This window comes from Rissa tridactyla, chromosome 22 (genome assembly GCF_028500815.1).
Source record: "Rissa tridactyla isolate bRisTri1 chromosome 22, bRisTri1.patW.cur.20221130, whole genome shotgun sequence".
Lineage (NCBI taxonomy): Eukaryota > Metazoa > Chordata > Aves > Charadriiformes > Laridae > Rissa > Rissa tridactyla.
Window position 1 is genome coordinate 6,215,438 of NC_071487.1, and position 106,009 is coordinate 6,321,446.

The 106,009-nt window shown below is 55.3% G+C and overlaps 4 protein-coding genes across 12 annotated transcripts; all 4 read right to left on the reverse strand.

The window, feature by feature from the left end:
• Positions 1 to 1,319: 1,319 nt before the first annotated feature.
• On the reverse strand, positions 1,320 to 10,487 carry LOC128900818 (phospholipid-transporting ATPase IK-like). Its single transcript, XM_054182337.1, has 13 exons — positions 10,422 to 10,487; positions 9,708 to 9,799; positions 9,043 to 9,156; positions 8,398 to 8,496; positions 7,865 to 7,926; positions 7,187 to 7,259; positions 7,012 to 7,082; positions 6,393 to 6,475; positions 5,667 to 5,825; positions 5,053 to 5,141; positions 2,600 to 2,793; positions 1,684 to 1,892; positions 1,320 to 1,444 (listed from the first exon to the last, which is right to left on the reverse strand). The coding sequence occupies exons 1-13, from the start codon at positions 10,474 to 10,476 to the stop codon at positions 1,320 to 1,322; spliced, it is 1,425 nt and encodes a 474-aa protein (XP_054038312.1). The 5' UTR covers positions 10,477 to 10,487.
• A 10,182-nt stretch (positions 10,488 to 20,669) lies between these two features.
• Positions 20,670 to 64,063, reverse strand: REXO1 (RNA exonuclease 1 homolog). 5 transcript variants are annotated; one of them, XM_054181698.1, is made up of 16 exons: positions 63,733 to 64,062; positions 47,393 to 49,170; positions 43,565 to 43,666; positions 40,972 to 41,164; positions 40,140 to 40,303; positions 38,092 to 38,229; positions 36,993 to 37,116; positions 35,790 to 35,903; positions 34,473 to 34,610; positions 32,184 to 32,297; positions 31,455 to 31,528; positions 27,837 to 27,947; positions 27,347 to 27,462; positions 27,026 to 27,164; positions 24,377 to 24,497; positions 20,670 to 23,627 (listed from the first exon to the last, which is right to left on the reverse strand). In XM_054181698.1, exons 1-16 carry the CDS (start codon positions 63,896 to 63,898, stop codon positions 23,539 to 23,541), a joined length of 3,681 nt encoding a protein of 1,226 aa, XP_054037673.1. In that variant the 5' UTR covers positions 63,899 to 64,062; the 3' UTR covers positions 20,670 to 23,538. The 5 variants fall into 5 exon arrangements, 4 of the variants coding, with proteins under 4 accessions (XP_054037673.1, XP_054037675.1, XP_054037674.1 ...); XM_054181700.1 differs by lacking the exon at positions 63,733 to 64,062 and adding an exon at positions 57,078 to 57,556; XM_054181699.1 differs by lacking the exon at positions 63,733 to 64,062 and adding an exon at positions 56,904 to 57,025.
• Positions 64,064 to 71,966: 7,903 nt separating this feature from the next.
• On the reverse strand, positions 71,967 to 79,887 carry ABHD17A (abhydrolase domain containing 17A, depalmitoylase). 2 transcript variants are annotated; one of them, XM_054182240.1, is made up of 5 exons: positions 79,763 to 79,887; positions 76,727 to 77,196; positions 74,746 to 74,940; positions 73,874 to 74,053; positions 71,967 to 72,946 (listed from the first exon to the last, which is right to left on the reverse strand). In XM_054182240.1, exons 2-5 carry the CDS (start codon positions 77,038 to 77,040, stop codon positions 72,721 to 72,723), a joined length of 915 nt encoding a protein of 304 aa, XP_054038215.1. In that variant the 5' UTR covers positions 77,041 to 77,196; positions 79,763 to 79,887; the 3' UTR covers positions 71,967 to 72,720. The 2 variants fall into 2 exon arrangements, with proteins under 2 accessions (XP_054038215.1, XP_054038214.1); XM_054182239.1 differs by having other exon boundaries at positions 76,727 to 77,226; positions 79,763 to 79,882.
• Positions 79,888 to 80,416: 529 nt separating this feature from the next.
• Positions 80,417 to 91,201, reverse strand: LOC128900681 (AN1-type zinc finger protein 5-like). 4 transcript variants are annotated; one of them, XM_054182094.1, is made up of 7 exons: positions 91,074 to 91,201; positions 90,371 to 90,684; positions 89,118 to 89,291; positions 87,570 to 87,663; positions 86,720 to 86,838; positions 84,906 to 85,016; positions 80,417 to 83,050 (listed from the first exon to the last, which is right to left on the reverse strand). In XM_054182094.1, the coding sequence occupies exons 3-7, from the start codon at positions 89,266 to 89,268 to the stop codon at positions 82,902 to 82,904; spliced, it is 624 nt and encodes a 207-aa protein (XP_054038069.1). In that variant the 5' UTR covers positions 89,269 to 89,291; positions 90,371 to 90,684; positions 91,074 to 91,201; the 3' UTR covers positions 80,417 to 82,901. The 4 variants fall into 4 exon arrangements, with proteins under 4 accessions (XP_054038069.1, XP_054038070.1, XP_054038068.1 ...); XM_054182095.1 differs by lacking the exon at positions 91,074 to 91,201 and adding an exon at positions 90,797 to 90,869 and having other exon boundaries at positions 90,539 to 90,684; XM_054182093.1 differs by lacking the exon at positions 91,074 to 91,201 and adding an exon at positions 90,797 to 90,816.
• Positions 91,202 to 106,009: the final 14,808 nt, after the last annotated feature.

Consider the following 106,009-nt stretch of genomic DNA (forward strand, 5'->3'; position numbering starts at 1 on the left):
GCGTGGCCCGAGCCCCGTCAGAGTGCATGAGCCGAGCTCTGCATTGGGGGGTGAGTATAAAAAGGTTGGGAATCATAAAAAAAACCAACCAAACAAACAAAAAAAAAACTACATAAAAAAATCAGAGCTGGACGATTTTATAAACCTGGTTCCCCTGTCCTTAACTGGCAGCTGAGAACTGGCAAACTCGCCAGCCCGAGGAAGCACACGCCTCTCTCTTAGCGCACGGGAGCCTGAGCTGTGCTCCCAGACAAAGGCTGGTCCTGCTGCTGGCGGAATCAATAACTGCTACGGCTTTGGCCCTGGCGAGGAGCAGCGTCCGGCCCCACACCACACGGGGGAGGGGAGTTACGCACCGATGGCTGCTTGTTGTCACGGCCTGTGCCAGCACCTGCCAAAATAAAAATAATTCAATTAATCGAGAGCCGGCGGGGGCGGGGGGGGTGCATCGCTAGCAGGGGCTTCAAGTAGTTTCTCTAGAAGGGGCTGCTGCTTTTGCCAGCCAAAAGGCTGGCAAAAAGAGACAGGTTGCCAGTACCTGCTCGGTGTCAGCCATGAGCCAAGCTCTGTTAGGATGTCCAGGTCTGACTCATTTGGCTCTTGGACTCTTCGGACTTTCCACACGTTTTTAATGTTAAAAATCCAGGACTAGCCCTCCCCCACGTTTCCTGGGAGACTCTGCAGTTCGCCAGAGACGGGCAGGATTGCGGCGATGCTGCTCTCACAGAGGTGCCGTACGGTACCTCAGGGTTAAATTGGGTTCATTCCTGCTTAAAAACTTTGCCAGGTATTTTTTTCTCCTCTTTGCTTTTGCCACTGTCCATTTGTCCCAAGTGCCGGATACTTATCTCGGGAAGAAGGAGCTCCATGCTAAAGCTCTGGCCTGCCCCACTTGCTGAATTTCACTAATTAAGCACTGAGCTCAAAAAGCCAGCCGAGAGCTCGAGTAAATGTAGCAACAAGGAAAGGAATGGCTTGGCAATTCTCAGGTTTCTAAGGGGAAAACCAAGCAGAATCTTAAAAAAAAGAAAAAAAGCAAAGAGCAATGACATGCATTCATTGTGAAGAAACAACATCAGGGAAAGGATAATTTCTTTGCCTCCTCCATAGGTCACAAGAAAATGACACAAAACGGAAAAGCAAAACCTCCTTTTTCTCTCCAACAACTTCATAGAAAATAAAAATCCATGGGCTTTACTGGCCCATCACGCCATGGCCCCTCTGCCTGCCCTGGACACCTGGGCCAGCACCAGCTGATTACTCCAGATGGGCTCCACCTCACTCAGACCACGGGTTTGCCACGTGGCTGTGCTGAGCTCCTACCCCAGGTTCGCTTTTGTATCGGGGAAGACCGAGCTGATCTCAGCCGAGTTTGGGGCCTGACACATCTCCCGAAAGGCAGGAGCGCATTTTAGGAGGCAGAACTGTGCCCTGACTCCATGCACTGGGAGCACGAGACAAATGTGGCCGCAGGGGTGGTGGCACCTGCAGAGCACCGATAACACGGGACATGAAAACAAGCTGAATTCCTAAAGGTTCTGCCTACACACTGGACCACCGAGATCAATCCATATGCCCCAAGCTTCCTAGCAAGCCAGGAGGAGTGGAAAGAACCAAAGTGGCCTGAATTCAAGGTCTACCTCGCTCGTAAGTCTCTGCAAACTTGCATCCAACAAAAGTTACCATAGATGGTCCCATTGATGCAGCATTTCTTGAAGCTCATAACATTTTGTGTCAAGGTGCCAGTCTTGTCTGAGAAGATATATTCGATCTGGCCGAGCTGATCGTTGAGGCTGGTGCTTCTGGCTTTTGCTGGAATGTCTTTGACAGCGTAATACATTTCCAGATCCCAGTTGATAAAAAAGCTGTTCACCAGATAGATGAATTCAAACCTAGGGAGTCCGATAGAAGAAAACTCACACCGGGGAAGGAGATGGCATTGCTCACGTCCCAGGGGGTCTTGGGGATCTGACACGGGATGAAAGGGCAGAGGGGAACTCCCCACCTGGATCCTATTGCCCTGAGCTTGGGGCAACCAAGAGGCTTTTCATTGTTCATGGCCAGTTTTGCAGAAGGCTCATCATACCAGACTGAGAGCCCACTGGGTCCCAGGCAACTGGGCTCCCCTCTGGAAAGCCGGCCCTTGATGACAAAATTCATAGATCTGGAGATTCAGCGAAGGGCCGAAAAATTTGGAAACCGCCTCTTCCAGCACAAATTGTGATTATTGCCCACTCACAGCGCCTCTGCCCTTCTCTTCCCCACCCTGCTGCTGCGCAGTGGGGAGAACACCACCTTCACCAGTCTCATCCTCGGCCTGCCCACCATTTCCGACCTCAGTACGTCAATCTTTGCATCTCTTTTCTGGCTTTCCTCTGAGAAGATCTCAAAGCACATCATCAATGTCTGTAAGACATCTGCCCCATCCACCCTTACCCTCTTATGGCTAAGGGAACACACGGGAATGACTTGCTCAGGGTCACAGCTGGATCTTTTGTGCAGCCTCATTTTGTGGCCATAAACCAAGGTGACAGCTGATGGCCAAGGACAGGGGGTGGGCTACTGATCTCTGATCACTTCCAAGCTCTGTTGTTCTTACGTTATATACATGGACATGGGTATGATGATGCTCAGGAGGATCGTGAAGCCCCAGAAGTTGAAGAAGGCCTGCTGGGCAGGAGTTGTGTGCTTGTAGAGAGCAGAGAGGTAGCTGTGCTTCTCCTGGAACATCTTGGCCCAGAACCCAGAGGCAATGGCGAGGCACAGTGATGTGACCAACAGCACCAGGAAGATCTGAGATGGGAAGCCAGGATGAGAATGCGCCATCACACAGAGCCCACCAGAATCTTTTCTACGACCAACCATTGCCCCTTCCAGACTGTTTGTCTCATTTAGCTGTAAGCTTGTGGAAAAGTGTCCTTGTGCCTGAAGTTGGTTCTCAGAGCTCAACCTGGATCAAGATGAAGGATTGCAGCACGTATTTCAGCTCAACACCTCCGCAACATACACACCAAACCCCAACTTTCCCGCCCTCCTAATTGCCTCAGACACCATCTCCCTGGACAAGGGTGTCCTGCAGCCTTCCTGATGAAGTGCCGAGAAACAGAGCAATGCTGGTGGCCAGGCTGAGAGGTGATGACACTCAAACACCAGGAACAGGAGTAAGAGTCATCCAATTCCTTGTTATGCCCATGCTGTTTTTGTTCCCACAGAGGAAAAGCTCCTTGCGCCAGGGGAGGTTTAGGATGGATATTAGGAAAAATTTTTACACTGAAAGCGGTATCAAGCATTGGAAGAGGCTGACTGGAAGAAGTCGTGGAGTCACCATCCCTGGAGGTACTTAAAAGGTGGGTAGACGTGGTGCTTAGAGAATCATAGAATCTTCATGGTTGGCAAAGACCTTTGAGATCATCGAGTCCAACCATACACACACAAAAAACCCCACCAACCTACAATCTCTGCCCTTCAGAGCATGCCCTGAAGTGCCACATCTAGATGTTTCTTAAACACGTCTAGGCATGGTGACTCAACCCCCTCCCTGGGCAGGCTGTTCCAGTGCCTGACCACTCTTGCAGTAAAGTAATTCTTCCTGATATCTAATCTAAACCTCCCCTGCCGCAGCTTCAGACCATTTCCTCTGGTCCTGTCATTATTCCCCTGGGAGAAGAGCCCAACACCCACCTCTCTGCACCCTCCTTCCAGGGAGTTGTAGAGGGCAAGGAGGTCTCCCCTCAGCCTCCTCTTCTCCAAGCTAAACATGCCCAGCTCCCTCAGCCTCTCCTCACATGCCCTGGTCTCCAGACCCCTCCGCAGCCTGGCAGCTCTCCTCTGGACACGCTCCAGCACCTCAATGTCCCTCTTGTCCAGAGGGGCCCAGAACTGAACACAGCGCTTGAGGTGAGGCCTCACCAGTGCCGAGCACAGCGGCACCATCACTTCCCTGCTCCTGCTGGCCACGCTATTCCTGATACAAGCCAGGATGCTGTTGGCCTTCTTGGCCACCTGGGCACACTGCTGGCTCATGTTAAGCTGGCCATCCACCAGCACCCCCAGGTCCTGTTCTGCTGGGCAGCTTTCCGGCCACTCTGCCCCAAGCCTGTAGCGTCGCTTGGGGTTGTTGTGACCAAAAGTGCAGGACCCGGCACTTGGCCTTATTAAACCTCACACAGTTGGCCTTGGCCCATGGATCCAGCCTGTCCAGGGCCCTCTGTAGAGCCTTCCTACCCTCAAGCAGATCAGCTCTCCCACCTAGTTTGGTGTCATCTGCAAATTTACTGAGGGCGCACTCAGTCCCCTCATCCAGATCATTGACAAAGATATTAAACAAAACTGGCCCCAAAACTGAGCCCTGAGGGACACCACTGGTGACCGGCCGCCAAGAGGATTTCACTCCATTAATCACAACTCTCTGGGCATGGCCATCCAGCCAGTTTTCAACCCAACAAAGAGTACACTTGTCTCTGCCATGATTCGCCAGCTTCTCCAGGAGAATGCTGTGGGGGACGGTGTCAAAGGCCTTGCCAAAGTCCAGATGAGAGATATGGTTTAGTGATGGTTTTTGTCAGTGTTAGGTTGATGGTTGGACTTGATGATCTGAAAGGTCCTTTCCAATCCTGGAAATTCTAAAGTACTAGATGAAAAATACTCCTCCTTTGTCCTCCATCTACTCTGATGAGCCACAGCCTGCAGGTCCCTCAGCACAAAATGTCTCCTTGGACCTGCATGGTTAAGGGTTAGTAAAGCAGGCCAGGAGGGATTGGAGCTCCTGAATCCTCTAGCTCCCTGGTCCAAGGGGCTGCTGTGCAGCTGGGGACTCAGAGCTGTCAGCATCCACAACCACCATGCAGACTGCTCCAGACCCAGCAACTGCCGCTTCCTGACAACATCACTTGGTATTTGCCCATTACATGTTAAACCCAAGATAATTTTGAGTAAAATATTGCAAGCTTAAGAAAATCAGCATCACCCAAGCAAGCAGCCTCTCAGAGAAGACCTGTGAGCAACCCCAGGAGGCCTGTGGACCAGGGCAGGAGGTGTTTGCACCACACTCACTATGATCACCAGCCGGTCCATCACGCGGTCCAGCTTGGTTTTCTTCCGCTTGATCTTTCCACAGTTCCTCATAATTTTGGAATCAAATCCTGGACGAGAAACATTTTAGAAGTGAAAACGCAAGTCCACAGCACCCAGAAGGTTGACTTGCAGTTAAGTGATGCTGGCTTCCTCCGTAACAACATCTCCCCACCTCTGAAGACTTCAGAGGATTGCATCCCTTGATCAGTGGTTAATTAAGCCATGGCTGCACACAAGGAAAAGCGCTGCTTACACCAGGTCGTACCCCTCCCCTCTACCCACAGCTACTCATGGCCAAGCTCTCAGCTGCACTGAGCCACAAAGTGCAAGAGGCCACAACGAGGAGTAGGTCCAGGACGTGATGCAGGTGAAATATAACCTGGGATGAGTAGAGGTTTGGTACCACCACGTCGTCTCCCTGCCAGCGAGCCCAACACCAGCAAAGCTTAGGACAAACTTCTAGGGGCTTGGTCACAGTGGTGGGTCCTCCCGCTTTGCATCAGCTGAGAATGGGACCTGCTGATGCCAGAAGCGCTTGGGCAGCTTAAAACCCCCGGGGACCTGGGTGTTTTCTGCCCTTCCTGGGCACTCACCTGCGTAGATAACCAAGCCGTAGCAAACGTCAGTGTTGCGAAGCTTGCAGCCTCGCAGCAAGATCCTTTCACTGTCAAGCGGGTAGGTCTCGCCCCTCCACTCCAGCGTGCCGGTGAAGCTGTGCATGCGGCTGTTGGGCTCCTCGCAGGTCACTCTCCCTTCAGCAGACGGCACCATTCAGGTGATGGCTTTGGGGTAAACGAGAGGACCTTCCTCTCCCCTCACCCCCCACGTCTGCCCCCTCCAAAAAGGGGTGCTGGGGGCTTCTTGGGGAGATTCAGGTTTTGTCAGGGCATCTCCAGGTCCAGCTCAGATATGAATGGCTCAAATTAAGGCTAAGTGGAGGGCCACCCTGCAGAGCTGGGAGGGCACTCAGTCCAGGAACCGCCCTGGGCTGTAAAACTGGAGAAAGTAGAAACTCAGAGCCTCTGAGAGGGGAGTCTGCATCCTATGGAGGACCAAAGGGGAAAAAATCCAGGGTCTGAGTCAGGTTGGGGGGCCAAGCACTTGATTCCAGGACAGAGGGAAGGTGCACAACCTTGATGGACCCATCACAGAGCCGTTCTGCTGGGGAAGGGCCTCCACACAAGGTCTGTGGCTCCTTGCAGGCAGGAGCAAGTGCAACTCCTGTCGGACTGATGGCACTTGGTGCCTGAGAACTCCCAAGGTTGAACCCATCCCACCCCGGCGGGATGGCCACGTCCTTGCCTGTCTGGGAGACTCACCATCAAAGGCAGCCATGCTCTCCTCGCTCACCAGCTCCTGGTGGGTGACCAGAAGGGCTTGTCTGAACTTCAGGTTTGTTTCCCTGTGAACAAGAGCCAGGGAGGGAAAAATAAAACAACCCTGTGGGGTGACAGAGCTGTTGGACCCATGGGACAGAGACAGTCATTATTTATCAGGTGATTACGAAAGTGGTGGCAATGAAAAGCGAGACAGGGACGCCTCCTGCCACACACTGAGCACTCATGCAGGGAGAGAGCCCTGGCCCGGAGACCCTGCCATTAAATCATCCCGCAGACCGTGGCGGGAAGGACGGGCAGCTGCTGTCCTCGGAGAGGAAGAGAGATGCCCGAGGTCACCAGTTGCTCTATGGAAGCCTCAAAAGTGTTTTTGGACTCCTGTTTTCAAGATTTGGGGCTCCAATCCCATTTGTGGGGTGTCTGTAAGTTTAGCTTTCAGAGGTTCCCCCAAATCCCATGGTTTCTGCTGGACTTGCAGCCCTCCCAGTTGCCTGACCTAATGGAGGGGGGGGCCTCAAGACTTGGAGGCTCCAGCCGTTGGCTGGGATGTCTCTGCCCCTCTCCTCCCACTGCAGCAGCGCTCCCCTGCCCCTCTCCTCACCCATCGATGTCGGCAGTCTCCACGTAGCACAGGCTGCTGGGCTCCGAGCTGCACAGCAAGAGCATGTCAGCCTTGAAGAGCAAAAAATGGGGAGAGAGCCCCCGGCTGAGCCCCTCCTCGCTGAAACTGCCCCCCGCCACCCCCGGCACGCAGCCAGCTCCGGGGCACCGCTCACCGGGACAAAGCTCTCCTTACGCAGGCGGACGATGTCCCCGACGCAGATGTCGCGCCATTTCTGCCAGCGGAAGCTGCAGGAGAATTAGGGGAGAAATTTTTATCCTCACGGAACAGGGGGAATGGGGGCCGCGGCTGTTTCTGTCCTCTGGGCCAGCCTGTGTCTGTCCCAGCTTCTTGCATGGGTTCTCCAGATTGTTGGTTCCTTTGCCACCATGGCGGCCTCCCATCTGCATGACCAAAGGACAGCTGAGCACCGAGGATGGCACAAGTACCCGTTTGTCACATCCATATCCCCCGTACCTACGGGTGGCAGGGACTTGCGGCCCCCTGGACACGGGTGGGAAATGTTGGTCCTTCCCAGTGTTTAGTAGGAATACGACTCCATGGGTTAGATATGAAGACCTGAGGAAATTCTGTGGCCTGAAAACCGTCCTCCCACAGTGTATCACAGCAAATCAGGGCTTTTTTTTAGTCTGTGACCAGGGTATGATCATCCCCACAAGGGAACGGCTGGACCAGCAGGAGATTTTGGGAGGTGATGGGAGTTTGCAGAGTCAGGGACATTGCCACCAAAACCCTTCTCAGCTGCTATGCTCAAGGATGCTCAGCACTTCAGGTGATCCATCATTCCACACAGGCCTGGAAAATACGGGTACAGCTTCCCAAAGCCCCTCACCTCTTCCCAGACAGGATTTCACATGGCCTGCTGTTGATGTTTCTGTCACTTTGGTGACGGCCCTGCACAGAGGAGAGACAAAAAGAGGCCAAAAGAAAGGGATGAGACATGCCAGACTGCCTTGTCCCGTGAAAAGAACCTTCTTAATGCCACAATCTGCCTCCTCAGCCCCAGGGCAAGATCTGCTTTCCGAAGCAATTGGAAGATGTATTCTGATGAATAAAGAGGCAAAATTCCCCCAAGGTATTTCTGGGGACCAACCTGGGAATACAGCCATTGGTCAAGATATTAAAGATGACAGAGATGGGGGGGTCTAGACCCCAAGGAAAGCAAGACCCCAAGGTCACATCCTTCCCAAGGGGAGATACAAAGTGTTTTGGACATGGTAGAGTTGATGGTACCTCAGGAACGACAAATGACAGCAGCTCCCAAGATTTTGGGTTCACCCCACAGCAAAGGGGCCCTTTCTGTTGATTGTCCCACCCAGGACCTACACCCAACACTCACAGCCTTTTCCTCCAACTCGTACTCACAATGTCATCAATCAGGTCTCGTAGACCCCGGATGGTGAGAAGGCAGCTCAGAGGGAAGAGCAGAGTGAACCAGGGCAGCGTGGAGATCTCAGGGAAGGTCTGGAGAAAGAGAATTTTAGACCACGGACACAATTTTCATCCCACCTCAGGGCACTTGAGGTGATTCCTCACTTCCAGCTCCTCTCCCCAGCCAGCACGTGAGGACCTAGTTGAAGATGTCCCTGCTCACTGCAGGGAGGTTGGACTAGATGACCTTTAAAGGTCCCTTCCAACCCAACACATTCTATGATTCTATGATGGCAGGAGCCCGTCTTAAGACAAATCAAATCACCATCTCTGTCTACAGAGAACTGTTTTGTTGAATTTCCACCTCTTTTTAAAGTGGGTGTGTGAAATGCCTGTGAGTCCCTGAATTTGGAGGGTAGGAATTCTATTTTCAGGTGTGGTCTACATCCAAACCCAATCACTTTAAAGTAACCAGACTTAACATAGGATAAACCTTTCGGAGTTCACGAAAGACAATGAACACCACTGAAAAGCAGCATCCTTAACGCCACCTTAGACCAAAGTCCCCTGCTCCAAACACCAGACAACCCTCCTTTGCTAGACAGTCTCACATGCACTTGCTCTTGGTGTCCATCTCACCTGTAGGAGGATGACAAAGACGAAGTAGACGTTGGCCATTCGGTGGAACTGCTCGTAGAGGTTTAGTGGCAGAAAGGTAAAGATGTTGTACTTGGCTGTCTTAATGGCATTGCCCTGCAAGAGAAAGGCAGCGGGAGCTCAGCCACATGAAATCAAGGATGCGTTTTGAAAATATCAAAAAAATCGGGTGTTTTTATGACTTTTCATTGCGTAAGAGATGACTTTAAAAATTTACCAAAGCCATAAGAAAAAAAAAAAAGATTTATTAGAGCAAAGGGCCATATAAAATTGAAACAAAATAATTTGCTTCTGATCATCTAAAGCATATGTAACGGACCCCCTCAGCTAGATGGTCATTATTTAGCTGTAAAAAAATAATGTGTTTTTGTTCAACCAAAACGTTTTCAAAAATCTTTCTTTTGATTTGACCATCAGACTAAAAAGTATCCTTCGTACAGTTCTGCTCCTTGTCTGACAGCTTCAGAGGGCACCTGGGGCACCAGGCAGGGAGCAGCCCTTCCTCTTCCCTGAGGATTATGTATGTGACGCTCCATCCTACTGGAACGTCTCTGCAGCTTCTCTGTCATGTCGCCCCCGACCACCACCAGCTCAGGAATCAGGGGCTGGGTAAAGAAATGGCCCAGGGCTGGCCCAGGCTGACTCACCGCGTACTTCTTCTTCGTCAGACAGAAGGCAAATTTCTTCTTGAACTGCATGTGGTAGTTTCGGTTGTTGGCCCTCACCTCCCAGGTGAAAGCTGGAAAAGCAAGTGGATGTCCACCAGCTCTCGTTAGAGCCAGGCCCTGGCCACCAGCCTCTGGTCTCCAAGGACACAAGGACCAGTGATGGTGCCATTGGGCTCATGGTGACCCACTGCTGGCAAGGTGGGCTTTCCATCCTGCACCTACAGCTTGAGAGGAGCTGGAGGAACAAACTGGGACAGAGCTGGATCTTTGGGGTCAGCTGGGTCACAGAATGGACAGAGGACGCAGGAGGCCAGAAGCTTCCAGAGACTACTCCCAGAGACCGCTGCGCACACTTCCCCTCCCAGCCTCAGGCTAACCGTTTGGGCTCAGGTTTTGATTGAACAGTAAAATCAGGCCAGGTGAAGGATGACTCCTCCTTCTTTGCTATTCTGAAGGCTGGTCGTTCCTCTCCCGATTCGTTTTTTTGCTATCTCAGTGCAGATACCACCAAGCAAGGGACATCCTGGCCATGTTCCCCAACTGCTGCACCCCAGCTGACGGCCAATCCTTCCAGATCATTTCACCCCAAATCTGCTTCTTCCCCATCTCAAAACTCTGTCCCACAGTCAACTTTCTCATAAACTCTCTAAAAAAGGGGAAAAAAACCCCAAAACAGACTTATTGCTCACTGACCTGGCAGTTGCTTCTTTCCATGCAGGCAGCCCAAGGCTGGGTCTTGCGCAGCCATGCTGGCACCGCTGCCAGGATCTAGGGACAAGGACAACCAAAAGTATTTGCAACGCCGAGCAATGACAGTGTGATCCCACCGGGACGCTCCCACATCCCAAAGCTGTGCCCTCCACCTCTCCAGGGCAGGACAGCATGCAGAAGGGACACTTGTGAGCACAGCTGGGGATGAGTGTCTTCCCTGGAGCCACAAACTAACTTAGACCTTTTTAATACCCTGGAGATGTAAAAGCCCACATTGGCAGGCAGTCCTCTGTAGCCATCAGATCAGGGACGTCAGGCTGAATATTTGTCATCAGAAAATGTCTTTCTCCCTTTGGTGCCTGATGTTTTTTTCTCCACCTTTTGCAGGACCATCCACAGGTCAGATGTGAATTGAAATCCACTTCGCCCTGGCATTTTTGTCCAACAGTCACAGATTTGCCCTTTGCAGGTGCCTTACGCTACTCAAACCTTGCCCTGGGCGCTGGGGGTTGCCAGGACAGACCCCTTCTCAGTGTCCTCAGGGATGCTCAACGGCTTTGGCGTGGGTCATCTTTCAGACCCACCTTCGCCCAGTCCCAGCTGGCCATGACAACTAAAAGACATTCTTCCTCTCTGGGGAAGTTATGGGAAATCATTTGAAGTCATCAGCGAGGAACAGAAACTCTCCCCGTCCTGCCATCACACCCGAGCACCCGTCATGCCTAGAGAGCCGCCACCTTCATCAATGACAAGATTTCCCTTACGCTCAGTAGCTCAGTGACCTTCCCTGCAGGGATGTTAGGGAAGATTAATTAATGTTTGTGAAGCGCTTTGTGATCCTTACATGAAAGGAGTCAGTGAGGTATAAAGCATTAATTACCTTATTATTAAATAATCCCACACAGAAGTCTGTCCCTGCCATTATTTTTTATCTCACTCCTTTGATCACTTCTTTTTTCCCATTCTTTCACCAAAGTGTCTACTTCTCGCCTTACTGTTCCTCGTGGTACAAGGCAATTTCATACCGGTTTGCCCCGACACATGACACTGCCCCGAGATGCTCACGGATGCCACCAGCCGGGCCAGAGCTGTCACCTCCTCCCAGGTCAAAGAGACCCTTAGCCGCTGCGTCCAAGAGCTTGCCCCCCAAAAAAGCTTTGACCCACAACATCGTCCGTCTTTACCACTGAGGACTCAGCATTTGTCACTGTAGTTGGGTCCTAAGTGTCACCCATGAAGTCAGCACATTTGGGGCCCACTTGTATGTTCACAGCAGGGCTGAGAAGGAAAGAAGGGTGGCAGGGAGCTGCTGCGCGTGGTGGGACACTCGTGCTACATCCCACGGCTCCAGCTACCGTTTGTCCCACAGGTAAGAGGGAGGGGGAAGAGCAGGGGTACCCGGAAGGACGAGATTTCCTCCATCCCCAGCTGCACAGAAGCCCCTTGATGCCCAGACTGGCTGTTCCCACTTTGTTTGGGCAAAATGAGGTGGCAAAGGATTTCACACAGAGAAATGCAAATCTCCCATCTTCCTCCCTGCTGCGACCCCTCTCCTGTCCTCGGCTCAGTGAAGCCGTCACCTGGGACCAGCTTTCTCTGCAGACTGACAATTCTGGGCTGCATCTGGTTGCAGAGGGACAAGGAGGGGACACCAAACTGCCCTCCGTCTCCTGCTCCTGGCAGACACGTTTCCGAGCCCCCTCCCAACAGAGGGGTGGGCTCCCCCGGCCACACAGGGGTACCTGCTCCTCGTGGACCACAAATGGGCCAAGGGATATGGGCTAAATGGAGGTACCCGCACGGTAGGGAACATCCAACAGGAGACAAAATGAACGTCAGGGTATTCAGAATGGGGAAAACTGAGCCACCTGCTCACATCCCTCTAACCCAGCCAGTGCCCCTTGGCTAGGAGCGGTGGAGGTAACCATCCCTGCCGTGACTCCATCCCCAGCACTGGGCCAGGGCACAGCAAGGTCCTCACCAGCCCATCCATCCTGCAGTCCCCAGCCATGGGCAGGCAGGGCAGAGCCAGGGAGGGCAGCCAGGGTCAACCCCAAGTCCAGATCTCCAGTCAGGCTTGTGATGATGAGGTAGGTCGAGATTCAAGCCAAGAAGTCAACACGCAGGTCAAGATCAGGTCTGGTGACAAAGGCCAAGGTGAGACATGGTCCACTGGTTGCTGAGCAGGTCCACTGGGACAAGACAGCTCCAAGGCCAAGCCAGAAAGTCGGTCCATGGGTAGGGGGCTGGGGCCATGGCCAAGCTGGAGACAGACCCACCTACAGTAAAGCTTAGGCTAGGACTGAGCCCCAGGGCTGAGCTTAAATGGAGCCCCATGGCCATGGGAAGGTGTGGGAGAGGTCCCATATGAGGCTGCTCGGGGCTGTTAATGCCCTCAGGGCCCCGACCCGGTCCTCAAAGCACCTTTTGACCTTGCTCCTCGTTCCAGGGCATTAATATTAAAGCTGAGGCCGACAGTGATGCGTGCCAAGATGTTTGCTTGAGCTCACTGCTTCCAAACCAGCTTCAATCAAAGGGTCGAAGCCCGCCCTGCCCTGAGTCTCCTCAGGATACACTGGAAGACCTTAGAGTTCTTTGTGGTCATCCTTTCAGAAGGTCCCCCTTACGCTCAAGATCTGGCCTGAAGTTGAATATCCATCAATCCCCGCTGCGCTTGGCGTCTCTCAGCCCCATTGTACCCAGTAACGACGGCCATTACCCCCTTGGTGCCACTCATCTGCTCCAAAGCACGATGACAGGCAAAACCACAGCTCATTAAGCACCTGCAGTTGGCGGATGCAGGACCCTCCATGGAGCTGAGCCCTTGCCAGAGCCCAGGAGCAGGCGAAAAAAAAGGGGAAAAAAAGAGTGATTCAGAGCACTGGAGAAATCCTTCCAAGGAGGCATCCAAGAAACTTCAGTTCCAAGAAACTTCTCTACAAACCTCACGCGTTCGCTTTTGATAATTCACAAAAAAAAAAAATTGTACTTCGGATAGGCGGGAACAGGCTGGAGGCGGGTGCCAGGGCGCCCTGCCAGCCCCAGCTGGGGGGGTGGGGGTAGGCGGCCAAACCCCACACTTGCCCCACCCCGGGGCTTCCTGGGGCCGAGAATGGGCCAGCGATGGCCAAAGGCACGGGCCATCCTCTGACTCCGCACCACATCTTAAACCAACAGTGATTTATTAACCTACGGGATGTTCCTCCAAGTCGATGCCTGGGATGAACCGGTCGGCCCACCCGGCCCAGCAGGGAACGTCCCGTCCCACCGGTCCCCGGCTGTAGAGCAGCCGTGCGCTGCTGCCGGGTGCTAACAAGACCCAAAGCGGGGCTTTCTCACCCCAAAAATGTAGTTTTAGGCTAGCAGAGGTTTGCACGGCCGAATGCAAATAGAGCGGTTTTAAGCAGGAACTGGCACCGCGCCACGAAGGCTTTGGCTGGGGTTAGTGAAACACGCGGAGATTTATGTCGGTCGCTGATCCCACCCGCTGCCACGGGGGTTTGTTCCTGAAATCTCCGGATAAATGGTGAGTTGTTGGTCAGTACAGGAATTAATGCCTTGGGCTCCCTGGGAGCTCCCAGCAGACCCGGCGCAGCCAGAGCCGGTGGCCGGGGGTTTCTGGTCACCTTTCTGCCCCTCCTGCACACAGAAAAGGGGGGGACGGGACCAGCCTGACCCCCATGTCCCCTGCCCGGGGCTGGTGGGCGCTGCTGCAAGCGGCCCTGTGAGCGCTGCCGTTGTTTACCTGCTCGCAGCATCCCCGGGGACCGGTGCCCCGCCACCCTGGGGACCCCCCGCCACCGCCAACCCCCGGCCGCCACGGGCCCCGGCGTCGCCCCAGGCTGGGCCCGGCAGTGGCAGCCCTGGGTGACAGCGGGCGATGAGTGGGCAGCGGTTGGCGCCGGCTCATGGCTTCCTCCTGCCCTCGTCACGCCGGAAACGCCCCCGCACCCCAGCCGGGTGGGTCACGGCTCGTTCAAGCCTCTCGGGTGGGGGGGGGGTGTTTTTGGAGCCCAGCTCCAAGGACGTGCCCGGGGCCGCGAGTTTCCCTCCCCTCACCCTGTTTTTTTCCCACCCGTTTTGATGCCAGTCCGGGTGAAAAGGATTCCCCGTCCCCATCTCCAAAAAGCTTCTCCGTGCCCAGCATCCAACCGCAGCGTTGCGAGAGGTGGGGGGGGGGCTCCCCCCACCTCCCTGGGGCCCACAGGGATGCAGCCCCCGGGAGAGCCCCCAGGGACCCACCCCACTCAGGGGGGGTCGGCACCCATGGGTGCCCTGAAGGGAAGGAGAGGATGAGGATAGCAGCTCCTGCTGCCCTGAGGAGGGGGACACCATGCCACGCTCCCTGCCCCCCCCCCCCACGCCGTGTCCCCGTACCTGCACCGATCCTGCCCGCAGCCGCCGAGCTCCTGCCCGCGCCGTGGCAAGCGGGACTGCTGCCACCCGTCCTGCCCCGGGCGGGGGCCGTGGGGACGGCCCATGACACACCTCCAGCCCTGCCTGCACCCGTCCCGGCGGCCTGCTGCTCCCTGCCTGCTGCCGGGGCGCCCTCCCTGCGCCCCCCCCGGCTCCCCTCCCTGCCTGGCAGCTGGCCACGGGCTCAAAACCGGCCCTGATTTATCGTCTCGCCGCGTCTCGGCTCGAAACAACCCGGAGCTGCTGCCGCAGGAGCCGTTCCCGTGGGATCTGCTGGGGAACGGGGACACGGTGTCACTGCCGGGGCATCCCTGCCACTGTCCCGGTGGGCAGGCAGGTGGTCCCAGACTGGGACCGCAGGTGGGCATGAGCATCGCCGGGGCGGTGTTTAGGCAGAAAACAGGCAGATTTGGGCCGCACCGGCGCTGAACTGGTTTCACTGGGGAGCGCTCGGTTTCCCCTCCCCAGAGCCGCCGGGATCAGGGGCTGAGGCTGTGCCTCGGAGATGGAGGAAGGTGGGAGCAGGGGCCAGCTGAGGAAGAGGAGGCCGAAGGCGCAAAGGAACCGCGCCACCTCCAAGCACTCCTGAGGTGACAGCGGGGACTGCAAACCCAGCTGGGGACAGAGGCCACCTCGTTAGTGATGGCAGCTAACGAGACCAGAGCCAGCCTGGTGTCACCCAGCTCTCCCATCCCGCCCCGCACACCGAGAGGCCCCACTGTAGTGGTCCTGCCTCAGCCACCATTAGATTAATTGCTCGCTGCAATTAACCACAGAAACCCGGAGGCAATTAACCAAGCGCTGGCCCAACAGTCCATAAAGAATTTACTACGCAGCCATGAATAACTCATTGGAGGTCCATAAACAAGGCGGTTGCGCTGTGTCCCCACGTCCCCACGGGGCGCTGGGTGACAGCGGCCAGCACCCGACCTGCGGTGGGGGCGGATTTGGGTGCATCCCCGTCCCAGGGGCTGCTCCTGAAAAGACAGGGGAAAACCTCACGCAGGCCCTGGCCCAAGGGGCTGGTGCTGCGAGATAAAGCCAAATCAACGAGTTATGGGTAATTCTCACGCAAAGTTGGTGACCGGTGGCACGTGTTCATTATGAAATCAAAGCCGGCGGCCGCCGAGAGGGGTTCAGCTAGAGGGGAGAGCCCTGGGTGGCAGCGGGCAGGACGGGAGGTTTCGGTTTGATGCTCTGAGCAAACGCCAGTGGGGAGAGCAGGCAGACACCGGGGCTTCTCCACCCTCGACCGCGGCGGGGTCCAGCCGGCCCCGCTGGCAGCGATTTTTTGGATTTTCCCATCCCCGGATCGTAACCGTTAATGTGAACACAACCCCTCTCCCCAAACACAAGCGGGGTTTCTCCCTTCCTGCTCCCCGAGCCCATCACCTGCCTCTCACGCCTGCGCTGCCCCAGCAGCTCCTCCGCCACGGCAGCGAGCCCCGGCAGCTCCCGGCCCTGCAGCAGCAGTCGTGAAGAAACTCAGCGTTCCGGCCCTCGTCTGCCATCTTCTCCGCTCTGCCGCTCCCTCTGCCCCGCAGCACATGCAGCGCCGGAGCCTCGTGAAGACGCTCGGACGAAGGTGGCATCGTCACCGCCGGGACGGGCCAGCAGCCACCGGGGCATGGCAGGGACACAGCCCGGCCCCAAACTTCCCCGTTCCCCCTGGCTTTCGCAGCCGCTCGCTGCTTCCAACAGCAGCGGGACAGATACGGAGGAAGGAAAAGGATTTCCACATCCCGCCCCGGCGTCCCCCCGACACGGACACACGGCGGGTGGCTTTGGGCACCCAGGAACCGATAACGCTGGCCGAGACCGGCCGAGGTCACCCTGGCAACCACAGCCAGCCAAGATGACATTTTTACCAATCAATCGCCCCCTGCAATTAGCTGAACGCCCCCCCTCCCCCCAGTGCAATTAAGTGAGCACCGGGAGGCCGCGCACAGCCCCGTGCCAGGACAGAGGATGCTCCTCCGGGTGCCGCAATGACCGTCCCAGCGTGTCCCCTCTGCGGGCACAGGAGACCCCCGTGGGGTTGCCCCATGGCAGCGGCCGGGCCCTCCTGCGCTTGCAGGGAAGAGTTAAACCTCGGAGCCTGGTTTTTACCTTCGCCCGGGGACCGAGCAGCTCCAGGTGCCCCGTTCCAACCGGGCGAGCAGCTACAAAGCCCCGTTTGTTCAGAGAAAATAATAATAATAATAATTTAGAAGCCTTTCCCTGTGGGGCAGGGGTTGTTTCTCAGCCTGGGAACAGCCCCAGGTGCAGCCCCCGGCCTCGAGCCGGCACCTCCCCGGGTTCCCGTTAATGCTCCAATTTTTGGTCCTGGCTCGGCTGCCAGCAGACACGACGGTGATGGCCGTGACGGTGCGATGGACAGACAGTGCTGCCTCCGGCCAACGCTGCTGCCTCCCATGAGCCCCCGGACCAGAGCTGCGGTGCCCTTGGCACCTCCAACGCCCAAAAACTCACCCCCTCCCCCCCAAAACCAGCACAACCAGTCTGCAGCCACCCTCCTTCCTGCCCGGCACCCGCACCCTCCTCTTCCTCCTCCTCGGCTCCCGGCCACCCTGCAGCCACCCCGGGGCCAGGGGCCAGTGCTGGGGAGGAGACAGGACTGGTCACCCAGTTTCTCAGCCACCGCCAGCCCCTGCTCCCCAGTCTGGCCAGTTTCCCTCTCTCACTGGTGGCGGGAGGATCCCGGTACCCACGGTGACATCGGTGTCACCCACCTCCCCCTGCTGCAGGTTTAGGGTTGGGAACAGGGACCCCCATGTCTGGGGAGTCCCACAGCCCCCCCCTGCACTGCAGGGCACTGTGGGGGTCCGGGGCCATGAGAGGGACATGGGCATCCCCTGCTGTCACCCTGGGGGAAACTGAGGCACGGGGCAGAGCAGCTGAGGACTGACCACGGGTCCGGACAGGGAAAAGGCTGGAGCGAGGAAGAGTGTGGAGGGAGCGGATGCGTGGGGGCCACCACGAGGTCCCTGTCCCCATCAACTGTTGCAGAAAGGGCCTCACACCACTGATGTCACCAGGTAAGGGGCTCTCCTGCCCTCACGCATGAGCCACAGGACCCCTGATATGTGATGGACACTTGCCCCCCTGCCTCAGCCCTGGCCCTCACATCCCTGGGGGGGTCCGGGCAAACCATGATAAAAAGCTTTTTAAAGAGAGGATCGATGACTGCGGTCTCCTCTGAGCCGTGCCGGGTGGCTCGGTGGCAGGGGGTGACATACAGACGCCCCGTGGATGCCCCTCGTCGGGGGATGATGCTGCAGGACAAGATGGGCCACAGCACAAACCCTGGCGGCATCTGCAAACATGGGGTTCCGTGTGATGAGCTGCCCAGTCTCAGGTGCAGAAGAGGGACACGTAATGACCCCCACGTAATGGCCCGACCGGGCCCCGGGCTGCCCAAGCCCTTGCAAAGGGGCAGATTCGGGGCCGAGGCTGCGTTGCTTCAGGTTTGGGAATTCCCTCCCTGCTTGGGAAAGGGAAGCTGGAGGCAGGAGGGAGCAGCAGCCGGCGCAGCAGAGGCAGGAGCAGGGCAGGGCCCCCCCGTCCCCGCTGCCCCCGCGCGGGGCCAGAACGGGCTCCGACAGCGCCGTCAGGGATGCAGCGGGTCCCGCATCCATGACAGCTGGGAGGACGCGGCCAGCCCAGTGTCCCCGATTCACTGGTCAAGAGCTTCGACTGGGATGGAGGGGCCAGAGGCTGTTTCCACAGATCGATACGGGTACAGTGTGCGGGGATGGGAAAGGGGGGGGACAAAGTGGGGGGATTTGTGATGCACCGGCACCTCCGAACTCGCCCCTCTCCTTCTGCTGGGCTGGAAAAGGGGCCTTTTTTTTTCCCTTTTTCACCTCCCCAGACTTCAGCTCGCCCCAAAGGAGCTGCCTGCACCCGGGCAGCCTCCACGGGGGTTTCGGGAGGCGAGAGACCGGGGTTACAGGGGTCTCCCTGCTCGTTTCCTTCCCCAGATTCAGCTCCAGCATCCGAAAGCCAGGGTGGTGGCGGGGGGGTACAGGCAGCGCCAAGCCCCGGGGCTCTGCTTTGACTCAGAGGCGAAGCACCCCAACGGGGCAAACCTTTCAGAGAGCAGCAAAGCCCCTCACTGTGGTTTCTGTCGGCGATGCTCCGGCTCCGGCAGTGCCCAGTTTTCCAGGGCAAAAGGAGGGTGTCAGACCCCCAAGCCAGATATTGAACATGCACCTGCAGGACCGGTGTCCATCTGTCCATCCACGTGTCCATCCGTGCACCCGAGGCCGCGCTCACCTGCGACCAGGGCTAAAATGCTGCCGACCTCGCAGTGGTGACCTGCAGGAGGGGGACACGGCGGGACTGGAGGGACCAGCCACCCCGCAGGGGACCGATAGCACCCCGGGAGGTCACTGCCGGCGCTCAGCGCACCCAGAACCACGAAGGCTCATAAAGGTGGCTGAGAACACGGTTCAGCCGTGACTTTTATAGCATCCTAAGTAACCGCTGCCATCGCCAAGCCATCACCAGCATGTTAAATAAAACACATTGCCAGTGAGGTCATCTAATAGCCTATTATTTTTTTATTTGAACTTTTTACCTTCACCTCTTCCTCTGTGCTGAATCAGCTCCTTCGCTTGGCACTTTAATTCCTGCCCCATTTGCGAGATTGATACGGGCTCTCCCGGGGAGCCTGCTCAGGCGGCGGGAGGATGCTGAGGTGGGCGCTGGCGCTGCTGGGATCCTGCCCCAGCTCCGGGATGGAAACAAGAGGAGCCAGGACCTGCCCTGCTGCTGCCCAGAGCTCAGGGCATGCTGTGGGGGGAGAGAATCATGGAATCACAGACTGGTTTGGGTGGGAAGGGACCTTAAAGCCCACCCCGTGGCACCCCCTGCCCTGGGCAGGGACACCTCCCACCAGCCCAGGTTGCTCCAAGCCCCGGCCAACCTGGCCTTGAACCCCTCCAGGGATGGGGCAGCCACAGCTTCTCTGGGCAACCTGGGCCAGGGGCTCACCGCCTTCACAGCAAACAATTTCTGCCTCACATCTCATCTCAATCTCCCCTCTTCCAGTTTCAAACCCTTCCCCCTCATCCCATGGCTCCCCTCCCTGCTCCAGAGTCCCTCCCCAGCTTTCCTGGAGCCCCTTTAGGGACTGGAAGGGGCTGGAAGGTCTCCCCGGAGCCTTCTCTTCTCCAGGCTGAACCCCCCCAGCTCTCTCAGCCTGTCCTCCCAGCAGAGGGGCTCCAGCCTTCCCAGCATCTCCGGGGCCTCCTCTGGCCCCGCTCCAACAGCTCCGTGTCCTTCTGCTGTCAGTGCCCCAGCGCTGGAGGCAGCACTGCAGGGGGGTCTCCCCCGAGCGGAGCAGAGGGGCAGAATCCCCCCCTCGCCCCCCTGCCCACGCTGCTGGGGATGCAGCCCAGGCTGCGGGGGGTTTCTGGGCTGCCAGCGCATGGTGCTGGGGCGTGTGGAGCTTCTCCTCCCCACTGACACCCAAGAAGAAAGAGGTTTGCACTGAGCGAGGACACGGCCCACAGCACCCCAGGCACCGCAGCCGTCACCTGATCTCGCACTCCCAGGGTGTTGGGTTGGATTTTTGCAGCCACCGAGTGGCACTGGGTTTGATCCCTTTCCTCCCGCTCCTGGGCTCGCCCTGGCAGGCTGGGAAGGCCGGGCCCCACTGCAGAGCCACCCCGGGAGGACACGGAGGAAATAACAGCGTCTGCAAGTCGAGGGGATGCTCCGGGGGAGGCTGCCCAGGCCCTCCCTGCCTCCGGGATGGCTCCAGCACCCACTGTTTTCGACGCGGCCGCAGGCAGAGCAGACCCAGACTCAGGAGCATGCGTCTAGTCAACACTCTTTTATTAAAAACAATTACAAAAAAGTTACAGGTTACAATAGTTATGTACAACCCCAAAACCTCTTACCAACCACAAACCTCTGGTTTTACAGTGTTACGGGTCCCGGGGGGTGGAGGCGATTGCAGCCCGTGGGTCCGATGCTTGCTCTGACCCACACCGACAGCACGGGTGGAAGCGGTCCGTTCTCCCACCAAGACCCCACAAGACAGGCAGCCTCCCCCCAGAAAAAACCCTCATTTTAAGGGGTCCCGGCCGAACCGTAGGGAAAGGAAGGGGGAATGGCCGTGGTCCCCTGGCCTGGCAGGACTCACGCCTGGAGGAACGCACCCTGCAGCCGTGTTCTGCTGTGCCCAAGCCCAGGCGCTGGGATGAAGCCATGCAACCAGCTCCCCAAGCAGGACACAGCACTCCGGGTCCACATTAGAAATGGGACGGCTTTTCCAGGGAAGGCAGCTGCTGTGGGAGAGGGCCGGGGAGCTGGAATTGCCTGTCGAGTAACAGGGGAACCCCGGGGCAAGAGCCAGCTTTGAAATCTAACGGTAGACACGGGTGGGCTGCTCCGGGTACGCTCCGTTGCTGCAGCCAGGGGTGAAGAGAAACGGGGGGATAAACAAGGGAAAGAGGCAGAAGCAGGAACAAACCTTCCCTCCCTGGTTAGGAAGCACTGAACTCTCTCTCCGTCTCTCCCACAGCCTGGGCAGGAACAGCACCGTTCCCTGCAGGCGGCGGGAGAGGGGGACAGGACATGGTGTCCCGAGGCTGCTTCACCTGGAAGCCCCACGGCAGGGAAGGAGGCGGCTGCAGCGCTTGGCAAAGGCGGGCTGCAAGGAGAGCGGGATGCGACGTACCCCACGGAGCGCTGGGGCCGGCAGGGAGCTGCGTGGCCTAAAATCTGGGGTAACGCTGGGAGCCCGTGCCACTGCCTGCCGGAGGCAACACAGAAGGGCTCAGCTATAACAGGAGCCTTCACAGTCCCCACTTCTCCTGGTGGCTTCAGGAGAGCCTGGCAGAGGTCTGGCGCTGGAAGCCACCTCCTCGCCTCTGAGGACAGCAGTGGGACGGGGACAGCCCCCCAGGGCTTGTGCTGTACCAGCACCCTCTGGCCCAGGCAGAGGGGCCCGAGCAGGACACCCCTGCCCGTGGCACACAGCCCAGTCCCACGTTCCCCACCACCATGCTGGGCACAGAGCGGGAACAGGTCACCAGGACACGCCGGGGGCGTCCCCAGACTCTGAGCCCAGCGCTGGCGGTGGGTTACAGAGGAGCGAGCCAGACCCAGCTCCGACAGGAACCAAAACGCAGCAGCTCCCCTGCCCCACTGCCACTGGAGCAACACAACCAGCCCGTGCCGGGGATGCGGGGCTGGCACCACCAGCACCGCGGGAAGCGGTGTCCGTCCCGCCTTGGGGGGGGCGAGGCGATCGCTGCTCTAACAAGGGGGCAAAAGCTGCTGCCTGGACCTCAGCGAAGAGACCTCGTTTCTCAGGGGCTGTTTCCATCAGCTCTCTTGTTCCCCCGACAGCAAAGGAGCCTGGGCAGAGAGCGGCCACCAGAGCCACCCTGGCTGCCCGTGCTCCTGCCCCAGCCACCACCAGTGTGACAGGGACACTCCCGACATTGCTTTTGTCCAGGGCCCAGACAGACAGTAACTGGGTCTGTCAACGCGTAAACACCCAACGCATAAACTAGTTTAAAATAGTAATTTCTGCCTATTGCTTTTGCTCTTGCCTGCATCAAGTCCCTGCCGCCAGGGACAGAGCGGTGGGGAGTCCCGCAGAGTGCCAGGGGCCACCCTTAGGCGCAATCTGAGCTGCACCTGGGTCCCCCCAAAAAACCTTGATCCCTACATACGAGCTTGCTGGAGACATGCTGGAAGCTCAGGGTGAGGGGATGGACAGCTTGTCCTAACCCGCAGAGACACGATGCCTGCTCTTCCCACTGTCCTCCCCTGGAAGGCTGCAATTTGCCGCTCGGCTCTGGGAGCCCAGCTCGTCCCAGTCCCGCTGTCCCTTGCCTCACCGCAGCTCCCTGAGGTCTGGGCAAGGACTGACATCGTGGTTTCCCCCTTTTGCAGAGGCTGCAGAACCAGGATGCCGGCCCTCACTGAAGAGATCACCTGGGTCGCAGCAGGCGGTAATTCCCCAACCCCATCTCATTCCTCTCCGACCTGCTGCTCCCACTACGTGCTCTCGGGGATGGCCTCCCTCTCCCGCAGCTCTGGCTTTCCCCTCTGCAGCAGAACTGCACTAGGATCTCCTCCCTGATGGCTTCAGCCTCCACTCTGGCTTGCCATTCACACACCAGCTCCGCAATCCACTCGCTCTACAGCTTCCTGCCCAACTTTCTGCCATTTCCCCCCCCATCGCCAAACTCTGCGGGAATCTACCAGCCTTGGAGGACAGAGGCAATTTAAGTTACATTTGGGAAAAAAAAAAAAAAAAAAGAAAGAAAAAGATCTACCTTTAACTGAACCATAAAGATCCTTCTGCACGTATCCAACCTACCTCTAAAAGCTTCTCCTAGGAGCCAAGAAGTTCTCTCTGGTTGCGCTACTCAAAACCACCTTGCCGTGCCTACAAGGCAAGTGTTGTACCACAGAATATCCCTCGGGTGGAGTCAAGAGGATCTGAGAGCCACTACCTGGCCACAGGGACCTGCAAGCAGTGAGCTGGTGCCGTTCAGCTGCACCAGCAGCAGTCCTGAAGTCCCATAGATACCTGCGAGTGCCCGGGGAGCCTGGGGTAGCATGCTGCTGCGTACAGGTGGACAGTGTTACTCTGAGCATTTATTGCACTGCTTCAAAGAGGTGGAGGAGGAAGAGAAGAGAGAGAAAGCGCAAGTCATCGTTTCACTTTAGCATCTTCTTTGATCTTCCAGACCATCAGCTCCATGCAAGCTCTGGCATCCTCGCTGGAGTCATGCCCTTCCACTGGGGACAGAAAGACAAGGACGGCCGTTACCACCCGGGCCCCGGCAGCCCCTCTGCCGCAGGGCGGCTGCCCGCCCAGCACGACGCTCAGAGGAAGGCTTCCCGAGAGCAGCTCCTGCCTGACGCTGCTGGCCCCGCTGCTCACTGCCCTCTGCCACAGCAGCCACAGGTCCCTCGGTGATCACCGTGAACCACAATGATGGATTTTAAGTAGAATTTCCACCAAACACATTTTTTGCTGGACTTCAGCCTGATGCTGTTCCCTTGTTTAAATTAAGGGCTGAAGTCCTGCTAGCCTGAGGGCCTCAGGCTACGGAGCAGCTGGTTAGAGAGGCCTCCATTTCCCCAGAAGTATGTTTACACCGTACTCGAAGACGGAAAGGAACACGCCATGCTTCAAACAGGAAGGCCAATCTCAGTTTGCCAGAGAGAGAAGGGAGGGCATGGCATGGCCCTGACAGAGCTACCTCTGGCCTTCTCACACCACTTCTCTGGTCCCCACTTCGCACAGAGAGGGCAGAAGCAAGCGCTGCTGGCCCTCAGAGCAGGCCCTCAGAGCAGGGTTCAGACTGAGACTGTCTGTGGCAGAGACTTCACGTGTTGGCCCCTTCACAGCTACTGCCAGACACTGTGCAGGGAGGAAAGATGAGGAGCAAGAGGAGGGGCCTTGGGGAAAGCAGGTCCAAGGAGCCCACCTCCAGGTGGGACAGGACACCAGACCCTCACTCTCAGCTCCTCCTTGCTCTCACCGTTGTCCTGGATGATGCGCTTGAGGTAGTCTGCCATCAGCGTCCGGAGAGCCCGTTTGTAAGGCAAACCCAGCCGGTGGGGAAAGACGATCGCAGTATCCACCACTGTGCCATGGATAAGCTGGAGGAAGGGAGCCAGAAAGGAAGGTAGTTATTTTCCCTCTCCCACAGGGACGGACACTCCTTAGGATTAACCACGCTAAAGCAATCTTCCGGTCAGGCTCTGTGTAATGCTATCACCAAGCTCCAACCCAACCAGTCTTGCAAGAGGCTCTGGCTGAATTAAAGGTGACTCTCCCTTAAAGTGCGTGTGCACACTGGCTTCCCAAAGCTCTGCCAGCCAACATCCCTGCCCTCAAAGCCCCGCCTAACTGCACCTTCAAAGCAGCAGAAATTCAGGGTTAATTCGGTTTGTAAAACTCAAACTACAGGACAGGTGTTTCCTTAATCCCCTGGCCTGGAGAAGCTGGCACACCTCTGAGAGTGTCTTTCACAATGGGAAACTCAGCCGAGGAACCAGTTGACTCCACAAAGCTTCTAATAGCTTTTCAACTGCTTCTCAAGATGTGAACTCAAGCGGGAAGGATGTGCAAGTCAAAACTGTACCTAAGCCATCGTACGCCACGCTGCCTCTATGGAAAAGGCTTAACCTTCAAGGCGCAACCCACCCTGAAAACCTCCAGTCCGTCAGCAATGAGTCAACAGGAAGCTTTTAACCAGCACCGGCTTAACAGGGATGGAACGGGACAAGAAGATCTTGTGCTTCTGGGGATAAGGAACTACCCAGCGGATGGGGAGGCAGGCCCTGGCTGGTCCCATGTTCAGGTCAAAGTGCCTGGGCACACAGGAGAGGCAAGAGGCTTGCCGTCCTCCAGGTCTGAAGTGTCATCGTGCCGGAGGAACTGAAGCTGCTGATCAGGTCAACGTGCTGCCTACGCCGCACATCTGGCAGAGTCCATGAACACAGGGTAAGCTGTCTTCTTTTAAATACCCATTTTTTTTACTCTCGGGCTAAAACAAGATTAATCCTCTGTTGCGAAGAATACGTGTTCAGTGAGAGCTAAAGGAACACGGACGAAGGTTCTACAGGAGTAAAATGCAAGGTCTAAGAGATAAACCCGAATGCCTGACCAAAAGACAGCTCTGCAAGTCTTGACACAGGATGACTCAGGCAGGACCCTGATAATCCCATCTCATCTGCCTCAACTCTTCCTAGGCACCAGCTAATGTCGCGTGACAATCCGTAACGTCCTCATTAATAGTTTCATAGCCCAGCTCCGTGAATGCCTGAGAACAGCTGCAGTTTAACAGAAACAACCTGCTACGCTCTTGGGAGTATAAAACTGCCAACATTATGGATAATCCCTCGTAGGGCGCAGTCAAGTTTGGCACCCACCCAGGCACAATGATAATTACTTATGTAGATCAGGAAGACTGAGGAAACAGGATAATATAGCTTTAAATAAAAATTGAAATGCTATCACCATTTGGAGCTTGCCATGGCCATTAGCGAGATGTCGACTTTACTGCCAGAGCCTGCAGACGTTACAGCTTGACATGCCACTGCCTGTCACCCTCTGCTATATTGCTCTCGGGTTCGTTCTCTTGGCAGTGTCTGCGACACTAAGAGAAAATCATGCCTCTAAGAGGCCAACGCAGTCATCCTCTGCTGATAAAACTGTAAATAATTTTTTTATGATGATGATGAACTCCCTGAGAGGCTGGGATAAAGGGTGCCATGGAGAGGTAAAGCGCTTTGCAGGCATTAAAACCTCCTGCTTCCAAACCACCGCTGTGAGTTGGCAGACGCAGCTTCTTCATCGAAGGAGCTGCATGATAAAGAATGGCTGCAGGAAGTTCTGGGCTGTGAGCACTGACTAAAGACTGAGCTCCTGCCAGCCACACGCTTTCTTGGTGACCCTGGACAATGCCCTGGGGATCTACGTTCAGAGTGCAAGGGGAGAGGACAGCCCTCCCTCGCAGGAGAGCAGAGACGTGCAGCTCAGACTGATGAGGGCCAGGCAGGAAACAAGACAGCTGAAAGGTCAAAACAGCTTGATCAAAGTAACACCACAAATCACAGCAAACCAGGCAGAGAACCCCACTCACAGAAAACACACATCTTAACATTAGAAGAGAAAGCATGAGAATTATCTCCAGTGGCAGAGACAACCAAGAGGCTTTGCCTGTTTCTAAAATACCTACTGGGGACACCCAGAGGGCGCAGGGGACCCTGAGCCTCCCCTCTTCATGCCCTGACCCTGGCTGAGCACATCTTCAAGCCAGTCAAAGGAGGCTGACACCAAGCGAGGATTCTTGACCACATGGCAGGGATGAAAGGCCAATAATTTGAGATGTGTCCTTCCAACCAGCCCTGCTCTGTTCACCCTCCCCAGTCACCTCTAGAGATCTGTCACCCTGGGCAGCACCAGTCACTAAGAGCTGGGGTGACAGCACGAGTGACACACGCGACCCACACTCTTGCTCCTCCAACACAGTCAGTTTCTCACTGGCTCAGAGACAAGACAGATCTACTGTGTCCTCCTGCTTCTTGGAAATAAAGAGATCCTAAATTTAAAGGAGATGTGTAACACACACCAGGGTGGGAAAGAACCAGAGAGAGATGTACGTGCACGACATGCAAGTTACCTTTAGTGCAAATAAGTCACTTTCCAAGCTGTGGCCTATCAATATGGTATCTGCACTGAACATGTTCAGTAGGACAGCTTGGACATCCCGCAGGGTGATACTAGTGTTCTCCAGGTCCTCTTCTGTCACACCTGAGAATCTGCAGAGCAAGAGCAGAAAGGAAGCCTTCCTTCGCTAAAGGAACACCTCAAGACCCCAAGCGTCTCAGCCATTAGGGAGCAGTGGTCAATGCAGTTTCAACAAGTGCTCCCAGCCATTCCCCCCAAGTTCCTGATTCTGAGCACAGACTCTGACCCAGGGAAGATCCTCCTCCATCCTTACCTGGTGTTATAGTCCACCACCTTGGAGTCTGGTTTGACGAAGGTGTCGTATACCACTTTCAGGTCAGAATTGATCACCGTTACTCTTGTCAGCTCCAGTCCTTGCTTGGTGTAGCACTGCAAGCAACAGAGCAGACGTGAAGACACATGCGTGCCCACCACGGCGTGGTATCAGTGGAGCCATTCACCAGAGTGCCACAGCTCCCAAAATGCAGCACCTCTAGCGTAGCAAGGCCAGCCAGCAAACACTGCTCAATATCGGCCAGCTAGCTACAGGGTGCACGCAGTCCCCAAATGAAACAGGTGTTGCTAAAACTAATTAATAAGAGCTAATTTAAATGTATGGGACCAATATGATTTAGAGTCTGGAGCAGAAAGGAAGGAAGATGGTCGGGAAACAAAGCTTTCCTTCAGCCACTGGTATCACACCTTTGGGCTTCCCCAAAAAGCTTTATTTTGCTTCTGCGTTGCACCTATCACTAGGGACCCACCATTTCACAGTCTAACGCGTAGATTCCAGGGTAGCCATCAGTCGTAGGCAGCTTCTCAAAAGTCTTCACAAAACCATCAAGGCTCTCCTTTCGCCCATCATGGACATGTTGCTTAAAGAAAAAAAAAAAAAAAAAAAAAGAAAGAAAGAGAGGGACAACAGTTTGTTGATGGTAGGAACAAGAATCCAAAAAGTCAACTTCAACAGAACCTCCCACTTAAACAAAAAGAATTTTTTTTTTATCATTTCTGAAGTTTAATAAGGCATATGTTTTACCTACCAGTCGTTCTGGGAAGGTCACCGCAAGAGCAAACGTAGCCATGTACAACCCCAATTCCAAAGCCAGATCGGAGCTAGCGGCATCATACTGCCAGCTCCTGTTGGAGCAACACATCACACATCTGGGGACAAGTAGCTTTTAACTTTCAATTTGGAGCAGAATTACTCAGAAAGGGTCACAATGGGGTCTTATAACTCCAGCTGCTGGTTCCTGGTTTAGCTTGCGGCAGAGACATGCCCAGGTGCAGGATTCTAATCCCAGACATCCCTGTTTGCGCATTAGCACCAGGTGTGTCACAGCCAGTAGACGGCATGAGAAACCGGGGTAATGAAGTACCAGCAAATGTCAACGTGTGCATACAAATAAAAGCCACTGTGTTCCAAAACCAGAGAGTTTGCAGACAAACAGGAGCTACTGCCTACCAGCACTCGAGGCAATAAACAGAGAGTATTTCCAACTGCTCTTCATTATCCCCAGATAAAGCTCTGGGGTCAAGAAGATCCAGCAGAGAAGAGCTCCCCGAGCCAGCAGGAAAACTCAGGGAGTCATTTCGCAAGTGGCTTAAGCCAATGCGAGACTAAGCCGCCGTTGCAACAGGGACTCCCACTCTCCTCTCCTCCCCAGCCACACATCCCACCCTACCTGGGTCAGCCTGGAAGCCTTCTTTGCAGGGCGAGTTTTAAACTGGATGATCACACTGATGCGGTTACCCGCAGCGCTGCGCCAGTGGGGAGGCAGGAACACGCAATTGAGGGCAAGGCAGAGACTGGGACTGCCCTTTTGCCCACTACCGTGGTTTTAGGTCAAACTAAACTGCCGTACCACACCCAGAGGTGACACCCTCTCTCTCTTATTCCTCAGTAGGGTTTTTTGTTTTGTTTAAGTCTCATCTATCCCCTAAACCTCAATGGATTTGCGCCCAATCGCAGCCACCTGCGTACACCCTCCTTCATCGCGCTTCTCACAGATCTCACCCTGCAAGGAAGCGGACTGTACTTGTTCATCTGAGGACGGAAAGGCTGCAGAGACGAGGACCTGAGGCACTTGTAAAGCTGAAACCTGCAGGCAGAGGGATAACCAAAGCGAGGATTTGCACGTTTTCCTGCTCAGGTTATTACCGCAGGTGCAGCCAGAGTGCACAGAACTGCATCATTAGAGTCTAACGGGGCAGCTGGGCCAACACCGAGTCCAATCTCTTCCTGTACCCAGAGCCAGCACTGCTCAAAGGTGGCATGGTTTGTTGCTTCCTAGGAGCAGGAGGCCACACTTGTCCCTTCTGCATCTGACAGTTTTGCTACAGAAACGAGTACGGCAGATTACCAGGCCAACGGACAGTAAACGTTTTTCTCCCTTGCAGCTTGATCCCTTCCCTCCCTCTGGAATACAATAGAACCGGGCAGTGAAGGAAAGAAAAAAAATAAATATAAATTGGGTGTTTTTCTAGACTAGATGCTCTGCAACTGCGCAATTCTCCCTTGCTGAGAGGCGGGCAGAAAAGTTGCTTCTGTTTTTCAGACCGGCAAAAGAAGCCGACTCGGTTATCACAAAGAAGAGCAGCTCCAGCCTCCTCCGCTCCCGGGGAGCAGTGGGTACGAGCGCAGCTCCATCCTGCCATCTCCCGCCACACCGGCCAACTGCAGCGGAATCCAGACAGGCACATGTCAAACGTATTTGGAAGGAAGACACAGACATGCTTTTCCAACCAGCTACAGATCTAGTTACTCCGAACAGCTTCTTATTACAAATATTTGCTGTTTTCAGTGCCCTCCTTCAAAGCTGAAAGATACCGTGCTCCCCAGCAGCGCAAACATCCCGATATCTCACTCCTGAGCGGGCCGTGGACTCCAATCTGCCATCTACCAAAGGATGCCGTGAAACTCGCGCGTTTGTATGAGAAAACCAAGAAAGCTGTTGTAGCAGCACAACAACCAGGAGGCTGACGCAAAAGGATGCCTGAGCCCTGAAGCACTGGTGGCACGCTTCATTGGGTAAGAGGCTATTAGAGAGATTGTATGTTTCTCAAAAGGCCATGAGGGTTTATGGTCTACAACAGCCACGCAAAAACATGCAGAGAAGTCGTGTTTTTACAGCCCCATCAATTTCTCTAGACTTCCCTGCTGGATGCTTTTTTGGAACACTGATTAAAAAGAGATCCTAATTTCACACATAAAAAGAAACAGGAGAAGCGGTGCCTGCCCGATCCCCTCCGCGCTTCAGGCTGCGCAGGGCAGCTTTCAGGGTGCCCATCCAGACAATACCTCCTGTTTTGACCAGCCTTGAATTTTGCCCCAGAATTCACTTCCTAGCTCTAGCTTTTGGTCTGAACAAGAACAAGAAGGGCACCCACCTCTCCAGAACCTACAGCCAGCCTCGCTGGCCCTGTATCGCTTGAGGTCTTTCAGACAGTGGGACAAGACGCCGCCTTTTAACAGATAAGCTCTGGGAGCCCCTTCCACTGGACATGAGCCTTTTAGATCCCCTCTCTCTTGGCTCTGCATCACACTCCTCCGCCCTGCATGGCGGCCAGATATAAAAATGCCACTGAAACAAGAGACAAGGAGAATCCGCAGAGACCCAAGGGAAAGGCAAAAGACAGATTGCTCCCTTCAGTCAATGGTTTGAGGACCAGTAATGCCAGGCTGGGAAGCCAACTCTCCCGTTGGCTAAGGGGAAAAAAAAAAAAAAAAAAAAAGCACCTGTGCAAAGCTATCCCAAACAGCGTTCAGCTCTATCAAAGTGCCAAAACTCCATTCCTGAGCAGGTTTTTCATTCTGCTTTCCAGTGGTGGGATCCCTTCCCTGCCCCCTCACCCCAAGAGAAGTAATATTTATGAATTACAACAGCCTCCTTGGGTAGATTCCTCCTCTTAATACAACAAAGATCATGCAATAAACGGAAAACTAAGAAAAGATTTGGTCTACAGCAGAAAGTGACCTTAGCACAGCCGTCTGGGAAACGAAAAAATGGGAAAAAGGTTCTTACACACTGTTGCCAAGGCCCCGAGACTGCTTTTTAGAAGGAAATGCCTTATTTCTCACTTCCTCAACGTTTTCCTAAAGACGACTGCATCTGAGCTTTTGCTGGGCAGCTTAATCCATTGGCATTTGCTTAAAACAAATGAAACCACCTCACTTCAGACAGCCGAGTCTCCTCCTTCCTGCCAAACACTGCATTCTTCTACCTTTACAGAGCAAAACATATTTGAGAAGTACTTGTTTTTCCCCCTTAAGGAAAGCCACCACTCTTCTAAAGTGCTTAAGCAACGATTACACAGCCATCACCACTGCAAGCAAAGGACAAATGTCATTGAGAATAAAAAGGTGTTGCTCAATGTCTTACTTTAGCAACCTGGCAGCCTGGTGAACCCACAGCTCCTGAGCAGCAGCTGTAATGAGTTTCCCATCCACCTGGCACTGAAAGAACAAGAAAGAAGAGTCAAAGAGAAGAGTCCTGTTAACAAGAGACCTAAATTTTAGCTCTCACATGCAGAGATACCCCGGATGAGCACAGCAACAATAATGTGTCAAATAAAGGGGAAAAATAAGTACGGATTCGCACGCAGCAATCTAAAGAGTTTAAGTCTCAGCCAGACAAACTCCAGAAGCCACCTGGATGCTCTGATGGAGAACCACAGCAGAGCTCAAACTAGGTTAGTGTCTTGCTACCAATGAATTCAGCCAAGACCGGTAAACTCTCCTGGGCAGTGACAGACATCTAGTGCTCCCAAGTTAGCCTCCTAAAAAGACTGATTTCTTCAAAAGGCACAGGAAGGTTTGCTTTTTCTTTTTTTTTTTTTTTTGTAAACAAAGATGAACAACCTCTGCTCCAGCCCCAGCGTCACGTTTTCGGGGCCGTTCCACTACTCACCAGCAGCTCTTTGCAAGACTATTTCAGCAGCAGCAGCAGCAGGGCCACCCAGTGACAAAATTAGGAACTGTCACAACCTGTGAGCACGACGAGCCCCAAAAGCCACAGAATATTCCACAGCATGTCAAACCCGAGGTAAACCCTGTGTTCGGAGCTAGTGCACAGCCAGCACATGACTAAGCCCTCTTTGACGCGATATACCTCTCTGCTTGCGTAGCCTTCCCCAGTGATGGACACACTCCTCTTTGCGAATGCAGTTTCCAGAGGCCGAGACCATGTACTCCGTGCCACAGCGACAACAAATCCGGCAGGAGGCTTTAAGAAAAGAGAGAAGCCAGAGTCACGTCACTAGAAATCCTTCACCTGTTAAACTTGGCCAAAGCACAAGGAAATCAGAATCACTCAAGCCCCAAACACTGGTGAAACAACTTTTCCCGTTACAAAGGATTCCAAATGTGGTTTTAAACTCCCGTAAAGACGCAGCAACCCCTCTGAAAACACAGGCCTGTGGCATTTGCCCCCAAACACTTCTCACAGGCAAACATAAGACTCCCCAGTGTTTTTGGTGTGCAACATTGGCTCTGACACAGTTCACATCAACATTTGCCGCCCGTTTCTCCAGCCACAGCAAATTACGTTGTACTCTAACACAGTTATTTTAAGACACAGGATAAATAAGTCATTCATTGGACATCAGAGCTAATGAAGCCCCGTTTACGGGGATCTGTGCCTTGACACTTCTAAATGACGTTCCCGTTCTTCCTGGGCACAGCTTTTCTGTACGGATTCTCCAGCATCTAAAGATGGAAACGTTTACAACAGCACATCCTGGCCCACCGCGGGGGCAGTTACGGACTTCTCGCTCCTGCCACCTCCACTCGTACTGCTCACAATTCAGAGGAGAGAGATACAAAAAGCCACAATAAAGGAGTCAACTGCCATGCTTCTGATGTCCACCCAATTCCCCGTGTTCTAGTGCGAGCATTTAAGCTGCCAGCACATTCCCAGCTCTGCGTAACACCAGTCTGGACCATTTTTGTCCACTGACCACGGCTGCAGCATTGACAGACTAGCAACAGCTTTACTTAAATTAGAACAAATTCAAAGATCCTGCAACATCTGCAGGAAAATACAGAAACCGAATCAGGAACATGATCTCAGAATCGTATAAAGGTGCTGGCTGGTTCGCTGGAGAAAAGGGCTCTAACAAATACAGTACTTGACAGTGTTAATGCAAGAGAGCTTTCGTACAGGTTGCTTCAGCAACCACAGGACAAATGTAGACACAAGGTGTTAACACGGATAAGCACTTAACACACTTTAGCAAGCTCTCTCCCAAGAGATGCTCAAAGGAGCGTGGCACAGCACCTCAAAGTACACCCTAAGTATGTGTTTCACCCCTGCTGCACCACAGCCTGCTCTCACCAGCATCTGAGAAGCATAAATCCTGCTACAGGCATCCAGAAAATTCAGACAGAAGAGGACCCCACCCCGTCCTGAGGAAACCTGGGCGATCGCTCTGTACAGTTGCAAAACGGACTTTGGGGAACTGCTTGGCCCAGAGCTCTCAAGAGACCAAGCAGAAAACTGTGCAATCCAAAGCGGCAAGGCAGGACCCACTGCAAAACCAGCCTGGCCCAATGCCGGTCCGTATCCCAACCATAACACACACACACGCAAAACCAGCCTGGCCCAATGCCGGTCCGTATCCCAACCATAACACACACACACGCAAAACCAGCCTGGCCCAATGCCGGTCCATATCCCAACCATAACACACACACACACAAAACCAGCCTGGCCCAATGCCGGTCCGTATCCCAACCATAACAGCAGCTCACATGCAGGGACACACAGATGCACACAGACACACACACACACACAAAATCCTTCCCCTGGAAGAGGGGAGCGACACCAGATGCTAAACAGGAGCCTCTCTCCAACCGATTCTCTTGCAACAGCAGCAGGCAGCCTCCAGGTTACTGCAACGAAGCTGGAGTCGAAACCTGTGCCCTCACTGACAAAACACGTGCCCTCACAGGGGTGGCCGAAGGCAGCTTGTCCCAGGAGAGGCAGCCTGACCCTTCTGTGATTCTAATTCATATTCTTCGGCAGCAATTAGAAACCTCCCTCAGCCTCACAGCCCCACATGCCACCAACTATAAACCTTGTGTCAAAAATAACATTCTCCTGACACGCAGGCTGAAGAAATCCACCCCCTAGAAAGGCAGCAGACTCCTGCAGCCACGCTCCTCTCCTCCGCGACCGGCTGGCCTGCAGAGACAGAGGTCACAGCCAAGGAGACACACCGCAACAGGAGCTCCCGTTGTTGGCTCCACGCTTAAGCAGGAGCCTGTTGTTGGCTCCGTGCTGAGACCAAGAACATCTTTAGGCAAAAAGACTATTTGCAAGCAGGACAGGCGTCTCCATGTATCTAGTATCTAATGTATCTAGCAAACCTTGCAGAATGAAAGAGCCAGCAGAGCTTACAGTCAGATGTTTTCTTCTCCTCCGCAGTGAAGAGGACAGCACGACCAGGCTTCTCCGGGTGAGGCATTGGGTAACCATTTTCCTTCAGCTGCTCCTCAGTCATGAGATACTCCTTCAGTCGCCGGTACAAGGCGGCTCCTGCACACAAAGACAACGCTGAAACCAGATCACTTAAGTAGGGGCTGTTTCTCTCCCCGTTTTTTGCTTTATCGAGCCTCCTGGCAGAGACTCACACTGTTTTGAACTTGCTTCCACCGCCTTTGTTCAGGATCAGCGTGGAAATAGGTGTTGGGGCAGTATTTTTTTTAAACTCTCATCATTGGTGCATAAGCTGATTTTTAACCTCTTCGATAATCAGCATTAAGTTTGGAAAACACAACCGAAACACAATTCCTCCAAAGAGTCCATCCATCTTCAGGCCTTTCTGTTACCAATGTGAGACTTCTCCCATTTTAATGTTTTAAGTGCCTTAACCGATAATTTCTAACCCAGCCCAAAGAACACCCCTCAAAGGCCACCCACAGCTAGCTAAAAAATTCGTTATCCGGAGCTTTCTTCCTGCTGTTGATTTCAGGCTGTTCGTTTCATTTCACAGAATAATGATAACTTCTTGCACCGTGCTCAATATTTCTGCTTTCGCTGCTACGTTAAACCCTTCCAATATTGCTGTGTACCCTTTGATGTTGCTTAGCTGAGCTATACAGGCCCTTTTAAGCTTTCTCCATGTCAATTCCTTCTGCTCCGTGGCTTCCCCGTCTCTTCTCTGATCTTCTCAACAATTTGCCTACCTCTCTTGGCAACCAAAATACCCATAACCGATTTGAGCCAACACGAATAATGCTTGTGGCACAACCCTTTGCCTACGATGTGACCTTATTATGACATTCGTAAAGGTGAAAACGAACCCTGCAGAGAAGACGGAGATATTTGGAAGTTCGCCTTTTAATCTGACAGGCACATTGTCAAGTACTGCTTCAGGGCAAGAAAGTTAAAGTAAAATCCAGACAAAAATAAAAGACCAAAAGTCAGTAATACCCAAAACACAAGAGGCAGCTCCGAACGGTTACTGATGCTACATCAAAGCCACGCGGACCACATCAGAGAACTCACAGCCCAGAGCGGGGAAGCGAGGAAGGCGCTGATCATTCACCGAGCAACTCTGCCGCACTGGGCTGCAGTTGGGTAATAACTCATAACACTGGCCCGCAGATAAATCACAGCACTTCACGCATCAGCAAGATCCTGCTCTCCCCAGTCAGAGCGTTACACCTCCAGCTATAATTTACGGGTTACGGCCTTGCAGGAGCAGGGTCTTACCTGTTAAATCCTCTGCTCTCAAGCTCCCTGACCGGTTTAGAGTAAAGCTTGTCTTAGCAGCAAGCTTCCCTCCCAGAACAGCTTCATGGGACACCACTTTCTTGTTACTTGTCTCTGCAGCGAGAAGAGGGGAGAAGCAAAACAAGACAGACATAAGGGACCCAGCTGAGTAAGTGACTCCGGTCCTAGAGTTCGGGCCACTACGTATCGGCAAAAGGAGAACTGCATTTATCCTCTTGAATTCTCGCTCTGCTCCAGAATTGGCACGTGTAAGGACGCAGACTAGCATTTTCGTTTCAGCACTATGGGGATCTTTCTGTTTGCACTCTCAGCCCACACCAACTTCTTTTAAGGGCAGCAAGGACATTTTTACAGTTCCCCTGTAAATTCTGGGAGCTCTACCTGCTTCCTCTGCACAGCAAACCCTCCTCCTGACCAAAAGCAAGAAAGGACTAAGCACAGAAGCAACTTGACCCAGTCACGTGCTGCGTGGCGGGCTCACCCACCCACAGTGAGCAGCTTTGCTGTTTAGCTCCCTGCAGACCAGACTCCCACATCGAATCTTTCAGCTTCCTTCAGAAAGGAGCTTCAGAGCTCTAGAATATCCTCAGCACACCAGATAATGGCAGATAGGTGCTTTTTACTAATCATTAACTGGCAGCCCTCTCCTAAAGGCCAGCCTCCCAAGTTCAGCCGCTCCGACTAATGGCCGTGAAGGTAATGAAGACAGAGGGGAGAAAAGGGAAGAGACCAGGAAAAAAAAAATTCACAAGAACAGCACAAATTGATTGTTTAATGTACCCTCTCGAGAGCCAATAATGAAATGTCTTAACCCTCTTCGTCTCTCTCTTGAAGCTTAATGTGTGTAACAGATTTCTGCGGTGATGGACGAGTCTATCACTTTGAAGGCATCATGTGAAAGTTACTCCATTAGCGGGGCTTTTCATTTTAAAGAACTTGTGCTAAAAAAAAAAAATCCATGTGGCATTATCTCCATTTAGGTTCAGACAGCCAACAAAGCATTGCAGGACTTGCCTCTTGAAGGCCCATTAAAGCTTGCCAGACTATAAAAAGCTAACTGGAGTTGTTTGCCTTTCAGCATAATGCTTCTGAGAAATGGGTCTGGTCTTTTCAACAAGTTCCTCTCCATGGCTTCTAATCCAAGCAGGGCTCCGATTAGTAAACCACAAACGTGGTACGTACTGTTCGTACTGGACGGGGAATTGGGCACTAGGCTTCGGAGCTTCTTTAAGGTGTTCACTGCCACATTCAGGTAGATGTTGCGACTGGTGCTACGTTCATAAGCCACCTTCTCTTCTGACAGAGCCTGCAAACAAGGCAATTCATTACTACATACTCTCTTTTCCACTACTTCTTTGGGAGAAAAGAAACGTTTGGCTCTTAAAAGTACAGAATCCAAGTGTGATAGCAAAAAAAAAAAAAACCAAAAATTGCCTGTCAAGGAATCGAGTAATAAAGTGGAACATGGCACAAATATATACTGGTTCTGGGGCCTGCTCTGGAGAGCAAGAGGGGAAAAAAAAAATAATTGTATTTTAAACCAAGCGACGGAACAAGCATTATCATGTGAAACCCTCCCCAACAGATTAACAAAGCAGTCTTGGGACTGCCTGGGCACGGCTGTTTTCCTCACTTCGGTGGCAGTGCAAGATCTTAACTGGCAAGAAAAGGAAGTCTGGGAAATGGTCACTCCTTGGATGCAACAGGAACATTCCCTCTAGGGAGCCGTGAAGGTGAAATTCCACAAAAGAAATCCTCATGGCATCTGTTTTAGTTACAAACCACACCACGCAATGTCCCATATTTACCCAACTAACGTTAATGGCGCAAGTCTTACCACAAAACACGTTACTTTTTAACTCTGCCTTTGGAAATCCTACTATACTATTTCCTGCTGCTAGAAAGCTCCTTAAAAGCCCCGCAGTTTGCGAGCAGCGAGTTTTACCAGTTATATCTATCTCAAACACTTACCTCTGCTGAACACTTAAGATTCCAGGAGGTGTTTGCTGCTGTACCTGAGCAAAAGGCCCTTTTGTCCAGCTCCCCTAAGTCCCTCTTGTGGGGTTACTGAAAAGATTGTGCAAGCTTTCCGAATGCAGGGATTTGCTACTGGAAACCCCCGCTGGAATTACACCTTCCATTGTCCAGTCTGGAATTACCGAATGCCAGTCTCCTCCACAGAATTGTATGGGGATGGGAGAGTTTTCCGGGTTTGCTGTGATTTTAGGAGGTTATTGTTCGCCGCGGACTCTATTCCTAAGAAGCAAGCACCAGTACAGACCTTGTCAAATGCTTCCTGGGAGGAGGAGCAGAATTTCAGGCACTCATCAATGAAGAGGTTGAGATATCTTTGACGAATGTTTGTTGGGACTTTAGCACCAAATTCTGTGGGAATAACAGGCCTCTGTAAGCTGGCGCTCTAGAGATGAGACAGAGAGAAAGAGGCTATTCAGGTTTAAGAAGTATGCTGCTTTGAGACTCTCACAGTTCCTGCTGTTATTAATAGCGGCATGACTTCCTTTCTGAAAACCTGCCCAAAGCTAAACATAACATGCATCATTTTTGGTACTAAAAATGCCACTTGAAGTTTTTGTGCCACCTTCAGTATTTGAATTGCTTCAAAAAACCAGCCACGGTTCATTATGCAACGCACCTGGCAGCCAAGGACTCCCGGGGGCATTACTCACAACACCACAGTCACACATACAAGCATTCCAGACCACGAAAATGATGACGTTTACATTAAGGGAGCCAAGATTAGGTTGGTACCAAGCGCCACGCTTGGAATTGCGGACGTGAACACATGACACCAGTTACGTGGACACCAGACACGGTTTTCTCTTCAGCGCTCCGGGTGGGACGAGAGAACGGGTGGCCCACTCCTGCCGGGCTGGTTGCCAGCTAAATCGCCACGTTCACGGGACGGTTCCCACATTCGCTACATCGGATTCCTGTAACTTTACTGCACTGGGTTTTTTCTTCCTTTTTTAATGCCAATCATGATGCTCCTGAAAGGATTTCTCCCTTAAATTGAATTACATCTTCTTCATGCATAAAAACTGCGCATTGGACCAAGTTATGACCTACCACGGCAGTTTTCCATTTAACACCAGGTTTATCTGCCAAATCAACACAATTTGCCTCTTTTTCAGACAAGAAACTGTACGTTCACCTCTAATGCAGCCAATTGTTTTTTGTCAGTCTTTCTCCATCCCACCCAAGAAGTATCCATAAACCAAACCATCTGCTGCAATAAAAGAGCTGTAATGAAGAGAGCTCTACAGAAGATATGGGCACGTCCAGCGGGGAGCGGCCAGTCCTGTCCCACTGGGAAGAGTGCTCACTTTCCTCGTGAAACTTCCGCTTTGATGCTCTGTTCAAGGGGATTTGGTCCCTTTCATTACATATATCTATTTTCTCAACCTCCGATATGATACCCTCAAGCACCTCTGTTAACACTGGTAAATATTTTATCCTTTCAGTTGTTTCTTTTATTTTTAAACAGCTTCAAGTTATACGTTACTACGGTGGCTTTTGGGGTGGGGAAAGGATGAAAATGACTTTTTGCTCCTCCAGAGATAATCAGCGCCTGTTATGACACATCTTGACACAAGATATCATCAATAAAGACATCTTTAATCAGGTCCTGGCATCAATCACATTCCTTGCCATCCACTCCAGCAAACACCTTCTTATGCCATTCACGCGCTGCTACCCGAGGAACTCTGTTCTGAATATTCTTAGCGAGTAACACGTTCCCCAGTGCTCACGGGGAAAGGAGGGACTTCTATGCTAAGGAACTCACAGCACAAGTACCCCAAGGCTGGGCAGGTATCCCAGGAAAAAAAAATAAAATTAAAAGAAGAAGAAAAAAAATAATTTGTTTTTTCCTCAAATATTAACAGCAGCATGAAGTTTAAATGATCACATTTTAACTGTACAGGTCACTGCGGGACATTCCTCGGTATGGCCCACAAAGGCCGTTAATCCAGCCATGCCTTCTGAAAACAAGGGGCTCGGAGTCCCTGACACAAACAGCTCCACACCAAGACCAGACAGCACAACGGAAGACTCAAACTGAAGATGCGGGATCGATATTCAAAGAGATCAGAGCAGCACTTAAGTATTTCTACCTTTTTAAGCTCCTACCCCTCAAGTGTTTAATTTTTTATACAGTGCTATCGAGGAAAACCACAGGAAGAAATAAACCCATTTAATCAACCTAATCAAAACGTCGCCCTTCAGAGAGCGCTAAGTTTGGAGCAGCGTGGTTAAACAACACACCACCCGCGACGGGGAACGACCAGAGAGATTTCAAATTTCACTTACCTGTAAGGAGGGAACATGCGCTACCCTTTTCGGCACGATGGTGCTGGTGGTCTTCGAAGCCATCCCAGCTAAGGTGCAAGCCTTCAGAGACAGGGTGGGTGCTTCAGAGTCATTGGAAGGTGCGACGCTCCTGCCAGCGACCGCTGTCTTACTACTCACCAGGCCTGCAAGAAACAGAAAACACATTTAGGTAGAAATCCTACCACTGGGCTTCAAGTTGCCAGAATGAACTTTCTATAAAATGCCTGCGCTGCAAGCTGTGATTTTTTTCAAATGGAAGCCTCCAAAGGAATACAAATTGGGTAATTTTACCACCTTCCAGGCACGGATGAAGGAACCTTCTGCCAGGAAACGTACCTAATTTCTGTTTGTTTGGGGGTAACTGAGTCAGCAGAGGTTAAAGAGGTAACCCTGTCAGCAACAACGCACAAACTGCCCCTCACGTCAGCTCCGAGTTCTTCCAACTACAAAGGGATACCAATGAGCGTTAATTAGTACTTCCCTCCTGTTCGCACCACCTCTGAAGGCTTGAATGGAAGAGGGAACGAGCAACCACACTCCAAGGAAGGAAGAGAAAAAGAACGGGCTGAAGCGAGTGCGGCTGGGTGAGACAGACGGGAGAACGGGGCTGTACGTCGCTTTTCAGAACACGATGTAATTTCTCAGGGGAAAAACATTCCACTGGTCACTATCAGTAAAGATTCAAGTCATGGCCAACGCTACACATCTCCTGATAGTTTCACATTTGCTCGGGAGAAGTTCAAAGAGAAGGCAGTGTCTTCTAACAGGGGGGAGGACAGGACAGGAACCACAGATAACGCTGCTGGCTTACTTTGTTTGGCTGCTGCGGAAAGGGCTACGTTTGGCACATGAGCAATCCTCCTCTTTTCTCCTGGCAAAGAAAGAGAGGCCTTTTGAACCAGCTGTGCCGCCTGCTGCTGAGCCAGCTGGATCCTCTGGTAACAGACCTCCTGAGCGGTGGGGGGACGGTACGGCCGGATTATGGGCTTGCTCGGGACCTCCGCCTGCACAGACAAAAAGGTTTTAGAGGCAGCACACTCGCCTGCTCAGTCCCTTCCCTCTGCCTTCCATTCACCCAAGAAAGGTCTCTTTCCTCAACCCCTCTCTGTCAGCAAATACAGGTTTTTGAGAGGAGAAGATCCCAACTGTCTTCCAGAACAAAATATTTAGAGTCACCCACCAAAAAACATGGCATCAATGATTCGCCCTGCGGCAAAGGCTCCCAGCACTTTGACGTGTTCCTAAATTGGTAGGTGGCATTTGAGCTGCCTGTTTAATGGCGCGCTGTTGCCCATCACTGTGCCTAAGCCACGCCGGGACTCCGTCAGTGCTCCCAGCTCTACAGTCCTGCGCCAGAAAATGACTCTGCCCCCGTGCTGCCTACTGCGTGCTGCTTCAGTTTATATCGCAATGGAAAAGTGACCAACTGTTCTCCATTCCCCTTCGCTACACAACGCTGAGTTTTACAGCTCTCCCTCTGTCTCTCCCACGCTGGAGAACCAGTGCCAGCGTTACAGCAGCTCCCCACCTCTCACAGCCTTGTGTCAGCTCTCTAGTTCCTGTAGCTACTTAAAAGTCTCACAAATACGTAGTTATGGGATTAGAACATTACATTAACTGAGCCCTGAATTTTAAACAGGCTCTGCCCCTGCCTCCTTCCGGAGGCATTTCACTGCTTCAGCCGCTGCTAGCCCAAACAAGTTACACGGGCATTTTCTTTGATGTTCAAATTTAGGTTGCAGGGAAGGAGCCAGAAATTATGTCAGCAAAGAGAAGTTTTCTAGCAGCAGAAGCACAAGAGAAGCAGCAGCAGTGCAAACTTCTCCGCCATATTTAGCAACCTTTGAAATCTGAGAAACAGGCCTTGCCTGCCGAAATCTCTTCAGAGGAGGGTGCGCTCGCACAGCCCGGGCGTAACCTGGCGTTTCTGAGACCGCAAATTGGGGGCAAGCTGGCACCTCCTGCATTCCTGGCCTCTGATGCTGACACCAGCTTCTGGATACCAACCTGAGCGCAGTCAGCCATTAAATGATAATTACAGACTTCCGAGCAGGACAGGACACTCATTTTCCGCCTCACCTTCAATTCCTTTGGCCCACCATTTCCCCCGGCAACTAAAGTAGAACTCGGCTCCCTCCCCTTCTGCTTGCTCAGTCCCTGAGCTATAAATCACAAGCCAGGACTGAGCAAATATTCGACTTGGAGGGACACAGCAAAGCACGAGCCTCAACTCTGCATGTAAAAGCAGCAGTTCAGGTCTTACGGCCCCCCCTGCGCGGAGCTGGCAGCAGCGCCGAGCCGCGATACCCCGGGGAAGGCACGTCCCGCTGCGTGCTGAAGGCGGCTGCCACTGAACACACCGGATCAGCTCTGTTTGCCCAGGCAATGGCTGCGCCAGGGCACGCATCTTTGGAAAAGCATTTTGGGATCAGCTGTCACATTAAGAAAATGCATTTAAGGATTTGTACATGTCTAAAAGGCGCCTATTTACAATAAATATTTGAGTTAATGAATTTCCAACCCATTTGCTTCAGCCTCTTATCTCTTCACTTTGGAAGAAAGGGCCCTTATCAAAACACGCGAACTGGCTGAAGATATGTAGTTAAATAAAATGCATTGTATTGACCTCAGGGCTTCAAGTTATTAAAAGCAAAGAAACCTTTTCTAGGCAGACAGGAAAGGAAGAACAATTAATTTGGACGGTAGCTCAAATCAGCACGTAAGTCTCCACTCCCACCCCGCTGGAACATAAAACTGACTAATCTGTGCCCAGCACCTGGAGGGAAACACATTAAACCCTCAGAGAAAACATGAATTAAAATCCCAGTGAGAAAAATAAAAAAATCAGATTGTCTTCCTTGCCTTTTTTTTTTTTTTCCCCATTCTTCTCTGTATTTAAAGTGTTTTCACAACTGCAGAAGAAGAGTATCAAACAAGATACTGTTGATGTATTGGCTGATTCAGAACAGATACACGGTAATGGTTTTAAACATCTGACAAAATTCCTACAGCTTTTAGGTCCATGAGACAAAGAAAAGCACAATCAGACACAGACTGACTTCGCGTCCAGCTAATTTTCATCTAACTGATTGGATGAAGCCGTACTGTAGAAAAACGAACAGCTCGATCAATCCCAGTGAGTTACGAGGGGCAGAATCCATTTCTCTTCCACAGCTTACCCGTGGTTTTATGAAAGTTTATTGTCTGCCATTTCTAGCAGACACCTCACCACGTTTTTCAGAAATCAGAAAGGGGAGGAAACAAACCTGACAGAGGGATTCCAGCGCCAACAACTCATACGCTACTGCCTGAACCTGGGTCTGCATCATTTTCCAGTGCCGTAACAGGACAGAAAATCCTCACTGCAAAGAAACTAAACTTTTGCTTCTAAAAGCTGCACTTACATTTCCTTGTTTGACAAGATGAGAGATCCTTCTTTTCTGGCCAGGAAACAAGGTAGTTAGATTATCTTCTGTCTTTTCTTCATTTCCTTCCTCTTTGGATAGCTGGAAAACAAAAGAACAAGCTTCCAAAATTGAATAGACTTGAAGATCCCCCTCAATAAGAAGGTCTGAAAAGTCTCCTTTCGGGTTAACAGAAAGTCCTCGCAAGCGAGAAGAAGATGTGGTCAGCAGCCGAATTACTAAAACAAACCTTGTTTTGAACCCAAGAGCCGCCAACGAAGCCAAGGAACAGCAGCATTACAGTTGCGACCCAGGGAGTCGCTCCACCAGCTGTGCCCTAGGCAGCACTGGCATGAGTCAGGCCAGCCCCTGCCCACCACCAGAGACCTGAACACCCTTCTCCCGCCAGCCGCTCACACACCTCACCTTTCGTGGCATTCGGAAAATCCAGGAGGTTTGGTTTGGGGGGTTGTTTTTGGGTTGTTTGGTTTTGGTTTGTTTTTTTTTTTCCTAAGAAACTGGGAGCTGACTCATTTCTGGCCTTGTATAACGTGCTGCCAGAGCAGGTCCTGAAAACCTGCTCGATGCCAAACCACGGTGCCCCCACTCCCCGCGTTGGGACACGTTTCCCTGCCGTTTTATCCACAACCGTACCTGCAGAGAGACTGCAGTGACAGATCCCCCGGTGACACATTTGTATGGCCAGAGACCCAAGAGGAAATAGCAGCACCTCTCCAGCTGAAGCTACTTCCGAGCCAACACCTCAGACTTGCTCGCAGGGGCCGGGGGAACCACTTTAAAATCTTTGAATTTGACCCGGCTGTTCATTTACACAAAACACAAGTTTATTTTTCAAAACTCTAGCTGCTCTCTAGTCAACCTTGCTTTCAGTTTTCCAACCCAGCCCCTGGCCAAGCTCTGAGCAGAGACGAGCCTGACGGTCCCTTAGAAACCCAGCAACCGAGCTGAAGGCCGGATTTGGGGATGAGCCTCATCCCAGGCGGCGGAGGCTGAGCGTGTCCATCGCCACGAGGGCGCTCTGGGTGAGCACTTCCCACTGAATCGCTTCGCTCTCTAGGAACTCGGTAAATCTGTTACTCCAGTGACGTCCCTAATAAACTCTCACAAAGTGATCCTTCCTGGTGGAAAAGTCCCACAATGTCCACACATACCTTCCCTCTGGACTGGCACATTACTGAGACCAAACCACACGGGCTCCAGCTACAAAACTATTCTATAAACAAACAAAAAAAACTCCCAGTGACCAATCCCACCCGCCAGAAACGCGGCGGGGAAGCAGGCACCCACTTACAAACACCCAGCTCCCAACGAAGGACCCCTCTGCTGCGATGCCTGTTCTTTCCTTTCCGAAACAGGGCAGAAATTAAATTTCAGGGCAGGGAACGAAGGTAAAGCACGCGCAAAGGAAAGACATGCGTCTGTTGACAGCCGAACATCGCCACTCCGTGCCAGAATTAACTGTTTGCAGTGAATAGCAGCCCCTGGTTCAGCACTTTCTGAATTCAGCCCATTTGGAATCATCCCGTAGTTGGAAAGCTCTGAACGGATCAGTATATCAGGGGGTTGGAACTAGATGATCCGTAAGTTCCCTTCCAACCTCAACCGCTCCATGATTCTATTTCCCACTATAGGTTGTGTGCCCTTGTACTATTTTCACTTAAAGCAGGCAATTTGAAGAAACAAAGCCAAAAATAAAGTGCCGATTCCTAGCTGGGAATTATATTAAATACTGAAGAAAGAACAGCTGAGTTTTAAACAAGCAAAATCAAGTAATGCTTAACAGTTCAGAAGAAAATCATTACGCTCAATTGTTTTATATAGTTTCTTCTACCAAGGCGTTTCATGAGTCTAAAAAGGTCTTTATTTGTCCGCAACACAGACCTCTCTCCGAACAGATCGGGGACATTATTGCAACGGAGAGTTCAGCAAAAAGCTTTAATAGCCCGGCTATTCTTTCCAAAAGATGAGCTCTCCTCCCCGCGCCGCAGATCCTGCCTCACTTTGTCCTCCACATACAGATGGGTCACTGAGGGAAGAATTTTGTTGACGGCCACTTCACCCGCCCGACTAACAAAAGCCTGAAAACCAGCACCCATTTCTGATGCCGTTTTTAGAATAAAAGCCAACAAACAATCACACCGGGTGAAAAGGCCCTTCCACCACGCGGTCGTGTGGTTCCTGCTGCACTCCCCTGCCCCTCCTTCAGATCGATAATCCCAACAGGGATCTTGCTGTGTTCGAAGGAGTCTAACCTGGAACACACTGGAAGCCCTGATGGTGTCCCAGTATCTCTGTGACCTTTGGGATGCAGGATAGCTGCAGCTGATGCCACTCAGTAATTAATTCCTTGGATAGACACACTCAGCCTTCAGTACCCCCTGTCCCCCAGCACACAGAGGGCACCGGATTTTGTCACCTTGCCCCATTAAAGCCTCCCAGGTGATACAACTGACTCAGCGATCCCAATACCTCCGCACTGCGCTCAGATGTGCCAGATGGGTAACGCCAGATAAAAGTTCGGGGTGTTTTCTCAACATTGGCAAATCAGTCATTTTCCTTTTTTTAAAGCTCTTCCCAATCCAAATCCCCGAACGCCTGCTCTGTGCACAGGCAAAATCATGCCAACAGAAAACCTGGCTGTGCTGGGATGGACAGCAAGGCATTGTCAATCCTGCCCATGCAACGGCAGCCACTGCCGGGATCCAGGGTTTGCTCCCGCTGCCCAGTTAAACTCAGACGTTGGAAGACAAAGGATTTTTGTCTGCTCCTACTTCCCTGCCTCAGGGGCCGTCAGAGGATTGCTGCCAGCAGCTGCTTTCCAGCCTTTTACACTCATAGAATCACAGACTGGTTTGGGTGGGAAGGGACCTTAAAGCCCACCCAGTGGCACCCCCTGCCCTGGGCAGGGACACCTCCCACCAGCCCAGGTTGCTCCAAGCCCCGTCCAACCTGGCCTTGAACCCCTCCAGGGATGGGGCAGCCACAGCTTCTCTGGGCAACCTGGGCCAGGGGCTCACCACCCTCACAGCAAACAATTTCTGCCTCACATCTCATCTCAATCCCCCCTCTTCCAGTTCGAGCCACTCGCCCTGTTCTGTTTTAATCTTTGAAAACAAGGGCCTTGCACCCTCTGGGGACCACCTCACAGCCACTGGCACAAGCCTTTTTTTGTAAATGCTGTCTTTTTACCTCCTTATTCTGAAACCCTTTTTGCCTTTTGAAGAAATTTTACCCTCCATTTCTTATTTGGGCCACCTACAAGGTATCCAGAGATCCTCATAAAATATTTGCAGTGTGCATTTAAAATGGGAAACAGTAATCTGGGGTCTCTGAAGCGTCCAGTGCCAACTACATTGACTGACTTACGCCAACACATTGTCCTGGTTCTACCTGCCACTATGTTCCTTAAACTCTGCTGCAACAAAGCGGCATAACCCAGATTAGCAAACTTGGATTAGCTTTGAAATACCCACAACATACTCTCTCTGAAGCCTTTTCTCCAGCCATCCAGGCCACCATGGTTCTTAGGGCAGATGGAGACAGAAGTAACTGATAACCGTGAAAGATAAAGGCCTTCCAGACAAAAGGCAACTGAAACCTTACATTTCACAGCAGCTTTCAATTCAATGGGTAAACTCTTCAAACTCTTCAAAGCACTCGGTCATGACACAGATGAGAGTCTTCCAACACATGGAGTCTCCCTCCATAGCCCTCTTCAGCTACTTGGAATAAGCAACACCACTAAACTAAACCGGAATCCTCTCACATTTAGATATGCAAGAACCAACCAACCCAAACCAGCATTACCTGTTTCCCCAGCCTTCCCTTGTCTTCAGTTTTCACATCTGTAGATTCATTAAAAATCCTGAGACACTCTTCCATTGGGTCTGACTCAAAGTCCAAGTCTTTCTCAAGGATGGAATAATCAATGTCATCAGATGTTGAGGAAGACGATGACGACTTTGACAACTTAGAGCGCTTCACTTTCTTTGTCCCTTCGTTTTCACTCTCAGAGTCTGAACCACAGTCATCACCGTCTGAATTCGAGCTCACGTCAAGAAACGTGGATGCCAAAGGCCGGCTTTTGTCATCATCATCCCCACTCTCATCGCCAAACAGGTCAACGTGACTCAAACTCCGCTGCTTCCGACTCTTCTTTGGATCTCCTTTTTCTGTAGAACTGACCTTTTCTTTCTTGCGCTCCAGTGCTGGAGTCTTGGTCCCTTTCTCTTTGTTTTTACAACCAGAGCTTTCCTTACCATTTTTCAAGTCAGTTGCTTTTAGTTTGGAGTCTTTCTTGCTGCTCCCCATCTTCTCTGTACTAGAGCCTTTGATGGCATCCTCACTCTTGCTTTTCCCTGAACTACTGCTGGAGGACTTGGATTTTTCTTTTTTAAGCCCATCTACTTTTTCTGACTTTTGTTTTTCAGGTTTCTTTGAATTCCCATCAGTTTTTACTTTGACACTTTTATCTTTACAGTTTTTCTCATCATTCTTAGTTTTTAATTTTTCTTCTTTCTTGAGCCCTTTGTCTTTTTCTGTATTTTTACTTTTCTCCTTCTTGCCAACCTCACTGAGGCCAGGTGTTTTACTAACATCTGACTTCTTCCTTTTTGTTTTGTCTTTTGAGTCTTTGTTTTTATTTTCAATTTCCTGGTCATTCTTACCAGAACACAATTTTGCTGCTTTTGCATTCTTGTCTGGTAAGTTTTTGGCAAGATTTTTCTGCGAACTTGTAAGGTCCTCTGTGCCATATTGCGCTGCTGCTTCTTTGCTATCCCAGGAAGCAAAGTCATCCAGTTTGGTGCTCTGCTCTTTGTTGGATAACCTGTCACTTGATTCACTTTCAGAACCAGCTTTTGATTGTGAACTAACAGAAGTTGTCTTATAATCCGCATCGGTCTCATCTTCAGAGGACGAGAACCTGGCTTCATAGTCATCGGGTACTTCACAGAGCTTCTTTCGCGATGGAGAATAAGATTCCTCATAACTAGAGACCCTACCCCTTTTAGACCCCTTGGGCTCCTTTGTTGTGGCTTTGCTCAAAAGCCTGGCTGAGTAATTTGAAAGCGGGTCATATTCCAAGTCTGTAGAAGGCTTAGAGTCATCAATCACATATTTATTGTTAGTGACAGTGCTGCTGTATTTTTTATTCTGTACTATAGCCTTGGGGACATATTCCAGCGAGCTACCTTTACATCGGGAACTATCTAAAGTGTATTTACTTGACTGGCTAGCAGCAGCGAGAGGAGTAGGGTTGTAGTCTGAGTTATTATTAAAGTTGTAGCTACCTGGATTATATTCTAAGGAGGTCAATGAATCATTTTGTGTCCCAGCAGCTGACACGGGTGTATTTGAAATGAGCGAGGAGGCCTCTGAAGCACTGAGCTCCTTTGTCGTTTCTAGCAGCTCCTCATACTTTTTCTGCTCTCTCTCAACTTCGTTTTTGACTGCTTCAATGGCCTTGTTGACCAGTTCCAGCTCCAGAATACCGGGTGTCACATCCGTAATGTCAGCCAGAGCGCCATCCTCCGCCTCCAGCGAGGGCCTTGGAAGCTCTGGATTGTAGGGATCATAGCCCCGCTCTGTAAAAAAGGAGGAGAAAAATAATCAATTTAGGTAAATGTACCAGCAATTTAGGTAAAATTTTCTTTGGAGAAAAATTTTAAAAAGGTATTTTTACGGTCTGCTGTCTTCGAAAACCAATACTGAAAGACACTACCAAAAGTCATGCTCTCAGCACCACAGAATAGACGTCTGATACCAAAAGCCACCAGTGACATTCTCTGGTGTGTGGCTAGACTGGATTTTACAAACTACTCACAGGCCTTAAGGACTAAAGATCTATTAACAAAGGCCTTTTATTACTCATGGAAGAGCTCTATAAATTAAGTATTCTTCAGGGCACTAAAAATAATCACTGAATTAGGACCAAGAGGAACTGAGTATGCACAGCATATCTGCTTAATTCAATGAAGTGAGCAAGGGAGGAGAGAGGATTCCAGTATGAAGACTCTGGATTAGGTTCTCATTTGTCGATGCCAATGCTCAAAACCTACTGAAAGCCACCAATATTCCTCAAAGCCCGGTATTTCTCATGGCAGCTGCAGGAAAACCAGTCTTGTTTGGATGGAAAAACTGCTAATAAGAAGGTGCAAAGGCAACACAACCCAACCCGCCCAGAACAGCCACCAAGAGAGGATCACTAAACGCCCAGAACCCCAATCTGACGTTTCTCTTTTCAGCCGACTCCCTTCGGTGGCCTCTCTTACGCAGGCATTTCTAGGACGACGAGCAGAGGATATGCTTTGACCATGCTGCACGGCTCTTCCCACCACAGCTCCCCAGGACAGCTTTGGGTGAGTGACAGTCCACCCTATGGAACTGTATGGAAATGCCAAAGCAACCTCTCCATGGGAAAACTTGCAACTGGAGTCTGTTAAAGCTCGTCTTGTACCATTCATCTTGAAAAGGCCATGGGAGCAGTTATCGCAAGCATAAACGCTCTCTACTTCCTGCCACGGTATCCCAAACTCTCCCACCCACCTTTCCCAAGGCAGGGAAAAGGCCATCACTCCCGCACGTGTGCGGAATGACAGGCACCCAGCTTGCCAAAGAATAGGCAGGAAAAGAACCTCACCTCGAAAAATCAGAATAGTAATGGAGAAACCAGCGATAAAGATGCAAGCTAACAGAATTAGCAAGCTAACAGAAGTTAGGGACAAGGTAATGGCTGGTTTTTCGACTTTGAAGAGTCTTCAATCCTTGTTTTATCATAGTGTCTCTGGCTGCTGCTATTCCAGAGGAATTTTTTGTTCTTTGCTACAAGGACAGTAGTAAAACTGGCTTTCCAACATGAATATGCAGAAGAACAAAACAGTAAGCAGAGAGATAAAAGACAGGGGGGGGGGGAAAAAAAACCCAAACTCAACTCTCAGGTCTAACAGGGGTGAAAGAATTTCTTATAACAGCCAGAAATGAACTGCGTTTACAGGAGTCGTTTCCACCATTCTCACAAAATTGAGTTTTTTCTTGGGGGGTTTTGGGGGTCGTGGTGGTTTTTTTTGTTGTTTTGTTTTGTTGTTTTGTTTTGTTTTTGAGAGAGGCTCCATGAATGCACAGCGCTCTCTGGTAATCAGAAAAGAACCCATCTAGCAGTTGGCAGAACGAACCTCCGAGCAAGCAGAGTTAACAGAGACTGGGTTAAAATAAAGGCAGTGGTTTCATAAAACACTTTTTACCCCCTTGGGCTTGCGCAGTTTTTTTCCAAACCAATTAGCTCCTGATTGAGGAGGGACTCTGGGCAATCGCAGCGTGATGTCACCATCTTCCAAAGGACAGTCAGAGCTGAGCTCAGGATCAGAAATGTGGGGAAAAAAGAACACGGGGATATATTCCTATACCAAGCTCACCCTCCACCTATTGCAGTGTTTTATAACCAAGCCACAAAGAGGGTTTCCAAAACTAGTGTCTGCTCTTCCCCATCACGACACCCAGCACAGCTCACACCCTGCGGGAGAGAAGAGGCAGAAGGTGGCAAAGCAGAACATCTCAGCAGATGGTGTACACGGGACAGACCGATATCCCCAGCCCAGCTACAAAAAGAAACCACAAAGAAATGCAGGGAACAAGGGAAAAACAGGAACAAACCTGCAAGCAGCAGCAGCATCAAGGCTACTACATGTAAACAGATTAACAAAATAACGAGGTATAAATATTAGCCTAAAAACTGATAAAGAACAGAGCCCTCCATACCCACTACCTCATTTCCCACCACGACAGTGGTAGAGAAGGCCGGTGCAGTGATGTCTGGAAGGGTCAGCTATTACCCTCCAACTCAAGATGGAGACTTAAAATTTAGCCCAAGCATCGTCAGGGGGAGAGCTGACAGCCTGGTGCCTGGGCAGAGATAAGTATTAGGTGGCCTATAAACAGAGGCGAGAACACAGAGTCTGGATCTAAAGACTCGCCAAAATAATAAAAAAAAACCCAAACCAACAAACACTACCACACCAAAAAAACCCAACCCAAACTACACGAAAGACATTTTGTCCATGCAGAAAAACAAACGATTTTAAATATATCAGGATACAGGGAAAGTAGAAGACAACCTAAGCACTGACCTGGTGTCTGACTCTCTGCTGTTCATCTACAGTATAAAGCTAATTTGCACATTTTCTTTCAATGGAATGATCAGATATAAAAATACATTATGATCTCTAAGAATGCCAGGAGGCTTTGAGATATCGTCATGAAAGAGCTCTTTTGTAGGTGTGTAGAGGCCTGATGGATTACCCAAGCGACGCTGATCAAAGGCTACCTTTGCCATGAAAGACACTTGTGTAAGTGGGCTCCGCGATACTCATCAGGAGCGTCACCTTTGGCCACGATGCATTTGCCGATACTGTAGTGGAAACGCCAGCAGAAGGGGATTTTTTTTTATATATATATATGTATATATCTCTCTACACACGCACGTAGATACACACACACATTGTGTGAGCTGACGCAGGCAGGACACGGGAACAACCACAAAACCACAGATGAAATGCAAGGGGTAAATTTAATCTCGATACTTTACGAACCGGGGGATCCCCGAAGCAGCACCCAGGCAGAGGCACACAAGGGGGAACGCAGGCACCGTGGAGCAAGACAGTCCTTGCTACAGAGTTTTTCCTTGTCAGTGAGAGAGAGAGAGAGACCCAACCTGTTGTTGTCGCCAGTATTTGAGGGATTCAAGCAGGCATAGTTTTCCACCGTGCTTCGATCTCTCCAACAGCAGGGCAGGAATCTCAGGCACGTTCGATAAGGTGCCTCCAAGTCCATCACAGGCCTGCGTTATCTAAACACAGATGTTCTACTTGTCAAGCACATAAGACTAAACAACAGTTAGTGTGATATATGTGTTTTCCAACACCCCAGGTGCGAGTCACTTGAGCGTATTTACAATCCTCCTCACCAATCTTCCGCTATTTCCCCCCTGTATATATACGCACGTATATACACACAAGTTTTTAAAGTCAGAGAAATTAAATACGCTACCTGAAATCAGGCCACTTTTTCAGGTGTCTAATTGTACTCCCAGGTAGCGAGGAGAGGAAAGGGTCTGTGGGACAGCTGAGCCCCCTCCCAGGCAGGCACCCAGCTGCACCCACACCCCCCTTCTTTACAACCTGGACGCAGAATTCAAAGGAGTTGTCTTCAGCTTTTCCATTTATTCCTCTGCATTTCAAACACTAACAGGAGTATCCCTGGTGTAAAGGAAGATTACTACAAGGTGAACTACGCTGGTTTTGCTGTTCTGATATACAAGATGCCTGCGGTATTTCTGCTGCAGGAAAACGAGCGAGAAGCACCATGCAGTGAAATAACTCTTTTTGGATGGATGTAAAATTGAGAGGCTACACTGTCCTTTGGGAATCACGAGATAATGAGACTTGAGATGACAACTCCTTACAGGATTGTGAACTAAACTGCTGTCAGGACACTCTTTAAAATGCAAACTATTTTAATAAATTAATGTACCTCAGACATATGCAATAATCCTTCTGAGACACAAAAACACAGTGTAACATCAACACTATACAAAACAAGTTATTAATAATTTACGTAGGACCTCAGGGAACAATTTATTTAACCTAGAACTACTTTACAATACACCAAGATGAGCTGCACTGACATCAGCCATTTTGGCACAGAGTACGTAGAAGCGTAAAAGAAGATTCTTCCAAAAAACCCCAAGGTTGATTGGGTTTTTTCCTAGTTACAGTCATGTTGGTTCTGGGAAATGAGGCCTCAGTTCTGAGGTGGAGCTGTTTTATTACAGAGCTTCTACAAGCCCGCGACTACTTGCCGTGCACTGGTCCTTCTAGTTTGTGCGACAGGCGAAGGCAGTAAACAAAGGTTGACATTAAAGGAATAATGGGCGTACAAGGTCACCTGTTTGATGACAAAACTTATTTTACGGTGAATCATTCTGCAGAAAAAGATGTCTTTTTTCCCCCCAAGCACCCTACCAAAACACATACTTCAGATGCTTTAAATACAGAAAAGCCCGAATGTATGACGGGTACCAGTCGCTGTCAACCTGCAGGTTTTGGAAGGAGTCAAAGTCTTTCACAGGTGGGACACAGATGACAACTACCTTCCTTCCAGATGTAACACAAAGCTGCTAAGCAGCAGCAGCTGCTGCTAAGCAAGAGGGAGGCAAAAATTAGAAACTTTCAAATTGACGGTAATTAGGATCTCAGAAGGGAAGGGTTTGCTGGGCAAGCTGCAAGGGACCAGCGCAAGCCAAAAGACGGCCAACGTTTTCAAGATCTGCCACTGCTGAAGTCACCCATTTTCCTGGGTCACCTGGAGCTGTCAACAAAAGGCACATTCATCGGGAGATGGGGAAGGTGAAAGCTGCTGGGAGACCTCTTCGTAGGAAGGAAAAAAAAAAAAAGGGGGGGGGGGGGCATTTTTATTTTAACATCAGCAGAACGGCTTTGTTAGCTTAACAGCTTGCCCGTGTTTACAGTGCCAGTACTTAGTAAATGGACAACCTTTGCGATTACAGAAGAATTATCACCATTGGAAAATTATTTTAAGCTTTTCATTTAATGCTTCACAGAAGAGATGCCGGTTCTCAAGAACAAAATGTTTCCAAAAGGCTTTACCAGCAGGCTGAGTTTTGCTGCTCTGCAGAATTAAACAGCGCAAAAGAAATGGCAGTTTTTGGCGCAGACCTCATTTGCAAGTACCCAAAGCAAATTTCTAACAATTAACTTAACAATAATATCCAACCACTTGGACATAATTAACACTGAGATTTAAAATAGTACATTTCAAATAATTATCCCGAGTAAATGGGTTAGGAGGGCAGGTAAGAGGAGGTAAGAGAAATGTTTCTTCAAGTTTAACCCTAGTCCTAATGATTATTTTTGCTCTTTCTCTTTTTAAATCATAACTTTAATTATTAAAATTAAGTATTAAAGGCATAGATAAACTTGTGCTGGTCTAAGAACACCAGAGCAGCAAGGTTTGAGGTATTACAGCCAGTCTAGCCCACGCTGGCCTCTCCCAGCATACCCCGCTCCTTGCATTTATCACTGCACGAGAGGTATCTGATGCCACAACGTCAAGTACGTCATGAACCAACACGGTCATTTCTTTAGTGGAAAAAAGGAAGCAAATATGAGAAAAGAAAGTCTTATATTAGCAAGTCTGAAAAAAGTTTGAACAGTCGTCCATCACACTGCAGTATTTTTAAACCTGCTGTGACAAAGCCTGCTCAAGGTCAGGCTACGGTTTCACCAGATGTTGGCAGCCCACGTAAGCGCTCGGTGCCACCGAAGGACCATCTTGGTGGGCTTGAACTTGAACAGGGGGTTCCCCGGAGGGTGTCACAACCAGCACAGGGAGGGGTAGATCACACTGAGGGACAAAAGCGTCCAGGACATCATCCTCGTACAAGCCATAAGCCATTTTCTCAGCTCAAGCTGCCCGACACTGCTGTCATGCTGTGGCCAGAGAGGAGACACGGACCTGCCCGAGTGGGTTCAATCCTGCAAGGGAGCAGCTCCACCGTGGGCCAAGCCACCCCCCGGCAGGCAGCGACATCAGGGATTGACTCACTCAGGTAGGAAACTCCCTCTGACCAGAGGACGTTAGGGCACAACCCTCAAAGCAGCTCAGAAAGCAACGTCCAGGGAAACAGTACGCACCTTGTTTAATTCAAGAAAAAACAACTTTTTACCCCTGGCACAGCAGAAGATGCAGCTAAAAGGTTCTCAAGCCCGCTAAATACGGCAGCTACCCCCTCTTGATGGCCTCCCAGCCCGTCCTGGAGCGCAGCTGGGACCGCCACTGCTTCACACGACAACACTAGTTAAATCCGAGGATGCAAAAGCCAAAACTAGATGGTCTGGCCCATGCAAAAGCCATCATTTACATTCCTCTATTGCCACAGTGATTTACAGTCCCATCCGCGCTGGTGCGAGAACACCAGCGTCAGGCAACGAGCATCAGAGACGCATGAAGATCTGCGACTGACGTTTTCCTATAGGGAAATCGCACCATTGGCACATTTCTCCCATAACCAGGGAGGGAAGGTGAGAAAGATAACTGGTGTATTTGCCAGGAGAGGGGCAGAAAGCAAAGGCTGGCACCCCAAATGTCACAATTGCTCCCCAGGCTGCTACCCCAACCCCACAGCCTGTCATCGCGCAGGCTGGAAGGCGTCTCACCGTTTTAAAATCGATGATACATTAATCTGGGTATTCAATGTTTGGATTCTTTGGAGATCTTTCCATTCCCTCTCTCATTTTACTTTAAAGTTATTCCTCAATATACAAGAAAAGTTGAAATTCTGTTTGGGAAAAAAAAAATAATAAAAAATTAACAGACATTTGTTTTTTCTGTTTCCGAGAAAAAGACAGACCAGAAAACATTTCCACATCTCCTGTATAAGTGCTAGGTAAAACTAAGCATCTGCTCCAAAACTTCATTAGTAGAGCACATCTTCATTTCAAAAAAGCAGAAGAAAAAAAAAAAAAGAAACTATTTCAAGTATTCTAGTGTCTTCTTTTCTCTCTATTCAACTCCGCCTTGAAAACTTAGTTTGACCAGCACGGTGACAGGCAGTAACACTGCTCCTCACCCACCAGTCCCTTAATTTTCCAGCCTTTCTCCGGCTTGCTCAAGATAAGCTATCTTCTCAACACCTGTCTTATTTGTTTAACCATTTCAGGTGAAGAATTCCCATATAAGAAAAAAACCAAAAACCAACAGTACTTCAAATACAGGCAGAAACTGCAGACTTTGAAAAACAAAGTTAAAAACTAAAGAAAAGCACCTTTCAAGCTAAATTACATTTAAAAACTTCAGCTGTGGCTTATGAAGGACTGAAACCAAAACTTAAACTGGTTTTAAAACCTGTCCGGCTTTAGTTAACTCAAAAGCTGGAATTAATACTTTGCAGCTCCTTTACGACTCAGACACCTGCAGTTCCGCAGACTCTTCTAACCAGCAAACCCAACGTACTCCCCAGTTCTCAGCCCGGATCTTCTCTTTAAGAAAAAGGCTAGATCTCACAGAGAAATTAAAAATCCATGCGCAATTAAACCCTCCAAAGCAGAGCCGAGTTTTTTGCATAGTCCATATATTTCAGAGGCAGATGCAACCCTGAGGACCAAAGGCTCGCATTAAACGAACAGCTAACACGTGAAAGCCTCTCTGGAGAAGGCAATGCTCTCGCCGCTGCTTCTTCACGTACTGCAACCCACACAAAAACACAAGTTCGCTCCACAGCAAGTCAAAAACTTCAAAGAATTACCTGAGCTCCCCGCGGTTAATAAATATTGCAGATATTTGTTCATGCTGTACTTGAGGCTTTTAATATCTGCTTGGTACTGCTAAGACACTCCGGCAAAGCTTATGGCACACCACCGCTGACCATGTGCTGACACAGCACTTTCTGGGCTGCAGAGATAATTAGGGCAGGACTTACCAACCCAAAGTCCCGCCTTCACTCTCATTTACTCCCAAGTCAGACTGCGTTTTACTCGAGTGTCTGCAGGGGCTTTTTGCCTGGTTTCTTCTTTCCTAGCACTACTGCCATCACCTTGGGGGATTTTTTTGACATTGTACTTTCCCCAACTGTACACATTGCTTTTTACTTGATTTGAGCGACCAAACTGGCGAGCACAGTAGTTTCCCAAACGGTGGGTGATCCACAGGGTCACACGAAGAGGTCTCCCCGTCCCAGGAGCCCAAGGCAACTCCCCTTTCCCAGCCCCGCAGCCCACGCTCGGTGCCGGCAGGGCAGGGAGACGACCCGGCGCTGCCTGTCGCTGCCTGCCCACCGCCCAGCGCTGCCGCCTCGCCGGGATTACATGAGCTGACAACGCCATCCCGGCGCCTCTGAACCACCTTGCCCAGCCTGGGGAGAGCAGTTTGGGAATCCCAGGACTAGCGAATTGTGCTTTCCACTTCTCCAGCACTAACGCAGCACTGCGGCATTCAACTAGAGGAGAAAAAAATAAAATATCAGAGTAAGGCAAGATATTCCCCATGGGAGAGAGAAATCCTGGAAGAGCAAAGGGTTCCCGTGGTGGGTGGAGAAAAGCCCAGGGAGCTCTCAAACACTGGCACAACTCTAGTGCCTTCGACACCGAGGCAGGTCGCTGCACCTTTAGCCTTCAAAATCCTTCCGGCTCGAGAGAGATTTGCTCCCACCTCCTGATTTTCACACGTCTAACTGGAGCGAGGAAGAGCTGCCTGCAAGCCCAGGGCCGAGCCTCCCCACAGCCACACTCCTGCTTGCAGAAAGACCAAAAATCAGCAGTGCCCCGCCAGCCCACACTGAAATCCCGACACATAAAGCAGCTGCACCTGCCCACCCACAGGAAAACTGCTGTAACTGACGGTTTAGTTAAATGACACGAACTCCCTAACAGCTGGAAAGCCGTGACTTTGATTTACACGAGAAGACACATCCTGACCTTACTGTCAAGTGGGTTTTCTATTCTTCATTTCAAAACTCAGTTTAAAAAAAAAAAAAACATCCACCAGTGGCGTTTTGGTAATTACTGTCCTAAACACAAATGTGGAGAAAAAAAAAAAAAAAGTAGTTTTAGCAATGCCCCCACACACACAGTTCACGGACTAGAGCACCCAACACCAAACCACCCGATTTCTTCTCTCGGTGAAGAAATACCAAAGGCAGTTCATAAGTTTCCATTTCTGCTCAATTCAATCTCCCTGTAGCAAATACGATATTAAAAGCTCTTTCCTACAAGAAGCTGATCTTGCACAACATCAACTACAGGAAGGAAAAAACATCTGTTAAAGGCTTTTTTTCATCCTTTCTACACACGGTGTGAACTGCACTGCGATGTAAGTAGTACAAATGCAAGCCCAGGCAGGGCAGAGGCTGCTCCCACCAAACACGGAGGGGTTTGATGCGCAGCAGCACGCCGCCTGAGGAACCTCAGCGGTGGAGAACGGCCTCAAGCCGAGATCCTACGGTCACGCATGGGCTGAGGATGATTAAAGCTGGGTTTTAACATTTAAAGAGACACTTTAGGTTTTACCAAGTATCATTTTGCACAGCGTTTCATATGCAAGTCACAGCCATCCCATGTGGTCGCTTTTCAGCTGAAGACTTGGAAGAAGGGCGAGGTGAAATGCCTTCCTGCAGCAGTGACAGGATCAATAGAGTTAAAGCTGGGGAGATAATAAGCCTGAGGATTTCTCCACACCTGACCTCCGCAAACAGGAGCCAAACAGTGTTAGAGCGGCTTACTTGTGGGCTGGGTAGCATAAATCAGAGAGAGATGAAAATCCTCCATCGCTGGATGGTACCACACAAACCCATCCAAGTCACCTTTCGAAGATGCTATCTAGATCTGTCCTGGTTTGAGGTAAAACAGAACCAATTTTCTCATTTGTACTTTTAGTTTTTAGCTGGGCCTCTTCTAACTGACTGAAGTCTGAAATTAACAGCATCTTGTTCAGAAACTGTTCACTCTCAGAGGGGTAAGACCTGATCGTACCAAGGAACGGTGCGCACAGAGGCTCTTGCTTATACTTATTGCTGTACCAACCAAGGGCAGCGAACTTCGCCGTTTGCCCCGTTAGAGGGTCGGAAGCGGAGAAGCGCAGAGGGGTCCCACCTGCAGGGAGGAGCAGACGGGACAGGGGACCCCAAACCGACCATCAGGGTATTCCATCCCATCTGCACCACGCTCGGTGTAAAAGCTGAGGGATCAAAGGGGCAAGGGGGCTCTGGCTCGTTCCTTCTTCAATGGCCGACGTCTGAGGAGGACCCTGTCTGTCCGTCTGCCTTTGATCCCGATCCCAGCATTCCTGACTTTAGTTCCGGAATTCAGCTCCCATCCTTCGCTGACTCCAGTCTGGGACTTTCCCTGTGTCTGCTGGTGACGCGATCGCCATCCTGGGAGCTGGATACGGTTTTGTATATATTGTATACTTTTTTTTTCTTTAATTTTTATTATTCTATTATTATTTACTATTTTCTTATTTATTATTATTTTCATTAAAGTAGCTTAGTTCTTCTTCTAAACTCATAAATCTCCTTATCTCTTCCTCTCCTCTCTGAGGACAGGGGTGGGGGGCATCTGTCGCTCTGATTGGCCAAGCCGGCCAAAACCACGACAAGATCTAACCTGCAAAGCCTTGCCCATCCACACAGAAAATCCACACAGCAGGAAAACCGCTCCACAAGCTTTGGGCCAGACCAGAGAACTGCCGAGCAACTGTCAGCATGCACCGCTCCAGAATAAAGTATTTGAAGGCGGGGTGCTGAAAGCCTTGCTCTTCCCGTCTCACGCTAACACAAGGATCAGAGCAGACAAAGAGGAACTCAGACCTCCAGACCTGGATGCAGCTTTCTGCTCTGGGCTCAAAAAACATCCAGCTCTTAAGCATCTCCTGACAGCTACTATCAAACCCAGCAAACCAAAGAGCTGGTTTCCTTAAGACATTTATGAAGAGATGTATTACGCTTCTTTTATGTCTTTCAGCATACTAAGGACCTAGACTTTAAAGAGAGACCTATTTTTCTCCTCTACAGCTCTTGAAGAGATGCTTTTAGGACTGAAGGCAGTTCTCCCCTACTTACACAGCACGCTTTCAAAGCACTTCACACGCATTCAATAACCTTTTCATCTGAAGCAGGTGGGTTTTAGCCATTTTGTAGATGGAAAAAGCACTTCAGTCAAGTCAGGATTAGAATTTGCAATCTCCAGATTCCCAGTCCTGCACAGGCTCATGTCCCATTTCTCAGCCCACCAACAGCACCGTGAAAATCCCACATCGGTGCATGCCTCCACCCCAGCACCTTCCTCAGCTTTCAGCCAGTACTGAATTTCCACAAGCCTCCAGGTAGTCACACTCTTTTACCACGCAGACAGACACCTGCGGTAAGAGACACCGGAATCGATTTCCCCCATGAAGTATCACACATTTCAGAACCCAGATCAAACGCGCCCTATGGACCAGAGGCATCACCCCAGTTCCCTCCTCACCCCACAAGTTTCTGTTTACTGAGCTGCTGTCAGAGGGGAAGCAAAGGGAACTGCAACACGCAAATAGCGGCGGAAGGGGAAAACTCAGCCCCCCTGCTGCTGCTGACCCCCTAACAGGCATGGAGGCCTCTTCACCACTGTCTCCCAGTGGTTGGGACCATGAGAGAACTGTATGAAAAATAAGGGTCATCTACTACAAACATTTGAACGCTACACCCTCGGGAAGGCTGGGACAGTGAGGGGGGCAAAGAAAAGAGGAACAGTGCTACGTCCCACTAATTCCTCTTTTCACCTCCCCGCTGCTCCATCGGGCACATGTCCACAGCTTCCTCCCACCACGGCCTGGTAAGGCCAGCTCCTCGCCTCAGTTTTTACCTACTTTCAAGGCTACAGAAGATCTGCTAAGAGTTTTGGGGTTACTGCCAGTCCCACAGTGATACAGAAACATCAAAGTCAACATTGGCATTGAATCAATATGTTTAGCAGGCTGATTCTTTAGATGTTATCCTTTTTTCTAGGCACTATCCCAGAAAACACAGATCTTGTTGCTCTTAGTGTAGGTACCCAACTGCTTTGGCAAAAAAATATTATGCTTTTAAAGCTTATTTATTGAGAAACATGATTAAATAGATCAAATATGCCCCAGCGCACTGTTAGAAGGCTACTTAAGAACAAGACAGGCAGTTTCACTGACAGGGAGCAACTCATGTTGGACCTGTTTTCAAGATGGTTGCCTGGTCGCTTGCTAAACTACTACACCCTCTAGCGTAAACCTTAAATACATCCTTCCAGGCTAGGCAAGCTTCAGACAGACAGAGGAAAAGACAGGAGCACTTCAACCTGAACCCTTCGGATGAAGCTAAGCCATAGATAGCACTGCTTAAAAAATAACTGCAAAAGCATCTTCCGCTCCTATAGCGATCAGGCACCTCACGCAACCCCGCTGAAGTCCCTTCCAAAAGGCAGCGTTTTACAGCAGGCTCATCATTCATTTTCCATTCCTGAAACGAAATCAATGTAGAAAAAATGGCTGAAGTCCAACACTAAGCTGAGGCAGAATTTACAGATCCTTGGTTATGACAGCCGTGCCACGCATGAGATGCCAAAGGTTTGGGAAAGAGGGCAGGAGCAGGCGCTGAGCCGGCTGGCGGGAGTGGGAGGCAGCGGGCTGGAAGTTAAGCCTCGGGATCCTGCTTCTTTTGCAAGCGGCAGACACTTCACACCAAGGAAAACTACACATGTGCTTACACCTTTTGTTTTACAAAAGACAGAGCTTCTCTAAGAGCCATAATACAGTAAGCAAACCGCTCTCACTCCCCAAAACACTAGTTTTTTCTCCTGGGTCACTAACACAACCAAACCAGGCCTAACAAGATTAGTACTGGAATAATTTCTTTTTTGTCATTCACACCCAGCTCTTACATTAACGCTTTTCAGCCAGTATTAGAAGCTGCACAGACTTTCCAGGTGCACCAGTAAAACCAGGAGGTTTTACTAAAGACCAACGTTCACTTCCCCATTTCGAAAATCGAAACCAGCACCAGCATTTATTTAGTACAGCCACAGCTGTTTCAGGTGGCCGATCAAAATGAGGAAATCTAGTTCCAAAACTGACACTCTACAGATATTTAAAGACAAACAGGAATTGTAGACTGAAAGATAACTATAATATCAAGCATCTAGCGGACCATCCTAAAGGGTTCTAGGGAGCTTTTCAAATTCAATCCAACACGGAAAGAGGCAAAGCTTTTGTCTTTCTAATATGGGATCTCTCCGCCCATGCCAGCCCTGAGTAACATTCCTTTACTTTAAACTAAACCACAGTTGGGCTAAGTTGACTTGCTAACCAGGAGACATGAAAAATTAATCATCTTCCAAACTTGTGAATAACCCATGGTTAAGCAAGCACAGAAAAAACACAACAAGTTGTGCTTTATTTTGACAACTTTTGCTTCAGGTTGTTAGAGACCATACACACTAGCAAGTGTACCTAACTGAAATAAAGCTTTAACGACAAGAAAACAAGCAGCATTCTACTAGGGAGAAGAATGAAGGTTTTTCTCTCAAAATAAAATAAGCAGATCAGCAAATAATGTAAGCATTACAACAGGTTCATCGCGTTTACGTAAGTAAAATGACAAGAGTTGCTGGAAGAACAGTGAACAATAGCTCAACATCTTTTTTTATAGCCAAGCTTCATTTGAGAAACCTGGCAGCACTCCATGCCTTGACAAATTCCTCACTGGGAGGGGGCTCGGCTTATCTCAACCCCCCTGGCGACACCCCAAGCAGCAGGACCTGCCCCCAGGACTGGACTAGGGAACACATCACCTCCAGCTCCCCAAACCCAAGCACTTCCTGAAGGGTTGTGACAGCACAGCAACTCCTCGCACAGGTCTGAAAGGCTGCCCTGACACCTCACCGCCAGTGAGCCAGGGTGCCTGGAGGGACAAAGGAAGGGATCAGAACAGAGCGGCCCTTCTGCAGGCTTGATCCCGGTGACGAGAGACAGGCTGTCTTCAGGAGATCAGACATGTTGGAAAGCTGCTCCCCACCACCCCTGTGTCAGATGGCAACTGTGGGATCCGACAGACGACGATGAGGAGGAGACACCCATCTCTCAGCCGGTGGGGCACAAACGGCCCTTCAGACCCTTCTTCGGAGGCAACAGAGGTGACAACCAAGGGCCCAGAGCTTGTGCAGGGCTGAGCACAAGCAGACGCGACAGCTCAGAGGCAAGGGGGACCAACCTGCTTGGCCTGGATGATGCTGACAGACCCCCGTGGGGACATCCCACTGGAGAAGGGCTGGAGCGGGAGGGGCAATACCGGAGGGGGAACAATGGCGGGGGATGAGGGGCAGTACCTGAGCCCTGGGAGCAGGTGGGATTTACAGGAGTCGGAGGCAGACTCAGGCCCTGAAGGGTGGGCAGGCGTGAGAGGAGGAAGGACACAGGCCTGTCCTTGCCAGGGGGAGGACACGGGGCGTCTGGGGGCGGCAGAGCTGGGGCGGGGGGCGGCAGGGCCGGGAACAGCCACAGCCCGGGGAGGGAGAGAGACGGGGGAAGGAGGTACCGCGACCCGCCGGGCCGGGCCGGGCCGACCGGGGCCGTACCTGCGCCGTGGCCGCCGGAGACTCCGCACCGCGCCGCCGCCGCCGCCGCCACCGGGGGGTGCCGGAAGTGGCAGTAGGGCCGGCGGCAGGGCGGGCCCCCGCCCGGCCCCCCGGCGTTGAGGAAGGGGCAGTCGATGCCGCGGAAGTAGCCGGTGGATCTCAGCATCCCGCCGGCTGCGGGGCGGGGAGCGGGGCCGGGGCGCGGAGGGAGACGGCGGGAGGGAGAAGAGGAGGCGCGGGCGGGCAGCCGGCGACACACTCCCACCTCACACCGCCGGCCCCGCCGCCATCTTGGAACCGCCAGGCCCGGCGGCGAGGCCCCCGCGAGGCCGCTGCCCGCACAGGGCTGCCCGCGGCGCGCCTGAGCCGAGCGCGGGGCGGGGCCGGGGGCGGGGCCAAGGGAGAGGGTGGGAGCGCGAGGAAAATGGCGGCCGCCCTGAGGCGGGTCTGAGCCGCTGCTGCGCTCCTCACGGGGTGCCGGGATCCGCCTGGCTTCTGCCCGGCGGCTGCAGGGACGAGGGCAGCGGTGTGCCCGCGGGAGGAGCCCGGCAAGGGCCTCTCCCTCAGGAAGGGAGCTGGGGTGGTCCTGGGGCTGGAGGTCAGTTGCCTGTCGCCCTCCCGGCGCCACTACTGGCATATGACGGGTTTGTAGGAGGTGCCGTCGAGAATATCTCGCACGTTCAGGTGGACCCGCTCCTCCCCAAAGTGGCTGCAGAGCGAGAGGAAGGAGCGTGCAGACCCTGACTCTCGGGGACCCCAAAATCCAGCACCCAACCCCTGGAGACCCTCTTGTCCAGCTCCCCGAGGCTGAGGGAGCTGGGGCTGTTCAGCCTGGAGAAAAGGAGGCCGAGGGGAGGCCTCGCTCTCTGGTTTTTGGTCTCTTCTCCCAGGGAACAGGCAATAGGACAAGAGGAAACGGCCTCAAGTTGCCCCAGGGGAGGTTTAGGATGGATATGAGGAAAAATATCTTCCCCCAAAAGGGTTGTCAAGCATTGGACCAGGCTGCCCAGGGCAGTGGTGGAGTCGCCATCCCTGGAGGGATTGAAAAGCTGGGCGGACGTGGTGCTGAGGGACACGAGTCAGTGGTGGGTTTGGCAGAGTTAGATTTACAGTTGGACTTGGTGATCCTGAGGGTCTTTTCCAACGTAAATGATTCCATCATTCCTTGTGCTGTGGCCCGCCGTCCCCAGCGCAGCCTCAGCTTTCTGGAAAGCAGCAGACGCCAGCCAGGCTGTGGTGGAGGGACCCGAGGCAGAAATAGCTCACCTGAGGCCACACAGAGGAGGGAACTTGCTGTGTGCTGCTCCCCGCCATGAAGCCCTCCCTTCTTTGCCCAGGCAATTGTCACACCCGCATTTACCAGTGGGGAAACTGAGCCACATGGTAAGAGCCATTTGTCTGTGACTGGAAGCCGGCCCTGCTGGGCTCGAGCAGGCAAGGGGTGTTCGCAGTGCCTGGGACGCTTCCCCTACCATGAGTTGGTAGAGGAGGGAGTCTCCTTCAGTAAATGAGGCTGTTTGGGGATGACAGTGAGCGATCAAGCCCTTTGAGGGCAAATCCCATTAAATGGGGCCAGAAGTCCCAGCCCAGAGAGGAGGGATGGTCCGGGAAAGCCTCATCACTGGTGAAAGGGAGATGGGAGAGAGGGTGGGAAGCGCTGGGGCAGTGAAGGGAGCCAGCTGGATGGTGGTGCGTGAGGAGTCGTCGTCCTTGGCCCCAAGGAAGGACAAAGGAGGGATCACAGAAGTCATGTTTCATAGTACTGTTTTTAAAAAAAAACAGCAACCAACCACTTTATTTTCAAATATGGCACTGCAGCAAGGCGAAGATTTTGCCTCCTCCCCACCCATCGCTCCCCCACGGTGTCCCAGTAGAGCGAGTCCAGGAGCTGAAGATGTCAGGAGAGGAACCCACCACCGTGCCTGGCCAGTGCCCAGAGGAGCGAGCAGGAGACCGATGCCCCAGCACTGCTGAGGTTTGGGGGCAGCAGCTGCCAGCTGGGAAACCTGAATAATCCATAAAAAGCTTTTAAAAAGCAGGAAACACCAGGAGATCAACAGCCTTCCCTGTGGCAGAACCATGCCACCGACACGAGGTGCTTTACAAGGTACCCGGGGAGGGCTCACGCCAAGCGTCCCCACACACACTCCTGCCAGCCACCTCCCTGCCTCCCACCGGTGCTAGCAAAGCAAGTTATTCTTTCCCAGAAAAAAAAAAGGCATTTTTATGTGATAGATAAATCTATTTTATATATCTTCAGCAGTAATAGAGAGGACTCTGTAGAAAGACACATGCTGAATAACGTTATTTCCCTTCCTTGTAATTCTCACCCCATGCTTACTCAACTCACAGGCTGGCAAAATGAAGTAAAATAATATACAATAAACCATGTGGAGGACCCTACGAGGAAAAACTGCCTGAAATTGATTCAGGCCAATCCTGGCTACGCTTCCGCTTCCCCCTGACATGGGAAGGGGCAGCCCAGTAAACTGGGATGCCCACTCGGCTCCCAGTTAGCAGCACTGGAAAAGGTCCTGAGGGTCGCTGCGCACACTGAGGCAGCCCCACTGAGAACAGGGACCCCCAAATTCACCCATCCTGGTGGGTCTGACCCTGCCAAGGACCTGAACCCCCCACCGAAGCGTCCCAGATTGACTAATGGATCCCCAAGACTGACCTTAATCTCCCCCAAAAAAGCTCCTGACCCCTCTGCAGGGAAATGAGGGGATTTCCCTGATTGTCCTCGGGACACCGGGCTGATGCTCACTCTGCCTCCCGGCACAGTGGCGAAATGTCCAATTTAAGTTAAGGATGGGAACAACTTCAGGACAGGTTTTGGGTCCGTGGCAGGGTTGTCACAGCACCTTGGGTCCCCGTGTGGGCACGTCCCTCCGCTCCCCAGTTTGCTTCGCGGGGCAGGAGGTCCTGGGGTGGCTGGGGCTCAGAGGTGTCCCCAAAACATCACCCCCACCCACCAGCCCGGGCCCAGCCACAGGTGAAGCAGCTCCTGTGGGCAGTGGGTTCCTGCCGATCCCCACCCTGTGATAAACATGTGGCTGGGTGAATTGGAATTGGTTTTGTTGGGGAAAAGAGCCAAAAAAAAAAGCGTCAGGGCAACCCGTAGCACAAACCCGGGCTGGGCAGAGAATGGCTGGAGAGCAGCCCCGAGGAGAAGGACTTGGGGGTGTCGGTGGGTGAGAAGCTCCACACGCCCCGGCACCGTGCGCTGGCAGCCCAGAAACCCCCCGCAGCCTGGGCTGCATCCCCAGCAGTGTGGGCAGCAGGGCGAGGGGGGGATTCTGCCCCTCTGCTCCGCTCGGGGGAGACCCCCCTGCAGTGCTGCCTCCAGCGCTGGGGCACCGACAGCAGAAGGACACGGAGCTGTTGGAGCGGGGCCAGAGGAGGCCCCGGAGATGCTGGGAGGGCTGGAGCCCCTCTGCTGGGAGGACAGGCTGAGAGAGCTGGGGGGGTTCAGCCTGGAGAAGAGAAGGCTCCGCGGAGACCTTCCAGCCCCTGCCAGTCCCTAAAGGGGCTCCAGGAAAGCTGGGGAGGGACTCTGGAGCAGGGAGGGGAGCCACGGGACGAGGGGGAAGGGTTTGAAACGGGAAGAGGGGGGATTGAGATGAGATGTGAGGCAGAAATTGTTTGGTGTGAGGGGGGTGAGCCCCTGGCCCAGGTTGCCCAGAGAAGCTGTGGCTGCCCCATCCCTGGAGGGGTTCAAGGCCAGGTTGGCCGGGGCTTGGAGCAACCTGGGCTGGTGGGAGGTGTCCCTGCCCAGGGCAGGGGGTGGCACTGGGTGGGCTTTAAGGTCCCTTACAACTCTAACTATTCCATGATTCTCTGATTCTATGAATAAGCCAGAGATGTGAGGTGGGAGCCTCCCACCTTGCCAACCTTCGCTCTGTGCATCTTATTTTGCATCACCATAAAAAAGCACCCCCCTGGGCAAGTTTTTGCTCCCCACAGTGGGGGGGTTACAGCTTTTCTCTGCACCCACTTTCCCCTTTTCCCGGCACGTCCCTGGCACGAGGTGCCAGCCAGGAGTTTGGAAAGCTGGAGAAAGTCCCGGGGTGGTAGGAGAACGGGGGCTCCCCCTGAGCTGCTGAAACATCCGCACACAGGGTCGTCTCTTCGCAGGGTGCAGGGGGTGATACCCGTCCCGGGACTCCTGATTCCCTGTCCTGGTACCGCCCCACGTGTGTCCTGCCATGGTCCCCGTCCCTGTGGGAGACCCCTCCTGCCCCTGCCCCACCATGGCCAGGGGTGCTCTGTGACCCCCTGTCACCCCATTCCCATCCGGGGGCAACGGCCCAGCTGCTGCATCCCACGCTGCCCAGCACCAACCCTCTGGGTATCGCCCAGCCTGGGGAGGCTGCTCTGGACCCCCAAGGATGCTTCTGACCCCCCAGAGTGTTGCTCCAGCCCCACAGGAGTCCTCCCAGCCCCCCAGCGTCCTCTTGGCCCCCAAAGGGGAGACTCCAGCCCCACGAGAGTGCTTCCTTCCCCAGGGGGATGCTCCAGCTCCCCAGGGTGTGGCTCCAGCCGCCCAGAGGTGCTCTCAGCCCCCCAAGGATGCTCCTTGGCCCCCCAAGGGGAGGTTCTGCCCCCCCAGGGGGACGCTCCAGCCCCCCAAGAGTGCTCCCAGCCCCCTCAGGACTCAGGCCCCAGGTGCGTGGTCCCATGTGTGCTCTCCAGGCGTCGTCACCGCAGGGCTGTGGCAGCCCGTGGGCCTCCCTTCACCGTCCCAGCCTCCAGGCATCGCTCAGGCATAGGATGACAAAGGGAAGCTCACAGGGGGCAGGGGGCCAGGGCCCCGCAATCCTCCCGCCGAGCGCTCCTGCAGACAGGGGAGAGACGGCAGCCAGGAGGGGAGGGAAGGGGGCAGGAGCCCAGGGGACCCCCAGCCCGCGCCCCACCTGCAGCGGGTGAAACCCAGCCCGGGGACGCGCCCGGCGCTGCTTCTGCCGCCTGGGGACAGGCTGGGACGTGGCGGGTGTGCAGGGTGCGAGTGGGGCTTTTTGGGGGGGTGCAGGTGGATGTGTGGGTTCACATGTGCAAACATGAGGGGGTGCACATGTACACGCGTGTGGGGGTGTGCACATGGATGTGCGCAGCACAGGGCTGCCCAGGCCCATCCCGCGGTTGCCCACCCGCAGAGCCCAGGCCCAGGCGCCCTTCCTGGGACCCGACCCGGCACAGGGGGACCCCGGGGACCGCTGGGCACCCACCACCCTGGGTGTCTCCCTGCACCGTGCGCTCCCTGCTCCCCGTGCCGCGGTGCCACACTCGCCACCTCTCACCAGGGAAGTGCCGGCTGGTGTCAGAGCACGCTGGGATGCTGACAGCATCTGTGCTGCTCGAGGGGCAGACGGGCTCTGCGCCCCCAGACCTGCCGGCGTCCCTGTCCCCAGCTGTCCCCCGCCGGCCCCAGGTCACTGCCTCACTCACCTGGCAGGGCAGAGCCAGGGGCTGCTGCCAGCGCGTCCTCTCCTCATCCTCTCCTGTCCCCTTCCCTCCATCTTAGCCAGCGCCGTGCGGAGCCCCTCACCCTGGCATCCCTCCTCCGGTGCCCTCCCCTCTCCTCAGCCTGACCATGGATGGGATCCTTCCCCTCTGCCCTTTTATACCATCTTTGTTCATATGACAAGCACGTGAAAAACCAGAGCAGAGCTTGGAAAAAAGCCCCTTAAGACGCTTTAATTCAGTTTCCTGGATCCCATGACTGAGCTTGGCCTGTGAACGGGGTCTCATGACTGTGGCACGCAGGCCCTGGCCATCAAAAGCCTCATTTATGCCCCAAAAGAGACGTAAACCCCTCTTGGCCAGTCACCTGGTGAGCCCGACGTCCCTCTTGCCCGGCCTTGGCCACAGCCCTGTCCGCACTGGCATCGCGCCTCTGCCGAGGGCTTGTCGCAGTGGGTATCCCGTCCTTTCTCCTGCAGGATGCCTGGGTGGCCGGTTGTCCCTTTCACCGCCATTACACGCAGACACAGGCATGTACACACACGTACACACACGTACACCCCCACACAGACACCCCGCAGCCCAGCCGTGTGCCTGTGACTCCACAGCAACGGGAGCCGGAGCCGCCTGTGCCCCGGCTCGTCTGTCTGAGGACTTCAAAATGACCAGGGGGACGCCTGCGCTGTGCCCCCTCTGCTGTGGCTGCGGGAGGGACTCTGGGGACACTGTGAGGCTTGACTCTGCCTTTCCCCTCCTCCCCGCCCTGCTGAGACTGCGGTTTCGGCAGAGTCCCCCCTCCAGGCGCCAAACCCCGTCCAGGTGCAGCCCCAACCCATCCCCTCCTGGTGCTCCCAAACCGTGGCACCGGCAGTGGGGCCACAAAGTGCCATCCCGGTGGCTCGTGGCCCAGTTTGGTCCCACTGGTGGGGGACGCTGCGCCCAGGACCGCTGGGGCAGGCCTGGCTCATGCCTTTTGAGGATCCTGCAGCTGGCGTATGGCTTGAAGCTGCTCCATCTCTCCCTCCTCGCTCCGGCTGCTCCTGCCCGGGTGAGGACACAGCCTGAGCCCTCTTGGGCCAGGAGCAGTGAAGGATCCAGACCCAAAAAGCCCCAACCCCTGATGGTGACAGATCACAGCCCTTCCCGGGTCACAGCTTCCCGTCACGGTGGCAGCAGCGGAGATGCCCGTCTCATCGGGATCCCACATACCCCAGCTGGGTCTAAATTTTGGGAAGCCGGCTGAACTTTCCTGACCTTTCACCTTCTTTTTTTTTTAAATCAAGACACAGTAACGACAAACTCAAGCCGCCCCGACATCCCCCTGAACCCAACCGCCATCCCTGAGACATCCCGCCGGCCACGCAGCTCGAAAGCATCCGCAGCTCAACAGGAAACAGGCAGCAGTAAGAGGATAAAAATACCCTTGGCGCAAACAAAACGTCTCTGTGTCGGGATTAGGGGCTGCTCCAGCCCCATTAATCGGGGCCGGGAGCGGAGGGGAGCCGGGCTGGGTGACGGCGGGGGCTTTGGCTTCCAGCACACGTGTGAGATAAAGACTCTAAACCCGGCCGGCAGCTGCCTGCGGGGAGCTGGGGAAGGGAGGGGAGGGCTGGGGGGATGCTCGGGGAGAAGCCAGACATCCCGACCCCCAACCCCTGGAAAAGGGGCGAGACCACCCAGAGCCCCGACACCCAAATCCTCTTCCATCTCCTGCAGAGCCCCAGCCCCAAGGAAGCGTCCCCCCATCGCCGCGGAGGATCCTGCCCTGGTCCTGTGGGGATGCAAGGGATGTGTGGGGAGCAGGGGGTCCCATACCCTCCACCTCCCCCCCCCACCAGCTCCCAGCCCCAAACAATAGATGCATTTGAGTGCTCCGAGCGTGGGGCTGTGGCAAGGCCCCACCACGAGGCCCCTAAGCCCCCCCGAGAGCTGCGTAAGGAGATTATCGCTCCTCACATGAGCGCGCCAGGGCCCTGCACTGGGGAGGAGGGGACACGAGGGTGACGGGGACACTGAGGGGGGAACCAGTGCCTGGGAACCCCATGGGGGTCCCTGTGGGCACGGGAAGGGGCAGAGTGGTGCTTTGCTGTTCGGGTTGGGGCGAGGGGTGCCCCGGGGGCAGGAAAACCCACAGGGGCTTTGAACAGCTCTTCCCAGGGCCATTTCAGAGCAGGCGCTGACCCGAAAAGCACAAACCCCAGCGCTCAGTGGGGTGCCCCCCGCGCCTGCCGCCCCGGCCAGCACACCCCAGGCACCGCAGCGGTGCCCCTGCAGACAGGGACAGGCCTGGGGGGCAGAGCGGGTCAAAATAAGATTTGGTCCCCCCCGGGGCGACCCTGCCTGCTTGGGACCATGCTGCAGGCCATGGGGACGTCCCCGGTCCCCCGCAGCACACCTAAGCCCCCCATGCCACCGCTCGAGGGAGGCTGAGGCCATCCTCCACCTCTGGCCCCGTGATCCCATGGGATCCTCAGTCAAATGGGACAGGGGTTGGTGGGGCAATGGGCTCCCGATGTCCCCCACGGCCCGATTTGAAGAGACAGACCTTTGCAGCCATCCTGGGGGGACAATGGCTCCTTCCCCATCTGCTGGCACCTCAAGTCTACCCAGTCCCCGGCGGAGGGTGACAAGTGTTGGGGATCCGGCCAGGTACAATTCAGCCAAGGCATCGGCCAGCCGGGAAAGCTGAGGGGCTGAAACCCCCAGGGGCTGGGGCTGGTCCCCCCGGCAGGGTGACAGGGAGGCAGCCCCAGGGAAAGGGCGCACACGGCTAAAACGTTAAACCTCTGCTCTTTATTCAGTGCCTGGTTTCCTCGTCCCGTTTCCCGAGCGCACCGCAAGCAAGCGGTACGGAGGAGGTTTTCCAGGGGTGACCTGAACACGGGGAGCGCTCTGAGAAGGCAGAGCGGGGCCACACCAGGAGGGGTGTGGGGCAGGGGGACACCTCCTCCACCCATCCCCAAACTCCCCCTGGGGACACAGCTCTGCCCCAGCCACGGGGCGAACACCAGGCACCCCGATGCCACCAGCGCCGACCCCGGGAAAGCTCCACTGAGGGCAGGAACTGCCGCCTCCTCTCCTGCCCCACAGCGACGCCGGGGAGGGGTCCGGGCCCCCAGCCCCTCTCCAACTTGCCTTATTGCTATAGTCAGAGCAGCAGAGAGGCCAGGAGGAATTCAGGGATGCGCTGTTTTAGGAGAGGGGACGAGGACATGCCCAAAGCCGAGGATTTGCCATCAAGAGGGTGGGCTCTCGTCTTTCTGGGGAAGAGGAGGGAGGGAGCTGCCATCTCTTGCCAGCCCGGCTGGTGGTGCCAGCAGCGCCAGGGCTGCCACCGGGAGGGAGAAGAGTTGTGCTCGTGTCCAAGAGGAAACGCACCGTCCGTTCCGGGGCTTCCTGCCCTCTCCCCCTCTGGAGCTGAGGCTGTACGAACTCATTGCACCTCCAGCAGCAGGGACTGGGGAAGGACACTGGGAAAACTGGAGACACAGGCAGAAACTCCCTGCCTGTCCCCCGACCCTGCAGCTAGTTGCGTTGGCTGGCCAGCTCCTGGGAGATGAATTTCCGAAGGCGCTCGAGGTACTGGCTGTAGAGTTCAATGTCATTGTGCCCAGCCCCGTCCACCCACAGCGGCTCCACAGCCTTGGGGCAGCGTTCAAAGAGCGCCAGGCCATGGGAGAAATCGATGACTTCGTCCTCCGTGCCGTGGATGATGAGGACGGGAGAGGTGATTTTGGAGATCTTCTCAATGCTGCCAAGAAGGTGGGTGGGGAAGAGGCAAGAAAGGGGGGGTAAGTACAAGGATCAAGGCACCCCCATTTCTCCTGCCCCCCAAAACACATCCCCTTCTGAAGAGGGACGAGGAAATGCTCTTTGAGCACAGTGGAGCATGGGGCTCCTGCCAAGCTTCTGCCAAGGATGAGTTGCAGGACGCGATCACCCCTGGGCGTGACAGACAAGGACCAGACAGCGGTGACAACAGCCCCATGGGACCTAGGCAGGGCTGACGGAAACCGCTGCAGGACAGCGTGAGCCCAGGCCCTCCCCCCATCGGGATGAGCCGTGCCAGGCTTTGAGGAGTGGAAGCACAGCCATTCTCAGCCCGGTCCCAAAGGCCACACGAGGCCATCGAGATGCAGAGCGTGGGCTGGTGGCTCCCGGTCACAGCTTCCGGCTTGGGGACGGTCCCTTGGGCCCCGCTGGCCTGGCTGCGAGGGAGAGGCGAAGCAAGAGCTTGTCCCACCTCAGGCATGAGGCTCCACGACTGCCTTTCTGTCCCACTGCCCCTGCCCTCTGCAGAGGGGAAGAAAAGCCCAAGAGATTACCCTTGGGGAACAGAGGGGTCCTGGGGACCTCCAGGGTTTGTGATACCTGACAAGGGGACAGTGGCACAGCCCCAAAGCTAATGGCCAAGATGCTGGGATAGAATGGCCAGGAGGTGATGCCACCAGGGGACGTGGGGTGGACACATGGCATGGCCCTCAAGAGGGGGCACAGGCAGGGTTACGATCCCCCGGGGGGGACCGAATGCGAGGCAAGAGGATGCCGATGGGCACGTTTCAGCCCATCACGGGAAAGAGGTCCACAGTTTTCACCACAACCCCTCTTCGTGGCCAGGGCTGGTCTGGGTGCTGCCCCTCCAGAGCTGACCCCTGTCCCTCCTCCCCAGGCCACTCACTTGGGGAAGGCATCGAACCAGTAGGTCTTCTTGGTCTCGGGGAAGGCAACTCTCATGCCAGAGGTGAGTGGGGAGTGGAGCACGATGGCAGCGCACTCGTAGCGGGAGGCCAGATCAACCGTAGGCACCGTGCCGATGCTTTGTCCATATAAAATAATGTTCTCCGGGCTGATTCCATACCTGGGAGAGGAGAGAGAACGTCAGCGCCCGAGCACCAGAGTCATATCACCAGGAGATACAGCCCAGGGTGTCACCCTGCTCTGGCCACAGCACCCGGTAAGGTTTCTCAGGGTGGGGTGGGGGGGAATGGGGCTCTGTACCCCCTGCTTTCCCCCAGCTCCTCACGGCTGGGCCCAAAGCAGCTGCCCTGCACCCCCGGCAGGACCTGGCAGCAGCCAGGGCTGAGCTGCCAGATGAGCTGGGGGGGTGTCAAGGCCCACCCTTGCCAGGAGCAGGGCTACAGAGGGGTTTGTGGACCCCGGATCGCAGCCACATGGGGCAGCCCCCAGATCCTTGGGGCACGCTGCGAGCTGGGCCTGGCTGCAGGCAGGGCAGAGGAGGCAGAGCCCATCATGGAGCTGCACCCTGAGCCCAGCCGGGGAAGCGGGGCTGAGCACAGCCAGGGGAGAGCCTGGGAACAGCAACATGGGGCATGCAGCTTGTGCCAGCACCCCCAGGCAAGGTCATACCCCTGGCAGCATCCCTGCCCTCCAGGTCCCCCAGCCCGCTCCCCCTGCAGCTGTTTTCCGGCCACCCCTTCCCATTAGGAACAGCCCGGGTTCCCTCTCCGGGAGATTTCCTGTTTTCCAGACTGCCGGACCGCAGGGTTTTCCTGGACGTCCTCCCTTCCCCCTGCCCGGCGCCCCACTCACCGTGTCCGCAGCGCCTGCCATGCAGCGTCGATGTCGGAGTAGAGGTTCCTCTCCGAGGGCTTGCCCGTGCTCACGCCGTAGCCCGAGTAGTCGTAGGAGAAGATGTTGCAGTTGATGCGGGTGCCCAGCCCAACGTAGAAGCTGCTCATCTGCCCCAGGTCCACGGCGTTGCCGTGCGAGAAAAGCACCGTGTACCTGCAGCGCCGGGGAGAGATGGGCACAGTGGGTTAACGGGGGACTCTGCCACGGTGCCACCGCGCTGCCCGGCCCCGCCAGCGGCTCAGGGACAGATGTGCCTGGGCAACGCCAGCCAGGACGGCCATTTCGGAGGCCAAAAGCCAGGACGCGAAGGGCCAACACCCCTCTGGCCACCAAGGAAGGTCCTCGTGACACCCCCGGTCCAACCCCAGAGGTACGCAGACCCTCGTCACCGCCCGGGGCTGGGGGCTCGCTCCCAGCAGAAACAGGCAGCCCAAAGGCAGGATGATTCTGTTCAAGCTTTTGAGTCTATTTTTGGTAAAAGCTCAGGATTTGGGGCCGTTTGCCCAATGGGGATTTCAAGTAAGAATTCTGACAGCGGATTTTTCTCTCCCCTGAGTCTGGCAAGACACCAGACACTGGGAAGAGAAATGAATTGTGGGAGTGACAAGGCACAAGAAATTTCCACCATAAGGGGAAAAACAATGTTAATCATAAAAATTAACACTAATAGCGCATTGATGGAAGCTTGGCTCTCTTCTGCCAGAGGGAAGGAGCAGGACCCGCTCCCTGCTGAGCCCCACAGTTGGTGCGAGAGCTCTGTGGCCAGGTCGAGCCTCCCCGTCCCAGCCTGGATGGTCCAAAAAGGCCCAGCAGGAAGGTGGTGGCACGACGAGCTGCGGGGAGGACAGATGGCAAGCAAGATGTCCTGGGGGATTTGGGAGGGCTGACACATGCAGGGATAGAGCGGACATCCCCACCGGTCCTCCTGTAACGCAGCTCTGCGACCCCTGCGAGAGCCATCTGCCCTCACCCCAAGCCCACCTGCTGGCTTCGAAGCCCTTGGCAAGCCGAGGGCAGATCGGGGCTGCGTTCCCCTGCACAGAGGTCTCTGCGGACACCGTTCCTCGGAGGGCACGTTCTCCGGGTGCATGGGGCCAGCCGGGGTGCTGACGGCTGTGGGAGCTGGCCTCCCGCTGCACCCCAACCCCTGCGCCGTGCCACCGGCTCAGGGAGCAGCTGCTGAGCCCCCTCCCGTCCCCGTGCCATCCCCTGATGCCAGCCACCAGTAGCCAGGAGGGGGTCTCCGTCCCGCACCCCGGGCTGTCCCTCTCCAGCTTCCCAGTTTGTGGACCCATGGGGGTGACCAGTAGCGGGTTGTGCCTCAACCCCTCCTGGCTTTTGCTCCCGTCGCTCTTCTTGAGGGATCAAACACACCTGTGAATTAGACTAAATGTGCACACCCAGTTCACCGCAGGCATCTCCTGGTTGGCCCAGGCTCTTGCCCATCCCCGTGGTCGCCACGGGGCTGGGGACAGAGGGTGAGCCGCTGGCACAGACCCCCCCCCGACGCTCACCAAGAGCCTCGCACAGATGCTCCCTTCACAACTGGAGCTTTATGTCACCGGGACATCAGGTGACTGGTGTCATCAGGAGAGATATGGGTGACTGGTGACATCAGGGGAAATCTGCGGGACAGCCTAGGGAATCCCTACATCCCTGTAGCCTCCGGCTTTGCCTCCGCTCCCTGTTTAACCCCATTCCCAGCTGCAGCCACAAGCCAGACCGGTCCCGGGAGCCGAGCTCGCCCGCCCCACAGGATGCCTCCAACCCCTGTGGCGGCTCCTTCAGCAAGGCTGGGGCAAGGAGGTGGCACTGGGCTGAAGGAGAGGAGGGACAGGACGGCACTGTGCCCGCCAGCACTGCGCCAGCCCGACATCAGGCAGGCCAGGGTCAAACCACCAGCAGCGGCACCGGGCCGGCACGTCCACGGGCGACTCACCTGGCGCCTGGCACGCAGCGGACGTACATGCAGCCAACGCGGTTCCCTCGGCTGCTTTTGGTGACAAAGACCTCAATGTTGTCCAGCTCCCGCTGGGAGTACTGGAAATCTGCCCGGTCCTTCAAGTGCAGCTTCCATCGCCCCGCGGCACCGCCACGCAGGGAGCCGGTGCTGGTGCTGCCAACGGGCTCCGGCTCCGGGACCACGGCGTAGGTGGGCTCCGGGGGCAGGAAGGCCAGTTTGGCAGCGATGCGGCTGGGGCAGGGAGGGCAGCAGAAGAGGCAGCAGAGTTGGCTGATGGACAGCCCGTTCATGACGGCGGCGAGGGGGATCCAAATTGGGGAGAGGCCAGGAACAACGACGGCCCGGAGAGGCCCGGTCCTCAGCTGGCCATCAGCACGGTGGCCACCGGCAGTCCACCGCGGGCCGAGGTGGCCGCCATCCGTCCGTCTGTAGGCAGCAGTGGTGGCCTGCGGGCAGGTCAGGCAGCAGTGAGGGCCCTGCAACGGGCACCCCCCGGTCACACATGACCCATGGCTGGGGACACACATGCACCTCCCCGACACACTGAGGGGACACCGTGTGTCCCCCCCCAACACACAGCCACCGCTCCCAGCCCCCACGTTCGCATGGAACCCATGCACTCCCCCGAAAACCAAACCTCCCTCCACACTTCCCAGCGCCCCCCCCCACCCCCCACACACCACAGCCCCACGCCGGGGAGGCGAGGGCGGCAGGCGCACAATCGCACACATACACACACTCCACAACAGCCACACGCTCGGCGGTACAAAGGACACAGCCCCTCCAGGACCCCCCTAGACGCCGGCACAGGTGTGCAGCCGGGAGTGCTGAGCTCCCAAAAAAAAAAAAAGGGGGGAGTGGGGAGAAAAGGGGGGGGGGGGGGGGGGGAAAACACAACTATTTTCTGCAAGTTTGGGCACAGGCTTGCGCTGAGGAATGTCAAACCAGCCCACACCCCGAGGAATTCGCTCCATCTGCTTCCGAAGGGCTGGGAAAGGGGAGGAAAGGGTGGAGGGGGGAGGCCTCCCGCCTGGCTGGGAGGGGAAGGCCGTGGCACCGGAATATGCCAAAATATTCAGAGTGAAGGGATGCCCCGTGCCCTGGCCCTGCCTCAGGCCCTGCGCTTCGGGGGCCGGGGCTGAATCCGGGTCCCCCTCTGGCTGGTGACCGTCCACAGCGGTGGCGGGGCTGGCGTGGCACCCAGCAGCCCCGTCCCTCCCGGGTTTGGCACCCGCGTGCCGGCGGGACCGTGGGCAGCTGCGGCGGCCGAGGGTGTCCGGTGGCCGCAGACCTGCACAGGCACGTCGGGGCGTGGGTCCGCGCGGGCAGGGCTGTGGCCGCCGGCGGCGCAGGCGGCGGGTGTCACACTCACGCCATGTGTCACACTCACACCGGGTGTCACGCTTGCACCGGGCCGAACCCTGGCACTGGCCCGGGACACGGGCCCTGCCTGCCCTCGCCCCGCGGCCAGCACGGGGGCCGGATCCCCACATCCACCCTGACCCCCCCCAACACACCCCAGGGCCAGAGTGGGGGGATCCACACTGCACCCACTCACTGACCCGAGTAGGACCCCCCCCACACACACACTGGCCCCTGTGGGACCCCCCCACTGACCAGTGGGATTCCACACACACACTGACCAGTGTGGGCCCCCCCACTGACAGGCATGGGACCCCCCACTCCCCCCACACTGACCAGCGTGGGCCTCTCACCCCCCACAGGATGGTGTGGGGGGGTCCCCCAGGCACTTTGACCTGTGTGGGTCCTCCCCGACACTGACTGCTGTGGGGCTCCCCACCCCCACACACACACTGACCCATGTGAGACCCCCCCACACACACTGACCCATGTGAGACCCCCCCACACACACTGACCAGTGGGCCTCCCCCTCCCACTGACAGGCATGGGTCCCCCTCGACTGCTGTGGGCCCCCCCCCCCCCAGACACACATTGACACACGTGGGACCCCCACTGACTGGTGTGAGCCTTTCATTTGCCACTGACGGGTGTGGGGGGGTCCCCCACACACCCCAACCCATCTGGGACACTCTCCCACTGACCAGCGTGGCCCTCTCCGCCCCCGCCCACCCCAACAGGCATGGGACCCCCCCACACCCTACACACACTGGCCAGTGTGGCCCCCCCCACTGACTGCTGTGGGCCTCGCTCCTCCCACTGACTGGTGCAGAACTGTGGGTTCCCCCCCCCCCCCCCGCAACCACACACTGACCACTGGGACCCCCTCCATGATCACTGTGGGCCCCCACTCCCCCACTGACCGGTGTGGGCCTCCCCACATGCTGACGATTGCGGGACCCCCCCCCCCCCCCGGCCACTGTGGGCCTCCCACGCACACAGACGGTTATGGGACCGCCCCCCACTGACCAGTCTGCCCCCACCCCCACCCCCCACTGCGGGCCTCCCCACACACTGACCAGTATGGGACCCCTCCCAACCGACCCGCATGCCCCCACAGACACTGACCCGTGTGGGCCCCCTCCCCCACACAAAGCGCTGTAGAACCCCCCAGTTCACCCGTTTGGGCCCCCCCCCCCGCCCCCGCCCCCACACCGACCTGTGGGGTCCCCTACTGCCTGCTGCTGGCCTCCCCACACACTGACCGGTGTGGGACACCCCTCCCCCCGCGACTCACCCGCGTGTCCCCACACACACACAGACCCGTGAAGGCCTCCCCCCACGACCGTTGTGAGCGCCCCCCCCGCCACCGACCCGGTTGGGCCCCCCCGCTGCCTGCTGCGGGCCTCCCCACACACTGACCCTTGTGGGGCCCTCCCGCAACTGCCCCGTGTGTCCCCACACACTGACCCGTGTGCCCCCCACACACACACTAACCAGTGTGGGTCCCCCCCCACGACCGCTCTGCCCCCCTCCCACCAACGGCTGTGGGCCCCCCCCACTGATCTGTGCATGGTTCCCCCCCCCAGCACCCACTCGTGCCTCCCCCCCACTCTCACGCCGAGGTGACACCCCCCCCCCGGCCCCCAGTACCTGGACATGCTCCGGTCCGGCCCCCACCGCGCCCCCCCCGCGCCCGGGGCTGCCGAAGGGACGGGCGGCCGGTGGGGTCCTCCGAGGCGGGGGCTGCGCTGCGCTGCTTGGCCCCGCCCCTTCGCCTCCCGGAAGTGGCGCCAACGCCCCGCCCCCACGTTGCCAAGGGAACGGCGCGGCCTTCACCGGGGGCCGCCTCATCCCCCCCCCCCAGCCTCAGGGCTGCCGGCGCCGAGGGACGGAGAGCGGGAACGAACTCCCGCACGGAGCTCACGCGTGGCCACGACCGCCCCCCCTTCATCCAGATGCCAAACCCTTAAAATGGACCCCGGGGTGTGGGGGGGGGGGTTGAGCCCGGGCCTAGGCCCCGGGTGGGACCATAGGCCCGGGCGCAACCCTGCCACCCATCCCGGCTTCACAAGCACCGTGGGGTCCCACTCCCGCCCTGAAAACGCGGGTGGAGATGGCAGCTCCCCCACCAAGAAGGAATTCTGGTCCCTCAGGAGTGCTGGATACGGCCCCAGGATGCCAGGTGCCAGCACCGGGCACCATTAGTTACCTAGCTGTGGGGAAACCGAGGCACAGAGCCCCACAGGAGCCCAGTGCTGAGACGCCGCGTGACACATGCGTGCCCGTAATGAACCATCCACAGCAGCCAAGCAAACTAGACTGTATTAATATTTACACTTCTGAAGAGGAAAAAAAAATAAAAGGGAAAAAGGTAGGTGGTGGAAAAGCAGGCGGCTGCCCCTTTTGGTTCCCATTGCATCCGCGGGAGCCGATTTCCCTCCCCAGGGACTCGCGCCCTTCGTGTGAATGCAAGGCAAGGGGCAGTGGCAATTTCTCACAACTCTTCCCCTCCAGAGCGACGGCTCGTTCTCAGCCAAAACCTCAATGGCGAAATCCAGCCTCGCCACGCACCACCAACACCGCACGTACGGCCCAGGTGCGTCCCAGCACTGAAACGTGCCACCACTCGCGTGCTCCGGACGTGACGCTTATATTGCCCAGCAGCACAAACCTGAGGAAAAGGCTGGCAGGACCCAGCCTCGCCTCTGCTCCGCGCTGCCAGGAGATTTGCATCATTTTTGGAGGTCCGAATCCTCCCAGCAACACCATATGATGATAGCTGCCGCAAGGCACACACCGCTTTGGCTGAAATCAGACAGGAAAACTAAAGCCTTCGGAACAATCCCCCTGCAATCACTGAGGCAGAATTGCCATAAACCAGGGAACAAACTCACACTTGGAAGGAGCTGCCGTGACTTCTCCTGGCTGCTGCTTCAGCCCCTGCAGCACCGCTCCCCGACGCCCTTATACGAGCTGATGCAGAGGGAAACGCTTCCAAAGCGTGGGATGGCCAGAAGTGGGGCAGAGGCCGCTGCTTTTCCCTCAGGACCTGTCCGTGTTTCTCTGTTTGCGAGACCGCCAGGAGCACCATGGCTGCAGCCCCACTCCTGGCGTTCCCAGAGAGGAGAATCCTCCCCGGCAAGGTGGGCACAGACCCTGCGTGGTGTGGACGAGGCTTTCAGTGTGCCCCGGGAGCCTCCGCCTGCCTTGCGCTGTGTACCTGAGCCCCGCGTTATCCTTTCTAACAGCCTCAGAGACCTCCACGTTTTTTCTGGAGTGCTCCCAAGCCTGGCATTTGGCTTTCCCTGCACCCCAAAGCTCTCCACGTGTGTGTGCACGCCCCAGAGCACTCCAAGTGCCTTTTAGGGCACCCAAGCGCTTTCAGTGTACCCCAAAGCTCTCCTTTCACCTCCTCTTCTACCCCAGAGCCCTCCCTGAGTCTTCCAGAAACCCTGAGACCTCTATGAGTGTTTCAGAGGGCCCAGAGCCCTCCCAAGTGCCTCTCGCTGCTCCCCGGGGCTCTCCACAGGCCTTTCTGAAAGCCCTTGCCTGTGCTTATGGGCACCCCAGGATCCTCCTCCTGACTTTCCGTGCACCCTGCAGCCCTCCATGTGCCTTTCCCTGTGTCCCACATCCCTCTGTCCATCTTTTGGAGCGTTTTGCATCTGGCTCTGCCTCTCCTCCCGTGGGGACAAGCAGGGAGACAGGAGAGCAGGGCAGCTGGGTGGGCTTCCCGAGCCAACGTGCTCACAGGGAGAAAAGCTGTCACCGAGTATCAGTGAGGCCCACGGGGGAGGAAGGGTCCCCACCGTCTGCCTGCATGCAGGGACAGGAAAGGAAGCGGAGGTTTGGCGATCTGAGCTTTGTGCACAACCCTGATGAGAAAGACTCGTGTAAGGCAGAAGGCAGGGAGTGGAGGGGAGAGGAGAGGCGCAGGCGCTGCTGTGTTACAACAAACCTCGCTTGGGAAGGGGCCAGCAGTTATTCAGGGGGTGTTGAAGCTGGTGCAAGGGTGTCCAGCCACATCCCTGGCCGCAGCAAGCCTGGCCGGCTCCCTCCCTGTGGCAAGAGGCAGCGAGCGGTACCTTCCTAAAGGCCCTGACCTGCGGCTGGAGCGTGTCTACATCGCTTCAAGCCACAAAATAACTTTACTGTGCTGGTGCCCTGCTGCCTAACCATCCCGGTGCTTCAACAACAGTGTCTCAAAGGGAGGGGTATTTGGGGCGTTAAAACTACAGAATCCTCTTTTCTGCATCTGAGACCAAACACCTCTCGGGAGCAGAGGGCAGCCTTGCTGCCGGGATTCCCCGGCTCCTGGTTTTACATCCGCCACAAAGAAATGGAAGGGCATAGGGAACAAAGTCCAGCAGCAGCTGACAGGCTCCAGCCACGAGTCCTGGGTGGTTTCACAGGACTCGGAGCTGCTGGATGAAGGGAAAGGCTGCCTGGAAGAGCCTGGCTGCCCGCGCCACGCAAACTGCGCCGGCAGAAGACAAGTCCAAAGGTCTCAGCACTGGAGCGGCAGGGCAGGACAGTCCCTTTTCCCTTGGGAAGCTGGTCAAGAAGGGATCGGCTGGGCTGTGGCTGTCAGACAGGCAGGAAGGGAAAGAAGGAACAGCAAGTGTCTGCCAAGGAGGTGCGAGAAGTCCCTATGTCCGGGTGCTGGTTGCTGTGTGCTGTTGGAATCCCCATTGCACCACTGATGGGGCTGGGAGGAAGAGCAGGAAGGCTGGGAAGAAGGAGAGGAGCACCAGGCCACCTGTCTGCAGTTTGAGCGGCTCAGCCCCCTTCACAACTTCTGGATCTTCTCAGCGATAACGATGGGGTTCTCCTTACGAATCTTCTCGGCGGCTTCTGCCTTGTAGTCGTAGGGGCAGGCGTGCATGTCGGAGTACCGGTGAATGGCACAGAACAGGTTCCCGCAGCGGCAGTCAAAGCCTGAAGGGAGGAAGAGCAGAGAAACAAAGCTGTGTTAATCCCTGTCCAGCTGGACGGGAAGGCAGCAGGGCCCCCGCTCCTTCCTGCCAGGCCAGGAAACTCCACTAACACAGAAAAAGGGTCAGACGAGGGAGGGGGCCGCTGTCCCCGACAGGCGAAAGGGAGTCTCAGCGTGGGGGAAGACCATGGGTTGCTCTTCAGTTTCCCCAGGCTTAGCTGCTCCCGTGAGCACACGCATGCTCTGGGCAGCCCCAGCTGTCACGGCGGTGGGAAATGCTCCCACAGCAGCTGCTCTCTGCGCTCCCCGGGGACAAGGGACATGCTGGGGACCGCAGAGTGCCAGATTGGTAATCCAGACCAGGCTCCCCAGGCAGCGAGCAGGCAGCCTGAGCTGGAGCTCAGCCCTCCGAGCCAGGCTGGCTCCCCACGCGTCACACAGCAGCATCTGGACCGACCAGCAGTAAGCCAGCAAACAGCAAAACCTTCACCTCGTTAGGATCACTTTTGAGCTATTTAGGCTTCAAAATTCATCATTTAGCACTTCACTTGGAGACAATGCTGTTCAGAAGCGCAAGCTTAGCACATGGGGAAACTGAGGCAGGGAGCAGGGAAGGGTTTTGCTGCAGGCCAACAGATCAGCTCCCATCACACTGGCAGTGAATCACGCCCTCCCCTTTCACACCTTTCCAACTACAGGCTGTAAAGACCACAAACACCTTGCTACAAGGTGCCAGTTTACTCCTATTTGAGAAAACTCATTTTACCCTAAATGCCCTGAATTCACAGGAGTTCTCGGCAAGTTCACAGCAAGTTGATCCCCAAAGGAGAGGAAAACTTCTCACAGTTTGAAGTTCTTAAGGAAACACCCATCCAGGAAAACAACCGTCCCTGCAGTTCTGAAGGCCAGGCACAGAGTACCCTGCCCAGTCCCAGGCTTATAAACCCACATTTCTTCTATGACAGCACCCTCAAATCTCCTGGCAAGCTCAGGCTCCATGGGGCCAGACACCGGGCAAACCTCCTGCGGGCCAGACTCTGACAAAGCAGCCTACATGCGACGAACACGGAAGCGTGTGTGCAGTCCCTGGCTGCTGGATGCACCAAGGAGGCTAAAGAAGCGAGCGCCTCGCTACAACAGCGTGACCTGCACAGCTCTGGAGTTAACTTTTTCCAGGGAAACACTAAACACCAGAGCCAATTTAGGGGAGTGATGTTTTTATGAACAAACCACAGCCAAGTTAATTGCTTCACTTTCCAGGGGCAGTTTTCCCACTGATACCAGTCACCTGACACCACCTCAGTACCTCTCTCTCTTCAGCTTTACAGGCTGAACGCTGAGCACCGTCCCGCTCTCGGGAAGCTAAACGCAGAAGCCAAGCAACGTTAACAAATGGGACGAGTCTTGGAGTGGGATTTCCTAGTTGGGGTCTAACTCAGTTCATGTCACTATTATGAAAGCTTTACCACTGACTTGAACAGGAGCAGAATTAGATCCACAGCGAGCACTGCCTTTGCTTCTACAAGCAGCTTTTGCTGAGCAGGCAGAAATAACCCGAGAGGCACTGCTCCATCCAGTTCCGCGATCCTGCATCCAAGGGCTGGCAGGGACCCTGGCAGAGAGCGGCACATTCTCTGCCTCGGACAGCACTGCTGGCAGGTCGGAGCTCCCCTCCTACCTCCCCTGCAGCACCTGTCTTGCGGATGTAAAGAGACGTTTTGGAGGGTACTTCCAACCACTGACCCACACCGACCTCTGAACGCAGGCAGCATCACAGCACAAGGAGATCCACCCGCAGGGCTACGAAACCAGACTACTTAAGCCACAGGCAAGCTTTCCCCACAGCCAGGGTCTTACCAGTTAGCCCTATCTTCTTCCGGCAAGTGAAGCAGCGATTCTTCTTCTGTTTGGGTTTTTCTGAAGCTGCCTTGCCCTCAGCTGTGTTCTGGGATATTTCAAGCAGGGTACCTGAAACAGACACAAGAGTTTTACTATACTTCTTGATAAACCAAGCGACACATTTGTTTTATTGCAGGAGTTTCTTGGTGCCCTGTGATTCTGGGCCTCTGCCAGACACCTCTGTGTGCACCTTGCCCTGGCCGACATCCCCCAGGCTGTGAGATTTGCCTTGTTCCACAGAGACCCACACCTTGCACAGCCTCATGTTTTCTCTCCGTTTCAAGTTCCTTAAGTCCAAGGCCCAGAAACACCAAGGAGATATTACGGTTTAGTTAAGGCACACATAAGGTAACGTGATGCCATTTAGCTCTGGCTGAGAAAAGGTAATAAGTAGAATTACCTGGTGCTTGCCATAGGTTAAGCATGCATCTGGATAGTCACTACAGCTTAGCTGATGTACAGTAACTCAACTGCACAGCTGAGCCTGGAGTTAATCTTCACAGGAAAAAAAAAAAGTTAACCCCTTGTAAGTACTACTAATTATTTTTGCTGACTCTTATGTAAGTGTTCCTCATATGTAGGTCTCAGAACGCTTTACACAGATACTCATCGCTGCCTCTAACCTACCAAAAGGAAAACTGAGCTCTGAAAGCCAGATTGTTAAAGGTCACTGATGCTTAGCGGGATTTCCTACAGTACCCAAGCAGGCTAGAGAAGTCAACAGGAGGGAGGAGCTCCAACTGCTAGCAGATACACACCTGCAGCGCACGCGGCTCTGAAAATCGGGCTAAGGAGACAGTCAGAGTCAGAGAGAGGACAGAGGAGGACTGTCAGACAGGAGGCAGAGGCAGCGACAGCTTTGTGGATCTGACCCTAAACAGCTTTCTAAATCAGAAGAAAGGGGCAGTCTCTCCCACCCCTCTCTCTCACCAAACAGTCTCTCACCTGCCTGTTATAAATTGTCTCCTGGGCTTGCAGGCCAGGGATTACCAAATCCAAAATGCGCAGTCATGTGCGGTGACTACAGCCTGTTTTTTTAGCAACCAACAATTCAGGGTTTTTTTTTTTAGCTTTGAAGGCAAGCGAACTGTCAGTTGAACTAAAGGAGGGCGTCTCCAATGCAGTGTCACTTGGTTACGGCTCGGCTGCAACACAACAGCTCACCCTGTAACTCATCAACTGCAGGATGCACCCTGCTGGGCAACGACACCTGAGCTCCTCTATCACTTTGAGGTACCCACTTTGCAAACACAGCGACAGCAGTAACACTCCCCTCTGAGGGGCAGGTATGCCTCCCATCACACAGGACGACAACCATCAGGCCAGCAGCTGTCCCTGGGCACCATCACAAACACGTCTCTCTCTCCCCAGACTACACTGGATCCATCTCCTTTCCTCCCTCCAGAGATGGCAGGGAAATGCAGCCAACAACAGCCGTGCAGGAGGCTGTGGGACGCTCCGGGCTTTCTGCCATTTGCTAGGATAGGCGTCATGGAAGATTATCCTCCTGCCAGCGAGTGAGGGCTGGCAGCTACTCAGCCCTCAACCCACAAAGCAATCTCTATCGGCCTGCCCTCAGGCACAGCATTTTCTCTCCTCCCTGTTTCAGAATCAGACAAACCGTTTTCTCCTCAGCTCTCCTGCTAGGTGTATCTTTACTGCCGGGAGGTAACAATCGTCCCCTGGAGTTAGTGGCCAGTATCGTACTTGCTGCTCCAACCGACTTGCGAGACCGGTGTCATTCAGACTTGCGCAAAGGCCAAACCATCTACCTGATGAGGAGGATGCTGCCGAGGCTTCTTCTGTCTTGATGAATTCTTCTGTCTCACTGCTGTTTTCTTCTCTGGATATGCTCATGGCTGTCATCTGATGGGTCACAGGAGTTTGGGCGCTGGGAGCATTTGCAACAAACAAACAAACCACCCATAGATTAAACACAAGTATTTTCTTTTGATGAACAGTTATGTGGGAGAGATCTTCAGCCCATAAAGTTAATTTCATTATACCCAGAGGTGGCTCAGGAGTACAGCAGGCCAATTCCCCTTGAGATTTGGGATCAAAGTTCTTCATAGACATAAATGGAATGAATCCGTGATGATCTCAGTTTCCTTTTCCACCCAATTATATCGCAAAGCCAAGGCAACAGCCCATCCAAACAAGTCCAAGGACAGGGAAACAGAGTTATGAGTCAGGACTGTAATGCGATGGTAGAGCTCAATGCAGCACTATCTTCCTTCCCATCAAACGTGACCAAGGTCCCTAATCCTGCTGTCACAGCTCCCAGGCTGGATCATCACCAGATTCTTTCACTTAGTTGAAGCCCAGCAGTTTTAGACAGCTCATGACAGACAAGGTGCGCTGGCTCCACGAGAACCAGGATGCCACTTAGTTTACTACAGGTTTTAATTTACTACCCACCCACTGGTACCTGACTCTACACAGTCGCCATCATCAGGGACATCTCAGTCTTCCAGATAAACCAGGGTCACAACGAAGAGTGTTTGATGCAGCCCGATTTACAGATCCCCTTGGCCATACAAAGGATGAGAGCCTGCCCCTTGAGTCCCAGGGCTGGTTTTTAGCACAGCTCCAGATCCCCCACCCCATAGACTACGCCCCTACCTGGCTTTCGCGTCCTCAGGCATGGAGTCTCCCTCTGCACGCTGCCCTGCAATTGAATCTGAAGCCATGGGGCTGCCGTTGGGACCACTGGGGGCTACAAAACAAGAACACAGACTTGGTAAACGCTTGAAAATGTCAGCAAGTTCCTCGGGTGCTTGACAGCCAAGAAGAAAGCAGGATAAGCACTTTCAGCTCCCTACCAGGAGCTGGGAGGGCGCACTCTGGTCAGGATGGCTCCTAGATCCCCGTTCTTATACTCTCCCCTCCAAATTTGTGTGTAGGTCTCTGTGGGGACAACACATCATAGCTGGATGGATCTCACTGTGACCCAATGCAGCCATTCTTACAGGAGATCAGGAATGACTGATCTATGTTACCAGGATCGTAACACCCCTGCTCATCCTCCTGAGAGCTGCAGGCCTCGTTTACAGAGACCTGTTCAGCTCCCGGGATCTGCGAGCTCCCTTTTGAGGGATGCGGGTTTATTCGCAGGAGTTATTGTGCTGAATCCCTTCCATTACTGCGTGGTTTTTTTAACATCTGGTAAAATCTGACTTCGGTCACCCATGACACCTCCCTCCTTCTTTGCTTTCCCTTCTTTTCCTCAGCATCGCAAAGCAAACTCTGCGTTGGCATAAATATTCTCCTGTCGGTATAAACGAAAGTGCTGCAGTTACCAACGTACCTTGAACTCAATGTTACTTTGCAGCTTCTCCAAGGTCTAAGAACCAGATCCTCATGTGCTGAAAGGAACTGGCTTCGATAGTGACATCTTGGTTTATTATGTCAGCTGAGGATCTAAGTCAGGGTCTTTAGAAAACCCCTTTGACAGGACAGGCTGTGTTTCTAATATATATTTTAGGTGGGTAATTCAAGGAAAACCATTATTACACTCGGGAACAAAGCTGCGGAAGATCTCTAGAAGGCGTTTCTCACCAGTATAGCAAAGGCTGCACATGCGGCATCTGCACAAACTCTCAGCAAAAGAAAATCCTGCTAACGATGGAAAGAGCATCCTTTCTGTGCACCTAGCTGCCTCCCAGCTCGGTGCTATGTCAGCTCTGTTTAGCTGCAAGAAACAGACCTTTGATTTCATTGCTTTTAATTGTCAACCCTGTCAAGATAAAAAAAAAAAAAAAATCATGCAAACCCAAAAGGCCAAATTCTTCCCAAATAAAATTTCATTTCAGGAATCTAGTGTGGTTCCCAGCAGTCAGCACCTAACTCAGGGAGCAGGTAATAGCTAAAAACCTGGGCCACTGTTAGTGCGAGTGAAGTTTTACAGCTTCCCGGAAGGTGCCGGCTGGGTCAGGGCTTCCAGTCATCTGGGACCGGGAAGACAACTGACCCCTCACAGGGAACAGAAACGTCCAAAGGCTCAGGGGTCTTTGATTTAGAGGCTTGGGTCTACACAAGAAGGGAAAGACAGGAGTTTTCCAGGAGGGAATAAATGTGTCAGTACCAGTATCGTGCTCTATCCCAGTTGCCTAACACAGTTTGCATCCAGGCACCCATTTAAGAGAGATTTCATGGACAAAAATCCTCTACCTGGGGGGCTTATCCGGTCACTGCTCTGCTGTCTCTGCAGAAACTCCTTATAGCAAACGGAGCACATCCCGTTGGTGCGGGGGCTGCCATAAAATCCACAGCCCGTGGTACAGAGCAGAGGCACCTGGGTTTGGTTCGTCTCCTGAGCCATCCTCTCTCCTCCAAGGCACCAAGCTACAAACAGGAACCAAATGGAGACAGCTGTTAGGGCCAGAGCGCTCGCTCGTTGTCAGCTGCATCTGATCAGGAAGGAGCACAAAGGATCCCAAGGGAGGCCAAATCCTGCACGTGCACAACAACGCGATCTGGGTCCCTTCAGTGGGACGCAGGGCTCATAAGCAGCCGGGGGACCCGGGTCCTGGGGCCACCCAGGGCTCAGCTGCCAGGAGGAGGAAACATCGACAGGAGCCCCCGGTGTCCCCTCCTCGCACCACGAGGCTCCCTAAGCACCCGGTGAGGACACACATGTTACACCCCAGCGATCGTCTCACCAACGGTAACAAGAAGGGCCATCGTAGCGCCACTAATGACTCCTGCAAACACCGAAACAAAGAACACCACTCAAACAGCTAGCGTCCAGCCTTGTTAGTCACAGTTTGCACTTAGCAGCATTTTTTTTCATTTCAAGCCTGTTTTACTTTTTTAGTTCTCAGGAAGATGATGTAAGTGATGCAAAAAGAACTCACTGACTCTCAGTTTTGACCGACTCCTGTATTTCCTGACATATGCTGGCGGACAAAGGGAACGTTAGCATAGTTTGGCTGGATAAGGTTTCTTTCCAGCAGTAAGATGCGATTCTGGAACACCTTCCCAGGGGAAGCAGCAGGCACAGTGAAACCTACTTTTAAAATTAATCTTAATAACTTAGCTCTGGATCACACGCAGTCACCTCCAGACCCGGGAAGTGGCCCCTTCCAGCAACACATGGTGTAGCATTTTCATGGTCAAACTGCACCACACCCCTTTAAACCAGAACCCTAAGCAGTAACTCCCGGCAACAACCAACACCAATTCAGATGTGTGTGATCAACGCAGCTGCAGCTGATCCAGCTTCGACAGAGGACAAGGGGAGAGGACGTTCAGGGGACTGCAGCGGGCACAGGTGGTTCCAGCTCAAAGACTGGGAGCACCACAAGCGATCCCCTTTGTGGGACGCACAAAGCATCCACCACTTCACAGACAAACTCTGCCGCTTTCTTTCATGCTCCTACAAGACTTGCTCCAATAAAACAAGAGGAACAAGAAATAATTACCCTCCCGAGAGCACTCCCGTGGGATGGAGGTGGATCAGCTCTGGTTCGTTCCTCCTTGTCCTCAGCTGGGCGATAGGAATCTCCACTCCGCACTCAGGGCTCCCCTTGCAGAGCTCAGGCCGGTGTTCCCATTACCAGACCAGAAATCCTTTCCCAGCCCAAACTGACCTCTCTGTTGGCACCAGCAGCCACAGGAGCCTCCTCCGCGCTGGGCCCACTGGGAGCAGACCCGTCAGGCTGGATCCCTGCGGAGGGAACCGGACGGATGGTAGCCACCACAGATTTTCAGGAGTTGCTTCTGCTTTGGAGCGTCCCTGGAGAGAGAAGGCGACGGGTGCTGAGACTTGGGACCAGTTCAGCTCTCCCTTAGCCGGTAGCCCACGGGCAACCTGCAGCAGGAGCCGAGCGGCACACGCACAGCTTTACCCCAAAACCAGCTGGAATGAAGAACGGCGGGGGAACCGCACCGCTCCCTCCGCCCCAAGGCTAACCCACCGCCCGGCCAGGGCAGGCCACGGGCCGCCCGCCCGCCCCGCCACCCTTCGGCCGCGCTGCCCGCTGGAAGGCCGGCCTCGCCCCCCCCGCCGCGGCCGGGCCCCGCGCCCCGCCGGCGCTGGAAATCGAGGTCGAGGCTTTGCGGCCTAACGCGGCGGCGTCGGGCGGGCCCGGGCCGGGGCTCTGGGCCGCGCCGGGCCCCACTCACCAGCGGCGCAGGCAGGCAGGCGGGCGGGCGGCCGCCGGGCCGGGCTGGGCCGGGGCGGCCGCCGGGAGGCTCAGGCGGGCTGCGGACAGGGCGGGCTGCCGGGAAACATGGCGGGCGGTGCCGGCGGGACCGCGGCCCCCGAGCGCCCTCCCCCGGGGAGGGGGGGACGGGGGGGATGGGACGGGGACCCGCGGGCAGCCGGGGACGCGGGGGCCTGGCTATAGGGGCTGGGGTATAGATGCGGTGTAGGTGTGCCCCGGCCACAGGGGAGGGGGCTGTGACACCCCCAATATAGGGGCTGGGGTACAGGTGTGCCCCGGGTATAGGGGAAGGGCTGTGACCCCCCCCTAGCTATAGGGGCTGGTGTATAGGTGTGCCCCGGGTACGAGGGAGGGGGCTGTGACATCCCCCCCCATATAGGGGCTGGCATGCCCCAACTATAGGGGAGGGATTTGTGATCCCCCTGGCTATATGGGCAGGGGTATAGGTGTGCCCCAGCTATAGGGGAGGTGGCTGAGCCTCCCCTATGGGTATAAGGGGTGGGACACGGCCAGGCCCTACTATAGAGAGGGGGATCTGGGAGACCCCGCTATAGGGGCTGGGACACAGTCGGACCCAGGCTATAGGAGACAGGGTGAGACCCCTGTCTCCCCAAGCTATAGGGGCTGGGACATAGGTATTCCCTGACTACAGGGGGGGAGCTGGGACCTTCCTCCCCGGCTGTAGGGGCTGAGACATTGGCTGGACCCCAGCTATAGGGCAGAGGACTAGGGCCATCCCATCTATAGGTGCTGGTGGGAGAAGGTGGGCAGCACTCTTCCCCCCCCAGCTACAGGGGCCAGGGTTCAGCTGGATCTGCCCCAGCTGTAGGAGAGGGGCCGGGAATACACACACAACCCCCCCAGCTCTCAGGGCTGGGCTGTACCCCATCTATAGGGGCTAGCCGATTTATTCAAAGACAGTGGTACATCTTGGTGATGTACCTTGTGCATTTCTGTTGCAATACAGAATTAACTCAGAATTAATCCCCCGCAGCCCCAGACCCCGCTGACCTGGGACTCAGCCCTGTCACCCCAAACAGAGAGGGAGGCTGGGACGATCGGGGGTCTCCGTCTGGAAGGGCTTCCCGCCTGCAAACCCTTCCTGCTGCTCTTCTCTAAGCCATGGATGATGGGTTTTGATGTTTTGGTTGTTTTTTTTTCAATCGAAGCTTTGCTCGGGTGTTGTTGTGACCCAACTTATCACAGGGCCGTGCCCAGGATTGGTAGCCGTAGGGCTCCCGGGGAAGATCCCTGCAAGATAAAGTCCCCATTTCCCAGCCGTGCTGGGGCTGGAGAAACTCCTGGGAGCAAAATCTCCGGGAAGCCACAGTCAGGCTCTTCTCGGGTGTCTCCCCACCGTCTCCCTGGCCCTGGGGGCTTCTAAAAACTTTGTGCGTAAGCCCCTGGGCAGGCTGTCGATGCGGGGTTTCTGCTGGTCTTTGGCACAGACGAGGCTCTGCTCCTGCGGCACCTTTCGGGGCCGGGTCCGGCTGCGCAAAGGCATCCGTTGGTGCGGTTTGAATTATTTGCAGAAATGGGAAATAAAGCCAGCTGAGGGGCTGGGCAGGTCGCTGCCCGGACACCCCCAGCTCCCCGAGCACCCCCGGCTCCCGTGGAGCCAGCACCGGCGGGGGCCGCACGCCGCGGGTCGTGGCCACCAGGTGGCACCAGGCTCCCACGGAAAGGTGGGCACACGCCGACCCACCCACCCCGCACCCAGGTGCCCCTCGCCCATGTACCCCTGCACCCCCCATGTACCCTCTCCCCACCCGGACACCCCTCGCTCGCCCAGCCCCACGCTGCAGCCAGCCCCGCAGAGCGGAGCGGGTCCCTCTCTGGCACTGGAGCCCACTTGGCTATTGAGGGTCACTTAGCTATCGAGGGTTACGTAGCTAACAAGGGTCACTTGGCTATTGTGGACCAGGAGCCCTGGGGCCACCAGTACCAGCCCGGGGTGTCCCTGGTGCTCTCTGTGCATCCTTTGGCGCTGCCGTCCTGCTCTCCAGCCAAATCCCTTTGGCTTTACGGAGCCCAGTGGGGCGGGAGCGGGGTCAGGGCGGCTTTTTGGGGTGCAGAGCCCCCGGCAGCCCCAGCTGGGTGGGTGAAGCCCAGGGGCTGCTCTGCAAGGGCGGTTGTAAGGAGACCAGGAGCTGCCTGACTTTGCAGGCTCCGAGACCCTGGCTGCAGCTTGCCAGGGGAAAGAGGGCACGGGGCGAAGGTGGTGGTAGGGCACGGGGAGCAGGGCAGGCTGAGCTGCAGGGCTATAAATACACATTTTCCTGTGATGCTCCAGAAGAATTTTCAGAGCCAAAGCTGGAGGGAGTTCCTGGCTGATGCAATTTGGTTTTGGGTTTGTCCCTTCCCTGCTCCGCTCTCCCTTCATCCCCAGACCCGCTGCAGTCACCCACCGCTGTCGCTCCCACAGCACCAGCAGCATCGTTTCCATCTGCCCTTGAGCTGCGGCAGCAGAGAGGGGAGCTGCCTCCATCTCTGCCCGCTGCTGGGCTGCATCAGCCCTCTCCTAAGTGGCGCCATCTCTGCCTGGGTTATCTAATGGCAATGGCAGAGCATTTAAATGTCACTCCACTAAAGGGAGCACGGTGTCCAGGGAGGGGAGGGGGACACAGGACGGGAGAAACAGGAGCAAAACAGTATCGATTTCTAGCCAATTATCACTGTTATCAAAGCGGCGCAATTAAAGGATGAGGACACATTTCCAATATCCTGCCTGCCCCTCTGAGGCCAGATGCTGGTTCCTCAGCTCGGCCGAATGCACACATCTGCATGCACACAAGCACCGACCCTCCGCACATGCGTGCCCATGTATGCTTGTAGCACATGCGTGTGCATGCAAATGCACACGCGCAGCCGCGCAGGCGTCCTCAGCTCGGCAGCGTCTGCTGAGCTTGTTTTCCCCGCAGAGTTAATCTCCCCAGCCCGCTCGGCCCCCTCGTTTTTCTGCGCAGCCAAGATGTGTCTCCATCTGGCTCTGGCTGAGCCCAGGGAGGGTGGAGGGCTCTGGGGATGGCTGGCAAAGCACTGCCCGGGGCTCTCGCCTGGAAAGGAGCCAGGAAGTTGGCCAGTTTCTCATCCTCAGGGTCCTCTGTCAAATGTTTTCTCAGCATGCACCCATCCTCTCCCCTGCTTTCCGCTGCCCCGGCAGGCAGGGGCTGGGTCCCACCCCGCTGCACCCCGGGCTCTCCCAGGCTGCCAGCTGGATGCTTGCCGTACAGGTATTGTGTTTCTTTTCCTCTTGCAGGATGAGCTTGGGGGTCACACAGCTCTGAATTACACTATTTACATCCTGCCGCTGGCCAATGACATTCGGGAACACCGAAGGTGCCAGCAGGGAGCAGACCCCCCGCTCAAAACATGTGCCGAGGCCCAGTGCGGTAACGTGGGTTTCAGGCAGAGAATCTCCGCAGTGTGGGCCTTGGGATGTGGCTTTGCCTGCGGTTTCCAGCGTCGGGAGGGTCAGACGCCTCCACCCCGAGGAGGAAACCAAAGCCAGGATCAATCCCTGGTTGAGCAGACCCCAAATCCCCCCCCCCATCCCAGCCTCGCCCCCGGGGGCTGTGCTACCCGACGTTCAGCAGCACAGCTTGAGAGCAGCGTCTCCAGCAGCCCCCCCGGGAGATGCTCCTGGAGCCGTGGGGATCAAGGGGCGTCCAGGGGACCGAGGGCGTCCAGGCTCAGGTTGTAGTGCCTGGAAGGGAGTTTAAATGGAAAACCACGGAGGCTGACAGCAGCGGGAGCTCTGTGCTTCCCACTCAGCCGGCCACCCTCCTCCCGCACCTCGGGAGCCCCGTGCCGGCTCCTTCCCCAGGGGAAAAGCAGGACCTGAGCCCCATCGCCACCTCCCTCTGCCCCAGCACCCTGCTCTGGTCCAACCTTGCACAGCTAACACATTAACCCAGTGCTGCGCCAGCCCCCGGCCCCAGCGCCCCGCGCTCCCTGCCTGCGTGATACACATCTGGGGAAGAAGAGGTGGTGGGGGGGGTAAAATCCTTTTAATAGGCTCAGTGCGTTAGAAACCCCCTTGCAATTACCACCTTCTCCTTGTCCGGCACACACAAAGGACTCTCCGGGGCGCTGGGCATGTTCCCGACAAACCCAATGCGGCCACAGGAGCCAGGAGGAAAGAACGGATGCGGGAGCTCTTTCAGATGTTGCTATTTGGTTGCAAACTGCTTAATTTCCTGAACAAAATGATATTTTTGTTGTTGTTGTTGTTTTGATGGAAGGACGGCACTTTTTTGGCATGGTACAATCCCAGGGCTATTCATCCGTCGCCACAGCAACGAGCTCCATCAATGGCCATCCGAGATTGCAGATGATTAGAGACAACATGTAAAAGGTGGAAGACGCTGGGCACCTCGCAAACCTCATCTTCCCAAATGACTTGAATTATCCTCATTATTTCTCCTCGGCCAATTCTCTCCCTGGTCCGCGGGAGACATTGCTGTTATATAAACACGGGAAGAGCGGAGTTATGAGAGTGGAGGAGAAGGGAATGGTCCCTTCTGGTGGGGACTGACCTGGAAAGCTCATGACATGGAGTACGAAACCTTTGAGATGTTCAGGGAGCTGCAAACCTCTTCTCGCACCCGGGACGGGTGTCACTCAGGGCTGTGGAGGAGTGAGGCCGCGCTGCCATCGGGGCAGCGGGGAGCGCGGCTGAGCTTTGGGGTGGGGAGGCCATGTCCCCTGCTTGTCCCTGGTCCTGCAGGACCTCGCACTCTCCTGCGGCTCTGCCTTGGGTTGTGCTGCTCCTTCCCATGGACACGGTGGGGTTGGTTTGCTCTTGGAGTGGTTCAGGGCCCGAGCCCATCATCATAACCTGTTTTGGGGGTAAACCAGAGGAAAACGGGTTGCCGGAGCCTGGTGAAGGCACGATGCGTCCTGTCAGAGGGACTTCCCACGGTAACGGTGTCCGCAGGGCTGCACCGAAGTCTGGCAGCCGTGAAACTTTAATGCCCACCTGCAATATTCATGGTGCTTTCGACGGTGAGGTGGGAACCGCACTGAACAGCCTGAATATTTCATGGGTGGCTCCGCGCCAGGATTTCGGGGAGGGTTTCCTCTGCTGATGCCGCATCCCCACCCTGCTGCGAAGTCTGAGCCGTCCGGTGTGGGAAAAAGGTGACGACACCCCGATTTGCAGCCAAAGAATCCCACAAAACTAATGCGGGAGCATTTGGGTCCCTGCCTGCAACAGGAGGAGCAGACGTGTCCTTCTGGGCATCTCTCTGCTCCTGGGGGGGAATGGGAGACCCCAGCAGCAGGGCTGGGGGTCTCCAGTGCGACTTCCCAAACTGCCTTTGGCGGATGCCCCCCACCCCATCTCCCAAAACACCATTTGGGTGGTCTGGACAGGCCACCACCCCCTGCCCCCCGCCTAGGAGCTGGCCTGTCCTGGGGCCACTGTGAGGGATGGGGACCACAGCCATCCCCAGTCCTGTCCTCCCCAACCATCACAGGGCTGTCCCCCACGCTGGAAGTCTCTCCCAGGGGCATGTGGTGGCACAAGAGGTGACGGCTGCCAGGGTGGCTGGGATCCAGGTCAGCTCTACGGTGGTGCATCCCCGCCATGATCCGGGGCGCTCGCAGCTGGCGTTATGCGGGATCCTGATCCAAGCCGAGTCAGACCAGCTGGGCGCGAGGTCCCCAGACCCCGCAGCCATCCCGTGACATGGCAGTGATGGGGGAGGTGACGGTGAGGACGTGCTGCTCTGGCGCAGCCCCCTCTCCTCCAGCCCCCTTGGCCAGAGACCTTCCCCGAGCAGCTCCCTGCCTGCTCTCCTGCAGCTGCGGGGGCTGCTGGGGGGCTGGCTGCCTCTGAAGCCCCCTTAGGTGGAGACCTGGAGGGCAGCAGAGCCCACAGGTCCTGCGGCAGGGTCAGGGATGCTGTAGCCTGATGGGGCTCAAGCACCCATGATACCCCAGAGCCCCCGGCAGACCCCAGCATGGTGCACGCCCCTGCCTAGCTCCATGCCTCAGTTTCCCTGCTGTACCCTTAGGATGAGCCATCCCTCCAGGCATTTTGCAGGGAATTGTGGCCACGCTCCAGGGCCAAACCTTTCTCCAGGAGCCAAGTCTGTCCTCCTGGCCTTTGGGCAAGCCCCGATGGTGGCCCCAGCTGTGGCTGTGCTCAGGAGAACCTCCCTGGCCGGAGCCTGGCAAGGAGCAGGATCTGGCCCTGTTGTGGCTGGTGACCGGCTGCCCCTGGGGACACAGGAGGGATCCTGATCCCCCATATCAGCTTTGCCTCTGGTCTCTGGAAGGATGCTGGGGCCTGTCCTTGCAGCAGGGGACCAAGGACTGCTGTCACCTCCCCTGAGCGGCTCCAGCGGAGCAGGGACACGAGGGAAAGCTCTGTCCTGGTGTGGGAAGGTGGCTGTCCTTGGGGCAGGGCTCTGTGCTAGAGAGTGGACCCTGCGCTGCGTTTTCACCGTCAGCCAGCTCTGGAGCTGGCTGCCACCGCCGAGCCGCCACCACTGTCCCCCCCAGCACAGTGTCACATCGGATGTGAAACACTGACACCTCCGGGCTGGGACATCCGTGCCCTTGGGGGGGACACGTGCCGGCTCCCAGCCAGGGCTCATCCCCCTGCCATTGATCCCCGCCACGTCCCAGGACCCCCCGCTTGGGGACCACCCCCCGGCTGGGATGCTCACCCCAAACCCCCACCTGCGCCCAGCTCCCCGGGCTCCCCTTTTGGCCCCATCCACTGGCCAGCAGCCCCAGCGCACCACAGGGATGGCCAAAACCGAGACAGGCCCTTTGCAGGGAGCCGAGGCTCTGATCAGGCTAAATTGGAGGCGCTAATTAACAGCAGGAGAGGAGATCAATAAGGGAAGCGGCTGGCGCTGCAGCCAGGGCTGGGGCTGCCTGGGCTGGGGCCTCTCCTGCCAGCCGGGGGGGGCCCATGGAGCCCCGCTCTAGCACCCTCCAGCACGGCAATGCCGGGTCTCTGCTCTCATCCCGCATCCTCAGAGGAGGAGGATGCTGCAGGTGCAAGGGGCCCACGGGGAGCCCAACACCAAGCTGGGAGTGATGACGAGGGGGAACCCCCCCCCCCCCATCCCACAGACCCCAGGCCATGCGGGTGATGGAGACAGAGCCGACGCTGCAGGCCGGGGAGCTCCAGGGTGGGAGAAGGAGTTAACTCCTACACTGAAAAGCTCTTTGCCGGCATCTCATCTCTAATGGAAGAGTCATGTCAAATTAGTGGGTGGCCGTGCGAGGCGCCGAGCGAGCGCCCTGCCTGCCGGTGCCTGGCCCCGGGGAGAGCCAGGGAAGCCATGCGGAATGGCAGATCTGGGCCACTGTGCCAGCGCCGGCGGGGGATGTACTGCGGCGGGGACCGCGGCCGAGGACGGGCACGAGGAGTCTGCCACGGCGAGCTTTCACACCAGTTTTTGTCCCCGTTGCGGTGTCTCAGCATCCAGCCATGATGCACCCACAGTGTCCGGGGATGCTTTTCCGCTATTCCCAACCAGCCCAGAGAAAATGGGGTTCAGCAGCAAGGACACCCCAAAGCCTCACAGCTCGGTGGCTCTGGAGAGCTCTCTGCGCTCCCTGTCCCTCCGCCGCTGCAATCCAATAGGGGCAAGTGGATGCCCAGGCGCTGGAAAAGTGGGTCAGGCACATTGGACACCATGTGCTTCGCCTCCCCTTTCGCACTCCTTATCGCAGCCCTGATGGTAAATAAACCAGCCCGTCTCCCCAGCAACCCAGCCTGTCGCCGGGCTGTGCCGGGAGCGGAGTCCAAGGTGATCCGTGGTGCCGGTGATGGGAGCCAGCCCGGCCCGCCGGGACCCGGAGTATGAGCACTAACCCCCAGCCCATCGGCAAGGCACGGGGTGGGAAACGCAGGGAAGACCCATTTCTTGGTGGGATGCTGCCTCTGCAGAGGGCACTGAGATCCCCAAAGCCGCTCGCCGGTTCCGGCAGAGCCCAAGGTGGGAAAACTCTGGAAAATGGGAATACTTGCCACCGAAAAACACAGTGAGATGTTCAGGGCACCTTTAGGGTGCGTGTGCCTCCAAGCTGGGCTCCCTCCAGTCCCTGGCGGCAGGAGCGGTGGCTGAAAGCATCGCAGCATCCCTGACCCACTGACCCATAAAAGCCCGGCATCCCGGAGGGGCGGCACCCTGTATCATCCGGCCAAGCATCCCCCTCCGCAGGTAACCCCGGCGGCTCCCCCGGGCAGGGCCGGACCACTCTCACCCCCCCCCGCCTCCAGCTGCTTAAATCATGCAGAGCCCTTTGTTTTCTGCTTTCATATTATTTAATTCTCCTCTCCTCACTTGCACTGCAGGGGCAGCGGCTAAGCCTGGGGCTTTGCTAAGCCGGGATTGTATTAAAAGAACAGAGAGGAAGAGAGTTTCTGGTGCTTAAGCTGCTTCCTGTAACAGAGATGGATTTAAGGAAACTGCTCCCATAGTGATATTATTGCCCAAAAACACCCAGCCCAGGGGAAGGCGGATGGGGATGCAGGGAAAAGCCCCGGGCTGGTCCCCGTGGGGATGCAATGCCACCGCTACCAGCACCGCAGGGCTGGGGGGGTCTTGCTTGAGGCCACCCAGTGACCACCCCCCCCCCCAGTGCTGGGACCTGCAGCTGGGGCTGGGACAGGCCCTTGTGGTGCCGGGCGGCAGCGGTGGGTGGCTCACCTGGGCTTTGGCTGTATTAAAAGCTAAGTCCTCCGGCACGGCTTTTTCCAGAGCAGCAGCCAAAAAGGTGCTTACGGGGCTGAGGCGGGAGCCTGCCAAGCCCTAATTAGAGCCGCTCAGCGGTGCAGCGTGCTAATGCGCAACCTCTCGCCTCTGGAGGCCGGGATTTAAACCTCAGCAAAATCGTCTCAGGGCCGCCAGTGCTGGGGTTGGGTTTGGTGGGGTGAGAGGGGAAAAACCTCCCTTCCCATTCCAAACCGCAGCAACCCCGGAGCTGCCGGGACTCCCTGGCTCAGCGATGCGAGGCGTCCCCAAAACCTCTCCCCGGCGGGATGCAGGGTGACCTGAGCCCGGGCAGGGGGACAAGCCAGAACAGATCCACGGGCGGCGGGCGCTTTCCTCTCCCCTGCTCTTGCTCTCGCCCTGTCTCCGCATTAACATGTTAACTTTGGCCAAGAGCTTTTCCCACTGACCTACTGATCTTTCCTATTTCGGTCCCTGGAATTAAGGGATTGCTGGGATTAACTTGCGCTAAAGCCTCCAGATCGGCTCTGGAGGGGGACGCCCAGGTACGGGCACAGCGGGCAGCCGGGGGCACTGGCTGGCAGGAGGAGGAAGCCGAGCGGTGCTGATGGCTCAAGCGCGGGTGGGTGCATGCGGCACCCCACGCTCGAGCATCTCGGGTGCTCTCGCCTCCTGCTTCTGCCCTCACGGGTGTTTTGGACCCGCTGCGGCCAGCACAGAGCACCCGCTCAGGCGATGGGGAGGGTGAGGATGCCCAGAAGCTTCCACGGGTGCTTTGAGGACCACCCCGCACCCAGCCGGGGCTGGTCGACGGCAGCAGGGGTGCCATCGAGGGTCTGGAGCCGGCCGGCGCTGTGCGAGGCTGCAAACGCGGCTGCGGCGCCTCCTGAGCCCTTTTCCCGGGAAGCAGCCAGTTCCCGCTGCAGGGCCCCGAGTGGGCGGCCGGGATGGGACCCTCAGCCAGCACTGTCCTCCCGCCCTGGGGTCCCACGGTGGTCCCCGGCCGAGCCCCGGCGGGGGGATGCTCCCAGCACCCCCACGGCTGCTCTGCTGCCAGCTCGGCCCTGCAGACCTGCCGGGCAGCCACCTGCACCCGGGTCCCCTGCCTGTCCCCTGGGGTGACACCCCGGTGTCACCCGGCCCCCAAAGCCCTTGCTGTCGGCAGCAAAGAGGGGTCCAGCCACCAGCTCGGCTGAGCCGAGGGCTATTTTTTTGCAGTATGTCCACAATATTCTAGTTTAGGGGAGGAAAAAAAAAAATCCCCAAATACCCCCTTTTCACCCCACTTTGGAAACTCCCCACAAAGACAGGCTGCCTGGAGACATTCCCCCGGGGAGTCCCCATCCCACGTCCCTGCCCCAGCCCTGGGGACCGTGTTCCCCCCCATCTGCCCCGGGTCCCCCGCGCTTGCCGCCAGGCGCGGGAGAAGCGGCATCACAGGAAACTTGGCAATTTTGTGGCTGGGAAGTTCAAAAAGATGGAAGCGAGGTTGTGGGGGGGACACACACAGGGTGGGGGTCCAGGAACAACCCGGCTTTGAAGGTGCCTGGAGATTAACTCAAGGCCACGGCGGAGGCTCGGAGACTTTTACAGCAAAACCTCATTAAGGCGGGAGCTGGGGGGGGCGGGGGGGGGGGGAGCAGGGAAATCTTCTAAGCAAGAGGAAAAATGTTTGATTCAGCAGAAACAAGTGGGAAAAAAGCCCCCTTGTGTCCCCCCACTCCGCTTTTATCTGTCTCAGAGGGATCAGGGCGGAATATGAAATCTGCCCCTTTCCTCTTTCCTGTTTATCTCCTAATTATTACGCTGGAGATTCGGCAGCGCTGCGCCGTGCCCGGGCCGGTGCCGAACGCTGCCCGAGCCGGGGAAAACCACCCGGGGAGCCCCTCTGCACCCTCACTACCGCTGGGCTGAGCCCCCAGGGCAGCGCGGAGGGAGGGGGGGGACGTGGGGGGTCCTATTTAGGAGCTATTTAGGCATCATTTGTGCAGCGAGCTGTGTCAGGCCTCTGCAGTCCGTCTCCAGGAGGTGCTACCTCTGTCCCCCTCCCTGGGGAAGCTGGAGCCCGGCAGGGTGAGCGGGGTGATGGGCTCGGCGGGGCGGAGGGTGAGCTCCCCCCCCGGAGCGAGCGAACCCCCCCGGGGAGGATGCTGCGGTGCCTGCGGTCGCCTGGCACCTCGGCCCAGTGACCTACTTTGAGCATCACCGTGCCGCGGGCGTACGGGGACGGGGATGGGGACAAGGACAGGGATGGGGACAGGGGTGGGGATGCCACACTCCGGCCCAGCAGCGAGCTGATGCTCTGTCCCACCCCATGGGCACCCACCGCCCGGGGCACAGTGGGGCCCAGCTCGGCCACCCCCAGTCCCTAACGAAGGCTCAGCAGCCACTAATTGCTTGGGGGCCCCCCTCAGGGCGCAGGATCAGACCGAATGCCCCTTCCCCAGCCCGCCGACAGCTCTGCCAGCCGCGGTTCCAATTAGCCTCGTTATCCTGCATCGCCGCTGATTAAGGGCCGGGTAATTGCTGCGGCGTTGGATGTCCCTTGCAGCCGCGCGGCAGCGGTTATTGCATAAGCGCCGGGCAGGCGTTACGTGAGCGGGTCAGGCCAGCTCGGGGCTCCGCTGGGGACAGGGACAGCCCCGCACGGGCCGCGGGGCTCGGGGACGCACCCAACGCTGCCTCAGTTTCCCCCTTCTCCATGCTGCCATCGCACCCGCCACCCGCCCTGCTGTCCCCAACCGCTGCCCCACACCGTGGCCCCATGCCACTGCCCCACACCATGGCCCCACACCACTGCCCCACGCCACAGTGCCACACCACTGCCCTACACCAGTGCCCCATGCCACTGCCCCATGCCACGACCTCATGCCACAGCCACACAGCACTGCCCCATGGCGCAGCTCCGTGCCATGGCCCCACGCCACAGCCCCACGCCACAGCCCCATGCCACCACTGCCCTATGCCACTGCCCCACTCCATGGCCCCACGCCCCAGCCCCGTGCCAGCCTTTGCATAAGGAGCGCCGTGGGGCACTGACTCACGCCGCTTCAGCAGGGCCACGTGCCCAGCGCCATGCTGGATCCGGGCCGGCTGCTGGGGGCTGGCACAGGCGGCAAAGCGGAGTCTGGTCCCCGTGGTCTGAGGGCACCAGCCTCACCTGGCGCAGTGGGGGGACCCTCGTCCCGCACCGCCAGAGCGCTTCGGCAGTGGGGTTGGCTGGAAGGGTGACACTGATGCCACGGAGGGGACAAAGCGGTTGGCGCCTGTCCCTGAGTGTGAGTTCTCCATGGCATTAACCCCACAGCCGGGGGGGGCACATTAAGGGTCTGTGATTGCAAGTGCTGCGACTCCTCTTGTAGCCACCCTGTCCCTGCTGCCCACACCCACCCCCAGCATGGAACTGGGGGCCGGACCCCCACCGGACCCCCACCCAGATTGGGGCTGCACCCATGCCAGCACCCAAGGACGAGATCTGGGGACACCGACACCACAGCCCCCGGCAGCGGGTTCACCCCGTGACCCACTCCCCGCCGGGCAGGTCAGCCGTTCCAGATGGGAAACTGAGTCACGGGGAGGTGAAGCCACCCGGCAGTGTCCTCGGTGGGGAGCCCACGGCAGAGCCACTGGGGGGGCCAGCTCTGCTGGCCAGCTGTGCCGGGGCTTGGCGACACGGGGCAGCCCGGCACAGCCCCGGCGGGGGCTCAGCAGTCCCCGAGGCTGGGTGAGGGGCTGGGGGTGGCCGGGGCGATGCTGCCGGGCGGGAGCGGAGGGTTCCCCTCTCGCTGGGTGGGGCACGGGCAAGAGCAAACAGTGATTAAGGTGTGGTGGTGTCATCCCAAATTCCTGCTCACCTCCAGGCCAGCCGAGGGCCGATTGGGCCGATCCTGGCAGCGGAGCTGTGCCGGCAGTTGCCGCTTAGACGCAGCCACGGGCTGGCAGCGCCCCGGCGCCCATCCTGGCCCTGACCGCAAAGAGCCGGTGGCGAGGCCGGGCCGGGGAGGAGGGGAAGGAGAAGGGCTGGACGATGGCGGGGTGGAAGAGGCTTTGCTTCTAATCCATTCCCACTGGCCGTCTCCTCCCCATGCCGCTGATGCCCGGCGCCACTGGTGCCGTCTGTGACGGGCAGGATCCAGCCCCACAGGACGCGTCCCACAGCATCTCCCGGTTGGGTGCAGCTCCCCAGCGCTGAGCCCGGCTCCGGCAGCAGCTGGGCACCGGCCGGCAGCTCCGGCCTCCCCGGCCCCGCTCCTTCCCTGTCGCTGAGGATGGCACCAGCCAACGCCGGGGTCAGCGTCTCTGCGCCCACCGGCGGCCAGCGGAGTGGCACCAGGCTCCGCGTCACAGCGTGGAGGGGGAGATGGTTTTCTGGGGAGGTTCAGTGACCTCCAGTGCTGCCACATCCAAACCAGGGGAAGGGCGAGGGGAGCGGAGGTGGTTCCTCTCTGGGGGGCAAATATTACTCCAGGGGCTCAACTGTCACCACTGGTGAACTGGCTCCGCCTTGGTTCTGGCTTGGCTGGGACCAAGACCCCGGGTTAAGCCCAGCCATGTGCGCAGGGCGAGGCCCCGGCCAGGGCGAAAAGTGACCCCGGCTGGGTCCTGCCCCGGCGTGACCTCCTCCCCCGCGGCCCCAGAACCACGGGGCTGAGTCCCACACCTGCAACGGGACGTCCCCTCTCAGGTGGCCCCACCGCATCTCCCTGTCCTCCGGGACTTTCCCTGCGCCAACGCCATCGGTGTTGGAGGTCGGCCGCCGCGCACAAAGGGTTAAGGAGAGGGTGTTGGTGGCGGTGGCGGTGCGTGGGTCCGGCGTTGCTCACAGCAGGTGTGGTGCTGCTTGTGTAACCTCATACTTTTGGGTTGCGCCGCAGCTCTCGGGGAGTATTGTCGCTCTCGCTCCGGCGCGATTTGGCCACCATGGTCCCAAAGGCAGCAATTGGGGACACGCCAGGCCGGCTGGCGATCGCCTTTTGGGAGGGGTGAGTTTGCTGGGGCCGGACCCTGCGTGCCCCAAAGAGTCACCGCGTTGCTCCCAGTCTCAGTTTCCCCATCTGTGAAATGGGCCTAATGAGGCTGACCTCCTTCGGGCAGTGCCCATGACCTTCGGGGATGGGCAATAGCCACACTGTGCATGCTGCTAGCCGGGGCCAGTGGACATGTGTGTTGGGGTGGGATTTCAGGGGCTGGGATTGCAGAAGCCCCGCTGGAAGTGGAGCTTGTAAAGACCGAGGCGAGACGTCGCCCCGTGTCCCATCTGCGTGCCCATCCATGCGGAGAGCGGTGGGGAGGAGGGAGGAAAGCCGGGAGGAAGGAGTGAATGCGACCAGCGAGAGCAGCCAACCCATTCCCCATCGCCATCAGCAAAATCATGTCAGACAGCAGCACTGGAGCGCGGCAGGCAGCTTGGCCTCCCCCAGCTCCCGCACTCCCCTGCCCAGCCGCCGGCATCCCCCTTCCCGGCCGCAGCCACTCCTGCGCCGGAGCCGAGCCGGGTGGTAACTTGGCACATGGGTGGGAGCACACCAAGTGCCACCACGGCTCAGCCCCGCTGTCCGCCTGCCGCTGCCACTCATGCCGCTGCCGGGAGTGGGGTGGGGGGACCCCCTCTGCCATGGGCCCAGCAGCATCCCTGCGCCCCCAGCTCAGCCCCGGGCTTTGGGGTGGATGGGGGTTGAAACTGCACTCTTCAGCTGTGCTTAAATGGTTTAATTGAAGGGTTTGGGGACCATGGTGCCCCCCTGCAGGGCCCAACCATGAGGCCAGGGGTGTCCAGGGAGGAGGCAGCAATGCCACGTGTGTGACAGTGGTGGCGGCTGCATCTGTGCCTGTGGTGGATGCCACCTCCATGGCCATGGCTGGTGTGGTGTCCAAGCCCATGCCATGCCCCTGGCCATGGCTGATGGCTTGCTTATGCCCATGGCAGATACCACATCCATGCCTGTGGTGGATGCCATGTCCATGTCCGTGGTGGATGCTGTGTCTATGGGGGATGCCATGTCCATGGTGGACACCATGCCCGTGTCCATGGTGGATGCTGTGTCCTTGGGTGATGCCGTGTCCATAGTGAATGGCACGTTCGTGCCCATGGTAGGTGCCATCTCTGCACACAGCAGGTCTCCAGGCCAGTGCCCCTGGACCCAGGTGTCCCTGGGCGCTGTTGAGCACTGCATCCCTCACACCCTGACCCCCA

Coding starts and splice junctions, on each gene's coding strand:
- LOC128900818 (XM_054182337.1), bottom strand. CDS start 10,476: ATGGCTGCGCAAGACCCAGCCTTGGGCTGCCTGCATGGAAAGAAGCAA. Junction 7,260..7,864: donor GAAATCCTGTCTGGGAAGAG/GTGAGGGGCTTT, acceptor ATTCTCCTGCAG/CTTCCGCTGGCAGAAATGGC. Junction 1,893..2,599: donor CCCATGTCCATGTATATAAC/GTAAGAACAACA, acceptor CGGACTCCCTAG/GTTTGAATTCATCTATCTGG.
- ABHD17A (XM_054182240.1), bottom strand. CDS start 77,040: ATGAACGGGCTGTCCATCAGCCAACTCTGCTGCCTCTTCTGCTGCCCT. Junction 74,941..76,726: donor CGCTGCGTGCCAGGCGCCAG/GTGAGTCGCCCG, acceptor CCGGCGCTGCAG/GTACACGGTGCTTTTCTCGC. Junction 72,947..73,873: donor TGGTTCGATGCCTTCCCCAA/GTGAGTGGCCTG, acceptor CCTTCTTGGCAG/CATTGAGAAGATCTCCAAAA.
- REXO1 (XM_054181698.1), bottom strand. CDS start 63,898: ATGCTGAGATCCACCGGCTACTTCCGCGGCATCGACTGCCCCTTCCTC. Junction 37,117..38,091: donor CCCAGGAAGCATTTGACAAG/GTCTGTACTGGT, acceptor CCTTGTTTGCAG/GCTCTGTCAGAAGAGAAGGT. Junction 27,948..31,454: donor CAGGCTGCCAGGTTGCTAAA/GTAAGACATTGA, acceptor TTTTTCTTTAAG/CAACATGTCCATGATGGGCG.
- LOC128900681 (XM_054182092.1), bottom strand. CDS start 88,665: ATGAAATCAAAGGTCTGTTTCTTGCAGCTAAACAGAGCTGACATAGCA. Junction 86,839..87,569: donor CCTGAGGACGCGAAAGCCAG/GTAGGGGCGTAG, acceptor AAATGCTCCCAG/CGCCCAAACTCCTGTGACCC. Junction 83,051..84,905: donor GAAGAAGATAGGGCTAACTG/GTAAGACCCTGG, acceptor TCCTCCCTTCAG/GCTTTGACTGCCGCTGCGGG.